Source organism: Phyllobates terribilis, unplaced genomic scaffold (assembly GCF_046119375.1).
Source record: "Phyllobates terribilis strain yellow unplaced genomic scaffold, ASM4611937v1 Scaffold_3__8_contigs__length_932513732, whole genome shotgun sequence".
Lineage (NCBI taxonomy): Eukaryota > Metazoa > Chordata > Amphibia > Anura > Dendrobatidae > Phyllobates > Phyllobates terribilis.
Window position 1 is genome coordinate 183,661,048 of NW_027362763.1, and position 144,179 is coordinate 183,805,226.

Here is a 144,179-nt window from a genome sequence, read left to right on the forward strand (position 1 = left end):
ACCATCAAGCCGGAAAAGTGCCAGCTGGGCATGAGTGAGGTCCTCTACCTGGGTCAAAGGGTAGGCGGGGGGGTTCTGAAGCCAGAACCTGGGAAAGTGGATGCCATCGCATCCTGGCCCACTCCTAGGACCAAAAAGCAGGTGATGTCCTTCTTGGGGACCTCCGGGTACTATAGGAGGTTCGTCCCACACTATAGCACCCTGGCCAAGCCCCTGACGGACCTCACCAAGAAGAAGCTGCCCGTCGCAGTCGACTGGACAGTCGCCTGCGAGACAGCTTTCGGGGCACTCAAGGCCGCCCTAAGTAGCTCCCCTGTACTGCAAGCTGCCGACTTCGACCGGCCGTTTGTGGTACAGATCGACACCAGTGACTTTGGCCTCGGTGCTGTGCTAAGTCAGGTCAACACGACAGGCCAGGAACATCCTGTCTTGTACCTGAGCAGGAAGCTACTGCCCCGGGAGGTGGCTTACTCCACGGTGGAAAAAGAATGCCTGGCAATTGTATGGGCCCTGCAGCGTCTGCAGCCCTACTTGTACGGGAGCCATTTCACCGTGGAGACGGACCACAACCCCCTCAGCTGGTTACACACGGTCTCTGGGTCGAATGGCAGGTTGCTACGCTGGAGCCTCGCTCTCCAGCAGTACCACTTCTCCATTCGCCACAGAAGAGGCCGTGACCACGGTAACGCTGACGGGTTATCCCGGCAAGGGGAGGGTGCAGAAGGACGCACGGGGGAACACAGGAATGTGCTACCCCCTCGCGCCCTCGTATAGGGGGAGGTGTGATGAACCCGTAGCCGCCATCTTGGTAATGATAAATCATATCCAGGGATGGCCACACTTCAGCAGCCCCCACCCTTGGGACCTTCTGTTAAAACGTCAACTAGATAGTTTCCCCCCATCCAGGCTCCTGTGAGATAAGAAGCCCCAGGGCCTACTTAACACTTGAGTCCAGGAGCTCTGCGTTGCCCTGTGCTATGTCGATCGGGTGTCTGCACTAAGTTCAGCATCAATATGGTGACTCTGGGGGAGCTCGGAGCTACCAGGTTGCTTTAATGAGGGGTGAACCGGCCCAGGTCAGAAACAGAGCAGGTTAAAACCCACCGGCCGGCTTTCATCACAGGGAATAAACATGCTAGAAATAGAAGGAAACCACTATGGCTAAATAGAGCTGTAAGGGGCGCAATAAGTGACAAAAAGAAAGTGACCAGCCCAGGGGATGGGGATGACTCGGTACCCGGGCCTTTGCCTGGCCTTGGGGATGTCGCGGTGGTCGGCTCCCGGGCCCGTACCCTGGGGTCTCTCCTTAAAAAGGGGATTAATAGTTTAAGTTTAGTTTTATAAAAGTTTGTGACGCCACCTGTGGCTTCTGGTGAGGATCACCAGCGCTGCGCAGTCCACTGAGGCTGATGATAAGGCAGCTCGATGGTATAGCTCCCCACAGGTGGAGCTGGGCCTCAGGGCAGCATACGGACAGGGGAATGAAGGACAGGCGAGACCCAGCCGGGTCAGAGCAAGAACAGGGACGGACACGGTAGTCACTTCAGTACCTTTTACTGATGGAAATTCAGGCACGTCCCGGTGCACTGTAGGGTGAAGGGTGCATGTCAGGATCCTCCCCAATGAGTAGGTTTAGGGTACTGGACTCACTGCTAAACCAGAATAGACTAGACTCTTGACTAGACTGAGCTACCTAGCTCCACCTTCCCTATTTATCTCCCTAACGGGCTCCCTCTGCTGGTCTGAGGTGGAAGGTGGAGATGTGTGAATGGTTATGGGTGGGCCTCTTGTGCAGGAATCCATCAATGCACTCTTCTAGGATCTGTGATACCAAGCGCAGCTGGGCGTCACATTTACCCCTATTTAAGCTCAGCCCTCCCGGGCTGAAGTACATTTTATAATAACAATAGGGAACATGAATAAATAACAATCTTCACTTTATGGAAGGCACCAATCTTAAACGTTACATAACAATAACAAATGCAAAGCGTCCTCAGAATTCAAGTCTCCTATGGTGAGGTTCCCAGGCAGGATGTCCATCTCACAGGGTAGAGTACTTGGTGGTTTTGAGGGACCTGTCCCAAACCCTCAACGTAGGTCCTGGGGTAGCTGCAGGGCATGAAGATCCCGAGTTGGACCTCCAAGAGAGCCACTCCCAACAGGTTTTCCTTCTGAGGTCACCTAAAGAGGCACTCCACGGAGCGCAACTATATAAAAAAGCAGTTTTTGGGCTGCACATAGTCCTCAGCCACGCAGTTCTTTATGCCAAGAATAAAGGAATTAATGAGGTTAAGCACAAATTAATAAAGACATATGCATGAAAATACAAAATTATACAGTACATTCCAATTTAATACCCCAGGGGTAACTATCTATATTTTTCAGAAATTTGACTACTTACTGAGTGTACCTAACAGGGGGTTTACCTCTCGTGCTACGTGTTGATCTGCGTAGTGCGGTGGTCTGTGGGGTATCAGAGTCTGCATTCTCAGTTACCCTACCAGTTCTACGTGTGACCAAGTTGAAAAACTGCCTTAACCTCTCTCTTGGACTGGCAAGTTCACCATTGGCTGGGCCCTCTTGCTCTGCTCCTACCGGGGATCCTTCATCCGGGGATACTTCTTGAGCTGGTTCTTCTGCAGCACTTACAGGTTCAACTTGCTGTGGAGGGTTTTCTGGCTGTTCGTAGAATTGGAGTACTGGGATGATTATTGCTCCTCCTATCTGAGGCCAATCTGCCGGAAAATCTCCTAAGTCAGTGTGGATCACTGTTTCTTTACGTTCTTCCGGGACAGTAAGAGGCACTTCTTCTTGGGGTTTCAGTAGGTCTGGACACAACTTTAGGTGGTCCCTGGACACTGCAGCAGACGTTCTTCCTCCATCTCGACTGATTAAGCATGTCTTCTTATTGTCAAACCTTGACGGTAACACAGTGTAGGGTTCTTTTTCCCACTGGTCATCAAGTTTGTGGTTGCGTCTTTTCCTTTTCAATACTGTTTCACCATGTGTGAATGGTTCTGCAGGTGCGTTTTTGTTGTATTGAGTCTCCTGCTTTTCTCTCACCCGAGTGAGACTGTCCTCGACACAGGCTTGTACCCTCCTGTACTGGTCTTGTTTGGTCTTGTCCCAGTCCTCAGTGGTCATATCAGCTTCAGGCTCAACAACACCAAGCTCCAGATCCATGGGCAGCTTTCCTGGCCTTGCCCGCATGAGGTATGCCGGAATGCAATTGGTGGAACTTACTGGTATATGATTTTACAGATCTACGAGATCAGGCAGTAGGTCTGGCCACTGATTTCTCTCCTCAAGTGGTATGGGCTTTAGCAGGTCGATGATGATGTTGTTCATCTTTTCGCAGAGACCGTTTGTTTGTGGATGGTACGGTGTAGTTCTGATCTTTTTACAACCGTATAGATGGCAGAACTCCTTGAACAACTCAGCCTCAAAGGCCGGGCCTTGGTCAGTCAGTACCTGCTCAGGGTATCCATGGGGTCTGCAGAAGTATGCTTGGAACGTCTTCGCTGCTGTCTCTGCTGTCAGGTCTTTGACAGGGGCGACCACTAGGAACCTGGCGTAGTGATCCACCATGGTCAGAGCATAGGAGTACCCTGACCTGCTAGGGGACAGCTTGACATGGTCCAGGGCCACGATCTCCAGGGGTCGAGCCGTCTTGATGGGTTGCAGGGGTGCCTTCTGGCTGCTGAAGTCTTTTCTTCTTAGGCCACAGGGTCCACAGTCCCGGCACCACCTCTCAATGGAGCTGCGCATTCCTACCCAGTAGAATCGACACTTCAGCAGGGTCTCTAGCTTTTTCCAGCCAAAGTACTCCGCCTGATCGTGGTAAGCCTCTAATACCATCTGGATGTCTGTCTTCGGGACCACTATCTGCCATACCATCTCATGGGTTTTTGGATTGACGTACCTCCGGCACAGCTTCTCAAGGTAGATAAACAGCCGGCTTCTCTCGTTCCACAGCTGCTTTGCTTGCAGAGACGCTTCCTTCTCCAGGGAGGCACCTTCTTGGGTTATCAGCTCCTTGATGCGGCTGACAACCGGGTTGCTGTCCTGGGTCTCTTTCCAGCTGTGGTGAGGTAGGGGGTTTAACGTCTTTTCACGCTGCTTCCTGGAGGCTCGTTGCTCGTGAATCATCCCACTCCAGTGAAAGGCAGGTAGCTCTATCTCTTCCAGGTCATCCACTTCTTCTTCTGTGTCTGACTGGTGAGGCATCCTAGACAGGGCATCGGCGTTGGCGTTCTTGCGGCCCGCCCGGTATTTAATTGTAAATTGGTAGTTTGACAGCCGAGCCATCCATCGTTGTTCCAGTGCTCCCAACTTAGCTGTTTCAAGATGGGTCAAGGGGTTGTTATCAGTGTAGGCAGTGAACTTACTGGAGGCCAGGTAGTGCTTGAACCTTTCAGTGATGGCCCAGACCAAGGCCAGGAACTCCAACTTGAAGCTGCTATAGTTCTCTGGGTTTCTCTCCATCGGGCGGAGCTTCCTGCTTGCGTATGCGATCACCTTCTCTTGGTCATTCTGCTTCTGACTTAGAACAGCTCCCAGCCCTTCGTTGCTGGCATCTGTATACAGCAGGAACGGTTGGCTGTTGTCAGGGTAGGCTAGGATCTCATCACCTGTCAGGATCTCCTTCATCTCCTGAAACGACTCGGCTTGCTCCTTATCCCAGTGGAAGGGGGGGGGGTTTGCCTTTGGGGGACTGCCCTACCAGGAGGTCTTGCAGAGGAGCTGCTTTCTTGGTGTAATCTTTTACAAACCTCCGGTAGTATCCTACTAGTCCCAGGAACTGACGCACCTCCTTGAGGTTCTTTGGCTCCGGCCACTTCTGGATGGCTGTGACTTTCTACGGGTCTGGTGCTACCCCTTCTGGACTGACAATGTGCCCCAGGTACTGTACCTTTCTCTTGAGCAGGTGGCACTTTGAGGACTTCAACTTCATCCCGTACCGGGACAGTGACTCAAATACCTCTGCCAGGTGCTTCAAGTGGTCCTCGTACGTTCTGGAATACACTATTACGTCATCCAGGTAAAGTAACACAGTCTCGAAGTTGCGGTGTCCCAGGCAGCACTCCATCAATCTCTGGAACGTTCCAGGGGCATTGCAGAGCCCAAACGGCATACTGTTGAACTCGCAGAGTCCCATCGGGGTAGTGAAGGCCGTCTTCTCCCGATCCTCCTCAGCCACAGCTACTTGCCAGTACCCACTAGTGAGGTCAAGGGTGGAAAAGAAATTTGCAGACTTTAAGGCAGCTAGGGACTCCTCTATGCATGGTAAAGGGTATGCATCTTTATGTGTAATGCGATTTACTTGACGGTAATCTACACACATTCTCATGCTCCTGTCCTTTTTCCTAACTAGCACTAGGGGAGCTGCCCAGGGACTACAACTATCCCTTATTACTCCCGCCTTTCTCATGTCGTGCAGCATTTCCTTAGCCTTCTGGTAGTGTGCTGGTGGTATAGGCCTATATCGTTCTTTGATTGGGGAATGGTCGCCTGTGGGGATATGATGTTGAACCCCCTTAATCCTCCCGAAGTCAAGTGGATGTTTACTGAACACCTGCCAGTATTCTTGAACCACCCAGTGTACACCCTGTTTTTGATGGGTAGGAGTGGTGTCTGTCCCAACATGGAGCTGTTGACACCAATCCTCCACCTGAGTTGCAGGGTCATTATCCTCCACTTCGTCTGGTGAAGTTAAGGACTCCACCTCGTGAATGGAGTTGTTATTGACAGCATGTAATTTGGCAACAGTGGCATAATGTGGCAGTCTGACCTCATCTTCCCCTAAGTTGAGAAGACGGATAGGCACCCTCCCATTGCATACATCTACCACTCCCCTGGCAGTTAAGAGCGTGGGTCTATGCTCGGAGCTAAGGGGTTCTACTACCGCCTGGTAGCTCTGTCCTCTAAGACCTATAGCAGCTCTACACCAGATGAGCATTTCACTCATTGGGGGGATGACAATGGGTATTGGGTCCGTTAGCGGCACGTTACCGATTTCACCGTCTGTTAACCTTACTAGCTGTTGATACACCAGGACTCGGATTTCCTTCTGCAGCGCCCTCCTCTGTCTTGGTCTGGCAGTGTCTGCTATCTGTTGGAGCAAGAACACAACCTCTCCCAAACAGTTACCAACAATGTTAGTGCCAAGTACCATTATACGGATTGGTGCCATCAGGATTAGTCTTTACTACAATTAGCCCCTGGTCCTTCAGCTACACTCTCCCCACCTTTACAGTCACATTCTTAACCCCGAGTAGGTTAAGGGAGAGTCCGTTTGAGGCATATACAGAAAGATTTGGAGCTGGCGTGCGTAGGTCGTCCATGGACCAGAACCTCTTGTAGAGGACGTCAGGCATGATGGTTACCTGAGATCCTGTGTGCAGCAGGGCGTGCGTCGGGATCCCATCCAGTACAATGGACAGGAAAGGTCTTCCTCCGACGAACCTGTTGTACCAGTCTGATGGGCCTGGTGAGTTTACTCCTGGGTGTCAGCCCTCGGACCCAGGGTTTTCTCATTTAAAGGACAATTCTGGGCGATGTATCTGGTCTTGCGGCAGCGGTAGCAGGTAGGGTCCTTCGGTGGATGGCGCTGGTCACTGGTCCTTGAAGAGGGTGATGTTGGCCTCCTCCTCCTTCGCATCCAGGGGACATCCTCAGGGCTATCGGCTAACAGGATCTTCCCTCCTTCCTCGGGCTCCGTCCGCAGCTGCAGAGCACTCAGCACAGTGGTCAGGGTTTTGCTCAACTGACGCACTTCAGAGTGCAGACTGTCCAGCTCTCTGGGGGACGTTGCTGGAACCTTGGCTTCAGCAGCCACTGGGGAAAAGGTGGGTGTAGCAGGCACTGGAGAAGAGGTGGGTGTAGCAGGCACTTTGGTAGTCCCACCCTGGTAACATTGGATGGCATTCATTTCCAGGGGCTGCAGTCCTTTTATAGCTATATCCTTAAGATTGTCAAAGGTGGCATCTGGATGATCCATGGACCACCAACGCACAGTCCTGCTCTCCTCTGGAGACCTCAGTCCCCGGACAAACTGGTCCTTCAGCATTTTGTGTTTATTTTCAATGCTGATTGGACTGACCTGTTTAAGAGCCCACAGGGCCCCCTGTAGACGCCCGGCGTAGTACCGAACATTGTCCTCCGGCTGTTGGGAACAGTTGTAGAACCTCATCCGGAGGTCCGTCTCAGTAAGATCCTCAAAGACAGTCTGTAGTTTTTGGAATATTTCGGACACTGACTCCTGGTCTGCGGCCGACCATGTTTCCACTTCCCGTTCCGCAGCACCGGTCAGTTGTCCTAATACGACAGCGGCTCTTTGCTTGCCTGTCATGGAGTACATATCCAAGATACCACATATCTTCTGTTTGAATCCGGACAGGGTATCTGGTTTGCCGTTATACTGGGGGAACCACTTTGCTCCAGGAATGTATGGTAGAGTCATGGGAATGACAGGGGTTACAGGCGCTGCTAGTGGAGCGGCGGCTTCGGCCTGCTCATCATCGGGCGCGGGCTGAACTTCAGGGACGTTGACCGGCATGTCGGTGTTCTACTGTTCGTCGGACATTCTGGCGCCCCCCTAGTTAACCGTGGCCTACCTTCGTAGTTTTTCTTCCGGTAGGCCGCAGCTCCGCAGGTGACGGTCGTCTTCAGGACCTTGCATCGCTTGCGTCCTACGTCAGAGTGCTCAGCGACGCTCCTTACAGGACCTGGCGCTTCCTGGTTTGACGTCGAGGCGTGGGGCGTGTCCGGGGCTTTGCGCTCTTTTGCAGGTACGCCCCTAATTTTCCCGCGGTTACGACCTTCTTTTCGCTCGGCAACCCAACAATGGCGGCAATCTTCACCACAGTATAACGTACACAGTTCAGAATAAAGGCGCACAGTACCTGGTGGCAACGGGCATAACACTGCAGTGTTGCAGCGGGCACGCTATCCTGTTCGTGACGCCAGGAAGAAGATGACCAGACAAGGGGATGGGGATGACTCGGTACCCGGGCCTTTGCCTGGCCTTGGGGATGTCGCGGTGGTCGGCTCCCGGGCCCGTACCCTGGGGTCTCTCCTTAAAAAGGGGATTAATAGTTTAAGTTTAGTTTTATAAAAGTTCGTGACGCCACCTGTGGCTTCTGGTGAGGATCACCAGCGCGGCGCAGTCCACTGAGGCCGATGATAAGGCAGCTCGATGGTATAGCTCCCCACAGGTGGAGCTGGGCCTCAGGGCAGCGTACGGACAGGGGAATGCAGGACAGGCGAGACCCAGCCGGGTCAGAGCAAGAACAGGGACGGACACGGTAGTCACTTCAGTACCTTTTACTGATGGAAATTCAGGCACGTCCCGGTGCACTGTAGGGTGAAGGGTGCATGTCAGGATCCTCCCCAATGAGCAGGTTTAGGGCCTCCTGTTTCTTGCCTCTGCGTAGTAAGTTTCTGACCTGCCTGGAGCTAGGCCTAACTTTGTCTCTGTCCTGCGCTGCCTGACCTTGTGGTAGGGCCTTTTCTTGGAGTACACGCTCCTCAGCTTGCGGGGCCTATGTGTCTCCCGGCTCTGTTACGTATCAGCACTTTAGCGATCCTGGGACTTGTAGTTCTCCAGGGATTCCGGTTATGCCTTACTGGGTCATAGAGATCTCGGTAAGCTTCGGACCCGGTGTCCGGTAAATGCTTCGGGGTGAGCAAGTTAAGCTCCTCTGCCCCCTATGTACGAACTCTCCACTCGCCTTCGGCCTACTCGGGCCCTCACTAGGCTACTCACACTAACGGTAGCTTGCCGCGCTTCACCGATCTTATGGCGCCGGCACACCTAAAGCTCACTTCTCTGAGCTACACTGAGTCTTGGTCTGGATAAGCTCCACTGCAGAATAGCAATTGCAGAAGCTGGAACAGGTTTTTGTCCTCTGAGGTAACTCTTCTCAGACTGTACTGGACTCACTGCTAAACCAGAATAGACTAGACTCTTGACTAGACTGAGCTACCTAGCTCCACCTTCCCTATTTATCTCCCTAACAGGCTCCCTCTGCTGGTCTGAGGTGGAAGGTGGAGATGTGTGAATGGTTATGGAGGGCCTCTTGTGGAGGAATCCATCAATGCACTCTTCTAGGATCTGTGATACCAAGCGCAGCTGGGCGTCACAAAAGCATTTAGAGAACTAAAGCAAGTAGATAGTGATGAGGCATTAAATAAATACAGAAAATTAAATAAATTCTGTAAAAACCAAATCAAGGCAGCAAAGATTGAGATAGAGAGACTCATTGCCAGAGAAAGTAAAAAAAATCCCAAAATATTCTTTAACTACATAAATAGTAAAAAGCTAAAAAATGATAGTGTTGGCCCCCTTAAGAATAGTCTGGGTGAAATGGTGGATGAGGATGAGGAAAAAGCCAATATGCTAAATGATTTTTTTTCAACCGTATTTACACAAGAAAATCGCATGACAGAAAGCATGATTAGTGATAACAAAAATTCTCCATTAAATGTCACTTGCTTAACCCAGCAGGAAGTACGGCGGCGTCTAAAAATCACTAAAGTTGACAAATCCCCGGCCGGGATGGGATACACCCGCGAGTATTGCAGGAATTAAGTAACGTCATAGATAGACCATTATTTGTAATCTTTAAAGATTCCACAATAACATGGTCTGTACCACAGGACTGGAGTATAGCAAATGTGGTGCCAATATTCAAAAAGGGGACAAAAACCAAACTTGGAAATTATAGGCCAGTAAGCTTAACCTCTACTGTGGGTAAAATCCTGGAGGGCTTTCTAAGAGATGCTATACTAGAGTATCTGAAGAAGAATAACCTCATGACCCAATATCAACATGGGTTTACGAGGGACCGTTCCTGTCAAACTAATCTGATCAGCTTTTATGAGGAGGCAAGTTCCGGACTGGACCAAGGAAATGCAGTGGATGTTGTGTATATGGACTTTACAAAAGCTTTTGATTCGGTTCCACACAAAAGGTTGATACATAAAATGAAAACAATGGGGATAGGGGAAAATATATGTAAGTGGGTTAAGAACTGGCTCAGTGATAGGAAACAAAGGGTGGTTATTAATGGAACACACTCAGACTGGGTCTCAGTTAACAGTGAGGTACCACAGGGGTCAGTATTGGGCCCCCTTCTTTTTAACATATTTATTAATGACCTTGTAGGGAGCATACAGAGTAGTATTTCAATATTTGCAGATGACACTAAACTCTGCAGGGTAATCAATACAAATGAGGACAATTTTATATTACAGGAGGATCTATGCAAACTAGAAGATAAATGCTGATAAATGGCAAATGAGCTTTAATGGGGATAAATGTAAGGTAATGTACTTTGCCAGAGGAAATAAAATGTATAATTATATGCTTAATTGTAAAACACTGGGCAAAACTGTAACTGAAAAAGACCTGGGTGTATTGGTGGACGACAAGCTCACGTTTGGTGGCCAGTGTCAGGCGGCTGCTGCAAAGGCAAATAAAATAATGGGATGCATTAAAAGAGGCGTAGATGCTCATGAGGAGAACATAATTTCACCTCTATACAAGTCACTAGTGTGACCACACTTAGAATACTGTGTACAGTTCTGGTCTCAGGTGTATAAGAAAGACATAGCTGACCTAGAGAGGGTGCAGAGAAGAGCGACCAAGGTTATTAGAGGACTGGAGGGTCTGCAATACCAAGACAGGTTATTACACTTGGGGTTATTTAGTTTGGAAAAACAAAGGCTTATGGGTGATCTTATTACTATGTACAAATATATGAGGGGACAGTACAAAGACCTTTCTACTGATCTTTATACTCTGAGGCCTGAGACGGGGACAAGGGGGCATCTTCTACGTCTGAAGGAAAGGTTTAATCATAATTACAGACGCAGATTCTTTACTGTAAGAGCAGTGAGACTATGGAACTCTCTGCCGCATGATGTTGTAATGAGTGATTCACTACTAAAATTTAAGAAGGGCATGGATGCCTTTCTTGAAAAGTATAATATTACAGGTTATATATACTAGATTCCCTGATAGGGCATTGATCCAGGGAACTAGTCTGATTGTCGTATGGAGTCAGGAAGGAATTTTTTTCCCCAATCTGGAGCTTAGTGCTTGCCACATGTTTTTTTTTTGCCTTCCTCTGGATCAACATGTTAGGCTATGGGTTGAACTAGATGGACTTAGTCTTCCTTCAACCTTAAAAAAAACTATGTTACTTTTTGCATTGAAGAACTGAAATAATTTAACTCTTTGATGATATTCTAATTTTGTGAGAAGCACCTGTATTTGGTGAAGAATGCTAGCAGACAGCTCCAGACAATATTCTGCTGGGAAACCTTGTATTCAGCCATTCTAGTAAACATGATTTTGGCTGTGGTGTCTCAGTAGCCTCATTAAGCAGGATGATGTAAAAAGTTCAAAGAGAGCCTCCAAATTCCCCAGATCTCAATCTGATCAAACATCTGAGGGATGTGCTACAAAAATAAGTCTAATCCATGGAAGGTTAACCTCACAATTTAGAGGAGTTAAAGGATTTTCAGTTTGAGCCAGATAACCCAGGACACCTTTAGAGGTCTTGTAGAGTCAGTGCCTCTATTGGTCACATCTGTGTGCAACAGCTGCAGACCTATGCTGCAGGGACTATCTGCAGTGGACTACAGATGGCGATGTATTTTACTGTTACAGGTCGTTGATCAGTGTAGTAGTTCCTCTAGACTGTACTGTATGACCTCTCAGATATAGTTTCCCAAAGTTGTGATGATGAAGAAGATAATGGTTACTGTATGTCCCAAATAAAACAGTTCATTGTCCCACAGTGTCTGAGTGCTGATGATTTTGCTGCATGCCACATTTTTGGCAGCACTGGGGGACCTCTATTTGGTTTTATTGTTATCGCTGATTGTTGTATGGAGGATATTTGCCAGTGACACATCTTTTATGACAGGTTGTTGAAGAACGAGAGACTTTACTGGTATTGCAAAGGAGCCCACTGTTTCTTCGTCCACTCAAGCTGGATTCAGAAATACATTTTTATTGCAGTTATTGAGCCAAAGCTAAAAGTGGTTAAAGGGATTATCCACTTTCAGGAATATGCGCCCCAAGCTCTGTAAAATACCAGAAATAACAAACTCAACTGGTACTCACCCTGCCTCCATCCATTGCCAGCTTCCCACTGCTGCTCTGGTCCCGGTGCTTGTGCGCTGAGCTCATCGGCGGACCCAAGATTTACAGCTTGAGCACTGAGCTCACCGACTGGTCAGAGCATTGACTTGCACTGTTGATGTGACTAGAGATGAGCGTTGTTCTACTCGAACTGTTCGCCAATCTCAAATTCGAGCTGTTTTGGGCGGTGTTCGAGCCGTTCGGCGAACACGAACAATTTGAGAAAAATTCGGCTGTTCGAGGTTATGTTCGATAACTGTTCGTGCACCAAAATCATAACTGGATTTTTTCTCAGTAATGATGAAAATTAATGTTAATACGCAGTTTGAGTGTACAGCGGGGTGGGGGGAGGGGCAGGGGATGGATCTCTGCAGGAACAATGAAGATCTCCATTTTTTTTCCTCTTTCCCGCATTTACAGTGGGGAGGTGCAATCTGTCAGCCTATCAGCAGCGCACACACGGAGCGAAGTGCTTTTTTTCACACAAGCAAGGGCATGTGTCATTGGCAGTGTATGTCACATGTCCTTGCCCTATAAGACCAAGCCATTTTCCCCGTCGCCACCATTTTCTCACTGCTGCAGCTGCGTGTTAGACGGCACCGCTGTTGCTGTGTGCGCTATACCTTGTTAATTTCAAGCCAATTTTCGCACAAATCTACAGATAGCTTGGGAGTAGGGAATAGTTGTGATTGCAGTCCTTTTAAGGACTAGGTTACAGCATTTCCTATGACTTTTATCAGGCAGGTCTGTGCTCTTAAATAGATAGATTGTGGGAGTAAAGACTAATTGTAATTGGAGTCCTTTTCAGGACTAGGTTACATCAGTTCCTATCAGTTTTTGCCAGGCAGGTCTGTGCCAGTGCTGTGCAAGTTTTTTTCACAGCATTTGGCTGAATCTAGCAAAGCTAATCCTTTTTGGCCTGTTGCAGAGTGTGTTAGTCAGTGGAGTAGCCTATCTGTGTTGCAAGATATACCACCTGTGTATAGAATACCAATTTTTTTACTGCACCTAGTGAAGTAAAATCTTTTGGGCATAGCATCATTCTATTAGTCCATCTATACTGACCTCCATCAGGTTTTTTTCTGCATCTAGCTCTGAAAAAATATTGGGCTTCTAGCTGTGTGTGGGACTTGTACTATTAATCCATCTATACAGACCTCCATCAGGTTGCAAACTGAATATATTTTTTTCTGCATCTACCTCTGAAAAAATATTGGGCTTCTAGCTGTGTGTGGGACTTGTTCTATTAATCCATCTATACAGACCTCCATCAGGTTGCAAACTGAATATATTTTTTTCTGCATCTACCTCTGAAAAAATATTGGGCTTCTAGCTGTGTGTGGGACTTGTACTATTAATCCATCTATACAGACCTCCATCAGGTTGCAAACTGAATATATTTTTTTCTGCATCTACCTCTGAAAAAATATTGGGCTTCTAGCTGTGTGTGGGACTTGTTCTATTAATCCATCTATACAGACCTCCATCAGGTTGCAAACTGAATATATTTTTTTCTGCATCTACCTCTGAAAAAATATTGGGCTTCTAGCTGTGTGTGGGACTTGTTGTATTAGTCCATCTATACTGACCTCCATCAGGTTGCAAACTGAATATATTTTTTTCTGCATCTACCTCTGAAAAAATATTGGGCTTCTAGCTGTGTGTGGGACTTGTTCTATTAATCCATCTATACAGACCTCCATCAGGTTGCAAACTGAATATATTTTTTTCTGCATCTACCTCTGAAAAAATATGGGGCTTCTAGCTGTGTGTGGGACTTGTTCTATTAATCCATCTATACAGACCTCCATCAGGTTGCAAACTGAATATATTTTTTTCTGCATCTACCTCTGAAAAAATATTGGGCTTCTAGCTGTGTGTGGGACTTGTTGTATTAGTCCATCTATACTGACCTCCATCAGGTTGCAAACTGAATATATTTTTTTCTGCATCTACCTCTGAAAAAATATTGGGCTTCTAGCTGTGTGTGGGACTTGTTCTATTAATCCATCTATACAGACCTCCATCAGGTTGCAAACTGAATATATTTTTTTCTGCATCTACCTCTGAAAAAATATTGGGCTTCTAGCTGTGTGTGGGACTTGTTGTATTAGTCCATCTATACTGACCTCCATCAGGTTGCAAACTGAATATATTTTTTTCTGCATCTACCTCTGAAAAAATATTGGGCTTCTAGCTGTGTGTGGGACTTGTTCTATTAATCCATCTATACAGACCTCCATCAGGTTGCAAACTGAATATATTTTTTTCTGCATCTACCTCTGAAAAAATATTGGGCTTCTAGCTGTGTGTGGGACTTGTTCTATTAATCCATCTATACAGACCTCCATCAGGTTGCAAACTGAATATATTTTTTCTGCATCTACCTCTGAAAAAATATTGGTCTTCTAGCTGTGTGTGGGACTTGTTGTATTAGTCCATCTATACTGACCTCCATCAGGTTGCAAACTGAATATATTTTTTTCTGCATCTACCTCTGAAAAAATATTGGGCTTCTAGCTGTGTGTGGGACTTGTTCTATTAATCCATCTATACAGACCTCCATCAGGTTGCAAACTGAAAATATTTTTTTCTGCATCTACCTCTGAAAAAATATTGGGCTTCTAGCTGTGTGTGGGACTTGTATTAGTCCATCTATACTGACCTCCATCAGGTTGCAAACTGAATATATTTTTTTCTGCATCTACCTCTGAAAAAATATTGGGCTTCTAGCTGTGTGTGGGACTTGTTCTATTAATCCATCTATACAGACCTCCATCAGGTTGCAAACTGAATATATTTTTTTCTGCATCTAGCTCTGAAAAAATATTTGGCCTTCTAGCAGTGTGTGGGACTTTCTCTATTAGTCCATCTATACTGACCTCCATCAGGTTGCAAATTGAATATAATTTTTTTCTGCATCTAACCCAGCCAATAGTTTTGGCCTAATACCACAGTTTGGCCACTCAGCTCTGCTCGGTTCCCATCCATTGTTTTTTTGTGCAAACAACTCCAGAGTTGTTAATTAGTTAACCACCAAAATGAGTGGAAAAAGGCCTGCTGCTGGTGGAAAGGGGAATAGGCGTGTTGGGAAGGGGAAAAAAGGTTGTGTCCGTGGGGTAGGTGTTAAAGCAACAGTAACATCTGCAGAAGAAAGACCATCTTCCAGCCAAACTAAAATGTCTACTTCTTTTAGCGGACAATGTGATAAGATCCCTTTCTTACGGCCACGCCAATCGCTACAAATTCCAGATGAGGCACAAAAACAGCAGGTGCTTCAACGGATATCAAGTGCTCCTTTAAGTGGGCTCTCCTCCACATCAACTTCAACATCACAAATACTCCAGTCCTCAAAGGTGTCACCCCAATCGCACTTGCTTCCTCACAGCTCCCAAATCTCCAGCTGCCGTCTGAGTATGAGGTAGAACAGATGGTTGAGTCTGCAGAGCTGTTTACTCATACTATAGCCTGGGAATCAGAGGTCGACTCCAGCGCTTCTGTGAATCCAGACGAGGAAATGATCTGCACTGATGCCCAGAATCTTTATGAGTCGGATCCAGGACCAGACGCAGAAGGTTCTGACCATAATGTAGACCCTCATTCCCAAACTGTAACTCCTGTTGGTGGAGACAATGAGGAAGACGATGATAAGACTCAAATACCTGATTGGAGCGACAACTTTAGTTTTTTGTCAGGGCAGGAACAGGTTGGCTCTGAGGACGACGGGTGTGATAACGCACAGGGTGATGATGATGAGGTTGGAGATCCCACTTACTGTCAACCCACAGTCAGCCAAGAGATGAGGTCAGCAGAGGAGGTGGAGGAAGATGCTAGTGACGACGAGGTCAGGTTGCGCCTTCCTGGACAGAGACGTAGTACTGGAAGCACGTCAACAACTGCATCCTCAAACACAACTCTGCCTCTCACCACAAGTCGTGGTGGCTCTTCAGGTCGCATGGGTGCTAAGCCTTGCATAGCCTGGGCATTTTTTCAGATCGATAAAGATGACCCAACTCGTGTTATCTGTAACATTTGTCAGCAAAAGCTAAGTAGAGGCCAAAAAATACATAGTTTGAGTACTTTATGCATGAACCGGCACATGGACATGAAGCATAAGTTGCAGTGGGAAGCTCAGTGTGCTACAATGCGGCCTAGCCACCTCTTTACCCGCAACAGCCAGCGTGATTGGCAGGTCATCATTTTCTTTGGAGGTGGTAACACCAGCTGGTGTTGAGCGCTGTCCGACATCGATAGCACCACCTTTGGATCAAGGCAACCTAACATGTCCGCCTGCATCTTCCTCACAGACCGGCAGTTTGCCGGGGACACCCTTATCAACCCCGTCTAAGCACAATAGCCAGCCCTCGGTCCCTCAGATGTGGACAAGTAAAAGACCATTTCCTCCTAGCCATGAGAAAGCTAAGAGGTTGAATTTCACCATCTGCAAGCTCTTGGCTACAGAAATGCTGCCTTTCCGCCTGGTGGACACAGAGGATTTTCGAGACCTTATGTCCGTCGCAGTGCCCCAGTACCAGATGCCCAGTCGGCACTACTTCTCAAAGAAAGGTGTGCCTGCGCTCCACCAGCATGTCGCACACAACATCACCGCTTCTTTGAGAAACTCTGTGTGTGACAGGGTGCATTTCACCACAGACACTTGGACGAGTAGGCATGGACAGGGGCGTTACATGTCGCTGACTGGGCACTGGGTAACTATGGTGACAGCAGGACAAGGGGCTGCTGTCCAAGTCTTGCCGTCCCCACGAGTTGTGCGTCAATCCTCTTTATGTCAAAGTTCCTCCACTGCTTCTGCCTCCTCAACCTCCTCTCGGTCTTCCACCTGCACCCAAAGCCTGTCTGGTCATGCCACAAGCTTTCTAACTGCGCAGAAGGGATCCTGCACACCTTCTTACTATGCTGGCAGTAGGGCTCAACGTCATCAGGCGGTTTTTACATTGAAATGTCTGGGAAATGTGAGTCACACAGCTGTGGAGTTGTGGTCAGCTCTGGAGAACCAATTTCATGAATGGTTGTCTCCACTGGACCTGAAACCAGGGAAGGCCGTGTGCGACAATGCTGCAAACCTGGGTGCGGCCCTTCGCCGGGGCAATGTCACACACGTGCCTTGTATGGCTCACGTGTTGAACCTGGTTGTCCAGCAATTTTTAGCCCACTATCCCAGACTAGATGGCCTTCTGCAGAGGGCACGGTCGCTGTGTGCTCACTTTCGCCGTTCGCATCCCGCAGCTCAGCGACTTACATCTCTACAGAAGTCGTTGGGCCTGCCACTTCACCGGCTAAAATGCGATGTGCCTACCCGGTGGAATTCAACTCTGCACATGTTGCAGCGACTGTGGCAGCACCGACAAGCCCTGGTGCAGTACATTCTGACGTATAGCCTGGGCCAACGAGATCCAGAGGTGGGGCAAATCACGCTGGAGGAGTGGTCTCAGATCAGGGACCTATGCACCCTTCTGCACAGTTTTGAAATGGCGACGAAGATATTTAGTGCTGACGATGCCATTATCAGCATGACTATTCCGGTGATTTACATGCTGGAGCACATGTTAAACAGAATTCGGAGTCAGGTGGTGGCACAAGAGGAGGTGGAGGAAGTAGAGGAGGAGGCGTTGTATGCGGAAGGGCTAACATCTGCAAGGTCCAGACGGTCGGCAGCACCAAGGCGGCAGGCATGTGAGGGTGGGGGAGATGGTTTTACCAGGGCGCATGGTAGCAGCCAAACTAGTGAGGAAGGTGCAGGAGCCCAGGAAGAAGTGGAGGACGAACTGATGGAAGACTCATCAGATGAGGGAGACCTTGATCACATTTCTGTTGTGCGAGGTTGGGGGGAGAGGACAGAGGGAGGAAGCATGATTGTTACCTCGCCACCAACACAACAGGGACTTGGTGCTCCTGGATGCGCAACACACATGAGTGCCTTCTTGCTGCACTACCTGCAACATGACACTCGAATTGTGAGAATTAGAAATAATCCTGACTACTTGGTTGCCACACTGTTAGATCCCCGGTACAAAAGTAAATTTGCAGAAATTATTCCTGCCATAGAAAGGGATGCACGCATGCAGGAGTATCAGCAGAGACTGTGGCAGAATCTTACATGTACTTTTCCACAAAATACCGGTGGTGCACGTAGTGAATCTCACAGTTCCAACTTGCCAACCGTGGGACCGTCAAGTGTTCAGCACTCAAACCGTAACAGAACCACAGTATCTGCTGGTAACATCAATTTTGCGGAATCATTTCACCACTTTTTTAGCCCATCCTTTGCAAGGCCACAGGAGACAAGAAGTCTGACACATAGTCAACGCCTAGAGACGATGGTACAGGAGTATCTCCAAGTAAACATTGAAGCCATGACTGTGTCACTGGACCCTTGCTCTTTTTGGGCTTCCAATCTGGATAAATGGCCGGAGCTAGCCACTTACGCCTTGGAGATCTTGTCATGCCCCGCAGCCAGCGTTCTGTCTGAACGTGTGTTCAGCGCTGCTGGTGGTGTGCTGACAGATAAGCGCACGCGGCTCTCCACTGATAATGTAGACAGACTCACGTTCATAAAGATGAACAAATCATGGATCCGAAACGACTTTTCTACCCCTGTGTCATCCTGGGGAGAGTAAAAGCTTGATGATTGGTTAAAATCACCCTACCAACCGTTTTAAGCTTTCAAATTACTAATCATGTTTATCTGTATCTTGGCTGGAAAATAATTTGGGCTTTGTAGCAGTGTGCAGCACTGATTCTATTAGGCCATCTATAATAAGCTCCACCAGATTTAAAATTACTAATCATGTTTATCTGTATCTTGACTGGAAAATAATTTGGGCTTTGTAGCAGTGTGCAGCACTGATCCTATTAGGTCATCTATACTAAAGCTTCACCAGATTTAAAATTGATAATAATTTTTAGCTGCATCTAGCCCGGAAAATAATTTTGGGGCTCCGAGATGCGCAAGACACATAAGTGCCTTCTTGCTGCACTACCTGCAGCATGACCCTCATATTGTCAGAATTCAAAGTAATCATGACTACTGGGTTGCCACACTCTTAGATCCCCCAAACTTTTCGATCAACCTTTTCATTTTAGTAAAGACCAAAAAAATGGTCATTTTTGAAACTATAAGCATTAGCAGGTTGTTAGAAACTGAAATCAAACAGTTTTCAACTCAAAACTTTATTCTAGGTGATGTTACATTTTCACATAGGACCCCTTGTTCGAAAGGAGCTTCTGAACTCTCTCGTCCATTGAATTTGTCAGGTTTTGGATGGTTTCTGCTTCAATTGTTTTGCATGAGGACAGAATACCCTCCCAGAGCTGTTGCTTAGATGTGAACTGCCTCCCGCCATCATAGACACTCCTTTTAATGATGCTCCAAAGGTTCTGAATGGGGTAGAGGTCAGGGGAGCATGGGGGTCACATATCAGCCAGAGATGCAGATGTTTTATGTGCAGCATGAGATGGTGCATTATCATGCAGAAAAATGATCTTGCTGTGAAATACACGGTTCTTCTTCTTGAACCATGGCAGGAAGTGCTGTTTGAGAAAATCCACATACATTATGGAGTTCATCTTTAGCGCCTTCAGGGATCCTAAAGGGGCCGACAATCTCTCTCCCCATGATTCCAGCCCAAAACATTACTCCACCTCCTCCTTGTTGGCGCTGTAGCCGTGTTTGCGTGGGGTGTCCATCAACCAGCCATCCTCCACTCCATCCATCTGGACCATCGAGCGCTGCACGGCACTCATCCGTGAACAAAACAGTTTTGAAATCAGTCTTCATGTAATGTTTGGCCCACTGGAGCCGTTTCTGCTTGTGTGAAGTGGATAGAGGAGGTCAACAGGATGGCGTATGCACAGCTGCAAACCTCTGAAGGACCCTGCATCTTGTTGTTCGGGGGACGTTGGAGGCACAAGCAGCTTCAAAAACTTGTCTGCTGCTATGACAAGGCTTTTTTGCCGCTGCTCTTTCAACCTGACGTAATTGCCTGTAGGAAAGAGTCCTCAATTTGCCCTTATCAGCACGCACACGTGTGTACTGTGAATCAGCTACATACTTCTTGATTGCCAAGACACTTCATCCTGATCATCGCACAATGTTGATTGTAGTCATGCCTTGACCTAAACACTCCACAATTTGTTGCTTCTCAGCAGCCGACACATCCTTTTTCTTTCCCATTTTGGCAGAAAATGTAGGCTGCTTAATAATGTGAGACAGCCTTCTTAAGTAGTCTTGCCTTTCATTGGACACACCTGCCAAACTAATTAGCACAGGTGTCTGCAATTGCTTACAGTGATATAAAGAGCCCTGACACACATCACCATCAATGAGTTTAACTGACAAACAAACAAATTCTTCCCTTATCACTCCTAAACACTTTTTGCATAATAATTTGGAACACAGTGTACATGTGCTTTTCCACAAAACACCAGTGGTTCACGTAGTGAATCTTACAGTTCTAACTTGCCAACCGTGGTCTGTATGGAGTTGTTCAATAAAGGGCCCAAAATTAAGATAACATAGATGGGAGAGGTCTCTATGAATAGGAATTCCTAAGTATTTGATACCCTGTGAGGGCCAGGCAAAGGGAAAGTTGGACTGGATGGAATCCTATATGGATTTGGGGAGGGAGACATCGAGGGCCTCAGACTTCGCTGCATTGATTTTAAAATTTGACCATGTAACAAAGTGATCTATTTCAGCCATAACAGCATGGATGGATATATGTGATTGAGTGATATATACTAGGACATCATCAGCAAATAGAGAGCACTTGTACTCGGTGCCTCCCACCTCAATCCACCTAATATTGGGGTTATGGCGAATTGATGAGAGCAGGTGCTCCGTCACTAGGATGTATAAGAGAGGGGACAGAGAACATCCCTGCCTTGTCCCATTGGTGATTGTGAAAGGTGATGAAAATGTTCTGACGCGCCCCCTGGGCCTTGAGACACCCGGAGCCGGACCCTTTTTGGTGGATGCTGGTGGTTGTAGTCTCCGTGGCGGCGACCCGGTTCCGTGGCGCAGGGCGGTCAAACCAGTGGCGGAACTATTTATGTGGTTTTGATGTTTAAATGTCCGACTACGCCACCCGTGGATTGCGGTCAGAGTGAACCGCCGCTCCAGGGCAGACCGCTGATGCTGGTGTTGTGGGTGCAGCAGAGCGTAGCATAACTCCCCACGGGAGGAGTATAGCCTCAGGGCAGTGTATGCGGAGGATGGGGGTGATGGTGCAGGGCAGCAGCAGTAATGACACGGAGTCAGTGATGCAGTCCAGGGCCTTTACTCACAGTTCTTATTATCCAGACCACGTCTGCAGGTAACGGCTGCCCACGTCGTACTGTGCTCACCAGGTGAGGGGCTCAGACAACTCCCAGATAACTTTGGAGTGCTTCACAGGACCCCCTTTGTGTGTCCTTTGTCTGGCCTTTCTTACCAACCCTTCTGTCCGGCTGCCTCGGGCCTCCTCTTGGTAAACTTGGCGCCAGTTTCCCTGACCCTATGTGGTGCCTTCCTAGCGGGTGTAGCGAGGGGCTGCGCCACATAAAATGTCACAGCCTCCTGTTTCTAGCTGAGGGTCGTTTCCTGCCTCCACTAGTTTCGGGGACCGGTCTCCCCCTTTGGCCTGACCCCTCCACGCAGGTGGATTCGGGCGTGCGGTGGCGACTCGCCCGTCCGCACCCCTGAGATCCCTTCGTTCCTCGTTCCTGGAGCCTTCTCCGCTCCTCTTCCTTCCTTCTCCCTCTTCCAGGCCTGGGCCTCTGTTACTAGGCCCGCCTCCGGAGCAGAGCTCATGCAGAGCCCCTGCTCCCTGCCACTTCTGCTCAGACTTCTCTGCACTGAACTAAGATGGTGCCCACCTTTTATACTCCCTTCTCAATGCACCCAGGAACTGCTTCCTCCCTGCTCCTGCACTACAGGGTTCCCCTTCCTCAGTGTTCCCTCCCCCCACTCCAGCCAGGGACAGGGACTGTCGTGCCCATCTCAGGGGCATATTGGTCGCCCTGCCCCACGGCAATGTGGTGTAATGCATGCAGGTGTCGGGTCCTGATCCACACTACATCCTTACCTGAGAGTGAGATATCACACCTCTGGGTGAGGTGCAATACCTCTGTAGCAACCGAGCCCTCAGGGTGCTACAGTTCCATTTATCTTCAGCCTAGGTGACGTATTGCGATACAGGGCCGTGATTTTGGCTATAAAAGGGTCCCCTAGACCCCTACCCCAAGCTTTTTAAGAGAATCATATATGGCGTGCCAGGAGACTCTATGGAATGCTTTCTCAGCATCCAACGAGAGTATCTAATTACAAATTTTTAACTGCATCTAGCCCAGGAAATACTTTGTGCCTAGTAGCAGTGTCTGCTAGTCAGCGGATTATCCCGGCTGTTAAGCAAGCTACACCACCTGTAGTTTGGACACTTCATTTTTTCAAAGGAAATGCTTCGGGACCACGGGATACTCAGTGAAGAGCATCAGGAGGCACCCCAAGGCATAGGGGCTCGGACTGGCAGTAGGATGCCTTGCGGTGGACAGCCGAGCTCGATCCTTATAAAAGCTTTTTAACTGCAGCAGCTTTAGTGGACGCTACTGGAGCTGGAATTACGCGGCTGCTGGCATGAGACTTGCCCTCCAATAGATCCTTGTAAATGGATTTAAAGTGTATTTATTCAAATTAGAGAGACAATTTAAATTAAAAAGCTTAGAGCTGCCTCCACCACAGGGGGGCTCGCTCGACCCACCAGCGGACAGGCACCAGTATTGGGAGAGGGGGGCTGGCCGTCAGGGTTCACCGCGGCTCTGGCACAAACCCGGCGACACGGAGGTGGCACGGGCAGGAGCGGACTGAACGTGTCGGCTTCTCACTTTTTGGATTTTAGAAGGGCATGACATGCCTATATCTGTGTCTCCCCCTCCTTTTACTCCTCCACCTCTTTTCTTTTCGCATGACTATATGTACTTGTCACTTTTCCATGTGTTAGTTGTGTCTTCTGAGCAGTTTGTCATCTTTTGGACACCTTTGAAGGTGTTTTCTATGTGTTTCTATGTGTTTTTGTTTGCCTGCCATTGGTTTTAACGGTGTTCGAAGGTGTTCAACGAACAGTTCGACGATCAGTTCGGCGAACACACGGGTGTTCGACGAACCGAACCGAACTCGAACACTATGGGGGTGGCTCAACACTAGATGTGACATCACTATTGCTGCCAAAACATCTGATCTATAGCAGCAGCCATTGCTGGACCCATGGAGGGCGAGTCCCTGCTGTGCCTGTTATTTTAGCCATTTTAGAAAGTTTTGGGCAACCCCTTTAAAAGAAAACTAGATTATTAACTGCACAGGTAACTCTGGACTAGCTAAATGAGAAAGGGTGAACTAGAGGAGATTGCAATTTAATGTTCTGAGAATTTCTGTTGTCACCAGGTCATGTTTTTTATTTAATTGAACATTTTTTATATAATACATTAGTTACAGAAGAGGGTGGCCATATAACAAAAATGCGTAAAAACCTTACATTGGTGTCGGAATTTGGCCTCTAAGGTCAGAAGGAGTTGGTGTTTATTCTTTTCTTCATCTCCTCTAAATGTTCCTTAGGCTAGATCTTCACGGACAATGTAGATCCATACAGAGAAAAGTCCTGCGTAATTTCCTGTCACCCAGTAGCATAGGGCACCGGACCAATAAAGGTCCTTCTTCCCAAAGGCCCTGTAGGGTTCCTTCTTTTGTATATACAGTTAAAAAAAAATAAAAGAAAATCTGCATAAGCTCAAATCTTTATTAACCTTTTATAAAAAGAAATATGTGATTTCATGTCTAAAAGCAGCATATAATATAAAATTGTTGTGAATCTGTTGCTTCAAACATATCAAAGCATTGAGTTCACTCGCTTATTTCATATTTTAGGAGGTAAAGCCAACTATCAGGTTCTTTAGATTGAGTCATGACATGAAGTTCCTCCCTACCTTGAGTACTGCAGGTCCCTTCCCAGTAACCACTGTCAGATAATGTTAGAGGAATGTATTTTTCCCCATCGATACATACTTTTGTCACATTAGGAATCTGAATCTTAAAGGAGACATTGCTGTTCTTTGGAAGAATTCCTTCTAGGGGATGGACTAGATTAAAGGATTTGCCCCATGTCTCAGGAAATGCAGGCCACTTCACTGAGTGGTTGGTGCAAATAATGAGATAGTTACACAAGTATGTGTATGAAGAACTCTCACTGCCTTCTGGGTTTATAAAAATATTCAGAACATATGTTCCTGAACGTGGAAGACGGACCTTCATTTCTACTTTGCCCTTTGTTTGGATCAATAAGACATGTCGACGTTCCATGTTTGATGGAATTTGATTTTCATCAGAGATTAAACTATAGAAAAAGTTCAAGCCCCTGGTTGTTTTAAAACTGATGCTAAAACATCCATCCTCTGTCTGAATGACTGGTTCAGGGTGTGATGGGTCCACCAGTCCAGCGTCTTCAGTTACCCAACTTGGACCAGCAGGATTGCTGAGACATTTGGGGATTTTCATAGAGGTCTCTACAGCTTTGCAAAGTATTTTATAGCTCAAAACCCAAGAAAAACTATCTGTAGAACCTGGCCTCTTGGCAAAGATGGATAGCTTATGTTCTCCAGACTTCTGTAAGTAAACATCAAGATTCATTCCACATTTTAACAATTTCAGCACTCCATCCTGAGCTCCATTGACATTAAAGGTAAATTCCAAATTTTGTTGACCTTCAACGGTAATAGAAACTTTTCCATTTTCTGTATAAAAAAAAACACAGAATAAAATGTGTTGTAAAGTTTTAGTGAATTTATAGTTGGGAATGAAAAGCTCCATCCAACTACAAAGACGTATAGCTGTTACTAATTACGGCTATATAAACCTCTAAATGTAGTCAGTTGGGCCATGCTCTATCCCCATATGCCTCTAATAATTAGAAAATAGATGCTAAATCATTTGCATTTTGTCTGCTCTTTGCTAACCCCAGTAATGTCTGGTGTTGGAAAAAAAATGTTTTAGTACTTTTGCTTTACTATCATATCTTCATTTTTTAGGGTGTACTCATTCAAATACTTAATGATTTCATAAAATTACATTATAAAGGTATTATCATTCATTTTAGGATGGGAAAGCAGAATTTCTAACTAGATTTTTAAAACTTTTAAAGCCATATAGGAAGAATAAAGGGAATGTCTGAACAATCCCCTATTTTTCAGATGATGAGCTAAACTCCCAGGTTCTGCTGCTGGGCCTGCACTGATGCAGTCCTTCAGAGATGGCTGATCTTCACAGTAGATCTCTCCTCTAGCCAAAAAGTGAAATCCATTGTATCTATAGAATTGAGCATGCCAAAATTCAATGAAATGCCATTAACTCCTTCCTGATATGGTGATTTTCCATTTTTGCATTTATGTCTTTACCACCTCTTCATCCACGAGCCATTACTTTTTCTTATTTGGTTACCTTTTTTAATTAACTTTTTTAATTTTTCCATAAATAAAGCTGTATGAGGGCTCATTTTTTTGCGGGACAAGTTGCACTTTTGCATCCATTTTATTATGTGATGTATAGGAAAATAGGAAAAACAATTTTGAGTGTGGCTAAATTACAAAAAAACCCTGTCCGCAATTATGCAATTGTTGTTTTGGTTTACTTTTGCTGACATTCACTGTTTGGCACAAATGACCTGGCAATATGACTCCTATCCAGGTCAGTAAGATTGTGGCAACGCCAAAATGTATTTTTTTAAGTGGTGAAAAAACATGGTGTTTATTCATTTTAAATTTTGATATATTGGACTTTAATGAATACAGTGATACCACAAATGTGTAGTTTGTTTTCCGGGGAAAAGGTAGGCAATTGCAATTCTTGTTTTTTTTGGTCATAATTTTAAGAACTTATTTAAAAAAAAAATTATTGTATTTTTTAGTCCCTTTAGGGGTCTTCTTAAACCTGCTTTCGTTTGATCGCTTCCACTACATATTGGAATACTACAGTATTGTAATACTGTAAAATCATGGTCTACCATGAAGCTCAGGCAGGACTTCAAGGGAGCATTATAATGGCAGGTACGGGGGTAGCAATCAATTGGTGCTCCGTGATCGTGTTGTAGCGGAGGGGGGGCAATGGACACATACAATGGTGCACCCCCCTAGCTATGCACTTTAAATACAGCTGTTAGTGATTGACAGTGGTCTTTAAGCCGTTAGCAGAAGCCAGAGCTCGGCTCTATCTCCTTCTATTAGAGGCAGATGATTGTTGAATAACACAATCATCATCTGCCAGGAAAGATGCGGGCTCAAAGCTTGAACCCGCTTCAAAGAAAGCAACCCGATATTTGACATACCAGTATGTTCAATGTCAGGAAGGAATTTAAAATCAGATATTTAATAGTTCTTTAATAGTTTTTTTTTTAAACTATCAATGATGATAGTCAAAGAATCCCTGTATGGATGCAGAAGAAACCTAAAGATGTTTTCTTGGTTAGAGTCAAACTCTTAGAGCTTGTGCACATGGCCATATTTTTGTTCCGAGTGCAATTTGACAAAACATCGGATCGCACTTGGACTACTGTTATTCTATGGGGCCACGTACATACCCATTTTTTTTCTCCCCAGACAGAGCCGGACCATGGAAAAAAGCACAGCATGCCCGAGTTTGATCTGCTATTCGGATCGCACTCAGCCATGCAAGTCCATGACTCCCTGGAAATCATCGGACTGCACTCAGATAGCATGTGAGCACAGTCCAATTTCCATAGATTGGAGAAGATGGAGACATTTTTTTCTTCATCTTCTCCTCATCTGAGAGAATCGGAGCACACTGTGATCTCACTGATGAGAGTGTGATTTGCATAATTGACCCAATTTTCTGGAATGAGAGAAAATGCGCTTGTGTGACCCTAGCCTAAGGCCGCGTTCACACGTTCAGAATGTGGTCAATATATTACCTCAGTAATTGTAAATGAAAACCAGGAGTGGAAAATTAGAGGAAAAGTATAATAGAAACACGTCACCACTTCTGTATTTTTTTTACCCTCTCCCCGTTTGGCTTACAGATACTGATGTAAAATAGTCACTAAATACTGAATGTGTGAACGTTGCTTAAGTCTTAGTATTTAAGGCTGTAGGGCTTTGAAGGATTGTGTACACATTGGTTATTCAAAGTTCTCTAGCGCTAGAATAAGAGCTACTCCTTTCCCTGGATAATAGAAGAGGCATCCTGACCATTTCATAGATGACATGACTTCATTTGTGTTTACCTGATTTTATAATTCCACTCTCAGGTTGAACAGATAAAAGGCCCAAATTAAAGAAGTCTTCTGTGCGAACCACAAATTGTTCAAATTGTTTTTTAGACACCCTTGGCTGCAGTAATTGGTCTTTTTTCATATGTGGATAGTGATCTTCAATGAATAGAGCAGGGTGGGTCAGGAAATAAAATTCATTGTATCTGTTGAGTGGAGAATAGCAGAATGCTATTATTATATAATAAAGCTGAATAACATAAAACTTAGGTTAAAGGATTCATTTTAGTGTATGTTATTACACAATGCAAGATCACTTATTACTGTTTGTAAGGGCAGATGCAGATGGAGGAATTATCGGTCCGAGTGCGATCCAACAAAACATCTGATCGCTCCAGGACCAATGTCATTCAAGGAGCAGTGCACAGATCCTTGTTTTTCCTCAGAGTCTCTCTGAGGAAAAAATTGCTGCATATCCAAGTTTTATCAGATATTCAGATCGCACTCAACAATACAAGGCAATGAGTCCATGGAAGACATCAGACTGCAACTGGATGACATCTGAATGCAGTCCGATTTCAGAGCATCGACACAATGGAGGGAATGGAGAAAGTATCTCCTCCATCTTCTCCTCAATCAAGAGAATCAGATCACACTATGCTGACACTCTGATCACACTCTTATCAGAGTTTGATTAGGGTGTCATTTGCATAATCGACCCCTATTCTCTTGGATGAGAGAATATATGGCCGTCTGCACCTGCCCTTATAAAGTTATTCACTATATTAAAACAATAGAGGTTTGACACTTTATTCTCTGTATATATCATTTGTATAATAAAGTATTGTTACTAGTGTTGACCCACCCCCGTAGTGTTCGGGTTCGGTTCGTCGAACACCGGGATGTTCGAGGAACTGTTCGTCGAACTGTTCGTCGAACACCTTAGAACACCATCGAACACCGTTAAAACCAATGGCAGGCAAACAAAAACACATAGAAACACATAGAAAACACCTTCAAAGGTGTCCAAAAGCTGACAAACTGCTCAGAAGACGCTCTCTTTAAAAAAGCCGGCCGGCAATTCAGCAGCGGCATACACCGGTACCCGACAATTTAGACAAGCAGGAATAGAGCATCACACATAGATTAGATAGATAGAAACATGTCAGTCACACATATAAGAAGCACAGTGACAGTGTTGCTTACTGTACTTGTCATTTAGTGTAAAGGATTGATTTAAAAAAATATTAGTGTTTTCATGCACTGTCTCTTTAAAAAAGCCGGCCGGCAATTCAGCAGCGGTACCCGACAATTTATAACAGAAAGAATAGAGCTTCACACATAGATAGATATAAACATGCCAATCACATATATAATAAGTACAGTGATAGTGTTGGTTACTGTACTTGTCATTTAGTGTAAAGGATTTATTAAAAAAAATAATAGTGTTTTCATGCACCGTCTCTTTAAAAAAGCCGGCCGGCAATTCAGCAGCGGTACCCGACAATTTAGAATAGAAAGAATAGAGAATCACACATAGATTAGATAGATAGAAACATGTCAGTCACATATATATGAAGTACAGTGACAGTGTTGCTTACTGTACTTGTCATTTAGTGTAAAGGATTTATTAAAAAAAATAATAGTGTTTTCATGCACTGTCTCTTTAAAAAAGCCGGCCGGCAATTCAGCATCTGTACCCGACAATTTAGAACAGAAAGATAGAGCATCACACATAGATTAGATAGATAGAAACATGTCAGTCACATATATATGAAGTACAGTGACAGTGTTGATTACTGTACTTGTCATTTAGTGTTAAAATAAAGGATTTATTAAAAAAAAAATTGGCGTGGGGTTCCCCGTAATTTTAGGCTCTAGCGGAGATTAAGCAGACGGCTGGGGCAGATGTTTGAAGCCTGGGAAGGGGTTAATACCCACGGAGCTTCCCAGGCAACTAATATCAGCCCCCAGCTGAATACCTAGCCTTTACTAGCTATTGAAATGGGGGACCCCCCCAAAAAAATGACGTGGGGTCCCCCCTATTTTAATAGCTAGCAAAGGCTAGGCAGACAGCTGGGGGCTGATATTAATAGCCCAGGAAGGGAGCCATGAATATTGGCCCCCTCCCAGGCTAGAAACACCAGCCGTCAGCCGCCCCAGAAATGGCGCATCCATAGGATGCGCCAATTCTGGCACTTAGCCTCGCTATTCCCACTGCCCTGTAGCGGTGGCAGTGGGGTAATAGGGCTGGGGTTGATGTCAGCTTATAATGCCAGCTGACATCAAGCCCAGGTTTGTAATGGAGAGGCGTCTATAAGACACCCCCATTACTAACCCCATAGTCAAAGTTACAAAAAAACACAAACACCCAGAATAAAATCCTTTAATTGAAATAAAGACACAATTCTTTATTGTTCTAAATTAAACCATACTTACCGTCACGCCCATTCCAGTTGAAGCCAACGATCTCCTGCAATAAAAGAAAAATAATAAACCAACCTCATCCTTACCTTTCCATGGTTCCCAGGACAGCTTCAGCTCTGCTACATCGAGATGACAGGCTGGACCGCAGCAGAATGCTGCCATCCAGCCTGTCATCCCGCAGACACTGAGAAGCGCAGGCATGCTTGCACTCCTCAGAGTCTGGCTGTGACGGCATAAAGATGAGCCGAGGTCATGTCCAATGAACGCAGCTCACCTCATGTACGTCACTGACAGCGTGGGAGAATTCTCCTGCACTCAGCGCTTCAGCGTGAAAATTTTCCCACGCTGTCAGTGACGTGCATGAGGTGAGGTCATGTCCAATGAACTCAGCTCACCTCATGTACGTCACTGACAGCGTGGGAGAATTCTCACGCTGAAGCGCTGAGTGCAGGAGAATTTTCCCACGCTGTCAGTGACGTGCATGAGGCTGATATTTAAATTTGGCGCACAAATCGGTGATTGGTCGCGGGCAGCGTCTGCGACCAATCAGCACGGTAGTGTTTAATTTTGGCGGCAAGATCAGTGATTGGTCGCGCGCCAAGACCGCGACCAATCACCGATTTGGGCGCCACATTTAAATATCGGCCGCGACCAATCAGCACAGCGTTGTTTAAATGTGGATCCAAGATCGGTGATTGGTCGCGGCCGATATTTAAATTTGGCGCACAAATCTGTGATTGGTCTCGGGCAGCGTCCGCGACCAATCAGCACAGTAGTGTTTAACTTTGGCGGCAAGATCAGTGATTGGTCGCGGTCAAGACGGCGACCAATCACCGATTTGTGCGGCACATTTAAATAGCGGCCGCGACCAATTGGATGTCAGCGCCGCTCCCCGGTCCTCCCTTCACACCCTAGCCGCATGGATGTCAGCGGCGCTGCCTGTGCGGATACTTCCGCTGCGAGAACCCGGGACATGAGCGGGCGCTCGCAGCAGAAGTATCCCAACCCGCAGCGCCGCTCCCCGGTCCTCCCTTCACACTCTAGCCGCTGATGTCCCCACAGTATCCGCATGGTGTTACAAAGATCCGGACATTTGTGTTAAAATTCGCTGATTGGTTGCTGGCGCTGCCCGCGACCAATCACCGATTTGGGCGCCAAATTTAAATATCCTCCGCGACCAATCACCCATCTTGGCTCCACATTTAAACACGGCTGTACTGATTGGTCGCGGACGCTATTTAAATGTGGCGCCAAAATCGGTGATTGGTCGCGCCCAGCGTCGGCGACCAATCAGCACAGCGGTGTTTAAATGTGGAGCCAAGATTGGTGATTGGTTGCGGCCGATATTTAAATTTTGCGCCCAAATCGGTGATTGGTCGCGGGCAGCGCCAGCAACCAATCAGCGAATTTTAACACAAATGTCCGGATCTTTGTAACACCATGCGGATACTGTGGGGACATCAGCGGCTAGAGTGTGAAGGGAGGACCGGGGAGCGGCGCTGTTGGTCGGGATACTTCTCCTGCGAGCAGTCGCTCATCTCCCGGCTTCTCGCAACGGAAGTATCCGACCAGGCAGCGGCGCTCCCCGGTCCTCACCAATACGATTAGCTGATTGGTCGCGCTCTCCGCACGCGACCAATCAGTGATCTTAGCGCTAAAGTTAAACACCGCTCTGCTGATTGGTCGCGGACGCTGCCCGCGACCAATCACCGATTTGGGCGCCACATTTAAATAGCGGCCGCGACCAATCAGCGAGCTTGGCGCCAAATTTAAACAACGCTCTGCTGATTGGTCGCGGACTCCAGCCGCGACCAATCAGCGAGATTGGCGCCAAATTTAAACCCCGCTCTGCTAATTGGTCGCGGATGCCGGCCGCGACTAATCAGCATTATTGGCGCCAAATTTAAACACCGCTCTGCTGATTGATCGCGGTCGCCGTCCGCGACCAATCAGTAGTATTGGCGCCAAATTTAAACCTTGCTCGGCTGATTGGTCACAGTTGCCTTCCGCGACCAATCAGCATTATTGGCGCCAAATTTAAACCCCGCTCTGCTGATTGGTCGCGACCGCCGGCCGCGACTAATCAACATTGTTGCCGCCAAATTTAAACACCGCTCTGCTGAATGGTCGAGGTCGTGACCAATCACCATTATTGGCGCCAAATTTAAACACCGCTTTGCTGATTGGTCGCGACCACAACCTATCAGCATTATTGGCGCAAAATTTAAATCCCGCTCTGCTGATTAGTCGCGACCGCCGGCCGTGACCAATCAGTGATATAGTCGCCAAATTTCAACACCGCTTTGCTGATTGGTCGCGGTTGCTGGCCGCGACCAGTCAGCGATTTTGGCGCCAAATTTAAACACCGCTCTGCTGATTGTGCCGGGTCTGCCGCATACATATTCTAGAATACCCGATGCATTAGAATCGAGCCACCATCTAGTTTCATGAAATAATTTAAAAAAAAATTGACGTGGGGCTTCGCACTATATTTGTGTCCAGCCAGGTACAGCAGGCAGGAACGGGCTGCCCCCAACCACCAGCTGCCTATTTGTACCTGGCCGGACACAACAATATAGGGAAGCCCTTTTTTCCTTAATTATTTCATGAATTTCATGAAATAATTTAAAAAAAAAATACGCGGGGCTTCGCCCTATTTTTGTGTCCAGCCAGGTACAACTAGGCAGCTGGGGGCTGGAATCTGCAGCGCAGGGAGGCCCAAGCTTTCTGGGCCCCACCCGCTGCAAATTGCAGTCCGCAGCCACCCCGGAAAATGGCGCGTTCATAGAAGCGCCATCTTCTGGCTCTGTACCCAACTCATCCAGGGCCCTGGTGCGGTGGCTCACTGGGTAATAAAGGGGTTAGGGCCAGCTTGGCATTATCAGCTGGCCCTAAGCCCGAAATTCATGGGGTCACGCCAATATTAGACATGACCACTATGAATTTCTAGTAAAGTATTTAAAAAAAACACAACACCCAGAAAAAAGTCCTTTAATTGAAATAAACACACAATTCTTTATTGTTCTAAATTAAACCATACTTACCGTCACGCCCATTCCAGCTGAAGCCAACGATCTCCTGCAATAAAAGTAAAATAATAAAGCAACCTCATCCTTACCTTTCCATGGTTCCCACGACAGATTCAGCTCTGCTACATCGAGATGACAGGCTGGACCGCAGGAGAATGCTGCCATCCAGCCTGTCATCCCGCAGACACTGAGAAGCGCAGGCTTGCTTGCGCTCCTGTGTCTGGCTGTGACGGCATCCAGATGAGCCGAGGTCATGTCCAATGAACTCAGCTCACCTCATGTACGTCACTGACAGCGTGGAAGAATTCTCCTGCACTCAGCGCTTCAGCGTGAGAATTCTCCCACGCTGTCAGTGACGTACATGAGGTCAGCTGAGTTCAATGGACATGAATGAGCTCACCTCATGCACGTCACTGACAGCGTGGGAAAATTCTCCTGCACTCAGCGCTTCAGCGTGAGAATTTTCCCACGCTGTCAGTGACGTGCATGAGGTGAGCTCATTCATGTCCATTGAACTCAGCTGACCTCATGTACGTCACTGACAGCGTGGGAGAATTCTCACGCTAAAGCGCTGAGTGCAGGAGAATTCTCCCACGCTGTCAGTGACGTGCATGAGGTGAGCCGAGTTCATTGTCGGCTCATCTGGATGCCGTCACAGCGAGTCACTGAGGAGCGCAAGCATGCCTGCGCTTCTCAGTGTCTGCGAGATGACAGGCTGGATGGCAGCGTTCTCCTGCGGTCCAGCCTGTCATCTCGATGTAGCAGAGCTGAAGCTGTCCTGGGAACCATGGAAAGGTAAGGATGATGTTGCTTTATTATTTTACTTTTATTGCAGGAGATCGTTGGCTTCAGCTGGAATGGGCGTGATGGTAAGTATGGTTTAATTTAGAACAATAAAGGATTGTGTGTTTATTTCAATTAAAGGACTTTATTCTGGGTGTTTGTGTTTTCTTTTAACTTTGACTATGGGGTTAGTAATGGGGGTGTCTTATAGACGCCTCTCCATTACTAACCTGGGCTTGATGTCAGCTGGCATTATAAGTTGACATCAACCCCAACCCTATTACCCCACTGCCACCGCTACAGGGCAGTGGGAAGAGCGAGGCTAAGTGCCAGAATTGGCGCATCCTATGGATGCGCCATTTCTGGGACGGCTGACGGCTGGTGTTTCTAGCCTGGGAGGGGGCCAATATTCATGGCACCCTTCCTGGGCTATTAATATCAGCCCCCAGCTGTCTACCTAGCCTTTGCTAGCTATTAAAATAGGGGGGACCCCACGTCATTTTTTTTGGGGGGGTCCCCCTTTTTAATAGCTAGTAAAGGCTTGGTATTCCGCTGGGGGCTGATATTAGTTGCCTGGGAAGCTCCGTGGGTATTACCCCCTTCCCAGGCTTCAAACATCTGCCCCAGCCGTCTGCTTAACCTCCGCTAGAGCCTAAAATTACGGGGAACCCCACGCCAATTTTTTTTTAAATAAATCCTTTATTTTAACACTAAATGACAAGTACAGTAATCAACACTATCACTGTACTTATTATATATGTGACTGACATGTTTCTGTCTATCTAATCTATGTGTGAAGCTCTATTCCTTCTATTCTAAATTGTCGGGTACCGCTGCTGAAATGCCGGCCAGCTTTTTTAAAGAGACAGTGCATGAAAACACTATTATTTTTTTTAATAAATCCTTTACACTAAATGACAAGTACAGTAAGCAACACTGTCACTGTACTTCATATATATGTTACTGACTGTAGTGCCGGCGTCCCTGCCCTCTGCTAGGCAGGGACGCTGCTCCCCTCACCGCTCTGCCCTGTGCCCGGCGTCCCTCTCCCGCTCTGCTGTCAGCGCGCGCTCCTTCCCGGCGTCCTCCTCCCGCTCTGCTCTCAGCGCGCGCTCCTTCCCGGCCCCTGTGCTTAGGGCGCGCGCGCGCTCCCCTCCTCTTAAAGGGGCCGCGCGCGCCGTCCTAAGGAGTCCCCGGCCAATGGCCGGAGGACTTCATCATATATAAGGCACCTCCTCCAAAATGGAGGTGCCCGAGCAATGTTGTTTGCACCTGTGTCTCACCTGTGCTTCAGCCCTCAGGTCCCGTTGCCAGTTACCTGCCAGTTACCTGTCAGATTCCTGCCTGATTACTTGCTACCTGTCTGCTAGTCTGAGGTCCGACGGTCTGCCTTACTACTCCTGTCAGTCTGTCTAAGGACCAGCCTGCCCGCTCACCTGGGAGCGCACATCAGCTACCTGCCTGCTTGCCTGAGGTCCGACGGTCTGCCTTACAACTCCGGTCAGTCTGTCTATGGACCAGCTTGCCCGCTCACCTGGGAGCGCTTCTCCGTTACCTGCCTGCTTACCAGCCCGGAGGCTCCGCTGTCACTTGCTGTGACCACCAGCCACTCCAGACTCTTGCCCGCTCACCTGGGAGCGCTTCTCCGCTACCTGCCCGCTTGCCTACCCGGAGGCTCCGCTGTCACGTGCTGTGACCACCAGCTATTCCAGAGACTCTTGCCCGCTCACCTGGGAGCGCTTCTCCGCTACCTGCCTGCTTGCCTGCCCGGAGGCTCCGCTGTCACGTGCTGTGACCACCAGCTATTCCTGAGACTCTTGCCCGCTCACCTGGGAGCGCTTCTCCGTTACCTGCCTGCTTGCCTACCTGGAGGCTCCGCCGTCACGTGCTGTGACCACCTGCTATTCCAGAGACTCTCGCTTGCTCACCTGGGAGCACACACTCCCCATCTGCCTTGCTAGCCTACCTGGAGGTTCAGCCATCTCAGGTCGTACCTACCCTTTATCCAGAGACTGCCCCGATCACTTGCCGTGTCCTCCTGCCCGTACACCCAGAGACTGTCCTGGTCACCTCCTGTGACTGCCTGCCTGGTCGCCACCCGCTCCCTTACAAGGACCGCCCCCTTGTATTGTAGCCCAGAGGTTCCGCCTCCCAGACCCGTTACACTGACATGTTTCTATCTATCTAATCTATGTGTGATTCTCTATTCTTTCTATTCCAAATTGTCGGGTACCGCTGCTGAATTGCCGGCCGGCTTTTTTAAAGAGACGGTGCATGAAAACACTATTATTTTTTTTGATAAATCTTTTACACTAAATGACAAGTACAGTAAGCAACACTGTCACTGTACTTCATATATATGTGACTGACATGTTTCTATCTATCTAATCTATGTGTGAAGCTCTATTCTTTCGGTTCTAAATTGTCGGGTACCGGTGTATGCCGCTGCTGAATTGCCGGCTTTTCATGTTTCACTGTTGGCACTGTTCCCATCGATTTGGGCAATCACTGTAATGCCACAACCACCATGGCTGTGGCATTACAGTGAGTGGCAGACAATCCCTGCATGATTGGTGCTCTAAATAGCGCCAGACATGCAGGACACGCTTTTGGTGCACGAACAGTTATCGAACATAACCTTGAACAGCCGAATTTTTTGCAAATCGTTCGGGTTTGTCGAACAACTCGAACACCGCCCAAAACAGCTCAAATTTGAGATTGGCGAACAGTTCTAGTCGAACACCGCTCATCTCTAATTTTTACACGCACGCTGCTAGGTTCAGATAGGGCGGGATGGGTTTCATGAATTCTTTGGAATCCTGGGGGAACCGTTACTCAGGACGACCATAGGCTGAAGCTTCTCTCAGGCACACGATAGATTCAATTGCTTACCAGACACATCTGACAAGAGTCTTTTTCAACAGTTCAAAAGTGGAATTTAATCTGAAGCACGGCCAGTGCAATTCAGGGATATTACAGCAACAATCTTCATTACAGTACAGTCTGTGTTTCTTGAGCAATCAGCTCCAGCAGCAATACAATAGTTTCTTCACAAGGCACAGTGTTACAGTCTCTTTAGTAGCATAATTCAGCATAGATTAGATCTCTTAGCAGCACACTTCTATGCATACACAACCACAGGCTTTTCCTTCACAAGGACACAATAGTACACAGCATTCTTTATCCTGCATGGAGATGTAAGTGGGAAGGGTTTGATGAGGGAGATGATCCCTATGACACAATTCCTTCCAGTCCTTATCTTCTTGCCCGATAATACTCTGCACTGTTAGTTCAGTGAATTTATCTGACCTGTGTTTAGTTTCTCTCCTAATCTGAATCCTGTTCAGTTGCCTTCTGTCAGATCCAGATAACACACCACCTTTCTCTTCGGCTTCAGCCAGAGTACAATAACAAGTTCCCCACAATAAAACTGGGGCTCTTGTAAAACACTCCCTGTCTCCTGTGACTGTGTTAACCCCTCTAGTTGCTGGATGCTTCTGAAGCGCAACACTTCCTGTCTCCTGTACTTGTGTTATTTCTAATAGTTCCAGGATGCTTTTGAAGCAACAGCACTACTTCTGCATGTCACAGTATACTGAAAAAAATAAATTTACCTGCCATGGTCATACCATACTTTTATTTACCAGTGAAACATTTTTTTTAAAGATTATTGGTCACAAGGCTCATACTAATCTATTTGAGAACAGCATAAAGTAGGATCAGAGACACTAAATCCAGCAATCACTTTCATGGGATTTTTTCTGCAGTTTTGATAAAACACAGCATTATATGCAGTCCTGCTGGTCCTCCAATGATGACCTCTTGCTATTTAGTCCTTGATACTCATGAGCTTTGGCTTTCCCTGCAATCTAGCTTTTTATCTATGCACAGTGTAAGAAGAAAGCTGTCAATCTATCGTGTAGGCAGAGCTGGGAAGAGATCATCAAAAAGAAGACAAGCAGAGCTACAGCAGATACAGGTGCATCTCACTAAATTAGAATATCATCACAAAGTTAATTTATTTCAGTTCTTCAATACAAAAACAGAAACTAATATATTATATGGAGTCATTACAAACAGAGTGATTGTTAGAACGCTCCTGTTTGTTTTTTCCATCTTGTGTTTTACGGTCACGTGACCATCTGCCTATATATTCCAGCTCCGCCCTTTTGGCTGTGCTGGACTATAGTGTTGTTTGACTGTTTTGCTAGCCAGGTGCTTCTGTGCCTATGTCTGTCAGTTTGCTTGGTCCTTCTGGGACCTCTAGTACCTTTTTGTCAGTTTATCTTTTTGTGTTCTGCAACAAACTTCTCTGTTCAGGAGGTGTCCCATTTTTGTTCCAGTCCTTAGTTCTTTTAGGGACCCCTTCCTTTATGCTATAGGTCTTCGTTCAGACTAGCCGAGGACTAAGGCGGGTCTGTTCGCAAGGAACAGGCAGCCCGCTACCTCGTAGGGATTCAGCTTAGTCTTACTGTAGGGATAGCTTTCCCCTTTCTTTCCTTAGTATTGTTGCAGATCATAGCAGTGATCTATTTCAAGTGTTTATTTCTGTTAATGTTGATGATTATTGCTTACAGCCAATGAAAACACATAAGTCATTATCTCAGTAAATTAGAAATATCCATTCATTAGAAGTTAAAGTATTAAATAATCTTGAAGGATCCCAACCAAATATGCCCACAAAACAACCTTACCCATGCAGCAGGAAAGGACCCCACCCAGGTTGTGCAAACAGGTTGTGTGGATCCCCAATGCGCGTTTCGCGTACCGCCTTAACGCTTTCTCAAGGGGAAATTAAGTGAAAATGCCCGTAGGACCATTTATGATGTGATCTGATCACATGGTTTCCATTTCACCAATAGTATCGAGGGTTCGGCGCGTGCTCAGATCACCGCAACCACGAGGCGCCTGCCCCCAGCTGTCAAGCCAGCCCAAGCACGCTAGGAGTTGCTATGACTCCCAGGCATGTGCAGACCTGCATCAAGACGCCGGAGCACAATGCGCACACGGAGCAGGAAGATGCAATGTGTTTTCTGCTGAGCCCTGTCCCTGGCTGGAGTGGGGGGAACCAAAGGTAGGGGGAACCAGTAGTGGGTGTGGGTGGAGGAAGTAGTTAGAGGGAGCACTTGTAGAAGGAGGTATATAAAGGGAAGCCATCTTAGGGTGGCAGTTCAGTTGAGTAGTCAGTAGGAGAGCAGTTCAAAAGAACAGCTCAGGACAGTTCAGAAGAACAGTCCGGGGGCAGAGTCTCTTTAGGAACTCTGCTCCATGACTAGGGCCTAGTGATAGAGGCCCAGGAGGGGAGCAGGGAGTTGGCTCCATTCTAAGAAGGGATCCTAGGGGGTACGGCGAGTGCAGGATGGCACCCGTACGCCCCAAATCTGTCAGAAGACAGAGGGATCGTAAGCCGCATTCTAATCCCCGTGATGGTCAAGCAAGTCTGTGAACTCCGACGGACAGGAGGGACTTCAGAGCACCCGAGCAGGATTGAGAGTGGGCAGCGCAGGGCAGGAGGGAGAAAGACCCAGTGTGAAGACGGTCTAGATAGGAACATGAGAAAGTGGGGTCCTGCCAGGTACTCCTAAACTGCCTGAGGAAGAACTGAACCCCTGCCTGGTGAACGCAGCGCGACGTGGGAGGCTAGCACCCGATCAGTGCACCAGTGGAACTGCCTTAATGACTGTGAGTAAAAACTTGGATGACTGCACTGCACTGCCTCCGTCCATTATTTCATCAGCGCCATCTTTCTCTCTGCACTACAACGCCCAGCGCACCTTACACTAACTACACTGCCCTGGAGCTAGCTCTACCTGTGGAGAGCCACACCACCCCTGCTGCTGTAACACCAGCTCCAGAGGATTGCTCCGCAGCGGCGGCTCCCTCTAGCCGCAATCCACAGGTGGCGTCACGAACTCTATAAATTTTAATTAATAAGCCCCCTTTGCACTGACCGCCCTGGGTCACAGACCGGGCCAGCCACCGTGATATCCCCGCCATACCGGCATACACAGAGGCCCGGCTGCCGAGTACCCCACGGCCCTGGGAGCGCGTCAACAGCAGCAGCGTCTATTCACACTTATTTTATTCTGTCTAGAGGTGATATACATACATACTGGTGCATCTCACTAAATTAGAATATTATCAAAAAGTTAATTTATTTCAGTTCTTCGATACAAAAAGTGAAACTCATATTATATAGAGTCATTACAAACAGAGTGATCTATTTCAAGTGTTTTTTTCTGTTAATGTTGATGATTATGGCTTACAGTCAATGAAAACACAAAAGCCATTATCTCAGTAAATTAAAATAATTAACAAAAAACACCTGCATAGGCTTCCAAAGTGTTTATAAAGGTCCCTTGGTCTGTTTCAGTAAGCTCCACAATCATGGGGAAGACTGCTGACTTGACAGATGTCCAGAAGGCAGTCATTGACACACTCCACAAGGTCCCAAAATTCCAATTTTCATTTGGAAATCAAGGTCCCAGAGTCTGAAGGAAGAGTGGAGAGGCAAACAATCCAAGCTGCTTGAGGTCTAGTGTGAAGTTTCCACAATCAGTGATGGTTTGGGGAGCCATGTCATCTGCTGGTGTAGGTCCACTGTGTTTTATCAAGACCAAAGTCAATGCAGCCATCTACCAGGAAGTTTTAGAGCACTTCATGCTTCCCTCTGCCGACAAGCTTTTTGGAAATGGAAATTTCATTCTTCAGCAGGACTTGGCACCTGTTCACACTGCCAAAAGTGCCAATACCTGGTGTAAAAACAACCGTATCACTGTGCTTGATTGGCCAGCAAACTCGCCTGACCTTAACCCCATAGAGAATCTATGGGGTATTGTCAGGAGGAAGATGAGACACCAGACCAACAATGCAGACGAGCTGAAGGCTGTTATCAAAGCAACCTGGGCTTCCATAACACCTCAGCAGTGCCACAGGCTGATCGCCTCCATGCCACGCCTCGTTGATGCAGTAATTGATGCAAAAGGAGCCCCGACCAAGTATTCAGTGCATTTACTGAACATACATTTCAGTAGGCCAACATTTTGGATTTTAAAAACATTTTTCAAGCTATTGTTATAAAGTATTCTAATTTACTGAGATAATGACTTCTGTGTTTTTATTGGCTGTAAGCCATAATCATCAACATTAACAGAAATAAACACTTGAAATAGATCACTCTGTTTGTAATGACTCTATATATGAGTTTCACTTTTTGTAACTTTATGATGATATTCTAATCTAGTGAGATGCACCTGTATATATACACTGTACATACATACATGTGTGTGTATGTATTGTGGTAGATCAACTCACTCGGCTTCTTAAAGAGGCAAACACAGAATCCGTTTCTATTTAAAGTGTGGCTGATTTATTGCAATCCTCATAAACCACGTCACCAGAAAACGCAAATACAGCCTTTATCCGGCAGAAGGTAAAACATAAAAATAACAAGTCCATACAATAGTGCTGGTTATCCCACCAGGCTTAGAGTCCAGCTTCCATGTCCTTTAACAAAGGGATTCAAACCAGGAGACCTGCAATCTCCATACATCCAGCATCTGAGAAACAAACAGCTCAGAGCTTTCACATCCAGGCCTACCCCACAACAAATGCTCTAAAGGCTGTGAGTTTTATCCTTTAACCTCCTCCCTCTCTACAGGTGTTCAATCATCCTAGCATTAAAGATGGCTGATTAACCCCGTTGTGTGCTGGAACTTTTTACCTATGTTTAATTACTAGAGCTAATAATCTCAGTGCTACATATCTCCCCTCCAATACTTTGCCAGTGACTTTGTATACATGCAAATATATATAAAACAATTATAGATATACATATAAAAATACTAAAAAAAGGTAACGCTAGCTGAACTATATGTGACTTTAATTGAGGAGTCTGCAATTTTTAAGGTAGGTACACTTCAACTGTGAAACAGAATCTTAAAAAAAATCCAGAAAATCAACTTGTATAATTTTTACATAATTAGTTTTCATATTATTGCATGAAATAAGTATTTGATACAATAAAAAACAGAACTTAATATTGGGTACAGAAACCTTTCTTTGCAATTACAGAGATCAGATGTTTCCTGTAGTTCTTGACCAACTTGACATACACTGCAGCAGGGAATTTGGCCCACTCGTCCATACAGATCTTTTCCAGATCTTTCAGGTTTCAGGGCTATCGCTGGGCAACATTGAGTTTCAGCTCCCTCCAAAATTTTCTATTGGGTTCAGGTCTGGAGACTGGCTAGGCCACTCCAGGACCTTGAAATGCTTCTTACAAAGCCATTCCTTAGTTGCCATTTCTGTGTGTTTTGGGTCATTGTCACGCTGGAAGACCCATTTTCAATGTTTTTACTGGGGAAAGGAGGTTGTTGGCCTAAATCTCACGATACATGACCCCATCAATGCTTCCTTCAATATGGTGCAGTTGTCCTGTCCCCTTTGCCAAAAAGCACCCCCAAGGTATGGTGTTTCCCCCAACATGCTTCCCGAATGGGATGGTGTTCTTGGGATTGTACTCGTCATCATTCTTCTTCCTCCAGATACGACAAGTGGAGTCGATATCAAAAAGTTCTATTTTTGTCTCATCTGACCACATGACCTTCTCCCATGTCTCCTCTGGAACATCCAGATAGTCATTGGTGGATTTCAAATGGGATTGGACATGTGCTGGTGTAAGCAGGGGGACCTTGCGTGCCCTGCAGGATTTTAATCCATGACAGCATAGTGTGTTACTAACGGTAATGTTTAAGACTTTGGCTCCAGCTCTCTTCAGATCTTTGACCAGGTCCTCCTCTTGTAATTCTGGGCTGACTCCTGACCTTTCTCAGAATCAACCTTACCCCCATACCGAGGAAGATTGACAGTCATCTTGTGTTTCTTCCATTTTCTTATAATTGTGCCAACAGTTGTTGCCTTCTCACCAAGCTGCTTGCCTATTGTCCTGTAGCCCATCCCATCCTTGTGCAGGTCTACAATTTTGTCCCTGGAGTCCTTAGACAGTTATTTGGTCTTAACTATGGTGGAGAAGTTGGAGTGTGATTGATTGAGTGTGTGGACAGGTGCCTTTTATACAGGTAACGAGTTCAAACAGGTGCAATTAATACACCTAATGAGTGCAGAGTAGGAGGTCTTCTCGAAGAAAAACTAATAGGTCTGTGAGAGCCAGAATTCTTGCTGGTTAGTAGCTGATCAAATACTTATTTCATGCAATAAAATGCATTTTAATTAATTAAAAATCATACAATGTGATTTTCTGTTTTTTATTTCTAGATTCTGTCTCTCACAGTTGAAGTGTATCTACGTTAAAAATTACAGACCTCTCCATTCTTTGTAGGGGGGAATTTTCCCCACTGTATGTCCCCCATCCTGGTATATGTCCCCCAGCCTGAGCTCCATCCTCATATATGTCATGTCCCCCATCCAAGTATATTTCACGTATCCTGGTGTATGTCCCTCATCCTGGTATATGTCCCCCATTCTGTCAGCGCCGAAGTTTTTTAAAGCGTAGAAAAAAAAATGCTCCTACTCACATTCGCTCCGTTCCCCTGCCATGCATCATTGCCTTCTGAAGCCGGCAGCTGACTTCAGCGTTCAAGCGACAGGAGTGCATGACGCCACTGCCATGTGCCCCTAGTCGTGCATGCAATTGTCAGCTGTTGACCACTGATTGACCAGCAGCGTATATTGCAACACACAGAACACACACTTCAACTGGATGTGGATCTGAAGTAGGGGCTAGCATCGGCAGGCCCCTCACCCTCATAGACCCAGTCATAGTAGCGACTACTGCGACCATGGTCATTATGCCACTGCATTCTCCTGTTCTCCAAAAAATGAAATAAGGCTTACAAAGAAAATAACACAGTAACTACAGTCAAATATGGTGGAGATTCAAAGATGTTTTGAGGTTGTTTTGCTCACAGTATACCCTTCCGCCTTAGCTCCAGCATCTTCCAGACCAAACAGAAGTGTTCATCTCCAGCCTATTGCAGCCTGTTCACAGTGAACAGGCTGCAACTTCCACATGTTACTCTGCAGCTCCAACCCTCAGAGAGTGACTTGGGCTTATCTCTCTCCCAGCTGTAGCTTACATTTTGACTGGTCACTCACCAGCTTCAATATACGGGGATGCGCAATAGAAGATGTGGTTTCTCAGCATTGTGCAGCACTTGGGACCAAAGGTCACCATCACCTGTTCAAGCTGAATCAGGCAGAACTGAAGGATGGGAGAAGATTTGCTGGAAGGATGGATCTAGAGGGAACACTGGTTTCAAGTGTTAGCAGTTGGCGCTTACATGTGAGACTAGAGGGATGTGTGAGCAGAGGGGCGCAGAGGCTGAGTCACCGGGATGCGCTTGGGGAGTGAGACAGGCGGGACGTCGTGATGCAGACAGCGAGATCCAGACTATGCCAGTCAAGACCTGGGATCCAGACTATTCTGATCAAGCCTGAAGCCCAGCCTTCATCAGTCAAGACCCGATAGCTGGGCGTCATAGGTCAAGCATCGAAGACTGAATGTAGAACGCTATCCAGGAGTGGACGTCCGCTGTGGTGATCAAGAGGCATGAGTAAACCAGGCTGTTACTTCCAAAGCTGACGTATGGGACAAGTTTCGGGCAAAAGCTGGGCAGCAGAAGGGACATGGATCGGCCAGTGTGAGAAGTGCCTAGTGAGAAATACTGGTGACCTCTGTTAGCACCCATAAATTAATTGAAAACTGTTCTGAAGGAATATTCTACTGATGATCTCATCATTGTGGGTGCTGCCCCTGACAGTTATCATACAAGACACATCATGGCGCAGTCCTTACTGAAAGATAGAATAGAGAAACTCATATTGCAACTGTTAAATTAGGTTTCTTGTCATTATTGCTAATATTGTATGACCTGATATCGTGATCTGAATAATTGACCACTTGCACAATTAACCCCTTAATTTTTTGTTAAGAAAATAAATAGTTGTTAGTTACTTCCGTCTCGTCCTTGTCTGCGTCTTACATCCTAGTAACCTCTTCACATCAACACACTCCACTCTGCTCAACATCCAGCAAACTGACACAAGGTGAACCCATTTCCTGGTTCTTAGTCAAATCTAGGCAGGTACATCTAATTAAGGCCTGTAATGCTGGAATTTAATCCAGTCCTACCTGTCTTTGCTACAATTTATATATATACATACTTCGGGTGAAATAAGTATTGAACATGTCATCAATTTACTAAGTAAATATATTTCTAAAGGTGCTATTGACATGAAATTCTAGCAACATGTTGGTAACAAATAGTGTTGAGGGAGTATGTTCTGTTCCGAGTATGCTCCGAGTATTTATATCTGCTCGGTGATTTGGTTGAATCCCTCCCGTGTGCATGATTTGCAACTGTTTGACAGTTTTATTACATGTGAGGAATGTGTAAGAAATAGACATTCCTCACATGTAATAAAACTGTCAAACAGTCGCAAATCATGCACATGGGAGCGATCAACCATATCACCGAGCAGCTGTAACTACTCGGGGCTTGGCCCGAGCATACTCGGCGAAAGGGTTAACAGAACATACTCGCTCATCACTAGTAACTAGAGATGAGCGGTGTTCGACTAGAACTGTTCGCCAATCTCAAATTCGAGCTGTTTTGGGCGGTGTTCGAGTTGTTCGACGAACCCGAACGATTTGCAAAAAATTCGGCTGTTCGAGGTTATGTTCGATAACTGTTCGTGCACCAAAAGCGTGTCCTGCATGTCTGGCGCTATTTAGAGCACCAATCATGCAGGGATTGTCTGCCACTCACTGTAATGCCACAGCCATGGTGGTTGTGGCATTACAGTGATTGCCCAAATCGATGGGAACAGTGCCAACAGTGAAACATGAAAAGCCGGCAATTCAGCAGCGGCATACACCTGTACCCGACAATTTAGAACCGAAAGAATAGAGCTTCACACATAGATTAGATAGATATAAACATGTCAGCCACATATATACGAAGTACAGTGAAAGTGCTGCTTACTGTACTTGTCATTTAGCGTAAAGGATTTATCAAAAAAAATAATAGTGTTTTCATGCACCGTCTCTTTAAAAAAGCCGGCCGGCAATTCAGCATCTGTACCCGACAATTTATAACAGACAGAATAGAGCTTCACACATAGATTAGATAGATAGAAACATGTCAGTCACATATATATGAAGTACAGTGATAGTGTTGGTTACTGTACTTGTCATTTAGTATTAAAATAAAGGATTTATTATTAAAAAAATTGGCGTGGGGTTCCCCTTAATTTTAGGCTCTAGCGGAGGTTAAGCAGACGGCTGGGGCAGATGTTTGAAGCCTGGGAAGGGGGTAATACCCACGGAGCTTCCCAGGCTACTAATATCAGCCCCCAGCTGAATACATAGCCTTTACTAGCTATTAAAATGGGGGACCCCCCAAAAAAAATGACGTGGGGTCCCCCCTAATTTAATAGCTAGCAAAGGCTAGGCAGACAGCTGGGGGCTGATATTAATAGCCCAGGAAGGGAGCCATGAATATTGGCCCCCTCCCAGGCTAGAAACACCAGCCGTCAGCCGCCCCAGAAATGGCGCATTCATAGGATGCGCCAATTCTGGCACTTAGCCTCGCTCTTCCACGCTGCCCTGGTGCGGTGGCAGGGGGTAATAGGGTTGGGGTTGATGTCAGCTTATAATGCCAGCTGACATCAAGCCCAGGTTAGTAATGGAGAGGCGTCTATAAGACACCCCCATTACTAACCCCATAGTCAAAGTTAAAAAAAACACAAACACCCAGAATAAAGTCCTTTAATTGAAATAAAGACACAATCCTTTATTGTTCTAAATTAAACCATACTTACCGTCACGCCCATTCCAGCTGAAGCCAACGATCTCCTGCAATAAAAGAAAAATAATAAAGCAACCTCATCCTTACCTTTCCATGGTTCCCACGACAGCTTCAGCTCTGCTACATCGAGATGACAGGCTGGACCGCAGCAGAACGCTGCCATCCAGCCTCTCATCCCGCAGACACTGAGAAGCGCAGGCTTACTTGCGCTGCTCAGCGTCTCTCTGTGACGACATCCAGATTAGCCGAGTTCATGTCCAATGAACTCGGCTCACCTCATGCACGTCACTGACAGCGTGGGAAAATTCTCACGCTGAAGCGGTGAGTGCAGGAGAATTCTCCCACGCTGTCAGTGACATGCATAAGGTGAGCTCATGTCCAATGAACTCAGCTCACCTCCTGCACGTCAGTGACAGCGTGGGAGAATTCTCCTGCACTCAGCGCTTCAGCGTGAGAATTCTCCCGCTGAAGCGCTGAGTGCAGGAGAATTTTCCCACGCTGTCAGTGACGTGCATAAGGTGAGCTCATGTCCAATGAACTCAGCTCACCTCCTGCACGTCACTGACAGCGTGGGAGAATTCTCCTGCACTCAGCGCTTCAGTGTGAGAATTCTCCCACGCTGAAGCGCTGAGTGCAGGAGAATTTTCCCACGCTGTCAGTGACGTGCATGAGGTGAGCCGAGTTCATTGGACATTAACTCGGCTCATCTGGATGCCCTCACAGAGAGACACTGTGGAGCGCAAGCATGCCTGCGCTTCTCAGTGTCTGCGGGATGACAGGCAGGATGGCAGCGTTCTGCTGCGGTCCAGCCTGTCATCTCGATGTAGCAGAGCTGAAGCTGTCATGGGAACCATGGAAAGGTAAGGATGATGTTGCTTTATTATTTTTCTTTTATTTCAGGAGATCGTTGGCTTCAGCTGGAATGGGCGTGATGGTAAGTATGGTTTAATTTAGAACAATAAAGAATTGTGTGTTTATTTCAATTAAAGGACTTTTTTCTGGGTGTTGTGTTTTTTTTAAATACTTTACTAGAAATTCATGGTGGTCATGTCTAATATTGGCGTGACCCCATGAATTTCGGGCTTAGGGCCAGCTGATAATGCCAAGCTGGCCCTAACCCCTTTATTACCCAGTGAGCCACCGCATCAGGGCCCTGGATGAGTTGGGTACAGCGCCAGAAGATGGCGCTTCTATGAACGCGCCATTTTCCGGGGTGGCTGCGGACTGCAATTTGCAGCGGGGGTGGCCCAGAAAGCTTGGGCCTCCCTGCGCTGCGGATTCCAGCCCCCAGCTGCCTAGTTGTACCTGGCTGGACACAAAAACAGGGCGAAGCCCCACGTCAATTTTCTTTAAATTATTTCATGAAATAATTAAGAAAAAAAGGGCTTCCCTATATTGTTGTGTCGGCCAGGTACAAATAGGCAGCTGGTGGTTGGGGGCAGCCCGTTCCTGCCTGCTGTACCTGGCTGGACACAAATATAGTGCGAAGCCCCACGTCAATTTTTTTTAAATTATTTCATGAATTTCCTGAAATAATTTAAAAAAATTGAAGTGGGGCTTCGCACTATATTTGTGTCCAGCCAGGTACAGCAGGCAGGAACGGGCTGCCCCCATCCACCAGCTGCCTATTTGTACCTGGCCGGACACAACAATATAGGGAAGCCCTTTTTTTCTTAATTATTTCATGAATTTCATGAAATAATTAAAAAAAATTGAAGTGGGGCTTCGCACTATATTTGTGTCCAGCCAGGTACAGCAGGCAGGAACGGGCTGCCCCCAACCACCAGCTGCCTATTTGTACCTGGCCGGACACAACAATATAGGGAAGGCCTTTTTTTCTTAATTATTTCATGAATTTCATGAAATAATTAAAAAAAAAGTACGTGGGGCTTCGCCCTATTTTTGTGTCCAGCCAGGTACAACTAGGCAGCTGGGGGCTGGAATCTGCAGCGCAGGGAGGCCCAAGCTTTATGGGCCCCCCCCCGCTACAAATTGCAGTCCGCAGCCACCCCGGAAAATGGCGCGTTCATAGAAGCGCCATCTTCTGGCGCTGTACCCAACTCATCCAGGGCCCTGGTGCGGTGGCTCACTGGGTAATAAAGGGGTTAGGGCCAGCTTGGTATTATCAGCTGGCCCCAAGCCCAAAATTCATGGGGTCACGCCAGTATTAGACATGACCGCCATGAATTTCTAGTAAAGTATTTAAAAAAAACACAACACCCAGAATAAAGTCCTTTAATTGAAATAAAGACACAATTCTTTATTGTTCTAAATTAAACCATACTTACCATCACACCCATTCCAGCTGAAGCCAACGATCTCCTGCAATAAAAGAAAAATAATAAACCAACCTCATCCTTACCTTTCCATGGTTCCCACGACAGCTTCAGCTCTGCTACATCGAGATGACAGGCTGGACCGCAGCAGAACGCTGCCATCCAGTCTGTCATCCCGCAGACACTGAGAAGCGCAGGCATGCTTGCGCTCCTCACTGTCTCGCTGTGACGGCATCCAGATGAGCCGAGGTCATGTCCAATGAACTCGGCTCACCTCATGCACGTCACTGACAGCGTGGGAAAATTCTCACGCTGAAGTGCTGAGTGCAGGAGAATACTCCCACGCTGTCAGTGATGTGCATGAGGTGAGCTCATGTCCAATGAACTCAGCTCACCTCCTGCACGTCACTGACAGCGTGGGAAAATTCTCCTGCAATCAGCGCTTCAGCGTGAGAATTTTCCCACGCTGTCAGTGACGTGCATGAGGTGAGCCGAGTTCATTGGACATGAACTCGGCTCATCTGGATGTCGTCACAGAGAGACGCTGAGCAGCGCAAGCAAGCCTGCGCTTCTCAGTGTCTGCGGGATGACAGGCTGGATGGCAGCGTTCTGCTGCGGTCCAGCCAGTCATCTCGATGTAGCAGAGCTGAAGCTGTCGTGGGAACCATGGAAAGGTAAGGATGAGGTTGCTTTATTATTTTTCTTTTATTGCAGGAGATCGTTGGCTTCAGCTGGAATGGGCGTGATGGTAAGTATGGTTTAATTTAGAACAATAAAGGATTGTGTCTTTATTTCAATTAAAGGACTTTATTCTGGGTGTTTGTGTTTTTTTTTAACTTTGACTATGGGGTTAGTAATGGGGGTGTCTTATAGACGCCTCTCCATTACTAACCTGGGCTTGATGTCAGCTGGCATTATAAGCTGACATCAACCCCAACCCTATTACCCCCTGCCACCGCACCAGGGCAGCGTGGAAGAGCGAGGCTAAGTGCCAGAATTGGCGCATCCTATGAATGCGCCATTTCTGGGGCGGCTGACGGCTGGTGTTTCTAGCCTGGGAGGGGGCCAATATTCATGGCTCCCTTCCTGGGCTATTAATATCAGCCCCCAGCTGTCTGCCTAGCCTTTGCTAGCTATTAAATTAGGGGGGACCCCACGTCATTTTTTTGGGGGGGTCCCCCATTTTAATAGCTAGTAAAGGCTATGTATTCAGCTGGAGGCTGATATTAGTAGCCTGGGAAGCTCCGTGGGTATTACCCCCTTCCCAGGCTTCAAACATCTGCCCCAGCCGTCTGCTTAACCTCCGCTAGAGCCTAAAATTAAGGGGAACCCCACGCCAATTTTTTTAATAATAAATCCTTTATTTTAATACTAAATGACAAGTACAGTAACCAACACTATCACTGTACTTCATATATATGTGACTGACATGTTTCTATCTATCTAATCTATGTGTGATGCTCTATCTTTCTGTTCTAAATTGTCGGGTACCGCTGCTGAATTGCCGGCCGGCTTTTTTAAAGAGACAGTGCATGAAAACACTATTATTTTTTTAAATAAATCCTTTACACTAAATGACAAGTACAGTAAGCAACACTATCACTGTACTTATTATATATGTGACTGACATGTTTCTATCTATCTAATCTATGTGTGAAGCTCTATTCTTTCTGTTCTAAATTGTCGGGTACAGATGCTGAATTGCCGGCCGGCTTTTTTAAAGAGACGGTGCATGAAAACACTAATATTTTTTTTAATAAATCCTTTACACTAAATGACAAGTGCAGTAACCAACACTGTCACTGTGCTTCTTATATGTGTGACTGACATGTTTCTATCTATCTAATCTATGTGTGATGCTCTATTCCTTCTTGTCTAAATTGTCGGGTACCGGTGTATGCCGCTGCTGAATTTGCCGGCCGGCTTTTTTAAAGAGAGTGTCTTCTGAGCAGTTTGTCAGCTTTTGGACACCTTTGCAGGTGTTTTCTATGTGTTTCTATGTGTTTTTGTTTGCCTGCCATTGGTTTTAACGGTGTTCGACGGTGTTCTAAGGTGTTCGACGAACAGTTCGACGAACAGTTCCTCGAACATCCCGGTGTTCGACGAACCGAACCGAACCCGAACACTACGGGGGTGGCTCAACACTACTAGTAACAAACTATCCCATCCACACAGGTAAAGACATCAAACCATAAATTAAGTCATGTGTGCCACTTAGTAAATATTAACCCCTTATCGGTAGGTTAATAGCGTTTATTGACATGACAGGTTTCCTTAAATTACTCAGTGGAGCCAGAAGTTGTGCCCCAGAAGAAGCTAGACTGACTGTGAACTCAAGATGATCAATGCAAGACTGAGTTTTAAAAGGATTAGATCATTACTTGCATGAATTTTATTGCCATTTGTGGGTGTGAATAAATATATCTACAAAAATATTTAATCATTTGGGTGTAGATTGCATGATTCCGCTTGCTTGTCTTTCTCCTTCTTAAAAAAGATGGTGTACTGATTTTTTTTTTTCACAAAGGGTGGTGCTTAAAGGGACTATTCCCTTTCAGAAAACTTTTCCCTATATGCAGTTTGTTGTAAAAAAAAAGAAACAAACAAAACAAAACGTTTCTTTACTTGCCCTCCCTAGGTCCAGCAATGTGTCTCTACCACTGACCTTGTCCCCGTTTTTTGGCTGCAGTTGTGAAATTACATTGACATCACTGCAGCCAATCACAGAGCTCAGCTGCTCGTGCAGTCTACGTCGTCAGAGCCACTGAGCTCAGTGATTTGTTGCAACGACGTTGACATGATGTCATCGATGCAGCCAAACAATGGAGACCGATGCAGCAGTGGAGATGCAGTGCTGAACCTGGGACGGTATGTGAAGCAGAGGTTTGTCTGTTTTTTACAATAAACTGTACTTATAGGGAATAGTTTTCTGAGAGGGGACAACCCTTTTAACATTGGATGCAGATGGTGTGAATTGTCTCTATGCTCATGGATAATAAAGAGAGGTTGTTCTTGGTGATTTTGTTTCTGGATCCCTGGTGAAGCGCTGCATTTTTTAAAATGTAATTTGAACAAGGATTGGACACTTCATTTTGTTTGCTGCACTTGGGAATCTTTTTATATTCAGCACTACTTATTTTTTAAAGGGTAACTATCATTTGTAAAAACTTTTAATATTTTACAGTAGCTGCAAAGTGTTACTGGTTACTAATTGAAAGGAGTCTGGGTCCTGAGATACCACCCATCACTCAAAAAAATATGAGCTGTGCGCTCAGAGCAGTTTATTGGCCCATTAGTAACTCTGTGAGCCTGTATACGACAGTATGCAGTGTGTTCGACAAACCCATAGAGTTACTATTGAGCCCCTACACCGCTTTGTGCATGCAGCTTGTGCCGGAGCTGTGCGCTTTAGAGCAGTGTTTTGTGCAATCAGTGGGGACTGAGAACCCAAACCCCATTGATTACAATTTGGACAATTTGCAGCCCCCATAAAATGTTGACATATTTTCAAATGATGCTTACCTTTTAAACCAGTTAATCAGATAGCAGTATTGTCATTTGCAGCACAATAAATGGAAAATACAGACATATTTTATTATTATTATAGACTGTGACAATTACAAAATACTTACTCAAATGTGAACTTGCATGTACCTTCATCAACATTACCAGCTCCCCATGTACTGTCAAGATGATGCCAGCGCCCTTCCAGGTAAACCATGTTCCAAGTATGATCATTGAAGAAAGGCATTTTCTGTCCCACTTGGTATTCTGCCCCCTTTCCATAGCCATTGACTATTACACATATTACACCTGCATGTCTACACAAACAATAACAATTAAATATTGCAAAACAATATGCTTTTAATCGTACATTCAAAAATTATGGCATTGGATTCATTTGGAAGATGACGCTGTTTGGCCTCATTTAGACGACAGTGATTTTTCACGTACGCAAACAACAGTCCGAGTGTCATCCGAGTTTTATCGGCTTTGGTCAGTATTTAAATATTTACCATCCGTGATTTTCATATATGAAAAAATAAATAAATGATAAAGCTTCCCCTATCTTTTGCAATGTTAATGACGGACAATACATGGACTGAATAGGTGCTGTCCTAATTTTCATGGACCTGTAGACTTGAGAGGATAATTTTAATCTGAGATGCTGATTCAAAATGGACATGTCTTGGTGATTTTTTTGCTGGTGCTCAAAAATACACTGACGTGTGATTAGCACCATGTACTATAATGTGTACATGTTCTATATGTAGAAAAAGCAGATAGAACACATACATGAAAAATGGATGTCCAAGGCCTGAAAGCAGAGGTGGGGAACCGCCGACCCGCAGGCCATTAATGTACAGTAGTGCACAACCCCTTTAATGATACTTTTAAAGGTTCTTTTCATGGGAATTTTTAGCTTCTCGAGTAGACAGGTGATTAGTGCAAGATTGGTGGGTTTTAAGTGAGTCTGCTGTGCAGTGGTGTGAAAAAGTATTTGCCCCCTTCCTGATTTCTTATTCTTCTGCATGTTTATCACACTTAAATGTTTCTGATCACAAAACAAATTTAAATATTACACAAAGATAACACAAAAACACAAGATGCAGTTTTAAATGAAGGTCTTTATTTAGGGAAAAATAAATCCAAAGCTTCCGGGTCTGTGTGAAATAGTGATTGTCCCCCCCAAAACATAAATTAATTGTGGCTTATCACATCATTGGGAAGCTGAGTTCAAGTTCCCTAGTCACACACATACCTGATTACTGCCACACCTGTTCTCAATCAATAAATCACTTAAATAAGACCTGCCTGACAAAGTGAAGTAGACCAAAACATCCTCAAAAGCTAGACATCATGCTGCGAAACAAAGAGATTCAGGAACAAATGAGAAACAAAGTAAATGAGATCTATCAGTCTGGAAAAGGTTATAAAGCCATTTCTAAAGCTATGGGACTCCAGCGAACCACAGTGAGAGCCATTATCCACAAATGTTAAAACATGGAACAGTGGTGAACCTTCCCAGGACTGGCTGACTGACCAAAATTACCACACAACAACATCCAAAGAACTGCAGGCCTCACTTGCCTCAGTTAAGGCCAGCGTTCATGATTTCACCATAAGAAGAGACTGGGCAAAAATAGCATGCATGGCAGAGTTCCAAGACGAAAACCACTGCTGAACAAAAAAGAACAAAAAGGCTCATCTCAGTTTTGACAGAAAACATCTTGATGATTGCCAAGACTTTTGGGAAAACACTGTGTGGACTGAAAAGGCAAAAGTTGAACTTTTCGGAAAGTGTATGTCCCATTACATTTGGTGTAAAAGTAACACAGCATTTCAGAAAAGGAACACCATACCAGCAGTAAAATATGGTGGTGGTAGTGTGATGGTCTGCGGCTGTTTTGCTACTTCAGGACCTGCTGTGTTAAATGGAACCATGAATTCTGCTGTCTACCATGAAATCCTGATGGAGAATGTCCAGCCATCTGTTTTAGACCTCAAGCTGAAGTGCACTTGCGTTGTGCAGCAGGACAATGATACAAAACACACCAGCAAGTTCACCTCTGAATGGCTTAAGAAAAACAAAATTAAGACTTTGGAGTGGCCTAATAATAATAATAATTTTTTATTTATATAGCACCAACATATTCTGCAGCACTTTACAATTAAGTAGGGACATGTACAGACAATAAAAACAATACAATGTATCACATTTCAACAGTTACAGGAGGAGTGAGGGCCCTGCTCACAAGCTTATAATCTACATGGAAATGGGGGAACACAATAGGTAGAACATGGTCATCAGCCAGTATCTGTCTAAGAGCAGTTACCGTGAGCTATTGGGTGCATGGAGGACGTGGAGACAGATGGATAGGCAGGAGCAGATTAAGATTAACATTTAGATGGGAACAGGGGAGAGTTAGGTTGGCCTAATCAAAGTCCTGACTAGTGATGAGCGAGTATGTTTGGTTAACCCTTTCGGCGAGTATGCTCGGGCGAGTACCGAGTATTTTCAGCGTACTCGGTGATATGTTTAAATCACTCCCATATGCATGATTTGCGACTGTTTGACAGCTTTAATACATGTGAGGAATGCTTGTTTCTTAAGCATTCCTCACATGTATTAAATCTGTCAAACAGTGACAAATCATGCACACGGGAGTGATTCAAACATATCACCGAGTACGCTGAAGGTACTCACCCGAGCATCCTTGCCGAAAGGGTTAACCGAATATACTCACTCATCACTAGTTCTGACCTTAATCCGATTGAGATGCTGTGGCATGACCTTAGAAAGGCGGCTCATGCTCTGAAACCCTCTAATGTGGCTGAATTACAACAATTTTGCAAGGATGAGTAGGACAAAATTCCTCCAAAACATGGTAAAAGACTCATTGCCAGTTATGGCAAACGCTTGATTGCAGTTGTTGCTGCTCAGGGTGGCCCAACCAGTTATTAGGTTTAGGGGGCAATCACTTTTTCACACAGGGCCCTGTAGGTTTGGAATTATTTTTCCCTTAATAATAAAGACCTTCATTTAAAAACTGCATTTTGTGATTACTTGTGTTATCTTTATCTAATATTTACATTTGTATTGTAATCTGAAATATTTAAGTGTGACAAACATGCAAAAAAGTAAGAAATCAGGAAGGGGCAAACCACTTTTTCACATCACTGTATACCAATCCTCATAAAGGGGGCCTCAAAGTCCCATGTGTGAAAGGAGTAGTGACCCGCTTTTTCAGCCACGTCTCTATTCACTTCTATGACACAGCTGCTCATAAGTTGAGAATTAAGCAGTGTTTTGCCGTTTTTTCCCAAGATGTTGTTTTTTTTTTCCCAAGACACAGAATATATACAGGTTGGAAATAAAAAATTCTATCACTAGAATTTTTTTAATTTGGACTGAGTACTTTTTCCAATTGCCACTGTTCTACTGATTCTGAAACAGTTTTTTTGTTTCTTCTGTGGCCCTGCTTTCCAAATTATGCCTTCGGTAATAGAGATGTAACTTTCCTTTCCACCATCAGGGCTTATACCAATGAACTTCTCTGTGGGCATTTCCTTCTTCTCCCCTATGATGCTGTCCAATCAAATACAGAACTGTGTATGCCATAAGTTTTGTGTCATACACAGCTGGTTGAAGGGAAAATTTGCTTCTTTATTACCAAACATGGACATAAAAAAAAACTGATTCTGAATCAGTGACATAGCGGCAACTAGAGGAGGCACTCAGTTTAAATTAAGTAATCCAGTAAAAGGTCCTCATTAAGGGATTATCTATAATTATATTATTACAGAAGCCTGAATGGATTTGCACATTCTACTACGCAAACAATTTGCACTATGACATTCAATATTTCACCTGCACATAGCCTGAAACAAACTGGAGTATCCAGCACAGACACCTTTCCGTCTTCTTAGAACTTGTTCGGGTTCATCTAATTCTGAACTCCTGAATATATTTTGTAGGCTTTTTTTGTCGTATTCTAAGATAAAAATATATATAAAAAATGTAAGTTTTCAATAAATCAAAGAAAAAACAGTACTGAATAAAAGGTTTCACCACTAGAGTCACCTAAATACTCCCTTACAAAAGATAAATGAATGAATCTTTATTGAAAATTGAAACCAGAAGTTTACATAAACTATATATAAAGACACATATTCATGTTTTTCTCAATATCTGACATGAAATCAGAATAAACCTTTCCCACTTTAGGTAAATTAGGATTACCATAATTTTTTATATTGGCCAAATGCTAGAATAATGAGAGAGAATGTTTTAAGGCATTTTAATTGCTTACTGCAAAGTCAAAAGTTTACATACATTTGATTAGTGGATATCCTTCCACAAGCTTCTCACAATAGTTGGTCGGAATTTGGGCCCATTCTTCCTGACAAAACTGGTGTAACTGATCCAGGTTTGTAGGTCATCTTGCTCACTGCTACAGTGCCGGGTGGTGGAACCACTATGGCGTGGTACAAGGAGGGACGGGAGGGGCGTAACTAGGGGCCTCACCAGGACCGACGCTGGCTCTATGGTGGCTTTATGACTCCGTGAGCCAAGGAGCGACCGGGAAAGTGGACCAGGTGTTACTCCGGGACCAACCTCATGTGAGAGCAGGTGACTCACACAAGACTGATTGCAGGCGCCGACTGGCACGGCAAGAGGGCAGACCGACGGGCACAGCTGGTGAGCAGGCAGGTGGGCAAGGCTGGTAGGCAGGCACGCGGGCACAGCTGGTAGGCAGGCAAGCGGGCACAGCTGGTAGGCAGGCAGGCGGGCACAGCTGGTAGGCAGGCTGTCGGGCACGGCTGGTAGGCAGGCTGGTGGGCATGGCTGATAGGCTGGGGGGCACGGCTGATAGACAGTGTCAGGACTGCAAATATTTTGAATTACATTTTGGCCCTTTTTGCCCTCTTTCAAGATGGTGTCTTTTGTCTCATGTGCCCCTTGTCTTCCTGCTTTATAACTCCACCCCAGCCTCTAATCAGTGCTAGAGTATTCTGCCTGTGATCTGCTCCAGGTGGTTTCCTAGTTTCCTGCTCTGTCCTGCAGACTTGTTTGGATCTTCTGTTACCTGCTCTCAGAGACTCTGCTGCATTCAGTTGTTACCAGTATCCCTCCTTCTCCTGGCTGTTCCTGCTGCTACCTCTGAGCCTCAGTCTTCACCTGCATTCTGCTAACAAGTAAGCTGGTTTCTGCTCTGACTCACCTGCTTTAGATAGCTGCAGAGCACGGGACTGTGCTGCACTATCAGGGACTTCCTACCCAGGCCTCCCTGGATTATCTAAATATTGTATGGACTTCCTTGCATGGACTTGATAAGGACTTCCTTGTTTTCTAGCATCTTCTAGTGTGAATTGTGCTTTACAGATTGCTTTGCTGATTACATTTAGAGCACGGGACTGTGCTGCATTATCTGGGACTTCCTACCCAGGCCTCCCTGGATTATATAATATATATTGTTTGGACTTGATAAAGACTTCCTTGTTTTCTAGCATCCTCTAGTGTGAACAGTGCTTTACAAACTGCTCTGCTAATTGCATTTTCCCCTGAGTGTTTATGGACTTTGTGTTTTCGTATGCACTTGTTTGAAACACCGTGTGTTTATAATATACACTTTGACACCTATAAGTTGTGTTCTGTTGTATCTTTGTTCCACGCAAAAAGACTCCTGTGGTATCCATTATTATTACAGACAGGCTGGCGGGCATGACTGATATACATACTGGCGGGCATGGCTGATAGACAGGGTGGCGGGCAGCACTGGGACCTGAGAACTGACAGGAAGGTTAGGGAAACAAACTAACATGTTGCTCAGGCACCTCCATGTTGGGGGAGGTGCTTTAAATAATACCTGTCCTCCGGCCATTGGCCGGGGACATCTAAGGACGGCGCGCGCGGCCCTTTTAAGAGATGGGGATAACGCGTGCACACGCCCTGAGCACAGTGCCCGGGGATCTGCACATGGTGCACACACCCCGGGCACAGCCAGAGTGGGAGAGGACCGGCAGCGCGGGAAACACCAGCCGGGGGCCACGGCGGCAAGGGGATCGGCATCCCTGCTGAGCAGGAGGCAGAGACACCAATGCTACACTACTCCCCCCTTTACGCCCCTCTTCTTCAAGCCCACGAGAAATTTCTCCAGAAGAAGAGGAGCATTAATGTTCTCCCTGGGCTCCCTCTCGTCAGGACCAAACCTCTTAAAATCCACAAGAAAGAAAGCTTTTCCTCTTACTCTCTTGGTAGCCAGAATGTTCTCTACCTCAAAAACATCCTCAGCTCAGACTGGAGCTGGGTGCGGTACCTGGATCATCAGAGAAAGGATTAAAGGATGACAGGCTTGAGGAGAGACACATGGAAGGAATTAATTATCCGTAACGAGGCAGGGAGTTTCAGCTTGTATGCCACTGAATTGTTCTGTCTCAGAATCTCAAAAAGACCAATGAACCGCAAACCCAACTTCTATGAAGGAATCTTGAGATGAACATGTGGCACCCCAGGGGTCTGGTTGCCACAGTAATAGAAATATTATGTCTGAGAGCAAGTGGGAGATTTCTCTGGTCAGGAGCCCTAAGCATGCAACACTGACCACCCAGACCTGGGAGGGGAGGAATCTGCCCTTATAAACTGGGTCTGGGGCGGGATTAGGAGAGTCAGAGTCTGGAGAGGGAAAGATACATCAGGAGCTCTGTAGGAACAGTAGCTAAAGACCAGGGGCTGGAGTTGAGCAGAGCTCGCCCTGGCTGAGGACACTACAACCGGACACCGGAGTCCGAGGCTGTGGGGACTGATATACACCCAGAAGCAGAAACCAGCCGGCAGGAATTTTTTTTTTACTGAGGCTCTCCTCTATGTCTCTTCAAAGGGGTATTGGAGTGCGTCCTAATTTTTGGCAGCCCTTACAGTTACTTCATACACTAACAGTATAGGAGACCCGCTCCTTACTAATGGGAAATTATTTTTTTAAATCAGGCCCTCTATGTGTCTTCAAAGGTGTATTGGGGTTTTTCCAAATTTTGGGCAGGCCTTACAGTTACTGCATACGCTATAACACTATAGGAGACCCGCTCCTTAATAATGGGAAAAATTATTTTTTAAATCAGGCCCTCTATGTGTCTTCAAAGGTGTATTGGGGTTTTTCTAAATTTTGTGCAGGCCTTACAGTCACTGCATGGGCATTAGCACTATAGGAGACCCGCTCCTTAATAATGGGAAATTATTTTTTAAAATCAGGCCCTCTGTGTGTCTTCAAAGGTGTATTGAGGTTTTTTCTAAATTTGGGCAGTCACTGCATGGGCATTACCACTATAGGAGACCCACTTCTCAATAATGGGAACAACAAAGCATAGCCAGGTGATAGCCCTCTAACAATAGTGAGGGCCGACTGCTGGCCTTTTAATAATAGTAAGTGCAACACAGCTGGAACGGTGCCGACACAGGAGGTGAGTATAAACTTTTTTATTTTATTATTTTATCAAGGCCATACATTTAGATCAAGAAGGGGTTATTCTAGTAGTGGACAACCTCTTTAAGTTCAGAGTTTAGCCCAGAGAAGGAGTGGCTATGCAGCAGTATTATAGAGGACTTCCTGGTAGTTAGTCAAAGAGCTCAGAGTGTGCAGAATAAAGACCTCAGGTCTAGTGTGAGCAGTGCTGGTGTCCCTGTGGCAAGAGAGTAACTACCGGAGCAGATAGTAAGAGCATGTAAGAGAAGAAATAGCAGAGAAAAGAAGCGAGTAGCAGTCTGAAATCGGAACAGAGAGAGTGAGAGAGAGAGAATATTGGGACCTGGGGCAGGAAGCCTAGCAGGACGGTACGGAGTCTTTGTCAGAGTGGTAACAGAAGGCAAAAGTAAAGGGAAGCAAATAGAAGAGAATATGTGTATCATTGTAGCTACTAAGCGTCTACAGTAAAGAAAGTCAAGTGTCGCCATATTGGGACACATCCTCTCTTACGGAGAAATCACATGTTGCTACTGGATGGAGTCAGTCTATGACTCTTGTGGACTGGAAACTGAGAGGAGCTCCCCCACAGAGGATAACAGAAGCTCCCAAGATAGTGTGCTGGGCTGTACACAGAGTAGAGGAAGTAAGAGAAGAAAATAAAGTGTTTTCAGGAACAAAGGAGATGTGTATGTTCATGTTGCTTGCAGTTAAAAAACGTCCTTGAAGATAAATGCCACTATCTGCTGTATATAATTCATATAAAGTTATGCTTCAGTAAAAATAAGTTTCATTTTAAATGGTGGTCTCCTTTCATGAACTGGTTAACATCTGGTCCTGACACGGGCATACCGCCCCTACAGCACAAGTCCACACCCAGCAAGGAAACCCACTTCCATGTAACATGCTAGGGTGCAGGAGACGAGTACATTCCTCAGGGATACCGCCCCGCGCCATGTTACATCACAACCAATCAGAACAAGCCAATTTTATCATTTGACCTCCATGATCTCTAGTCTTTCAAATCACTTGTCTACTTACCCTTTATTTGGTCAAGTCTGTCTCTCCCCCCAATATGCCCTCTGCTAAAGAAGGACGAAACGCGCGTTGGGGAGGTAAGGACACACATATACCAACGATAACACATGTAAGAACTTTAACGATTTTTACATGCTTTATTCTCCAGGAAAGAAAACAATTTACATGGGACTATGGACTTAGTGCAGTGAGGAAAATAAGTATTTGATACACTGCTGATTTTGCAAGTTTTCCCACCTACATAGAATGGAGAGGTCTGTAATTTTTATCGTAGGTACACTTCAACTGTGAGAGACAGAATCTTAAAAAAAAAATTCCAGAAAATCATATTGTATGATTTTTACATAATTAATTAGCACTTTATTGCATGTAAAAAGTATTTGATACAATAGAAAAACAAAACTTAATATTTAGTACAGAAACCTTTGTTTGCAATTACAGAGGTCAAACTTTTCCTGTAGTTCTTGACCAAGTTTGCACACACTGCAGCAGGGATTTTGGCCAACTCCTCCATACAGATCTTCTCCAGATCTTTCAGGTTTCAGGGCTGTCGCTGGGCAACATTGAGTTTCAGCTCCCTCCAAAAATTTTCTTTTGGGTTGAGGTCTGGAGACTGGCTATGCCACTCCTGGACTGTGAAATGCTTCTTACAAAACCACTCCTTAGTTGCCCTGGTTGTGTGTTTCGGGTCATTGTCATGCTGGAAGATTCAGCCACGACCCATCGTCAATGCTCTTACTTAGGTAAGGAGGTTGTTGGCCAAAATCTCATGATACATGACCTTATCCATCCTCCCTTCAATACGGTGCAGTCCTGTCATCCTGTCCCCTTTGCAGAAAAGCACCCCCAAAGTATGATGTTTCCCCCACCATGCATCATGCTTGGGACAGTGTTCTTGGGGTTGTACTCATCCTTCATCTTCCTCCAAACACAGCGAGTGGAGTTGATATCTAAAAAGCTATATTTTGGTTTCAACTGACCAGATGAGCTTCTCCCATGTCTTCTCTGGATCATCCAGACGGTCATTGGCGAACTTCAAATGGACGTGGACATATGCTAGCATGAGCAGAGGACCTTGCATGCCCTGCAGGATTTTAATCCATGACGGTGTAGTGTGTTACTAACAATAATGTCTGAGACTGTGGTCCCAGCTCTCTTCAGGTCATTGACCAGGTCCTCCTGTGTAGTTCTGGGCTGTTTCATGACTTTTCTCAGAATCATCCTTCCCCCACGAGCTGAGATCTTGCGTGGAGTCCCAGACCAAGGAAGACTGACAGTCATCTTGTGTTTCTTTCATTTTCTAATAATTCTCAACAAGCTGCTTGCCCATTGTCCTGTAGCCCATCTCAGCCTTGTGCAGGTCTACAATTTTGTCCCTGGTGTCTTTAGACAGCTCTTTGGTCTTGGCCATGGTGGAGAAGTTGGATTGTGATTAATTGAGTGTGTGGACAGGTGTAGTTTTTACAGGTAACGGATTCAAACAGGTGAAATAAATACAGGTAATAAGTGCAGAGTAGGAAGGCTTCTTAAAGAAAAACTAACAGGTCTGTGAGAGACAGAATTGTTGCTGGTTGGTAGGTGATCAAATACTTATTTCATGCAATAAAATGCAATTTAATTAAGTAAAAATCATACAATGTGATTCAGTTTTTTTTTTAGATTCTGTCTCTCACAGGTAAAGTGTACCTACGATAAAAATTACAGACGTCTCCATTCTTTGTAGGTGGGAAAACTTGTAAAATCGTCAGTGTATCAAATACTTATTTTCCTCATTGTATATTTTACTTATTGACCTTCATATAACGTATGTTACTATGACACCGATAATATACTGGATTGACTTTAGTGTGTACCCATGCTATTTTATGTAGCGCCCTGCTATGATTATTTTAATTGATTGTACTTGAAACATTTTATATATTATGTCCATTAGATCAAATATTTTATAATAAAAATAATATATATATATATATATATATATATAATATACTTTCTTTTTTTTACATTATTTATCCATTTACCTATGTGATGGCATATCCATATCCAGATAGCTCGAACTCTCTCCAAGTCTGTACGAGCATAACAGATTAGCTGATTTGTTAAATGAATTGGCGATCTTGTAGGAGGCAACTAATATAAAAAAAAAAAATCAGAATGCAGTCATATCATGTGGCAATACATGAGACACCTGGACAATAATATATAAAATATAACATTTATTGTTGATGTATTAAACACAATGAAAAATACAAAAATATAATAAGGGAAGGAAAACAACACAAACAAAGGTCGCCGGGATTTGACAGCTATAGTACATGTAAAAATGTTCACTAATATTAAATATAGTCACGTGCTGCAAATATATAAAAAAAGATCCGCACTGCAATAGATCATGTGAAGTTTACATAAGGTACAAAGAGTAAGTTGATTGACTATTTTTGCACTGTGAGTCTATCTACTTACTCTTTGTACCTTATGTAAACTTCACATGATCTATTGCAGTGCGGATCTTTTTTTATATATTTGCAGCACGTGACTATATTTAATATTAGTGAACATTTTTACATGTACTATAGCTGTCAAATCCCGGCGACCTTTGTTTGTGTTGCTTTCCTTCCCTTATTATATTTTTGTATTTTTCATTGTGTTTAATACATCAACAATAAATGTTATATTTTATATATTATTGTCCAGGTGTCATATTATAGGTTTTTGCTGTTTATGCAGACACATGGGCATTTTGATGGTTCTGTGTGACTTAGCTCTCTGATTGTAATACATGAGACACGCAGCTGTACATATTAGTTAGGGTATGTTCACACAGGACAGATTGGTCACAGAAATTTCTGTGACTGAAGAATCCACTCCGTATGTAGTGAATGAAGATTGTTTCTACACCATAAGCCTGGTCTTTCTTTTTCTGATAGGTGAGACTTTCCGACCAGTCTATTAAAGTGAAGGACGCTTGGCGAAATTTATTGAGACCGACATTCTATTTCCTTATTCTAATAAAAAGCACGCTAGAATTAGATCCACCAGATTTCTTAAAAATGGGGTGCATCACATGGTGTGTGTGCCAGACATATAAATCAATGCCCACTGGCTTCAATTTTCACCATATTTTCTGCCACATTTTGGCAAAAATTATTCTAAACTAATCTGGTTGTGTGTGTGGTCCTGCCCTTTCCTAGAATATCCCCCCACTTTCTAGGAAAAGGACCCTGAAACGTTAAAAAAAGTTTCAAATTAAGTTGCACAAATAACAGGCACTATAACTAGAGTATAGTTATAGCAAAGTTTAGTATAATACAGTCGTATCCGTAACCCCTTTACTTTTTACACATTCATGACGCAATGCAGAAAATAAAAGCAATGCTTACGTTTGCTGCATAATAATCCAGATTTTCAAAATCTTTTAAATTTATCTGTATTGATTTCAGATTTGATTGATCCCAAGGATATTCTGCAGTAGAAGATGAATTTATTAAGTCCAGTAATAATACAAAATTAAAATACAAAATTAAAAATAATAAAATCAGAAAGCATGAATCAATAAGGTTTGAGCTACATGGTGAGGTTTGATGTTGCACATGTTACGGAGCCAAAAATTATGTCATAGCCCAAAGTGTATCTAATGGGGGGAAAATCAGGGTGGTCACCTTGGGCACACTTCATACCTGGAGTGACCACTACTCTTAACTTTATCAGCAATCGTAGGATGCTACAGTTAAACCCTAAGGTAGAGCAAAAAGTCATAGTCTGTTTACCCTAGGATTCCCCATTTTGTAGGTTGCAGTTCACTTTTCTGGTGTGCCTATCAGTAGGGGCACTGACTGGACATTAGTGCCCTGGCACCGGAAACAAAATGATGTCGCAGCATTGTGGACTTGTGGTATCAGCATGATGAGGAGTTCGCATAGGTAACGAGTAGGTTAGGACAATGCTGCTAATTAGTGATGAGCGAGCATGCTTGCTACATGCTCGTTACTGCTCGAGATGCTTGGCACTCGCCGAGTATTTCTGGGGTTGCTCGGTGGGAGCTCATGTCCCCTCCCTGCATGTTTGGCGCTCTTTACAGAGCCAATGAACATGCAAGGATTGCCTGCCACTCACTGTAATGCAGCAGCCATGTTGGTTGTGGCATTACAGTGATTGGCTGGCCGCACAACATCATCAGGTCTATATCAGACCTGGCGCCGCCATGCTCGTCACTGTCAGTCACTCCGGAATCAGACAGTGTAGGGTGATGTGCTGCTGAGCTAGGGAGAGATTTGCTTGTTTATTAGGTAGTGTAGGTAGAACAGAAGTATATTACACATATCCATCTCAACAAACAGTCCTTCTGAGGACTAATCCATCTGCAGAGATATCAGGCAGGCAGTGTATATAGGCAGGCAGGCAGTGTATACAGCATACCGCAGTGCATATAGCACAAGAGGCTCCATTCCAGTTCTGTCTGCTGCTGTTAGACATTTCTAGACGTAGGCGCAGGTCTCAGGGGCCAGGAATAATTTTTTTTTGGGATCTTAATCCTCACTATTTGCTTAAAAAGCAATCCAGAGAACACCGTTTTTCTGCCCAATTTGCTTGTTGGCAAATCCAGCTATTTAAAACTGTGGTTTGTCCGTCACACGGATCACATATATTTGCACTGAAATTATTGCCATTTCTGGCATCCATTGAAATTTTGTTTCAGTGTGTCAGTGAAGCTATTGACACCAGTTTGCTGTTAAAATTAGTTACCTACAGGCCAGCTATTTAAAACTGTGGTTTGTCCGTCACACGGATCACATATAAGTTCGCTCCAAATTCAGCCATTTGTAGTGAGCGTGCAAGATATTGTCCTCCATTTAAATGGGCAAGGCACGTGGCAAGGGATGGGGAACTGCACGTGATGGTGCATGCAGAGGCTGAGGCCGTGGGCAGGCTGAAATTGTGCCAAAACAAACACCCACATCTTCTCGCTTGACCTTCCTGTCCCAATTAATAGGAGACCGCAGAACACCACTATTGAACACAGAGCAGTGTGAAAATGCTATTGGTTGGATAGCAGATAATGCTTCCAGTCACTTAGCCATCACCACCACCACCACCCTGTCTTCCACACGGTCAAGTCTCAGTAGCCGTGAGTCTGGACCGCATATTCCTCACCCTGATCCTCTTTCCTCCCACCGTGCTGAGTGCCTAGAGACAACTGATCCCACACTTGGACACTGCGAAGAGCTGTTCACTTTTCCATTTATAGATTCGGGCCTCTTGCCCGGTCCACTTGAAGCAGGGCAAGAGGAGATCGCATGTAGCGATGCCCAAATATTTGAGCAGCCACAGTCACACGAAGGAGACGGTGGGAAAGTGTCACAAGAGGTGGACGATGATGAGACAATTGCCAGGAAGTCAGGAGGTGGACCAGGGTGCGTAAATGGAAGATGAGGTGGTGAATGATATAGTAACTGACCCAACCTGACATGTGGACATGCAGAGCAAGGACAGCAGCACACAGGGGGAGGGAGGCAGTGCATCCCAACAGTCAGGAAGAAGCAGTGTGGTGGCCGCAGACAAAAGGCAGGCAACCGTTCCCAGTAACATCAAAAAGAAGGAACTTGCCAGTACAACTGTTAGGTCTTCCCGAGTCTGGTTGTTTTTTAAAGACTGTGCCGATAACCCCAAAAAGGCCATTTGCACCACCTGCCAGGCCAGCATCAGCAGGGGTGGCAAAACTACCAGCCTGACCACCACCAGCATGATCAGGCACATGGCAGGAAAGCACCCGACTTTGTGGACCGAACCCCAGGGTCCAAAAACAGTGTCTGCGGGTGGCACCACTGCTTCTTCCGCTGTTGTGCATGCAAGCCAATCCCCTATCCATGGTGGATGCAAAGATGCCTCCTGCCCTGCACCTGTCATTGCACACTCTCAAGTAGCAGCATCAAGAAGCACGTCCATGTCCTTGTCCCAGCGCAGTGTTCAGTTGTCGTTACCCCAGTCCTTGGAACGCAAGAGCAAATACACAGCCAACGCCCCACAGGCCACACTATTAAATTCGAACATTTCACGACTGCTTGCGCTCGAAATGTTGCCTTTTAGGCTCGTGGAGATGGAAGCATTCTGCAACCTGATGGCGGTGGCTGTCCCTTAGTCCCAAGCCGCCACTATTTCTCCTGGTGTGCCGTCCCCGCATTGCACAAGCACGTGTCCCAAAGCATTAGCCATGCCCTCAACAATGCAGTTACCGGGGAAGTCCACCTAACCACGGACACGTGGACAAGTGCTTGTCGGCAGGGATGGTACATCTTGCTGACGGCACACTGCGTCAACATGGTAGAAGCCGGGACCCAGTCGGACCTTGGAACAGAACACGTCCTTCCGACGTCAAGGATTGCGGGCCCTAGGTCAGTCAGGGTTGCCCTCCCAGTCTACAGCTTCTGCACATCATCCTCCTCAGCCTCCTCCTCCTCTTCAGCCTCCATCTCCGAAATGACCACATCAGTCACAAGCTGGAAGCACTACAGCACTGCCTCGACCAAGCGGCAACAGGCTGTGCTGAAGCTAATATGCTTAGGTGACAAACCGCACAATGCTAAAGAGTTGTGGACAATGGACAGCTCTGAAAGAGCAGGCAGATCTGTGGCTCACATAGCTGAACCTTCAGCCAAGCATGGTCGTGTGTGACAATGGCCGGAACCTGGTGGTGGCTCTGAGGCGAGCTCACACACGTACCATGCCTGGCCCATGTGCTTAGCCTCGTTGTTCAGCGGTTTCTCAAATCCTACCCGAAGCTGCCGGATCTGCTTGTTAAAGAATGCCGCTTGTGTGCCCATTTTAGAAAGTCACCTACTGCTTCCGCCGCCCTTGAAGTGTTTCAGCAGCGTTTGCAGCTTCCGGCTCAAACACTGGCATGTGATGTCCCCATGCATTGGAACTCTACACTGTAGATGTTGGGAAGGGTTTGTGAGCAGAAGAGGGCAGTTGTTGAGTACCAGCATCAACAAGGCCATCGGTATTCAGTTCAGACTCCACACATAAGACCTCAGGAGTGGACATGGATGTCAGACATATGTACCATCCTCCAAAACTTTGAGGATTCCACCAAGATAGTGAGCAGCGATGACACCATAATTAGCGTCACCATCCAGCTTCAGTCTTCTGAAATGCTCTCTGCTTACAATCAAAGAGGATGCATTGCAGGCGGAGCACGATGAGCTGGAGCAAGGAACCATACAGGGTGATTACACACAGCCCAGCCTCATCTCATCCCAACGTGGATTGGGTGACAATGAGGTAGAGGAGGAAGAACAGGAGCTAGTTTCATGCGCTACAGACGGTACTACCTGCACAACTGTCATACCGTCTGTTCAGCGTGGATGGCCAGAGGACAGAGAGGAGGAGGAGGAGAGCATGGGCAGTCATCCTCTTGGTGAGGACATGGAAGTCTTTCCTGTTAGCAGTCTGGCACGCATGGCTGAGTTTATGTTACGCTGCCTTTCCCATGACCCTCGAGTTCTCAAAATTTTGGGTGACAGTCATTACTGGTTGGTGACACTTCTAAACCCAAGCTACAAGGAGAACTTTATATCTCTTATTCCTGAGGCGGACAGGTCCACAAAAATAGGGCAGTACCAGAAGGCCCTTGTTGCGGAACTATTAAAAAAATTCCCATCTGAAAACGCTGGCGGCAGAGGTCACAGTTCATTAGACAACCAAGGAGTACAAGCGAGAGAGACACAGCTTCAATCCAGTAGAGGCAGGGGAACACTGTCAAAGTTCTGGGAGAATTTTCTCAGCCCCTTCCATCGCACAGTCCCTGAGGCGTGGGGTACTCTCACAAGGAGTGCAAAGTTTGGGAAGATGCTGAGGGAGTAACTTGCCGACCGCACCAATGTCCTCCGTGATTCCTCTGTGACTTATAATTATTGGGTATCCAAGCTGGATACGTGGAATGAACTGGCTCTCTACGCCTTGGAGGTCCTGGCCTGCCCTGCCGCTAGCGTTTTATCAGAGCGGGTTTTTAGTGCCGCTGGTGGAATTATAACTGATAAGCACATCCGCCTGTCAAGTGAAAATGCTGACAGGCTGACTCTTATAAAAATGAACAAAGGCTGGATTGGGCCAGACTTCTCAACACCACCGAATGATAGCAGCGTAACAAACTCAAACCCAGTGTCTTTTTTGGGAGGTGTATTCTCATGCACCTCTTCACATCCACACAAGGGTATACACTTCCTGATTTTGGCTATTTGTTCTTGTCCTCCTTCTCATCCTCATCCTCCACCACCATACCACTAGGGAGACCATGGTCCGTGATGCAACACCCACATACATTTTTTAAAGGACTTTTATGATGCCCGTAACATTTTTTTTTCATACAATATGTTCATGTATACCCCCCAGGGGTAAATGTTTGTCAGCCCATACACTTAGTGCATGGGCATTACAAGAATAGGAGACCCGCTCCTTTCTAAAGGGAACATTTTTTTTATGAGGCCCTCTAAGTCCCTTCCAAGGGGCATTGGAGTGCCTCCCAATATTTTTAGCAGCCCTTGCATTCACTGCATAGGCCAACACTATGGGAGACCTACTTCCTAATAATGGGAACATTTTTTCATGCGGCCCTGTACGTCTCTTCCATGGGGCATTGGAGTGCCTCCCAATTTTTTGCAGCCCTTGCATTCACTGCATATGCCAACACTATGGGAGACCCTCTCCTTTCTAATGGGAATTTGTCGTTACTGTGGCCCTGCTCTTTGTGTCTTTAAATTCTTAATGGGATTTTTCCCAAATTTGGTCAGCCGTTGGACTCACTGCATACCCTATAACTGTATAGCAGACCCTCTCCTTTCTAATGGGAACATGTCATACTTGTTACTGTGGCCCTGCTCTTTGTGTCTTTAACTTCTTAGTGGGGTTTTTCCCAAATTTTGGTCAGCCCTTGCAGTTACAGCAAGGGCACTACCTCTATAGGAGACCAGCTCCTTTATAATGGAAACATGTCATTACTGTGGCCCTGCTCTATGTGTCTTTAAATTCTTAGTGGGATTTTTCCTAAATTTGGTTAGCCGTTGGACTCACTGCATACCCTATAACTGTACAGCAGACCCGCTCCTTTGTAATTGAAACATGTCATTACTATGGCCCTGCTCTAAGTGTCTTTAACTTCTTAGTTTGGTTTTTCCCAAATTTTGGTCAGCGCTTCCAGTCCTTTATAATGGGAACATTTTTTTTACTGAGACCCTCCTCTATGTCTCTTCAAAGGGGTATTGGGTTACGCCCGAATTTTTGGCAACCCTTGCAGTCACTGCATACGCAATTACAGTATAGGAGACCCACTTGTTAATAATGGAACAACAAAGCATAGCTGGCTGATGGCTCTCTAACAATAGCGAGGGCCTACTGCTGGCCTTTTAAGAATAGTAAGGGCAGCCTGATGGCCCTATAAAAATAGACTTTGTGACTTTCAGAGTCCCTACATTATAAATGAAACAGGATGTGTCTGATGATGTGTCACACACCACATGGCCAGATAAGGTTGTAAAATGTTAAAATTACATTTCCCGGTGAATGCATTTGTCTTAAAAAATAATGTAAAAAAACAAACAAACAGTAGGATCTTTCTTTAGTATAAAAAACACCCACCAGAGGATTTGATTCTGAGGGCTCACCTTTCTCACCCGCTTAAGAGCCCCAGAGCAGCTGCAACATTAGCGCTATCATAAACTCTCCTGATATAGAAACCAGGGCACACCAGAGGATTCTCTGGTGGGACCGTCCAACCCTACCGAGAAGCAGTCCTGGCTAAGAAAAGTGTGTGGGAAGGTTCCTGGACACTCTATGGCTGCTTTTTTACTGAGGTGGAAACCCACGCAAACACGGGGAGAACATACAAAATCCTTGCTGATGTTATCCTTGCTGGGATTTAACCCAGGATCCCAGCGCTGCAAGGCTTCAGTGCTAACCACTGATCCAATGTGCTGCCGTTCACCCTCTGATATCTAACAGACTGGAGAAACTTGCACCTACTGCCACTCTATCTTCAGCTCCTTTGTGAGAAACTAATGTATTTGGGCAGCCACTCAGTCTACCAAATAAAATTCCTGAGAAGGAAATTGGGAATGGTTTCGCTACTGGTACTGGGGGCACTGCTAATACCATGGGGTCGCACCATAGTTTACTGGAAATATTCCAGGCTGGAAGGAGGCAAGCAGATTCCAACCAAAAATACCACCAGTAATGTTCAGGGACCCGCACTTGTAGAAGAAGGAGACAACACCGGGAGAAATTGTGGCGGCTGTGGACCGAGTATGAACACGAGGCATGAGGTTGTGAAAAGCTTCCGCCTCCATGAGCCTAAAAGACCACATTTCAAGTGCAAGCAGCTGTCCAGAAATCTGTGAGTTTAGTATTGCGGCCTGTGGGTAAGTGCGTGGGTGGGTGACTGGCTGCATACTTGCGCTTGCATTCCAAGTAACAGAAAACTAAGCGGATGGTGGCCTCTATCATCATCATGGCCACACGTCGGCACTATGAACTCTTCTGAAGGAGAAGCCAGGGCCCACCGGAGGAGTCTCCGGTTTTCTGGTGGGCCCGTTCAACTCTGCCGAGAAGCAGCCCTGGCTAAGAAAAGTGTGGGGGAAGGTTCCCGGACGCTCTATGGCTGCTTTTTTAATGTGGATCGGACATTCTTATGCATGTTGTTTCTCAAACCGCATTGCAGATCAGGCCATTGCCCAACTCTGTAGTCATGAAATTAAATGGGCAAAGAAAGATGCTTGTGTGTCAAAGCACCACCGACAAGTGCGAGTTGATGTTGGACGGGCTGCCATTGCTTCTGCAACAAGCTGCATTAGAGGACTTCCTGGGAGAAATGACACCCAGGTAGATACAGTTTCCCTCTATGCCAGTCTTTTCACAGAGCTAAATACAACTGTCAGCAAAAAAAGCTGTGGACTGCCTCCATACTGTCCCTGGCCACATTCACCTGTCCACGTGTTTGTGGTTAGGTGGTCCTTCCTAGTAAGTGCACTGGGGAGGGCACGGGTAATGTTGTGGGACCCGTGCTTGTGGAAGGCGGAGACGATACCGGGAGAAATAGTGGCAGCTGGGGACCGAGAATAGACACCCGGCCGCTGCTGGCATGAGGTTATGAAAAGCTTCCGCCTCCACAAGCCTAAAAGGCCACATTTCAAGTGAAAGCAGCTTTAGAGGACTTCCTGGGAGAAATGACAGTTGGAGCAGTTATGGTTTCCCAAGTCCTTTCACAAAGCTAAACAATATGGCTGTGGTGAAATACAACTCAGCAAAAAAAGCTGTGGACGGGCTCCGTACCATCCCTGGCCACATTCACTTGACCACGTGTTTGTGGTAGGCTGTCCTTCCCAGTAAGTGCACTGGGGAGGGCACGAGTAATGTTGTGGGACTCTTGCTTGTGGAAGGCGGAGACGACACCGGGACAAATAGTGGCGGCTGGGGACCCAGAATGGATACCCGGTCGCCGCTGCCATAAGATTGTCGACAGCTTCCGCCTCCACGAGCCTAACAGGCCACATTTCAAGTGCAAGCAGCTGTCAAAAATTTGGCAGTATAGTATTGCAGCCTGTGGGTGGGTGGTTGGCTGGCTGCATACTTGCGCTTGCATTCCAAGGAATGGGGTAGGGACAACTGAACGCTGCACTGGGACAAGGACATGGACGGTGATTGTTGCAAGTCTGCAATGAGAGGTGCATGGCGGGGGGCATCTTTGCATGCGCCAAGGATCACTTATGATGGGCACACTTTTAGGCAGTGACCTGGGAATCAGAGATGCTTCCAGAGGTCTTCCCCATGCTGTTCCCATGACTTTTCAGCACTGTATGCATGTGTCTGATGATGTGTCACACACCACATGGCCAGATAAGGTTGTAAAATGTTAAAATGACATTTCCCAGTGAATGCATTTGTCTTGGTTGAAAGCAATGCAAAAGTGCAAAAACGCATCAAAAACGCTACGTGTGAACATAGCCCAAGGTGTGGAGGAGTATTTTTGGTTTTGGTTATTTATTTTGCCTTCTATACAAGTCATTACCCTGGAAAGGATGTTCCTTAACATATTTCCCAGGAAAATCCATTTTGGATTTGTTTTTGTATGTTTTATTGTGAGTCCGTAAAAGTGTCGTAATACCTCTGACAACGTTGTTGACAGCAGTGACCTGGGAGTCAGAAATGCTTCCAGGGGTCTTCCCCATGCTGTTCCCTTGTCATTTTAGCACTGTTCCCATCGATTTGGGCAATTTTTAGGCCCGCTGCAGACCGCTGGGGGGAGCCGCCTGAAAAAATGCTTGCGTTTCCCATAGACTTACATTGGGCTCGTTGCTCGGGCATGCGAGTATTCCAGTTTGTTTGACCCGAGCATCAAGCACCCGAGCATTTTAGTGCTCACCGCTCACTAGCTACAAGTGTCGAATTCCTTATGTCAAGCCACTCATGACCAATAGACAATGCCAGAAGCATCTTACCTGGGCCAAGGAGAAAAAGACCTGGACTGTTGCTCAGTGGTCCAAGTTGTTGTTTTCAGATGAAAGTAAATTTTGCATTTCATTTGGAAATCAAGGTCCCAGAGTCTGGAAGAAGAGTGGAAAAGGCACACAAGCCAAGCTGCTTGACGTCTAGTGTGAAGTTTTCACAATCAGTGATGGTTTGGGGAGCCATGTCATCTGCTGGTGTAGGTCCACTGTGTTTTATCTATACCAAAGTCAGCGCAGCCGCTTGCCAGGAAATTTTAGAGCATTTCATGCTTCCCTCTACCGACAACCTTTCATTTTCCAGCAGGACTTGGCACCTGTCTACACTGCCAAAAGTACCAATACCTGGTTTTAAAACAACAGTATCACTGTGCTTAATTGGCCAGCAAACTCGCCTGACCTTAACCCCTTAGAGAATCTATGGGGTATTGTCAAGAGGAAGATGAGAGACACCAGACCCAACAATGTACATGAGCTGAAGGCTGCTATCAAAGCAACCTGGGCTTCCCTAACACCTCAGCAGTGCCACCATGCCACGCCTCATTGATGCAGTAATTGATGCAAAAGGAGCCCTGACCAAGTATTGAGTGCATTTACTGAACATACATTTCAGTAGGCCAACATTTCGGATTTTAAAATCATTTTTCAAGCTGATGTTATAAAGTATTCTAATTTAATGAGATAATGACTTTTGTGTTTTCATTGGCTGCAAGCATTAATCATCAACATTAACAGAAATAAACACTTGAAATAGATCACTCTGCTTGTAATGACTCTATATAATATATGAGTTTCACTTTTTGTATTGAAGAACTGAAATAAATTAACTTTTTGATGATATTCTAATTTAGGGAGGTTCACCTGTATGTCCCTCATCCTGGCCCCATTCTGGTATATATATCACCCATTCTGCTATATGTCCCTTATCCCGGGCCCCATCCTGGTATATATGTCTCTCATCCTGGCCCCATCCTGGTACATGGCTTGGTATCTGTCCCCCGTTCTGCCGCTGTTCTTTAATGTATAGAAGTCTAAACCATGTATAGAAAAGAAACCATTATACTCACCAGGGGACTACATAGAAGTCACGGCGCTGCATAGAAGAAGTATAATGCACCCTCCATAGTCAACCATAGTAGTTTAATGCACCCCCATAGTTCTTCTATAAAGTATAATGCACCCCAATAATCATCCATAGTAGTATAATGCACCCCCATAGTCATCCTATAATATATAATGCACCCCATAGTCATCCATAGTAGTATAATGCACCCCACAGTCAACCTATAAAGTATAATGAACCCCCATAGTCATCCATAGTAGTATAATTCACCCCAGTTCTTAATACCATGTATTGCCCCTTCTAACATCAATGACAGCTTGAAGTCTTTTGTGGTAGTTGTGGATGAGTTTCTTTATTTTCTCAGATAGTAAAGCTGCCCATTCTTCTTGGCAAAAAGCCTTCAGATCCTGTAAATTCATGGGCTGTCTAGCATGAACGGCGTGCTTGAGATCTCCTCAGAGTGGCTCAATGATATTGAGGTCAGAAGACTGAGATGGACACTCCAGAACCTTAACTTTGTTCTGCTGTAGCCAATGACAGGTTTACTTGGCCTTGAGTTTTGGATCGTTGTCATGTTGGAACGTCCAAGTACGTCCCATGTACAGCTTCGGGGAAGATAAGTGCAAATTTGTTTCCAGTATTTGCTGCAACGTGCTGCATTCATCTTTCCTTCAACTTTTACCAAGTTTCCTGTGCCTTTGTATCTCACACATCCCCTAAACATCAGAGATCCACCTTTGTGCTTTACAGTAGGAATGGTGTTCCTTTCATCATAGGCCTTGTTGACCTCTTTCCAAATGTAACGTTTATGCTTGTAGCCAAAAAGTTTAATTTTGGTCTCATCACTCCAAATTACCTTGTTTCAGAAATTTTGAGGCTTGTCTCTGTGCTTTTTGGTGTATTGTCAGCAAGATACTTTGTGGCATTTGCGCAGTAATGGCTTTCTTCTGACGACTCGACAATGCAGCCTTTTTTCTTCAAGTGCCTCCTTATTGTGCATCTTGAAACAGCCACACCGCTAGTTTTCAGAGTCCTGAATTTCAGCTGATATTATTTGTGTTTTTTTCTTTGCATCCCGAACAATTTTCCTGGCAGGTGTGGCCAAAATCTTTGTTGGTCTACCTGACCGTGGTTTGGTTTTTACAGAGCCCCTGATTTTCCATTTGTTAATTACAGTTTGAACACTGCTGACTGGCATTATCAATTCCTTGGATATCTTTTTGTATTCCTTTCCTGTGTTATAGAGTTCAACTACCTTTTCCGGTAGATCCGTTGACAATTTTTTTGCTTTCCCCATGACTCACAATCCAGAAACGTCAGTGGCTGGATGAAAGATGCAAGAGTCTGTCTGGATACCAGAAACTCACTCAGCTTTTATGCACACACACTGATTACAAGCAAACAGGTCACAGGTGAGGATGTTACCTTTAGTAGCCATCCAAACCCATTTGCGTCAAATTCTGTGCATGTTATCAGGCCAAAATCACCAGGGTATGTGAACCTTTGATCAGGGTCATTGGGATGCTTTTGTTTGTCATTAAAATTTAAAAATAGAAAACACAGTAGTTTGACAATAAATGGCTTCACCCAACCAATAACCATGAGTGGAGAAAAAAGTTTTTTTGTTATCATTCATATTCTCTGAAACAAGGCCAAGAAAGGAAAAATTCTGCTGGGGTATGTAAACTTTTGGGCACAACTGTATGTATATACATATATATATATATATAGACACACTCACACACAATCTACTTACTGAAATCTGAATCTTCATTTTTTATTTCTTGTCCTCCATCGAAGTTGACTACTAAAGACAAGAAAATCTTGGAGCATTATTCATCATCCATAATACAAACTTGCAGCCTCTGACTTTATAAGCTTATATTCTTTAGTAATATGCTGTAATTGAAGGATAATATTACTGTGATTTGTCAGTTACATAAGATTTTCCATGATTGAAAGGAATAATAAAAAAATAAATAAGATGATAAACCCCTTAGTGAAGGAGACAATTTTGACATTAATGACCAGGTCCAATTTTTAAAATCTGACCAGTATCAATTATTATGGTAATAACTCTGGAATGCATCAACATATTCCAGTGATTCGGATATTGTTTTTTTCATGACATATTGTACTTTGTGTTAGAGGTAAATTTAGGCTATGTCTTGCGTTTATTTGTGAAAATATCCGAAATTTAGCAAAACTTTGGAAAAATTAGCAATTTTTATACTTTTAATTTTTATATCCTTAAACCAGTTAGTCTTTCTGTGTAAAATAATTAATAAATAACATTTCCCATATGTCTAATTTACATCTCCATAATTTTTTAAATGTTATTTTATTTTGTTAAGATATTAGAAGGGTTAAAAGTTAAGCAGCACATTTTCATGCTTTCAAGAAATTTATAAAACCTGCTTCTTTAGGCACCTATTCAGATTTAAATGGACTTTGAGGTGCTATATATTGAAAACTCCCCAAAAGTGATATCATTTTAAAAACCACACCCCTGAAATACTTCAAGACTGCTGTCAGGCAATTTGTTATGTGGCACCCCTGCGGGGGATTGCCACAGGATCCATAGGTGCAGGGAGAGATGTACACTTGGGCACACACAACACCTTCCACCCCAGGTCTGAGGGGAGGAGTCAGTTTCCTTCAAGGGAGTCAGTTTCCTTCCAGGGAGACAGCAAAAGCGGCAGTTAGTCTTGTGAGGGGTGAAGGAGGAGGGAGACACAGACAGCTGTTGGCTGAGGACCAGTTAAGCCCTGAACTAGGAAACCGGTCTGTGTTGTGAAAGCGCCCTAGAGAGAGGGACGGAGGCTAGAAGGAGAAAGAAAGAGATAAAACTATTATCCCTTTAGCTCACCCGGACACCGGAGTCCGAGATTGCTATTAATTCAGGAATAGCATAGAAAACCCTGGACAGATCAGGAGGATCAACTCCCCCTGAAGAAGAAGGGGAAAGAGTCACCAAACTTGACCAAGTATAGGACCAGGGGCCCAGAAAGAGAATTGATAGCCCCAAGGAAAGGTCCTCATTGTCAGTTGTGAAGGACCCCAAAGAAAGTAAAAGGTGGCAGGTTCAGCTTAAGGCAGGACTGACCCCAAACAATGCACACATTGTTAGAGGAGGCCTCACAAATGTCCAGAGTGAATATCTCTACCTGCACTGAAAACCTGGTTACCCTCCTGAACTGTACTTGTTACCGGACATCAGTAAAAAAAAAGGTACTGAAACAAAGACTTAATGTGTGTGTGCCTACTTTGACATTACTGCCTATAGCGTTCGTACAAGCCATATGCCGATCACCTCAGTGACCATTCACAGCGCTGGTAATCGATATTACCAGTTACAACAGGAGGCGTCAGGACACAATACTCCCATCATCCTCACCCCCATCCCTTCACTGACGGTCCAGGGCACGGAACCGGGAACCGAACAACCGTGATCCCCACCGAAGCAGCCCATCCATCCCGGTATCCGAGTACCCCTACCCCTGTCGACCGACTCAGTTAACCCTTCAGGTGTTACACAGGAATTAATGCAAAGTGGAACATAAAAAAGAAAATTTTAACTTTTCCTCTAAAATGTTAATTTAGACCAAAATGTTTCTCTTTTACAAGGGAATGCACAATAAAATTGACTCCATAATTTGCTACACAGTTTCTTCTTAGCATGTTGATTTCCCACATGTGGTCAGAAATCTCAATTTCGACAAACGGCAGGGCTCGAAAGGGAAAGAGCACCATTTGAATTTTGGAACACATATTTGGTTCAAATAGACTACAGAGGCCACGTCGCCTTTTCAGGGCCCTAAGCTACCTAAACAGCAGAAAACCCCCACAATTGATCCCATTTTGGAAACTACGTCCCTCAAGGATTTTATCCAAGGGTACAGTGAGCATTTTTAACCAACAGGTACTACACAAAATGTGATAACATTAGGTTGTCTTATAAAAAAATGTCAATATTTTCATGAAAATGTTGCATCAGCCCCATATTTTTCACTTTTGCAATAAGTAACACAAAAAAGCGGACCCCTAAATTTGTTACCCACTTTCTTATGAGTGCAGGATGCCTGACATGTAGTCATAAAGTTCTTTTTGAACACACAGCGGGGTTCAGAAAGGAAGATGTGACATTTGGCATTTGGAGTGTAAGTTTGGCTGGAATAGATTGACATCATGTCTAATTTGCAGAGCCCAATGAGGTACCAAAACAGCAGAATCCCCACACAAGTAACGCCATTTTGGAAACTAGACCCATCGTGGAGTTCATCTAGAGGTGTGCTGAGCATTTTGAAGCCATAGGTGCTTCACAAAACTTTTAATATGTGGATGCGAAAATGAAAATTAATTTTTTTCCACTAAAATGTAATTTTAGCCACACATTTTTAATTTTCACAATGGACAATAGGAGGAAGCAGATGTCATAACTTGTTACACAATTGCTCCTGAACTCGATGATACCCTATATGTAGTAAAAAACTGCTGTTTTTGGATCACAACTTTGGACACCGTGTTGTATTTCCAGAGCCCCTGAGGTGCCAACAAAGCAGAAACACCCACAAGTGACCCCATTTGACAAAGTATACTATGCAAGAAATTTATCTATGGATGTTGTGAGCATTTTTAACCCACAAGCTACATCACATACTTTTATAAGATTGCGCCGTGAAAACAAAAAACGTAGGGATTTTCCGCTAAAATTTTACTTTATCATCAAAGTTTTAATTCACACAAGGGGTAATAGAAAAAAATGTACATGACAATTTGTTATGTAATTTTTAGAGAACGTGACAGTACCCCATATGTGGTAGCACACTACTGTTTAAGCACACAGTAGAGATCGAATGGGAATGGGAAGCAGAAGAGAGTATACAGACATTACAGCGTGGGATCGCAGGTGATTTATGTCTGTGAGTTAAAAGTTTTTTAACAAGAGGCAGGGAAATATTTTACCTAACAGAAAGAATCAGCTTCGATCCAATGCTGTCCTGTCTAGACATCACCAGAACAACCATCAATCACTACATGAAAATGTCAGAAGAAACACCATCCGTACATGAATATGTCACTAGAACCACTATCCGTACAGGAATATGGCAGTAGAACTACCATCGGTTTTGTTGCAAACTGTGTTTTACGCATGACGGATGTAAAAGCCATCAGAGTATCCCTTTATCTAAAATGTGGTCTGTGGAGACACGAGGGTCAGTGGGTCTGTTTAGTTTCCATTATTATATCTGCCAAATGCTGGACACCTTAATTGAAATAAATGGCCCTCATAATAGTTAAGCTATATAAGTTTCCATGACCGGCCTTGGGTCTGATATTTAAAATATAGAATGTCAGGGATGAATATCGCTATTTGTCCCTTGTATTGTGTAAATGGTCTGCAAACAATGAATGATTCTATATCTAAGTTTGAAAACACAACCCCTGTTGAGCCTCACCCCTAAATTACACCACTTTTGGGAGAAAAATTAACAATTCTAATGGAAGGGGGGCTTCGTTACCTTAGTGTCTGTGTAGACCGAGTACTGAGGGGGTCTCTCACAGAGCGCAGCGGACCAAGAACAAAGGATACTAGAGTCAATTTGTTGGGGTAACACCTTTTTACTAAAGACTGAAACTGGGTTGCCCCGGCAGTGCAAATGAGGAACAACAATAAATCTCACACACACCTAGCTCAATATATCTAGGACCCTTGCGCTACACAACCGGCAGGCCCAGGATGTACTAATAACACAACTATAATTTGCCTACCCAGTGGTTCCATCTAATGCACTAACCAAGCATTACCCAGAGGAATGATGTAAACGGATGGGTGCACAAGGCGGCCCGCACAGTGGTGTAGCGCAAGAGTTAACAAACAAAAACAATCTCTATATTTACAATACAGTTATACTAACTATAAACAATCTCACCACATGGGGGAGTCTCTAACTATGGTTCACCCAAGACCTGCCTACAACCAATGTCTTTGAGAACTGGTGTTTGGCGCCAAACTATTCCTGCTATTTGCATGTACCAACAGGATCCTGTGGTGATATCTGAGCTCAGATCTTACCGGCCGTTAATTGCTCTCTGATGAAGCTGGAGTCTGAGGAGATGGTCCTGCACTTTTCACAGGAGCGCAGTTTCAGTCTGTAAGGCTGGCAGAGGGACTTTCACGTCTCTCAGATGCCCAGGGGAGGAATCCAGCTCTGCATCCAATAACGGTTGTCCCTTCAAGGTAGCTCCTTCTCTCTGGCCAGAGTCACAGGAAAAGCTTCTCCTTCAGGCAAAGCTCTATCACGATCTCTGCATGCTGCACACACCAAACTGTCTCCTGTTTTTCTCTATGTCCGTACCTTCCCTTTTTCTGCTGAGTCTGAACCTGCACCTAACTCCTACTCGTTGTCGCTGTACTTCTGTTTGTGAGTTTAGAGTCCACTCGCTACTTCTTTGCAAGTATCTTGTGTGTATTGGTTCTGCCTTCCCCTTCCTGTCTGTTCCGTGTGAACAGAGCCCTGTCCCCTCTGCTCTGCCTTGCTCACCGCTCTGGCGGTTCTTGCCTGCTCTGCCTTGCTCACCGCTCCGGCGGTTTCCGCTCTGCTCTGCCTTGCTCACCGCTCCGGCGGTTCTCGCCTGCTCTGCCTTGCTCACCGCTCCTGCGGTTTCCATTCTGCTCTGCCTTGCTCACCGCTCCGGCGGTTCTCGCCTGCTCTGCCTTGCTCACCGCTCCGGCGGTTTCCGCTCTGCTCTGCCTTGCTCACCGCTCCTGCGGTTTCCGCTCTGCTCTGCCTTGCTCACCGCTCCTGCGGTTTCCGCTCTGCTCTGCCTTGCTCACCGCTCCTGCGGTTTCCGCTCTGCTCTGCCTTGCTCACCGCTCCTGCGGTTTCCGCTCTGCTCTGCCTTGCTCACCGCTCCTGCGGTTTCCGCTCTGCTCTGCCTTGCTCACCGCTCCTGCGGTTTCCGCTCTGCTCTGCCTTGCTCACCGCTCCTGCGGTTTCCGCTCTGCTCTGCCTTGCTCACCGCTCCTGCGGTTTCCGCTCTGCCTTGCTCACCGCTCCGCTCTGCCTTGCTCACTGCTCCTGCGGTTTCCGCTCTGCTCTGCCTCGCTCACTGCTCTGGCAGTCTCGCTCTGCTCTGATCCTTTGCTCGCTGCTCCGGCAGTCTCGCTCTGCTCTACTCTTGTTCGCCGTTCCAGGCGGCCTCGTCCTGCTCTACTCTCGCTCACTGCTCTGGGCGGCCTCACTCTGCTGTGTTTGTCCACCGCATCTGCGGTTCTGTTCCTGAGTCCCAGTCTGTACTGGGTCTTATCCACTCTGTGCTCCAACCTGTCGTACCTGCCAGTACCTCCCTGCCTGCATACCAGTCGTGCTTACCAGCATCCACCCGTCTGCATACCAGCCATGTCTGCATATACCCACCAGTCTGGGTGCTAGCCTAACCTGCCTGTTCCTGTATTCCCCGGTGTGGGTCAACAGCCGTGTCCGGGGTCTGACCTGGAGTAGCACTTGGTCCCTATGCTCGGTTCCTCCTTGGTGCACTGGCGTCGTATGCCGTCGTGCGACCTTGGTCGGATTGGGTGGATACTTAGTTACGCTCCTCCAGGTATTCACTCTCCGGTACGGTCCAGTGGAATCACTACATATACATGCACATGCCAGTCAGGGCGTGTGCATTACACACCTTCGCAACTTGTTGCGATGGAGATTTCTCGTAGGCCCCCAGTTCCCACCTCATACACAGGGATACTGACGCCTACTCTCCTTTTTACCACATATGGCACAGCCTCCCTCCGATCATATAACTTTCCAAACCATTTGTTTTACTCCAACCGCATTCTTTCCCCTGGGGCAAACACTTCCTGCTGTACCCGTTTCGGGTCATGATGGGTCACCTGTCTCAACCGCTCACCCACCACCCTGTGTACCATTCTCATGCGCCGCCAATGCTCCTGGGCACAGGCAGTAGTAGACCAAAGGAGGGTCCCCCATGGGATCAGGCATGTGTAGATCTTCAATCTCCCTGCCTGCCCTCCCAAACATCAGCATGTGGGGCGAGTACCCTGTCGTGTTGTGCACCCGATTGTTATAGACCCACATCAGTTCTGATAAGTACTTAGGCCAGCGGGATTTTTGATCATTCTCCAGGGTCCACAGCATTTGCAGGAGGGTGCGGTTAAAACATTCACATGCTCCATTGCCTTGCAGATTATAGGGAATCGTCCTTGATTGTTCAATACCATAAAGGCGATAAAGTTCTTTCATTAAGGCGCCCTGGTAGCACGCTCCCTGATCGGAATGAATCCGCCGGGGACACCTGAACACCTGGATGAAGTGGCGACATTCGGCCTCGGCGGCTGATTCTGCGGTCTGGTCTCTGGTAGGTACCGCCATTGCGTATTTAGTGAAATGATCCGTCATCACTAAACAATACAAGTGTCCGGAACTGGAGTACCCTATTTGTACATACTGTATCATGAGTAACTCCAACGGAGCGGACGTCCACATGGTCTGGACGGGAGCTCGCTCTTCCAGACTGTTGCTCAGCCCACATGCTCGGCATTTTCAACACGCCTCAACTACCATCTTCTCTAGGTCTGGGCAATATACCATTTTCTGTAGCCACTTGTACGTCTTCTCGCTCCCAAAATAAGCCCCTCTCTTGAGCGGCAACTGAACCCAACGCCATGGGAATCACCACCTGTTGACCGTACTGCAACTCTGAGGGTAGGTAAATCTGATGACATAAGAGACCTTGCACCATCTTCAACTTATCCCATAGACACAGCAGTTTTTCACCTTCCGGGGACAATCTCTCCCACTCCTGTGGCCTGGGCCATATGTTCGCTTTGATCCAGCGTTTCACGCATCTTATATCTCTGTTCTCATCTTGGGCATGCTCCCAATCTGCAGTAGTTTTCCCGAGCACTGTAGGCATTCCGGAGGCCACCCCACTTGAATGTACCACATTCTGGAAGGGGGGCAATTGGCCCAGGTCAGGCGTCTCGGTGTCCTCCAGTTCATCATCTATATTCCCCACCGGTGGCTCCATCGGAACTCAAGATAGTGCGTCTGCGTTTCCATTTTCCCTTCCTGACTGGAACTTGATGTGGTAGTTGAACTTAGTAAGCTGTGCCATCCACCTCTGCTCCAGTGCCCCCAGTTAGGCATTCTCCAGGTCAGACAGTGGATTATTATCTGTCATGACCATCACTTCAGCCCCCGTCAAGTTCTCCGCAAATCGTTCGGTCATTGCCCAAACCAAAGCCAGCAGTTCTAGCCTAAAAGAAATATAATTTGCGGGGTTACGCTCTGTCTCTCTTGGGGAAGGGCTTCCATATGCGATCACTCTCTCTCGGCCATCTTGTACCTGCGACAACACTGCTCCCAAACCATGCAGGCTCTCATCGGTGTAAAGCAGGAACGCAGCATCAAATTGGGTGTAGGCCAAGATGGGTGCGCTGGTTAGAGCGGCTTTGACCTCTTCAAAGGCCTTCTGTTGCCGAGAGCTCCACTGAATGGGGCGATTCTTGAGTTCTCACGTTGTGACTCTCAGGAGTTCATTCAAGGGCCCAACCATACGAGCGAAGTTGGGGACGAACTGTCGGTAGTATCCCGCTAGTCCCAAAAAGGATCTCACCTCTCGCAACATCCTCGGGTGAGGCCACTTCTGGACAGCCTCAACCTTACTGACAGCTGGTCGTACTCCTTCGGGAGTCACCACATGACCCAGGTATTCAATACGGTCTTGAAACAACTGATATTTTTGAGGCTTTGTTACGGGTCCGGGTGGTGGAACCTCTGTGCTGCGATGCAAGGAGGGACCAGAGGGGCGTAACTAAGTGCCTACACGGACCGACCCTGGTCACACGGCGGCTTAGTCGACTCAGTGAATCAGGAAGGGACCAGGAAGGTGAACCAGGTGCCACTCTGGGACCGACCTTGTGTGAGAGCAGGTGACTCCCACGGGTCAGATGGCTACAGCAGATGAGCACGGCCGGAAGACAGACAGGAGATACGGGTAGGCGAGCAGGCTGGCGAGCACGGCTGATAGACAGGCTGTCCTGTCGGGCACGGCTGATAGACAGGCTGGCGGGCACTGCTAATAGACAGACTGGCAGGCACAGGGATCTGAGGGCTGAGGAGAGTGTTTAGCACACAAACAACAACCTTGCACAGGCACCTCCATATTGGAGGGGGTGCTTTAAATAGGAGTAGTCCTCCAGGGATTGGCCGGGGACTCTTTAGGACGACTCGCGCAGACCCTTTAAGAAGGAGGGAACGCCCGCACCCTAAGCACAGTGCCCGGGAAGCTGAGCGTGGTGTGCGCACCCCGGGCAGTAGCAGGGGAACTGGATGATGCTGGACCGGAGCTGCAGCGGTGAGGGGATCGGCGTCTCTGCCCGGCAGGAGGCAGAGACGCCGACGCTACAAGCTTTATCTTCAACCAATGGTCACAAAGTCATTGAAGGACCTACTGAAGCTTCTGAAGATTATCCTTAAACGATGTCCCAAACACCACCACGTCATCCAGGTAGACCAATACTGACTCAAAGTTGAGGTCGCCCAAGCAATGTTCCATTAGTCGCTGAAAGGTTCTCGGCACATTGGAGAGACCAAACGGCATCCTGTTAGATTCATAGAGTCCCATGGGTAGGATGAACGCCGTCTTTGCCTTGTCTTTCTCAGCCACAGGGACTTGCCAGTATCCAGTGGCCAAGTCGAGGGTTGAGAAGTACTTAGCTCGACCCAGCGCTGATAGTGATTCTTCAATCCAGGGAAGAGGTTAGGCATCCCGTACAGTGTGAGTATTCAATTTTCTATAGCCGACACAGAATCAAAGGGACCCATACTTTTTACATACTAAGACCACGGGCGCTGCACATGGACTTTGGCACTCTCGTATGACCTCATTGTTCAGCATGTTGGCTACCATGTTCTTTACTTCTTGATACATCTTCGGAGGGATCTGCCGATAACGTTCTCGAATTGGAGGCGTGTCCATGGTTGGAATCTCATGATCGATGGTAAAGGAACAGGAGCCTCTGTTGAGCAAGAGTCAGGGTCCTCCTATCCACTCCCATCCAATCCATCATGATTCGGCCATTCCACTCAGCAGTCGGGTCTTCCTTCCTGGTCAACTCAACAGCATAAGTCCTGGCAGAGCTCCTATCAGGCCGGAGTTCAAACCCTGTTCTTTGAAGTATCTCTCTGTCAGGCACATAGACTTCTATCAGTAATGTACCCCCGGGTATAGTAACTTCGCTGTCCAGCACGTTAATGAAACAGACAGGCACGCAGCCATCTCTCACCGTCGCTAGTGCACGGGCCACCAAAGGCTTCGCCTGGGATGACTCGTCAAACATTGTCTCAATCAGTAGTTCCAGACCTTTCAGCATACGCGAGGTTCCTACAGGCAACATCAGAAGTTGTTCTTTGTTCGGTACGATCACCACTGGTGCACAAAAGGGAACCATGATGAGGCCTACCAATCGGCCAGACGGGGCACTTCTCTGAAAGCCACAACTTCTCACCATCCGCTGAAGGACCCTCTGAGTTGGCCGGTGAGCTGTAGCGCATTGCCAATATCGCGTTCCTTCCTTAGCGAGCAGACGGTGATCCAGATCTCATAATACATTCATCCCCAAGGTTACGTCCATTCCTCGTCTAGGGGGATGATCGACCAGAACCACTCCTTTTGTACCGATGTCTTGGCCGCATAGCATCACTCTCATCCACACAATTCCCTTCACAAGCAATTGTCCATTGTTGGCTGCTGTAAGTCGAATAACGCTGCCGTCTTCAGGCTCCATCATATGACCGAAATGATTCTCAAAGACCTCAAGGAGCATGAAGGTGCATTCAGACCCGCTGTCCACCAGACACCTTACTTTATGTCCTTCAAAATCAGCCTCTAACACTGGACTGCAGGAATACAAGTCACATTCTCCACGTGAAGGGCTTGGTTGATTGGGGGCTACTGCAGGATGCCCAGCTACTGCAGCGGTTGGTAGTTTAACGCTGGAGCCACCACATCTGAGTCAGTCCCGGCATCGCAGTCTCTGACAAGATGACCATATTGTTGACAACTCCAACAGAGGGGCCCCCTGGATCTTCGAACACCAGGAGCGCTCCCTTGGTTCCACCTCTGCGGCCAAATCGGGACCGACGGAGGAGCTCGGGAGGGTGCGGTCGTCCTTTGGGGTCACAAAGATCTCGCCCTCATCTGGGACACCTCTAGTCGAAGATCCTTCATTTTTGTGCGCAGAGCCTGCACCAAGTCCTTCAAGGTATCCGGGTCTTCGGATCCTGTCTGGCCTTGCGTTACCTGCGTGCTATTTAAGACTTTCTCGGTCACGGGCGTGGACTCTTCTTCTCTTTCTATTGCGGCGAGGTAGATCTGGTAAAAAGTCATATCGGCCGTCGTCCGGGTCATCTCCCGTAACTTGTCCCGTAAGAATTTATTGGCTAACCCAGAAATGAACTGATCCCGCAACAGCCTTTCCACTTCCCTGAAAGCTCCTTTGGCTTCAGGGTCCCGCCGTTGAATTTCATTCAGCGTTTCTTGCAAAGCATTGGAGTATTGCATTAGTGTCTCGCCCTCATGCTGCGGCTAATTAAAAAAAGAACTTCGCAGATGCGTCACTGTGACACCCCTATACCCGTGGGTTCCCTCCAGCAGTGCAAGTATCTTATCTAAGGTGTCTCGTTCAGACTCGGTCCTGACCATTACTATCCGCCTGGCGTCACCCTCTAGTGCATTCAATGCTATCTCTGCTCGCAACCCCGGGATCAAATTGCACATTTTAATCACACTCCGCACCCTTTCTGTCCAATCTTGCAACAACATATTTTTACCATCATACTTCGGCAAATGCTCTAATAGCATGCCAGCCGGGAGGTATCCCCCCGAAGCTAAAACAGGGGGAGGTGGATTCAGTGCCTCAGCCGGGGCCACCGCTGCTACGGTGTCATCTCCCTCCATGTCCTTGTCCAAGGCAATGCTGTGTCCTGCCGACTACGCCAAGTTGTAGACCGAGTACCGAGGGGGTCTCTCACAGAGCACAGCGGACTGAGGACAAAGGATACTAGAGTCAATTTGTTGGGGGTAACACCTTTTTACTAAAGACTGGAACTGGGTTGCCCCGGCAATGCAAATAAGGAACAACAATAAATCTCACACACACCTAGCTGACCCTTGTGCTCCACAACCAGCAGGCCCAGGATGTACTAACAACACAACTATAATTTGCCTACCGAGTGTTACCCAGAGGAATGATGTAAACAGATGGGGATGGGTGCACAAGGCAGCCAGTACAGTGGTGTAGTGCAAGCAAGGTGGATTATAATGAGGGCAATTTGGGCTACCGCCCGGGGCCCGGCCTTTCACGAGGGCCCATTGTCCAAAGAGTAATTGCCCCCATTATTACTTGTTTAAGCTGGGTCCACCCTGCTGAATGACGTCTGGCAGGACGTACCCAGCATACAGAGCGTGGGCTCGTCTGTTTAAGAGAGATGGTAGATCTCTCTGCCGGAGAGGAGCATCTGATGGCGTCGCTCCTGAAGACAGGAGAAGCTGTGCCTGCCTGCGTGGTCTCTCAGTCCTCTGCACATCACAGTCTGCTTCCTGTGTACGCACGGAGTGTAAAGTATCTATGTGGCAGACTGGGAGTGTGCTCTGTATGTAAAGGCAGGGAGCTGGGGGCCATTGTAATTACTACAACTTGTGGGGGGATGGGAGTGTGATTGAACTACATGGGGCAGATGCCCCTCACAATGTCCTCTCCACTTTGGGAATTAGCTTGTATCATGTATTTATATAGCACATGAAGAGATCACAGTTAAATAGATGTAATGTTTTCAGTCTCAGTGTGACCTCAGGCTTCTCCTCTTTGCCTTACCCATCTCAAATGAAAGGGGTGATCCAGGCTATGTGCCCACGATGCAGAAATGCTCCGGATTTTTTCCTGAGCGTTTCTACATCTCCCCTGGCAGAAAAAAAACGCATGCAGATTGTACATGCGTTTTTCCTGCCAGGGACATGCGGAAGTGAAGCGTTCTTCACATACATTTCCGCATGCAGGTTGTCAAGCGCTTTCCAAGCGATTTTAGCATCACTTGGAAAGTGCTTGACAACTCGGTCACACTATATAAATCCATGCAAACGGCATGGATTTATATAGTGTGACCCGAGAGAATGTCAAAAAATAAACCTATACTTACCTTCTGATGGCCCCTGCAATCTTGCTGCGCTCCTGTGCTGGCTGCCGGCAGATTGCGGTACGCTGTACTGAAGGACTTGCCGTTACATGACTGTGTCATCACCACAGGTCCTTCAGTCCTGCGTGATCTGTAGGCAAGCACAGGGAAGGAGTCCGGGGGCCGTCGGAAGGTGAATATAATCTTTATTTTTTATTTTATTCTTTTTTTTTTACAGCTTTTAGGGTACCTGGGTGTGGAGGAGAGTCTCCTGTCCTCCAGACCCGGGTACCATCTGCACATTAGAACGCGCCAATTACGCAATTACAGATGCAGTCTTGCGTAATCCATGAGTTCTAATGCAAGTCAATGGCGGCGAAAACGCAGCACTTCGGCAAAATAATTGGCAGTGCTGCGTTTTTTTCCGCAATGATAATCCGCAGCGGAGATTTCCGCAGCATGAGCACAGCACATGCGGATTATCATTGGGGAACATGGCAGGCCTTCTACCAAGCGTTTTTTAAGCATTTCTGCAGCGTTTTTTCCACTGCGGAAACGCTTAAAAAACGCATCGTGGGCACACAGCCTTATAGAGGAATTTCTGCTGGCAGCCCAGTAAAATATTACATTTAATTAACTGGGATCTGTTTATGTGGTTTATAAATATATGAGGCAAGCAAAATGCCAAAGTGGAGGGCACAGTGTGCAGGGGCATTTGCCCCATGTAGTTCAATCACACTCCCATCACCCACATTTTATCCATAACAATAATGGCCAATTGCCTTTAGATACAGAGCACTGCTGCAAATTCTGCTTCTGTGTATTTATACCATTGTCACTATTTCACATGCAAATATGCAGTTAATAGCGTTCTGAAGTGATGTGACCAGTGTGCTGAGAGTCCCGCTGCCAGCAGTAATTATACTTTATTCCTTTCAGTTGCCTCAGGCTTTCCGTCATAGATGTGCGTCCAGCATGGCTTTATGGCTGTAACTACATCCTAGCGCTCAGCATTAGGCAGGATTCACACGGTACCGGAAATATCCGTGTGTCCGTGTGCCACATCAGGATCACACGGACCGGCGCCTGGGAATCCGTGTACAGTTAGCGCTGTTCCCAAGCGCAGGGTGCTGAACACTGCTCTCGCAATGTCCCTGTGTAAAAATAAGAATAAAATAATAAAATCCTTATACTCACCTGTCTGGAGATGTCCCCCCCTGTAATCTTCCGACTGCTGACGTCGAGGAGCCGGGCAGAATGAGCCGCTCCAGCGGGTGGGCACCGGTGTTGTGCTGAGCTCAGGACCAGTGTCCTGTCACTCACTGAGCGCAGCTCCGGAGCAGCTCATTCTCCCCGGCATCAGCGGTCAGAGGATTGCAGCGGGGGACATCTCCGAACAGGTGAGTATATGGATTTTATTATTTTATTCTTATTTTTACACAGGGACACAGGAAGAGCTGACACTACTACCCCCATCATTTTCCCTGCTGGTGCTTATCGCAGGGACAATCGGCACTAGGGAACAGTGCTAACTGTGGCGCTGGTTCCCAGGCACCGGTACGTGTCACACAGATATCATCCGTATGGGATGTTTTGCGGACCATACATCCACAAAAAAACGGACATGTCAGCGTGTGGAATACATGGACACACAGTCTGTGGAAACACACTGACATGTGCACAGACCCATTCATTTGAATGGGTCTGCGTGTGTCAGTGTCTCCAGTACGTGTGGAAACTGTCACCACATGTACTGGAAACGCGGAAATGTGAAAGAGGCCTTAGATACAGCTTTCAATCAGTGCAGGGATGCAGTTACAGCCGCTGCTCACTATGCACAGAGCAGTGACTGAGGCCGTGCCGGCCTCACCCCTATGACTGGAAAGTTAGGGTCACACAAGCATATAAAAAAAAAAAAAAAAAAAAAATCGGTCCCATTCTCATGAATAAAATTGGTACGATTTTTTTCTCACTTGTGATATATAGGAGGCTCTGTGCGGGCTCATACTGTATATGGGGGTTTATACTGTTGGGGGTTATGTGCGGACTCATACTTTATATTGGAGGCTATGTGGGGGCTCATTATGTATATGAGAGGCTACAGTGGTGGCCAAAAGTATTGGCACCCCTGCAATTCTGTCAGATAATACTCAGTTTCTTCCTGAAAATGATTGCAATCACAAATTCTTTGGTATTATTATCTTCATTTAATTTGTCTTCAATGAAAAAACACAAAAAGAATTGTCCTAAAGCCAAATTGGATATAATTCCACACCAAACCTAAAAAAGGGGGTGGACAAAAGTATTGGCACTGTTTGAAAAATCATGTGATGCTTCTCTAATTCGTGTAATTAACAGCACCTGTAACTTACCTGTGGCACCTAACAGGTGTTGGCAATAACTAAATCACACTTGCAGCCAGTTAACATGGATTAAAGTTGACTCAAACTCTGTCCTGTGTCCTTGTGTGTACCACATTGAGCATGGAGAAAAGAAAGAAGACCAAAGAACTGTCTGACGACTGGAGAAACCAAATTGTGAGGAAGCATGAGCAATCTCAAGGCTACAAGTCCATCTCCAAAGACCTGAATGTTCCTGTGTCTTCCGTGCGCAGTGTCATCAAGAAGTTTAAAGCCCATGGCACTGTGGCTAACCTCCCTAGATGTGGACGGAAAAGAAAAATTGACGAGAGATTTCAACGCAAGATTGTGCGGATGGTGGATAAAGAACCTCGACTAACATCCAAACAAGTTCAAGCTGCCCTGCAGTCCGAGGGTACAACAGTGTCAACCCGTACTATCCGTCGGCGTCTGAATGAAAAGGGACTGTATGGTAGGATACCCAGGAAGACCCCACTTCTTACCCCGAGACATAAAAAAGCCAGGCTGGAGTTTGCCAAAACTTACCTGAGAAAGCCTAAAACGTTTTGGAAGAATGTTCTCTGGTCAGATGAGACAAAAGTAGAGCTTTTTGGGAAAAAGCATCAACATAGAGTGTACAGGAAAAAAAAAAAGAGTCATTCAAAGAAAAGAACACGGTCCCTACAGTCAAACATGGCAGAGGTTCCCTGATGTTTTGGGGTTGCTTTGCTGCCTCTGGCATTGGACTGCTTGACCGTGTGCATGGCATTATGAAGTCTGAAGACTACCAACAAGTTTTGCAGCATAATGTAGGGCCCAGTGTGAGAAAGCTGGGTCTCCCTCAGAGGTCATGAGTAGTGTTGAGCATTTGGATACTGTAATATCGGGTATCGGCCGATATTCGTGGTATCAGAGTTCCGATACTGAGTTCCGATACTTTTACAATATCGGATAGCGGAATCGGAAGTTCCCATAATGCCAGTGCTTTGCAGTGTCTCTGAAGGATGACAAGCTGGATGGCAGCACTCAGCTGCGATCCAGCCTGTCATCAGAATGCCTTCCGAGCGTGAGAGAATTCTCCTCATTGTTTAAAAGCCGGCGGGCGGTAAAAAGCCGGCGGGTGGTAAAATGCCGCCGGCTTTTAAACAATCACACAGCCCCATACTGCTTCCCCACAGACTCCCACCCCGATCCTCCGCTCCCCTCGCCACCTCACATCCCGATCGTAAGTTAGGACCGGGCGGGGAGCGCAGCACCAGGGAGCGGGAAGTGAAGGACCCGGGCGGGGAAGCCGGCAGTGAAAAGACTTCACCGCCGGCTTTCCCGTTCTGTGCTGCGCTCTCCCACCGGTTATTTCAAATGAACAGCTGAGGTATCAGGTGATGCTGATCAGCTGTTCATTTGAAGTAGCCGCGGTGCCCTCAGAGGGTTCATGTGAGTTCATGCTTCACTGCATTGCATGAACTCACATGAACTTTCCCACGGCCGCACAGGTCAGCCACACCTCCCAGACCATCAGACCCATCATGATTGGTGTGTTCGCGGTGTCTGTGCGATGTCTGGGGGTGTCTGCGTGCAGGCAGACATAGGCCGATGTGACACTACTACTCCCATCAGCCTATGTCTGTCCCCAGTCCACTCGTGCCAGCAGGATCAGCTCGATGGGAGCAGTAGTTCCCATCAGCCTGATCCTGCTATTTAAACTGCCCCATATGTTATTTTTGCCCCTATGCATCTTTTATTCTTTTAGGCCCCCATATATTTTTTTTGTTTTTGGTCCCCAATAAATTTAAATCCATTTCATTGGTGGCCAGTGGTTATCTAAAATAAATTAGTTTATACATTACCTGTCCCCGCCGATCGCCATCTAAAATAAAGTAAAAAATAAAAAAATACACCTATACTCACCTAGACACCTAATTCCCCGAAGCCATCGATCTCCTGTAATAAAATATAAAATAATAAACCACAACCTTATCCTTACCCCTCCGTTGTAGTCCACGAGTGTCCCACGAAGATCTCCAGTTTAGAGCAGCCACATAGAATGTGACCGCTCTGAACCGCTGCCGCCGCCAGAATGACGGGGCCGTAAAGCAGCCCCGTCATTGCATAAGCGGGTTCGCCGGAGTTCAGGCAGCGCTGCTCCGGTTAGCTCCTTTACGGCCCTGCTGTACCGTGAGAAATTCCCACGGTACAGCAGTGCCGTAAAGGAGGTCTCCGGAGCTGCGCTACCTGAATGCACTCCGGTGACCTCAGTCAGGGCTCACGCTGCCGGAAGCGGACGTGTTCCCGGCAGTGTGAGCTTACAGCAGCCATGCACAGCTGTCACCATCTCCAGATGTGACAGCTGTGCATGGGAGATCAGCGCAGGAACGTGGACAGGTAACTATTTTTTTTAGTAAACTAAGAATTAAATAAAATGGTGTGTTTTATTTCAAATAAATTATTTTTTTCTGGGTGTAGTGTGTTTTTTTCTTTTTAAACACTTTGTAGGTTAGTAATGGGGGTGTCTTATAGACGCCCATCATTACTAACCTGGGCTTCATGGCAACTGGCGCTGACATGAACCCCACCACTATTACCCCCTGTCACCGCACCAGGGCAGCGTGGAAGAGTGAGGCTAAGTGCCAGAATTGGCGCATCCTATGGATGGCTGACGGCTGGCACCCTTCCTGGGCTATTAATATCAGCCCACAGCTGTCTGCCTAGCCTTTGCTAGCTATTAAAATAGGGGGGACCCCACGTCATTTATTGGGGGGGTCCCCAATTTTAATAGCTAGTAAAGGCTAGGTATTCAGCTGGGGACTGATATTAGTAGCCTGGGAAGCTCCGTGGGTATTAAAGATGCCGTCCCTAAATTATTATTTATTTTTTAATTAATTTTTCCCAAAAATGTTGACGTGGGCTTCGCCATATTTTTGTATGCCAGAAGGTACAGCATCCAGGAACGGGCTGCCCCCAACTCCCAGCTGCCCGGACACAACAATATAGGGAAGCCCTTTTTTTTTATTATTATTATTTCATGAATTTCATGAAATAATTAAAAAAAAAAATACGCCGGGCTTCGCCCTATTTTTGTGTCCAGCCAGGTACAACTAAGCAGCTGGGGGCTGGAATCCACAGCGCAGGGTGGCCCAAGCTTTGTGGACCCCCCTGCTGCGAACTGCAGTCCGCAGCCACCCCAGAAAATATCGCGTTCATAGAAGCGCCATCTTCTGGCGCTCTATCCAGCTCATCCAGGGCCCTGGTGCGGTGGCTCACTGGGTAATAAAGGGGTTAGGGCCAGCTTTGCATTATCCGCTGGCCCTAGGCCCGAAATTCATGGGGTCACGCCAATATTAGGCTATGTGCCCACGATGCAGAAATGAAGCAGAAATTTTCCTGACCATTTCCGAATTTCCTTGCCAGAAAAACGCATGCGGTTTCTATGAGCGTTTTTTACGCGTTTTTGAAGCATTTTTGAAGACAAATAAAGTTAGTGAAGAAAAAAAAAAAAAAAGGCCAATTTGATGTCATTTCCTAGTCCAACCCCTAATCAATGTATAAAAAAAAAAAAAAGTGGGCTCACGCGTATTTTTAAGGAAAAGAGGGAAAGCTGAGGGCTGATTTAATAGTCTGGGAAGTAGCCAAGGATCATGGCCCCTTCCCTTGCTATTAATATCAGTCCACAGCAGTTAGCTTAGGCTTTACAGCCCATTCTACAGGTGAGACCCCCCCCCCCCAAAAAAAAAAAAAAAAAAAAATAGGGTCCCCCTATGAATTGGAGCCAGCAAAGGCTAGGTGGACAGCTGCGACCTGATATTAATAGCCTAGAAAGGGGCCCCCTCCCAGGCTATAATATCAGCCCTCAGCCGCCCCAAATTTGGCACATCCTATTTGTGCGCCAAATCTGGCGCTTAGCCTCGCTCTTCCACACTGCCCAGGTGCGGTGGCAGGGGGTAATAGTGGTGGGGTTCATGTCAGCGCCAGCTGCCATGAAGCCCAGGTTAGTAATGATGGGCATCTATAAGACACCCCCATTACTAACCTACAAAGTGTTAAAAAGAAAAAAAAACACACTACACCCAGAAAGAAATAATTTATTTGAAATAAAACACACAATTTTATTTAATTCTTAGTTTACTAAAAAAAAAAATAGTTACCTGTCCACGTTCCTGCGCTGATCTCCCATGCACAGCTGTCACATCTGGAGATGTGACAGCTGTCATTGCTGCTGTAAGCTCACACTGCCGGGAACATGTCCGCTCCCGGCAGCGTGAGCCCCTGACTGAGGTCACCAGAGTGCATTCAGTCAGCGCAGCTCCGGTGACCTCCTCTACGGCCCTGCTGTACCGTGGGAATTTCTCATGGTCAGGAGCAGCGCTGCATGAACTCCGGAAAATTTCTGCTTCATTTCTGCATCGTGGGCACATAGCCTAATATTGGCGTGACCACATGAATTTCGGGCTTAGGGCCAGCGGATAATACAAAGCTGGCCCTAACCCCTTTATTAGCCAGTGAGCCACCACACCAGGGCCCTGGATGAGCTGGATAGAGCGCCAGAAGATGGCGCTTCTATGAACGCGATATTTTCTGGGGTGGCTGCTTGGGCCACCCTGCGCTGTGGATTTCAGCCCCCAGCTGCTTAGTTGTACCTGGTTGGACACAAAAATAGGGCGAAGCCCCACGTATTTTTTTTTTTTTACTTATTTCATGAAATCCATGAAATAATAAAAAAAAAAAAAAAAAAAGGGCTTCCCTATATTGTTGTGTCCGGCCAGGAACAAATAGGCAGCTGGGAGTTTGGGGCAGCCCGTTCCTGGATGCTGTACCTGCTGGCATACAAAAATATGGGGAAGCCCACGTCAAAATTTTTGGGAAAAATGTATTAAAAAATAAATAATAATTTAGGGACGGCATCTTTATTAACCCCTCAAGTGTCATTTAGTGTTAAAATAAAGGATTTATTTTAAAAAAAAGTGGCATGGGATCCCCCATAATTTTAGTCTCTAGCGGAGGTTAAGCAGACAGCTGGGGCAGATGTTTGAAGCCTGGGAAGGGGGTAATACCCACAGAGCTTCCCAGGCTACTAATATCAGTCCCCAGCTGAATACCTAGCCTTTACTAGCTATTAAAATGGGGGACCCCCCAAAAAAATGACGTGTGATCCCCCCTATTTTAATAGCTAGCAAAGGCTAGGCAGACAGCTGTGGGCTGATATTAAGCCCAGGAAGGGTGGCATGAGTATTGGCCCCCTCCCAGGCTAGAAACACCAGCCGTCAGTCGCCCCAGAAATGGCGCATCCATAGGATGCGCCAATTCTGGCACTTAGCCTCGCTCTTCCACGCTGCCCTGGTGCGGTGGCAGGGGGTAATAGTGGTGGGGTTCATGTCAGCGCCAGCTGCCATGAAGCCCAGGTTAGTAATGATGGGCGTCTATAAGACACCCCCATTACTAACCTACAAAGTGTTAAAAAGAAAAAAAAACACACTACACCCAGAAAAAAATAATTTATTTGAAATAAAACTCACCATTTTATTTAATTCTTAGTTTACTAAAAAAAAAATAGTTACCAGTCCACGTTCCTGCGCTGATCTCCCATGCACAGCTGTCACATCTGGAGATGTGACAGCTGTGCATGGCTGCTGTAAGCTCACACTGCCGGGAACACGTCCTCTCCCGGCAGCGTGAGCCCTGACTGTGGTCACCGGAGTGCATTCAGGCAGCGCAGCTCCGGAGACCTCCTTTACGGCACTGCTCTACCGTGGGAATTTCTCACGGTACAGCAGGGCAGTAAAGGAGCTAACCGGAGCAGCGCTGCCTGAACTCCGGCGAACCCGCTTATGCAATGACGGGGCTGCTTTACGGCCCCGTCATTCTAACGGCGGCAGCGGTTTAGAGCGGTCACGTTTTATGTGGCTGCTCTAAACTGGAGATCTTCGTGGGACACTCGTGGACTACTACGGAGGGGTAAGGATAAGGTTGTGGTTTATTATTTTATATTTTATTACAGGAGATCGATGGCTTCGGGGAATTAGGTGTCTAGGTGAGTATAGGTGTATTTTTTTATTTTTTACTTTATTTTAGGTGGCGATCGGCAGGGACAGGTAATGTGTGAACTAATTTATTTTAGATAACCACTGGCCACCAATGACATGTATTTAAAATTTATTGGGGACCAAAAACAAAAAAAATATAAGGGGGCCTAAAAGAATAAAAGATGCATAGGGGCAAAAATAACATATGGGGAAGTTTAAATAGCAGGATCAGGCTGATGGGAACTACTGCTCCCATCGAGCTGATCCTGCAGGCACGAGTGGACGGGGGACAGACATAGGCCGATGGGAGTAGTAGTGTCACATCGGCCTATGTCTGCCTGCACGCAGACACCCGCAGACATCGCGCACACACCCGCAGACATCGCACAGACACCGCGCACACACCAATCATGATGGGTCTGATGATCTGGGAGGTGTGGCTGACCTGTGCGGCCGTGGGAAAGTTCATGTGAGTTCATGCAATGCAGTGAAGCATGAACTCACATGAACCCTCTGAGGGCACCGCGGCTACTTCAAATGAAGAGCTGATCAGCATCACCTGATACCTCAGCTGTTCATTTGAAATAACCGGCGGGAGAGCGCAGCACAGAACGGGAAAGCCGGCGGTGAAGTCTTTTCACTGCCGGCTTCGCCGCCCGGGTCCTTCACTCCCCGCTCCCTGGTGCTGTGCTCCCCGTCCGGTCCTAACTTACGATCGGGATGGGAGGTGGCGAGGGGAGCGGAGGATCGGGGTGGGAGGCTGCAGGGAAGCAGTATGGGGCTGTGTGATTGTTTAAAAGCCGGCGGCTTTTTACCGCCCGCCGGCTTTTAAACAATCAGGAGAATTCTCTCACGCTGGGATGGCATTCTGATATTAGTGTCCCATTGACTTGCATTGGTTTCCGGTATCGGAATCGGCGATATCCGATACTTTTTGGGTATCGGTCCGATCCAATATTTCCCGATATCGGAAGGTATCGCTCAACACTAGTCATGAGTCTTCCAGCAGGACAATTACCCAAAACACACTTCCAAAAGCACTATAAAATGGTTTGAGAGAAAGCACTGGAGGCTTCTAAGGTGGCCCGCAATGAGTCCAGACCTGAATCCCATAGAACACCTGTGGAGAGATCTCAAAATGGCAGTTTGGAGAAGGCACCCTTCAAATATCAGGGACCTGGAGCAGTTTGCCAAAGAAGAATGGTCTACAATTCCAGCAGAGCATTGTAAGAAACTCATTGATGGTTACCGGAAGCGGTTGTTCGCAGTTATTTTGGCTAAAGGTTGTGCAACCAAGTATTACGCTGAGGGTGCCAATACTTTTGTCTGGCCCATTTTTGGAGTTTTGTGTGAAATGATCAATGATTTGATTTTTGCTTCATTCTCTTTTGTGTTTTTTCCTTGCAAGCAAATTAAATGAAGATAATAATATCAAAGAATTTGTGATTGCAATCATTTTCAGGAAGAAACTGAGTATTATCTGACAGAATTGCAGGGGTGCCAATACTTTTGGCCACCACTGTATGTGCAGGCACATTCTCTATATAGGGAGCTATGTGCGAGCTTTTTCTGCATATAGGGAGCTATGTGTGGGCTCATACTGTATAAAGGAGACTATATGGGGGCTCACTCTGTATGTAGGGAGCTATGTGCGGGCTTATTCTGTATATAGATAGCTATGTGCAAGCTCGTACTGTATATATGAGGCTATATGGGAGCTCATACTGTATATATGGAGCTACGTGGAGCTTATACTGTATATAGGTAGTCATGCTGTAGGTAGCTATGTGGGGGCTCATAGTGTGTATATATATATATATATATATATATATATATATATATATATATATATATATATATATATATATATATTAACCTGATGAATCCCTGAATGACCAAAAGAGGGGGGAAACGCATTGGAAGAAAATGCCAATAAGCTAAGTACACAAGTGTTCAAGCTATATACATATATAGGATATTCAATGTCCATAGAAACGTGACTGAGGTATATGGAAGTTTTGGGGTTTTAATTGCACTGCCACATGACCAGCCAGTTATGATCTGAAGGGTTATTCTTTGTTTGATAAGGACATCATATACACTTCTTCTTGGACTTTGTTAGGGTTTTTTCTGATCAGATAGTTGAATAATATTTCTGATACATACCCCTCAGCTCACTAGTATCTATCCTGTATACATTTGTATATGTTCATTACATATTATCTGATCACCTACTGAGGATGCCTGGTCAGTTAGAGTAGCGGTAGCGCTACATAGGGGCAGTCGGTGAGGAGCGGGGGCGCCATACTGTTTCAAGTTAGGATGGCAACCTCCGATGTCAGGAAGGGAATTGTGAAGGCCAAAACGAATCCCTATCTCCCCTCATTTCTGCTCTTATTTTATATCACTGTTTTTCTGTGCAAAGTGTTTGCATTTATGTATGGGGTTTTTAAACTAAATAGAGATTTTTTTAAAAAATGTTTTGTTATGGTTTACACGTATAAGAGCCCCCATAGGTTGATCACTCTGTTCTATTTTATGTAGCGCTATGTACAGTGCTGTACATAAGGGAAAAAAATTGTCGTTTTTCCATCTACAGATGTGAACTAGAGCACCTGTGTGTTACTCACATGACCCATCACAAGAGTTATCAAAGGAGATTATGTGACATGATGGGGGGCCCATGCCTTCCAAACTGCCCGGGGCCCTGGCTACTCTTAATCCACCCCTGAGCGCAAGAGTTAACAAACTTAACCAATCACTATGTTTACAAGACAGTTATACTAAATATACACCATCTCACCACAAGGGGGAGTCTCTAACTAAGGAGGTTCACCCAAGACCAGCCTACAACCAATGTATTTGAGAGCTGGTGTTTGGCGCCAAACTATTCCTGCTATTTGCATGTACCAACAGGATCCTGTGGTGATATCTGAGCTCAGATCTTACTGGCCGGTAACTGCTCTCTGATGAACCTGGAGTCCGAGGAGAGGGTCCTACACTTGTCACAGGAGCACGGTTTCAGTCTGTAAGGCTGGCAGAGGGACTTTCACGTCTCTCAGATGCCCGGGAGAGGAATCCAGCTCTGCATCCAATAACGGTTGTCCCTTCAAGGTAGCTCCTTCTCTCTGGCCAGAGTCACAAGAAAAGCTTCTCCTTCAGGCAAAACTCTATCACGATCTCTACATGCTGCACACGCCAAGCTCTAGGAGTGCAGCTCCACCATCTCTCTCCTCTCTCTTCTCTAGCTCCTCTTTTTGCTGACTCACACCAACAAGTTTACCAAAAAGTTCCTTTCTTTTAGAGGCAACAGGGACCTCTGGTGGCCGGAGGCTGATAAAGCAGCAATGTCCACACAGCTCACTCTTACATCTGACCCATTCCTTTACTTGGGGTCTGTGGGTTCATTAGGGAGGAGCACCATCGGCTTCATCTGCTTACTGCACCAAAATACCTTATCCTGGCCCTGGCTGCTGGTGTAGTGGAGTTATATTACATTCATGGTATCATAATTTCACAGATGTACTGCTCTACATTGAAAGAGAAGATTTTAATGTATGGAGATAGACAAGTGAGAAAACGCTATTGCATCTGAGTACCTGTTAACACTTACAGCACTTCATGCCAGGGGCATACCTATGGGGGAAGCAGGTGGGGCATGTGCCCTGGGTGCAGCTGGCAGGGGGGCGCAGTCAGGCCGCCTAATGCGGCTGTCCAAGGTGTCCCCCCGGCGGCGGAATTCTGCCGCCCCCCTGGACCGGGATTCGACCGTTCTCTGAGTGGGTGTCAAGCTGACAGCCCGTTCAGAGAAGCTGCAGAGTGTTTACTCCCAGTGATTGTACTTGCGTCTTGCAGACACAAGTACAATTGAAGCTCTGACAGTCGATTTAGCGTGACGTCAGCAGCATGATCAGGTCATGTGGTCGTGCTGCTGATGTCACTCACCGGCGCTCACAGGATGGAAGAGCAATGGTGGTAAGTGCTCCTGTGGCTATGGAGCTGAAGACACTGAAGACTCAGACTGGGGGGGGGGGCATATTTATTAATGGTGCAGGGGGGGTATTTATTGTGCAGGGGGGTATTAATTGTGCAGGGGGCATAGTTATTAATTGTGCAGGGGGGTATTAAATTTGCAGGGGGCTATTTATTAATTGTGCAGGTGGGCTATTTATTAATTGTGCAGGGAGGCTGTTTATTAATTGTGCAGGGGAGCTATTAATTGTGCAGGGGGGGCATATTTATTAATTGTGCAGGGGGGCTATTAATTGTGCAGGGAGGCATATTTATTAATTGTGCAGTGGGGCTATTAATTGTGCAGGGAGGCATATTTATTAATTGTGCAGTGGGGCTATTAATTGTGCAGGGGGCATATTTATTAATTGTGCACGGGGCATATTTATTCATTGTTCAGGGGGATATTTATTTATTGTGCAGGGGCCATATTTATTCAGTGTGGAGGAGAGATTTATTCAGTGTAGAGGGGAGATTTAATCTGTGGGAGCAAGTGGGGAGTGGGTGCAGACACATTGGTAGCGAGGGGGAAAATGTGTGTGGACACAGTATGGGAAGCAAGGGTGATGGGATTTTTGCGGATATAGTATGGGGAGTTGCGGGGATGTGTGAGGAGGAAATATTAGTAGGTGAGGGAAACGTGTAAGGAGACTATTGAGGGGAATAGTGTGAGGAGACAGTATGGGGGAAGAAAAATGTAAGTAGGCACAGAATAGAGACTGAGTAGTTGGTGGGCGATAGCATGGGGGACAGTGTAAGGTCACAGCCAGGAGGGAACAGTATGCTAAGGAGGGGGAGTGTGATGAGGGGGCACAGTATAGAGATTGAGCCATATAGGCGGGACACTTTGTGAGGACAGTGTGAAGAGGGGGCCAAGTATGGAAAGGAGAGGGCAGTGTGGAAAGCATGTACCTTAAGACGGGCAGTGTGGGGGTGATATTTTGTGCAGGGAATATAGTGAGGGGCAATTATTTATTCAGGGGCTCAGTGTAGGGCAGATATTTTTATTCAGGAGCATTATAATGACTCTGCTATCTTTCAGGGCATCGTGTGGGGATGTTCTGCAGAAGACTGGAGAAGATGGAAGTCTGCAGAGATGGCTGTGGATGAGAAAACTCATCATGGTGTCTGGGCTAGAGGAAGAAAAGAAAGAGAACGACTCCATCTATAAGGTACCTGGATGTAAATGTTTTTTATGATGCTGACATTTTTTTTTTTTTATGTTAAGAGCATTAAAGATGTTGTCCACATTTATGATGAGTCTGCAGTCATTCTATGTGACTGCAGACTTCTGAATTCTCACAGTGCGCAGTGCATGTTGTCCGGATTCTCTCGTGCCGGCGATTTGTATACATGCAGTCACGTGCTGACTAGACATGCGTGGCCTCACTCAATGAAAATGAATTGTGGGAGGCCGGACACGTCTAGACAGAATGTGGCCAGAAGTATAGAAATAGCATACTTGAGGTGACATGACCGTCCACTGTTGCTGATGCGCCCCCAGGGCCGTGGGGTGCTCGGCAGCTGGGCCTCTGGTTGCTGGGGGATATCACGGTGGCTGACCCGGTCCGTGACCCAGGGCGGTCAGTGAAAAAAAAGGGGGGGCTTCTATTATATGGGGTTTTTGGATTTTTCGTGACGCCACCTGTGGTGTCTGGTGAGGATCACCAGCACTGCAACAGTCCCCTGAGGCAGATGTTGGGGCAGCTTGTGATGGAACGGCTCCCCACAGGTGGAGCAGGCCTCAGGGCAGTGAAGTGAGGGAGAGTGGGTTGCGCTGGGCGTTGTAGTGCAGGGAGGGAACAATGGAGCCGATGAAAGAATGGACGGAGGCAGTACAGTGCATTCATCCAAGGTTTCACTCACAACTCTTCAGACAGTCCACAGGTGCACCGTACAGGTGCAGGCCTCCCACGTCGCGCTGCGTTCACCGGGCAGAGGTTCAATGCTTTCTCAGGCAACTTGGGAATGCCTGGCAGAACCCCACTTTCTTGTGTTCCTAGTTTTACCATCTTCACACTAGGTCCTTCTCCCTCCTGCTCTGCACTGCCCACTCTCAATCCCGCTCGGGTTCTCTGAAGTCCTTCCTGTACGTCGGATCCGGGACCTACTTGACCCTCCTGGGGATTAGAATGCTGCAACGATCCCTCTGTCTTCTGACAGATGCGGGGCGTACGGGTGCCGTCCTGCACGTGCCGTACCCCCTGGGATCCCTTCTAGAACGGAGCCTACCCCCTGCTCCCCTCCTGGGCCTCCTGACTTGGCCCTACTTGCGGAGCAGATCTCCTAATGAGACTCTGCCCCCGGACTGTTCTTCTGAACTGTCCCGAGATGTTCTTCTGAACTGCTCCCTAAGACTCTGATCTGCCACCCTAAGATGGCTTCCCTATTTATACTCCTATCAAAGTGCTCCCTCTAACTACTTCTGACTCGCCCCCAGGGCTGTGGGGTACTTGGCAGCCGGGCCTCTGGCTGCTTGCAGGGGATATCACGGTGGCTGGCCCGGTCCATGACCCAGGGCGGTCAGCGCAAAAAGGGGGGATATTTATAGGAGATTTGTCATGACGCCACCTGTGGGGTCTGGTGAGGATCACCAGCACTGCAACAGTCCTCTGAGGCAGATGATAGGGCAGCTTGAGATGGAACGGCTCCCCACAGGTGGAGCAGGCCTCAGGGCAGTGTAGATGAATGAAGGTGCGCTGGGCATTGTAGTGCAGGGGGGGAAATGGCGTCGGTGAAAGAAAGGGATGGAGGCAGTTCGGTGCAGTCATCCAAGATTTACTCACAGTTCTTAAGACAGTCCACAGGTGCACTGTACTGGTGCAAGCCTCCCGCGTCGCACTGCGTTCACCGGGCAGGGGTTCAGTCCTTCCTCAGGCAGCTCGGGTGTACCTGGCAGAACCTCACTTTCTTATGTACCTTTCTAGACCGACTTCACGCTGGGTCTTTCTTCCTTCTGCCCTGCGCTTCCCACTGTGAATCCTGTTCGGGTGCTGCGAGGTCCCCCCTGTCCGTCGGAGTTGCACAGACCTGCTTGACCTTACTTGGATTGGGGTGGGGGTTTGGCTTGTGGCTATAGAAGCCAGAAGCCTCCGGTTTTTCCAGCCGAGGCTTGAAGCTGCACGACTGGGCCAGTCCCCTTCTTGCGGCCTAGATCCTCCTGACACCTGGCAGGTTCGGGGTGTACGGGTGCCACCTGCACTCGCCGTACCCCCTAGGATCCCTTCTGTAGAACGGAGCTTACTCCCTGCTCCCCTCCTGGGCCGCAGTCCTAGGCCCTTGTGGTGGAGCAGAGCTCCTAGAGAGACTCTGCTCCCGTACTGTTCCTACTCAACCACACACTGTTCTCCGACTCCCACTGTTAAGATGTCTACCCTTTATATATCACCTGTATGAGTGCTCCCATGAACTACTTCCTCCACCCACACCCACTACTGGTTCCCCCTGCCTTTGGGTTCCCCCCACCCCAGCCAGGGTCAGGGCTCAGCAGAAAACTACATTGCGTCTTGCCCCTCCTGCTGACTTGGGGTAGTGTAGTGTTGGATGTAGGTGTTGGGGTTCCGTGCAGCACTCCCTCCTTACCTGAGAGAAGGGAGACACCACACCTCTGGGTGAGGTGCAGTACCTCTGTGGCGACCGAACTCTCAGGGGCACCACATTCCCCCCGGTAAAACACAGCACGTCCGCGGGCTGGAACAAAGCAAAAACAGGGATACTTGACATGCAAAATTTTTTAATGCATTCGCATAGAAGACTGTAAAAACATTCTTCCCTTTATGGGAGGCACATCACTTTAAACGTTACATTATAAAATATTATAATAGCACTTATTCCTATAAAACACTTTTCATATAAAACATTTTCAAGAGAGTTCCTGCACCAGGGTGCAACAGCAGCAGGATGAGGGACCCGTCCGCAAACCCTCAACGTAGGCCCTGGGTGTGGCTGCAGGGCATAAGTGATCCAGATACTGGACCTCGTCTTCCGCCACGCCAAACGGGTTTTTGTTCTGAGGTAAAGATTGTACTTATAAAACCAATAGGGTGCACTTTAAGAAGTGTTGAACTATTTACAATGGAAAGTTTGTAGGGAGATCACTGTCATTGTCCCTAATGTCTTTTTACCCTGATGGGTACTTAGATAAACACATAATACAAAGAAAACATTTTTAACACTGTAATACTGCAACTAGTCCCAATACTGCTCCTAGTACTGGGGACCCCACCTGGGGTACTCCTCATTTTTCCCTGACCAAGCCGGGTCATGAGGGACTTCCTGTAGCGGTGCGTCCTTGCTGGCATGGTACACTTGCAGGGCATACCAGCCACGCTCACCATGGTGCCGGATGAACGTGACACGGTCTCCCGGATACAGGTTCCGGTCGGGATGGCCTTCTTCCAGCTCAGGCCCCACATCCCGCCGGTTGACAAAGATGTCCCTGTTGAATTCGGGACTGTGGATGAAGCCCCACCCAGCCTTTAAATTGAATTTTACGATGAGGCCCTCCTCACGGGGGCTGGGGTGGGCTGTCTCCGCCTGGCGGACTTGTGCCTTGGCGGCCTTATCACGGGCCTCCAGGAGTTCACTGCGCGTCTCCCGCACTCGTCGCTCCCTTTCAAATTGCTGGAGATCCCGCCTGCAGAACTCCTTCCTCTGCAAGGCGGCGGACTCGGTTTCATGGTAGAGCCCCATCAGGTCCCCCCCCCCGGTTGTCCCAGCATAACTCCTCTCCGCCGGGGCAGGCAACCGGGGGCGCTGGTATTGGGAGGAGCGTGCACGGCTGCTGGTCTTCAAAGCGGGTGGACCAGTCGAAGACCGGGTCGCCGTAGAGCCACTCTGGTGCCGGAGGCGGAGGTGGCGGGACGGCTCCTAGTAGTAGGCCCGCAGCTTCAGCGCCCGGGATCAGAGGCTCCGGGGGGGCACTGTATAGGTGATCCTCCGGTGCAGTGCCCGGAGGTGGGGGTTCCGGGAAGGCTCCAGATGGGGGGTTTTCTGGTTCCACGCACGGGAATGGAGGTTCCGGGCTGCACAATGGTTCCGGCCAGGGCACGGCAGGATATGGCGAAGGCTGGGGGAAGAGACCCAGGAGCAGGTCGGCGCTGGCAGCGCCCGGGATTGAGGATTCTCTCCTACCTGCTCCTGTACTCCATGCGGCCTCCTGGTTTTCCACGAGCTCCGCCGGGGCTGGTGTGCGGCGGCTGGCATCCGGGGTCACCTTCCGTCGTGCCGCTAGCGTTTGCAGCAGCTCGCTTTTCCATCTAGCGACCGCTGCCTGCTGGCCCAGCTCGAGGACCTCGCTCTCGAGGAACTCCACGTCCTCCGGGGACAATTTCTCTATCTCTCCCTCCATGGTGAGGGGGGTGACTTGCTGCTGCGGCAGGCCAGAGGCGGAGGCTGGGCTTTTGCTCCCCTCCATACTGGCTGCCGGGTGCGGTCTGACTATGCAGGTTGGGACCACACCCCGTCTCCATTCCTTCTCTCCGCCTCCTTTCTTCTTTTGGGGCCAGTCCCATGGCGATCTGCTGTCGGTCACTCCCTGTGACTGCCTCCCTACCTTGACGGACACATCTATGCGGACAGTCACTGTTGCAAGGGGCAGGGCATGCTTTTGACGTCATTCTGGGATCTGGCCCACGATGGGAGGTTCCATATTGTTTTCCTTGAGTACGCACATAATGGCGCCCGTTCTTCTGGGGCGGGCGCCACATTCAATGCAGAAAAACAGTCCTTAGGCTAACAACGGGCTGGTCACGCATTCTGTTCGTGACGCCAGAAGATGATGTGCCCCCAGGGCCGGGGGGTACTCGGCAGCCGGGCCTCCGAATGCCGGGGGATATCACAGTGGCTTGCCCGGTCCGTGACCCAGGGCGGTCAGTGCCAAAAGGGGGCATATTTATAGGGGATTTGTCGTGACGCCACCTGTGGTGTCTGGTGAGGATCACCAGCGCTGCAACAGTCCTCTGAGGCAGATGATAGGGCAGCTTGAGATGGAATGGCTCCCCACAGGTGGAGCAGGCCTCAGGGCAGTGTAGAAGAATGGAGGTGCACTGGGCGTTGTAGTGCAGGGAGGGAAATGGCGCCAGTGAAAGAAAGGGACGGAGGCAGTTCGATGCAGTCATCCAAGATTTATTCACAGTTCTTAGACAGTCCACAGGTGCACTGTACTGGTGCAAGCCTCCCGTGTCGCACTGCGTTCACCGGGCAGGGGTTCAGTCCTTCCTCAGGCAGCTCGGGTGTACCTGGCAGAACCCCACTTTCTTATGTACCTTTCTAGACCGACTTCACGCTGGGTCTTTCTCCCTCCTGCCCTGTGCTTCCCACTGAGAATCCTGTTCGGGTGCTCCGAGGTCCCCCCTGTCCGTCGGAGTTGCACAGACCTGCTTGACCTTACTTGGATTGGGGTGGGGGTTTGGCTTGTGGCTATAGAAGCCAGAAGCCTCCGTTTTTTTCAGCCGAGGCTTGAAGCTGCACGACTGGGCCAGGGGCCGGTCCCCTTCTTGCGGCCTAGATCCTCCTGACACCTGGCAGGTTCGGGGTGTACGGGTGCCGCCTGCACTCGCCGTACCCCCTAGGATCCCTTCTGTAGAATGGAGCTTACTCCCTGCTCCCCTCCTGGGCCTCAGTCCTAGGCCCTTGTGGTGGAGCAGAGCTCCTAGAGAGACTCTGCTCCCGTACTGTTCCTACTCAACCACACACTGTTCTCCGACTCCCACTGTTAAGATGTCTACCCTTTATATATCTACTGTATGAGTGCTCCCATGAACTACTTCCTCCACCCACACCCACTACTGGTTCCCCCTGCCTTTGGGTTCCCCCCACCCCAGCCAGGGTCAGGGCTCAGCAGAAAACTACATTGCGTCTTGCCCCTCCTGCTGGCTTGGGGTAGTGTAGTGTTGGATGTAGGTGTTGGGGTTCCGTGCAGCACTCCCTCCTTACCTGAGAGAAGGGAGACACCACACCTCTGTGTGAGGTGCAGTACCTCTGTGGCGACCAAACCCTCAGGGGCGCCACACTTCCTCCACCCACACCCACTACTGGTTCCCCCTACCTTTGGGGTCCCCCCCACTCCAGCCAGGGCCAGGGCTCAGCAGCTGCGCTCTGCATGTTGCCCCTCCAGCTGGCCTGGAGCAGTGTAGTGTGGGATGTAGGTGTTTGGGGTTCCGTGCAGCACTCCCTCCTTACCTGAGAGAAGGGAGACACCACACCTCGGGGTGAGGTGCAGTACCTCTGTGGCGACTGAACCGTCAGGGGCGCCACATTGCCACGGCAAGAGAGAATCCTAAAAGTGAGCAGTGCATGCGCTGAGAGAATTCAGAAGCCTGCAGTCACATACAGTGCAGACTTTCATCTCAAACCTAGACGAGCCCATTAATTATAAAATGAAGCCCTGTAGACAATCCTCACAGCGTGTAGTATCCTCACTGTCAGGATTCAGCTCTGCTTGCAGGTTCCATCAGTCATCACATGGCCACTTCACTCATATGCGATTTTCATACTTACAGTCAAGTGACAACGAGCTTCTCTTCCTGCTTCTCTCAGAGAGAATAAGGAATAGCAGCTCATCAGCATGTGACTAAGGCCACAGCCCCACTATCAGTATTTGGTCAGTATTCGGTCAGTATTTTATCTCAGGAGTGGTAGCCTAAACCGGGTGAGGAGCAATCAGAGAAAAGGTATAATAGAAACAAGTCACCAATTCTGCATTTATCACCCACTCCTGGTTTTGGCTCCCACTCCTGAGAAAAAATACTGACCAAATACTGATAGTGGGGCCGTGGCCTTAGTGTGCAAGTCGCATATGTGCTGGGGAAGCAGTGGGGGGGGGGGGCAAACTGAATTCTTGCCCCGGGTGCTAGAAGACCTACATACACCTCTGCTTCATGCCCTTGATAGATGTGCACTTTTCCAACATGACAATGATCCAAAACACACATTGCAAGGGCTGACTCATAATATTTTTCTTTTGATATAAGACAAAAAAACTTTAAACATAATTATAGAGTCATACTGGCACAGATTTACACAAGTCTCAGTAGACCAAGAAAAGCTATTTCTTAATGCATACAGTTTGTATTCTAAAATTTTGTGACAGATCACCTTTAATAAATCTTGAGTTATTCAATCTTTGGCTGCCCATAGCATGGTTCAGCTGCAAAGAACACATTTATACCTTCATATGCCATTTGGTGGCACTGTAAGGAAATTAAACACTTCGTGTCACAGTCTGATCACTGACATTTTGGGTCAGGCACCCTGTGATCAATTTATATTGACGAGGGGACTTTTATAACAAAAATTGATTGTCCAAGCAAAAGAGTTGAAAGCAAAAAAGAGTTGAAAGAAACAGTAGGATGAAGAAATTAAGATACTGACTGTATTAGGTTATCAGATTATATTCTGAATGTTTTCTCTACCAATACGTCAAAAGTGTTCTTAAAATCCATGTTTGTACCGTGTGGTAACGCGACTTGCTCGGCTCTCCAGATGCAGACACAGAACACACGGCTCAGGTAAACTTCCTGCGGGTTTATTGTGCGGCAGAAACTCCAGAAGCATCCCATAAAAATAAACAGTCCCTCTCGGGGTTAACGAGAAAACAAAAGATAAAGTATAACAGAGTCATTTGGCCAGCGAGGCTTTGCCGCTGCAGGTAGCACAGTGCAGTCTCAGCAACACCAGTCCTCCGGTGATCCTCTCTGGCTTCAGCCCAACACAGCCTGGAGACTTCACTCTCCAGACCACACAATACAGACCAGACACAATAGTGAGTGAGCATTTAAACCTTGCTCAACCACACCCTGAGGGGAGGTAGTGTGAATGACTTCCCACCCTCTTTGCCATTCACAAAAAACAACACCCTTTTAGTGAGTTAACCCCCAGCATATAACATGCTGGCAGAAATTTAGTAGATTTCAGTTCACACAGACTCGCAACCTGAGTGACACATACCTCCCCTCGTGTATCACACCAGTGACTCTGTCACAACTGTAACCATGTTTCTAATTGTATGCTCAATAAGATTACGACTCAAACATCCATATTCAAAATATCTCATAACAGAGTAGACCAAACACGTTTTATGCAACATTACCAAAGAATAAAAAAGTAATATTTCTCACCTTTGTTACTGAAAAGTCTAGAGAAAATGCTGAGACAAGGTTTTCCATCTCTTCTTTGACCTAAAGCTTTCATCAAACAGAAAATTAGAACCTTATAGAGTCTCTGGAAATAAGGCAGTAATAAATGCTCACTTAGCATCTATCTAAAATTCTACACTGTTTTTCAAGAGACACAGAAAAATAGCAATTTATCGGACTAGAATAGATAAAAATTTCAAACACAGAATCACTCAGGGGTTGATGTGTGGAGCGGCTGTCACTTTCTCAATATAAGGGCTCATGCAGACGAGCATATAAATCGGATGTGTACTTTCCAAGTTTTGATTAGACAGACTATGGACTGCACACTGACCCATGTTATTCATTAGGGCTGCTCAGATGAACGATTTTTCTCTTGGCCTTACCGTTTGTAAGAAAAAAAATCGACGAATGCACTACATTCTTCCGAGTCTCGGATGAGACTCACCCATTCAAGTCTTTGGGTGAGTAAAAATAAAAAGCGGATCCCAAACGGAAAATCCGAGTGGTATCCGATTTTCATGGATAGATTTCTATTATAAACCTAGGAAACTGTATTTGATCATGTATATAATTTAGTGTAGAGGTCCGAAAACGGATAATACACGAATGTCACATGGATGTCATACAGACGTATAAGAACAGACAAATGGGTGGTACATGTGTAATGACTCCGACCTTGTATAGTGGCAAATAACTTTCTTTTTTACTGGTCACAAAAATGACAGGGTTAAACAATTCTACAAAATATGGGCCACAACAGCCACAAAATACAAGTTATGCAGCCCGAGAGAGCCCAAGTGCCAGTCTCGCGGTGATGAACCAATCTACCGGGGATGAACCAATCTACCCCTGGGCTATGCTGCTCCCACCCTTATTCAGTACGGGGCCTACCCAGAACGTTACCGCGGACGTGGCACATGGTCCTCCCAGGAATATAACCTTACACCCCCCTCCCACACTAATACAATGAGATCTGGGTACCCTTGTTTTCCCCTTAGAGAACACTCATATATATTTTACCAATGCGTTACCTATACAGTGTACAGTTTCTCTTCTTACAAGAGCAAAGAGAAATCTCTCAGACTTAATACATATGCAAACAGTTAACAAACTAAACCTTTAACTAGACTCTGATCTCCGGCCACAGAGTTTGATCTGCTTCTCCTTCTCACCAAGCTCTCCAGCACATCCAGGTGTCAGCAGGAATTAGATTCAATCTCAGTCTCAAAGTGTAGTTCACAACAGGGCTCCTTTGTAGTATCCACGTGCACAGTCTTAGTATACCAGATCCTTCACAATCTCTGGATCAAGCCTGCTCTGTCCATCAGCAGTGATATACACCAGGCAGTTCTCAGCACTACTGGAATCACTAACTAGCTTTCCCTAACTGACTGTACAGTTGGTGACCGGTCACATATCTCAGTTACTCACAGGGCACAGCATCTCCTTGGACACACAGTCTGGCTCCAGTCTGTATAAGCTCTCCAACGTCAAAAACAGCATCAGCCCGCACGTCGCCTTCTCTCTGAACTTCCTGGATCAGTCTTTTCCCGGGCTTTTCACAGATCCCTGGGCTTTTTCTTTACTTGTTTCTTGCTGACCCCTAATGGCCGGACTAAGTCATTGCAGGAGAAATTTACACTGTCATAAATATGAGCTCATTACCAGAAAGACATGTCAACATGTTACACTCCACCCCACTCACAATTTGGCATCCCGACAAATGGTTTCGTACCACTCATATGTAACACATACTCCTCAGGATTATATCGTATCGGGGTAACACCAGCTGTGCTCCTCTCCGATCTCCGCAAACCAGTACCTGCCGAGTTCGATGGAGGGTCCACCGCATCTAGTTGAACAGTAACATCAGGGGCGGTGTCTGGAACACCTGGAACTTGAGCTATCGGACTCTGCACGTCCGATGGTCTCACCCCAAAGTCATCCCAACAGTCGCATTCAACATTGCTCGGTGCAACTGCCATAGGTGACGCAGGTGACTCAGGGTGACAGGCAGGTGTGTCGGACATACACCTCTTTAGCCAGTTCCGGTGCATTGTGCGACGGGGTCCAATGCACCCTTCGGGAACCACTGTGTACACACTTCCCCCTGGGAATACCCTTTCCACTATTGTGTAGGGCGTTTCCTCCCACCTGTCGCTCAACTTCCCTCCCGGACGCGTGACTCGTACTAGCACCTTATCACCCACCCGGAACTCATCTAGGTGCACCGGCCCCCGATCTCGGTGGGGATGATCCTGCACACAATCTTTTACTATCCGGTGGATTTCACGCAACCTTTGGCGATGATCCTGGACCCACTCACTGGCTGTACGATATTCTGGTTCATCGGGTACAGTGATACTAAGTTCTTCAATCTCTCGCCCAGGCCGACCGAACATCATCGCGAACGGAGTGAATCCTGTGGTGCTATGGACCTGATTGTTATAGGCCCACATAAGTTTTGGGAGGAACTCAGTCCATCGCTCCTTCTGCCTCTGTTCAAGCATTCTCAGCATCTGGAGCAAGGTTCGGTTGAACCGTTCACAGGCCCCATTTCCCTGCGGATGGTAGGGTGTTGTCCGGGATTGCTGAATCCCATAGACTTGCAGTAACTCCGTTATGAGCTGACCTTGGAAGCAAGCACCTTGATCTGAATGTATCCTTTGAGGACATCCATAAACCTGGATGAAATGCTTACAAATTGCCTCCGCTGCAGACTTAGCAGTCTGATCCTTGGTGAGGACAGCGACGGCAAACTTAGTAAAGTGATCAGTCATGACCAGACATGACTGATGACCTCTTCTGGCGTACCCAATTGACAAATAATCCACCATTAGCACTTCCTGTAGGGCAGACGTCACGATTGTCTGGACAGGAGCCCTCTGCTCTGGGGACTTATTCAGCTCACATGCCCGGCACCTACCACACACCTCTCTCACAACTTCTTCTAAGCCAGGCATGTACACGTACCGGTGCAGCCAACGATAAGTCTTCTCAGGCCCGAAATGTGCACCCCGCGTATGAGCTTCCTGGGCAATGTCCGGAGCCACTGAAGCTGGAATTACTACCTGCCAACGGTACCCCAGCTCCGCTGCTATGTAGATCCAGCGATACAGTATCCCCTCCGCTATGACCAATCGATCCCACTGCCTTAGCAGCTTTTGTCCTTCGGCTCCCAGCCAGGCTCTTGCTCTCCCATCGGGCCAGGACTTTTGACTCAGCCATTTCTTTACTCGTGACAGTTCGGAGTCTGCGTCCTGTAACTCAGCCCACTCTTGACGAGTCTTGCTCAGCAACGTGGCGACCCGTGTCGCCACCCCACTTGAACGTGCCACGTCCACGAACACAGGCAATCGCCTCAAATCGGGGATCTCAGTATCCTCGAAGTCTTCATCCACCCCATGCTCGGGTGCACCTCGGGTCACTCGTGATAATGCGTCAGCATTGGAGTTCTCTTTACCCGAACGGAACCGAATCCAGTAATTAAACTTGGACATCTGAGCTACCCATCTCTGCTCCAGGGCTCCAAGCTTAGCATTTTCCAAGTGTGCAAGCGGATTATTGTCCGTCATCACGAGAATCTCAGAACCAGCCAGATACTCTGCAAACTTCTCAGTCATGGCCCACACCAGGGCCAACATCTACAGCTTAAACGAGCTGTAATTGTCCGGATTTCGCTCGGTGTCCCGTAGAGACCGGCTAGCATACGCGATGACCCTCTCACGCCCATCTTGTTCTTGGGCTAACACAGCTCCCAGACCATGGAGACTTCCATCCGTGTACAGGTGCCTGTACGAGTGCGGCCCTGACACAATCAAATGCCTGTTGCTGTCGGTCAGTCCACCGAATTGGCTGATTCTTGGGCCCCTGTGCCGTACCTCTCAACAACTCATTCAGTGGTTCAGCCACCTTAGCAAAGTCCTTCACTAACCGACGGTAGTATCCAGCTAAACCAAGGAACGCTCGTACTTCTCTCACGGTCTTGGGACGGGGCCACCCCTGAATGGCCTCAATTTTACTCGGTGCTGGTCGCACACCCTCAGCAGACACTACATGCCCTAGATACTCGATCTGTGTCTGGAACAAGTGACATTTCTTTGGCTTGATCTTAAGTCCATTGTCTCTCAGTCGGTGCAACACTTGCCGGAGCTTCTTCAGGTGGTCGTCGAATGAATCTCCAAATATAATCACATCATCCAAGTAGATCAGCACAGACTCGAAATTGTAATCGCCCAAGCAGCATTCCATTAACCTCTGAAATGTTCCTGGAGCATTAGTCAGTCCGAAGGGCATTCGATTAAATTCATACAGTCCCATCGGCAAGATGAATGCTGTCTTCTGCCGATCTAGAGCAGCCACGGGCACCTGCCAGTAGCCGCTGGCCAGGTCAAGAGTGGAGAAGTACTTCGCCTTTCCCAGGGCAGACAGGGATTCCTTGATCCGGGGCAATGGGTAGGAATCACGTACTGTATGCGCATTCAGCTTATGGTAATCAACACAAAACCATATGGTCCCATCCTTTTTCTGGACCAGCACGACCGGTGCGGCCCAAGGACTTTGACTCGGCCGGATCACCCCATTATCCAGCATCTGCGCCAGCATTCCTTTGACCTCCTGATAAAGACTCGGTGGGATCTGGCGATATCTCTCCCGAATTGGGGGGGTGTTTCCCGTGGGTATCTCGTGCTCCACAGCCTTGGTGCAACCAAAGTCTTCATCTCCCCTGGAGAAGGCAGCCTGAAATTCCCACAGCACAGCCTCCAGTCTGCGAGCCTGTTAGAGAGTCAACTGGGACTCATCCACTCCCATGATTTCCATAATCCTTCTGCCATTCCACTCAGGCATGGGGGATTCTTCAGCTGTCGTCTGCATCGACAGGGTCCAGGCGATCTGGCGGTCTGCCCTCAGTGTGAACTGGCTTTTGGGGATGACTCCTTCACCACACACATACACGTCAGCCAGCTTCGTGCCCACTGCCAGAGTCACCTCATGATTCGGCAGATTCAGACATCTCACTGGTACACTTCCATCTTGCACAATGGCCAGTGTTTGGGCTATCATCGGGCTATCTGTATCTTCTGACCATCCCACCGGTTCCAGAATCACCTCCACACCATTCAGTTTCCTGTGCGCCCCTACCGGCATCAACACAAGCTTCTCTTGACCCGGAGCGATTACAACGGCAGACCCGCGTGGGACATACACCGCTCCCACTGCTCTTCCTTCAGCCGAACTCTTTTGAATGCCGCACGAACGGACCACCTGTTGCAGGGCCCTCTGAGTGGCTTTGTGGGGTGTCGCTCATTTCCAGTATCTCGGACCATCGCGCTCAAACAAAAGGAAGTCCAGTTCTCTCAGGATATTAATTCCCAGAACCACCGGGAGATTCAGCCTCGCCTGAGTCTTCACGAGCACCACTCCTTTGGTTCCCAACTCCTGGCCGCACAGCTGTACTCTCATCCAAGCGATGCCTGCCACTGGAATTTCTTCATTATTAGTGGCCTTCAGCCTTAGCAGGTGTCCTGACTCCGTTTTGACAGTCTCTTCGAAGTGCGTCTTGAAAAATTCCATCGGCATGGTCGTCACCTCCGATCCGCTATCCATCAAGCACGCCACCTTCTTTCCTGCAAACTGCACATCCAACGTGGGACTCTCTGCAATCAGATCCTCGGAACAGACATTGGGCGCTGATTTTCGTTCCTGCCTGGCCATATGCCCAACTACAGCAAGGGCCTCCCTTTTACCGATGGCAGGACTTCAGCTGGCAGACTCCTCGGGCAGTACCGCTGCATATGCCCCAGTTCTCGGCATCGCCAACATTGAACTGGTCTTCTTGCCCTACCTCCGAATGCCTCAGGTCTAGGAGCAGTCGGCGTCCTTCCTGAGGTATAAGGGGGTTGATCATAAAGGGGAATAGAAGGATTCGTCAAGGCCGAGCATATCAGAGGCGTTCCCCGAACTTGCATCTGTTGTACCTGTTCCGTCAGGTTTTCCACGGTTTTCTGCAAAGCAGCCAGCTGTGTCTGAACAGGATCTGGTCGTGGCTCTCTTGTGTTAGTCACTTGCAGGCTACTCCACTGCAGAGCAGGCTTCACTTCCAAAGTCCGTGCTACCGCCTCTTCCTGTATTTCGGCAGTGGTGACACCAGGGGTATTCAGCGCCTTCAGCAACAATTCGCTCCTTAGCGCCTCACTCCGTATCCCCTCGATGAACTGATCCCGAAGAATGCTGTCGACATCGGCTTCAGTACCCACGGTTACAGGCGACTTCTTTTTGATCTCTTGATGCAATTCCTCCAGTGCTATAGCATACTGGATCAGGCTTTCTCCGTCTCTCTGGGTCCGGGCGAAAAACTGTACTCGTAGTTGCCCTGCTGCCGCCACGTGATCAAATGCTTTCCCTACTGTAGTATCTGGATGATGTCGTCGACCGTCTTTCGCCTATCCTCGCATTTTAACAAGACAACTTTACAGGCATCCCCCTCCAGAGCATTCAGCGCGACTTCCGGTTGCAGCTGAGAGCTGACACCGTGCAAGGCAATGGCATTCTTCAACCTGCCTACCCAATCACTGAACAGCAAGTTATACCCATCAAACTTGGCCAGGTGGTTAAGTAGTGCGCCCGTTGCAGAGCAACCAACTAACCAGTCTCTACCGGTCACAACGGGAGAAGGGGGGTGGAGTACTACAGCGGACGCTGCAGCACCTTCCACGCTACTGTCACCATTCATGGCGAGCACCGTATCCTGCCAACTATGCCAAGATGTAACGACCGGAACGCCAGTCGAATGTGTATGAGGAATATGGCGCTGCTATGAATGACTCCGACCTTGTATAGTGGAAAATAACTTTCTTTTTACTGGTTACAAAAATGACAGGGTTAAACAATTCTACAAAATATGGGCCACAACAGCCACTAACACAAAATACAAGTTATGCAGCCCAAGAGAGCCCAAGTGCCAATCTCGCGGGGATGAGCCAATCTACCCCTGGGCTATGCCGCTCCCACCCTTATTCAGTACGGGGCCTACCCAGGAAGTTACCGCGGACATGGCACGTGGTCCTCCCAGGAATATAACCTTACACCCCCCTCCCACACTAATACAATGAGATCTGGGTACCCTTGTTTTCCCCTTAGAGAACACTCATATATATTTTACCAACGCGTTACCTATACAGTGTACAGTTTCTCTTCTTACAAGAGCAAAGAGAAATCTCTCAGACTTAATACATATGCAAACAGTTAACAAACTAAACCTTTAACTAGACTCTGATCTCCGGCCACAGGGTTTGATCTGCTTCTCCTTCTCACCAAGCTCTCCAGCACATCCAGGTGTCAGCAGGAATTAGAATCAATCTCAGTCTCAAAGTGTAGTTCACAACAGGGCTCCTTTGTAGTATCCACGTGCACAGTCTTAGTATACCAGATCCTTCACAATCCCTGGATCAAGCCTGCTCAGTCCATCAGCAGTGATATACACCAGGCAGTTCTCAGCACTACTGGAATCACTAACTAGCTTTCCCTAACTGACTACACAGTTGGTGACCGGTCACATATCTCAGTTACTCACAGGGCACAGCTTCTCCTTGGACACACAGTCTGGCTCCAGTCTGTATAAGCTCTCCAACGTCAAAAACAGCATCAGCCCGCACGTCGCCTTCTCTCTGAACTTCCTGGATCAGTCTTTTCCCGGGCTTTTCACAGATCCCCGGGCTTTTTCTTTACTTGTTTCTTGCTGACCCCTAATGGCCAGACTAAGTCATTGCAGGAGAAATTTACACTGTCATAAATATGAGCTCATTACCAGAAAGACATGTCAACATGTTACACATGCATGACAATTAAAGAAAAATCGTCTGAGTTTTCTGGATTAGCCCTAAATCTATGGAGCCTTGTCCTAAGGCTCTATAGGTTTACATTAATGGAAGTAGCACCAACCCCACACAATGGTAACTGTGTGAGCCGGCAAAGAAGAGGAGCGATTACATAGTGGTTCATAGTGATTACATAGAACCATAGTGGTTCTGGAGCCTGAAGAAGACATCGATCAGAATGCACCCACACATCATTACATAGGTAATTAAGAGGGTTTACAGAATTTAAATTATAATTAGATTTCTTATTTAAACTAATCAATAGAAAAGTTGACTGCATCATATAATACATCGTATATAGTGTATACTAAAATGCGAGGCAATAAGTACGTACGCAGAAAACAGGTACATATTAGACAGCAATCAATTTCTAATAGAGCCATTGTGCATGCCAGTCAGAAGTGAACGCACTTATTCTATCTGCTGTGTTTATTAGTGATTTGTAGCTAGGCACCTGAACAATTAAGAGTATCCAACACTGCCAGGAAGTTATTAAGTTTATTATAACAGTCATCAGATTTTATTTGCATAGACGCATAAGAGAGTATTGCACAAATCACATATTGCATACTGTATAACACTGCCTATATACAGAGTTGGGAAACCTGGTTATCATGGCTACAGTGGCCTGTGGAGCTGATGTTATTTCTGTAGGTTATAGTGTCCTTCTTGTGGTCTTGTAACATCCCACAGGCATCACTCGGTTCACAGGTTCTAACAAACCACACTTATCATGGAATTAGGTTCTGCTGCAGAAAAGTGAATATACCTCACCAAATTATCTGCATATCCTGCAGCGCTCTTAATGGTTGAAAGTCCTAATCTTTTGCTCAATGCCTCATAGCTTTGTATAATTGTTAAAACAATTTACTATACCCTTTAAGTTACTCTACCATATTACTACTTATTCTGACTCCATAACTGGACTGCGAGTGTGCGGCTCCTGAGACACCATTTTTATGCTGTCTCTATGTACCAGTACTCGCACAAAGAGATTTCATCAGATAGCTTGACTCGACTGCAGAGGCACTTATGAAGATTCCAGAAGAAAGTTTATTTTTAAGTTGAATTCTTGTAGTTATGCACAATCACAATAGCAGTAGCTGCAACAGCTGCATTAGGCAAAAAAGGCTATTCTGAACCAGAGGTTGAACCAGAGCTTCAAGAGATGAGGTTCTTAAGATGGCAAATATACAGAGAATGTAGAAAAAGGGAGGGGTTATTGACATCAGAGCTAGGGAGGCAGACAGGGAGAAGGGGAGGACAAACTTCAAAAAGGCAAACCTTATTGTATAGCAACACAACAGCAATACAATACTGTGTGATTCCCAAGTCCTGGGACATGACAATACTGATACATCTAAGCAGAGTAGTTACAGAACTGATGGCATATTCCATTCCTTTATTTGACACAGCAATTTTTATAAAGAGACACTCTTTAATGCCCTTGTTTGTCTCTAACTGAAGATCATTTCTTGAATTTGCCCTTGCCCTTACTTTATGTCTACAAAAATGTACATGTCCTCATCATCTCTTGCAAAGACTTCTGCAGCATCCTTATTTGTGATCTTACAACAAACACTCATCTTTCCCTTCAGTCCATTCTCTGCCTGGTTATTCCACATCCCACTTGTTACTCTTCTGCTTCTCCCTTATACCAATCCCTCCACAGATTACCCATTGCCCAGAGAATTCAGTTCAAAATATTAAAAATAACATAGCAGGCTGTCCTTAATCTGTCCCCTTCATATATCTCTGACCTCTTTTCTTGCTACCTTCCTCACAAGACCTTCTTCTTTGCGCTCCTATTGACTGCTCTTTACACAGTTGTTTTTAAGATTTCTCGTTCTCCCTCCACATAGTTTGGGACTTTCTGTCCCAACAGGATCAGAATTTTGCACCTTTGAGACATAAGCCAAAACCAACCTGAAAACCCAGATCTTCATGATACGTCATCAATATGAAATTGGTGGGAGTCTGATACACTGCACCCCTAATTAATCATCTTAAATTTGCTTGGCAGTTTCCAGATACAAACAATGTATGGAGTGGGACACAGCAGGCACTGAGTTCACTTGTATTGAGCAAGACCACACACGTCTAGTCAGAGTGTGGCTTGAAGTATGGAAATAGCAAACTTTCGATCATTTGACCGCCCACTCTCAAATCGACATTGGAGAATCCTGACGGAATGTGGTGTGCACCTTGAGGATTCAGAAGTCTGCAGTCACATAAAGTGACTGCAGACTTTTAGCAAAAGACCGTACAACACCTTTAAGGTATAAGGATAGGTTTCCATATAGAAATCACTGTAATAATAATGCTTTAAAATAAATAATAATTATGATAACATGCCTAATCCTTTGCTCACACATGTAATAAGCCTTCTTCTCTATCTGTGTTACAATATTTGACTCTGGTGAGTCTGAGAGGCACAGCATTTCTACTAGAAGTGCATGAGTTGGAACATGTCAGGATTTAAAAGAAAGCTTCCAGGAGCCTTTGCATAAAGTTGAAAGCACAATATAGCCACATTACACACTATGGATGACATTTTTCAGATCCATACCACACATCTATAATATTGCTGTGTCCACAGGGTCTAATGCAAAGATCAGACTCTTCTTCCATTAACCAAAGATTCAATTTACAGTCCATGTAAGAGGGCCAATATGAAGTAGACATCACTCAGTGTTGGTTGATGGTAAATTGACAACACAGGGTATTGTTCCTGTCAACCACATTGGCAAGAAGTAAGAACTTCAATTCAAATCATTATTCACAAAGATAGACTGAGCCTGAAAGAGATGCCTCTTCTTGACCTCCACTTGTAAGGGAAAGTCAGTCTGGGATGGCCTGACTTGGAATATACGATCTCTGAAGCCAGGCACCTACTCACTTCTGGCTTCTAGCTTTGTCTCTCATGGTGTTTCATAAAGTGGGCACTACTGCTTCAGAGGAGTCACGGCATTAAACCATAAAACACCAGGCAACGGGTCCCTTTCCTTCAAACATGGCTGTGCCACACACATTCCCTGCCCACTCTTAATGTCCAAAGCTACATTTGCAATACTGTACACAGAAGTCTTCTTCCCACACAGTAGGTAGGAGGAGGACACTGACAACAGAGGACCTCTGTGTCTAAACAGTACATGGGCACCTTCATCTCCAATATTTTATCATGGACCACCTCCTCATGTGTCTTAGACAGTCCACCAGTAAATGTAAGCCATGCAATTCTTTAGTTCTTTATTTATAATGCACAGTAATAAACCCTGGGAATCTGTTTTAAAGGTGACATTGCCCCCCATCTACTATGACTTTGTGCCTAGTTTGTGATTGTCAGTGGTTACACCCTTACATCTTAGTTTTTGATCGAAATAGGCTGAAATTGTTATGTTCTGCTACCAAAGCTAAGGAAAGAGAGGAGATCTGTCCCTACTATAAGACTCAGCTGAATCCCTACGATGTAACAGGGAACCTGATCCTGCGATCAGACCTGCTAAAGTCCTAATCTAGTCTGTACGGAGACCTATAGATGTGAGGAGGGAATCCCTACAAGTACTAAGGACTGGGAGGAATATGGGACACCTCCTAACAGAAATAGTAGCAGACAGACGAACAAACAAAATAGATAGAACATAGAGGTCCGTAGACCAAGCAAACTAACAGAGTTAGATACAGAGCACAGGCTAGCTAGAAAGTAGATATAGAATGAAGTCCAGCAAAGCCAGAAGGGCGGAGCAGGATTAAACAGGCCAACAAGGTCATGTGACCAGCAAAGGAAAAAAAACCTAACAGCAAGGTTCTAACAGTACCCCCCCTTCTAAGAGGATCCTCCGGATCCCCTAGGACCAGGCTTATCAGGAAATCTCCTGTGAAACGCTCTGATAAGTCTGGACGCGGAAACATCATCTGACCTCACCCAAGAGTTATCCTCGGGTCCGAAACCTTTCCAGGCCACAAGATACTGCAAACTACCTCTATACCGTCTAGAGTCAAGGATGCGAGAAATTTCATATTCCCCGTCCTCCACCACCGGAGGAACAGAGGCAGAGGCGTCACCATCCGACACAACAGCTTTTTTTAACAGAGAGACATGAAAGACCGGATTAATTCTCCAGGAGGTAGGAACCTCCAACCTAACAGCAGATTGGTTGACAACCTGAAGCACCTTAAAGGGCCCTACAAACTTGGGACCCAATTTCTTAGAAGGAATCCTCAACCGCAGATTCCTAGAGGACAACCAAACCATGTCACCAACAGCGAACAAAACCTCCTGTCGTTTCCTATCAAAGTAGTCTTTAGATTTTCTGTTGGCCTCCTGAAGATTACCACGCACATCCGTCCAAACTCTTTCCAAATCACCGGAAAAATTCTCCTCCTCAGGCACGGCAGATCCCAACTTGGAGAACGACCCAAACGACGGATGTCTCCCAGAACAACAAAAAAAAGGTGAACAACCAGCAGAAGAAGATGTATGATTGTTCAGAGCAAATTCGGCAAGTGGCAGAAACTCAGACCACCCCTCTTGATTGTCTGCCACAAAACAACGCAAGAACTGCTCAACATCCTGGTTTTTCCTTTCTGTCTGGCCATTAGATTCAGGATGATATCCGGATGAAAACGACAAATGAATTCCCAACCTGTCACAAAAGGCACGCCAAAAACGAGCCACGAACTGAGGACCCCTATCAGAAACAATGTCAGTAGGAACGCCATGAAGTCTGACAATTTCCTTGACAAAGGCCTTAGCGAGAGTTTTAGCGCAGGGCAGTTTGACGAAGGGAACCAAGTGACACATCTTGCTAAAACGGTCCACGACCACCCAGATGACAGTAAAACCCTCAGAGGAGGGAAGGTCAGTTATAAAGTCCATAGCCAAATGTGTCCAAGGAGCACTGGGGACCTCCAAAGGACAAAGCAACCCCGTAGCAGGAGTATGTGAGGACTTAGATCTAGCACATATAGTACATTGGCGCACCCACTTAATGACTTCCTTCTGCCATCCAGGCCACCAAAAACTGCGACCCACCAGTCTCTTGGTCTCAGAGATTCCGGGATGACCTGCCAACCGAGATTCGTGACACTCAACAAACAAATCTCTCCTAAAGGTCCCAGGCACAAACAACCTCCCATGAGGAGTGTTAGATGGGGCATTCTCCTGTGCTTTAAGAATCTCATCTTCCAAAACGGAGTCTAAAGCAGCTATCACAACACCTTCTTGTAAAATGTTTTCCTCTTTCTCAGCACCGACTATGGGAGAAAAACTGCGAGACAAGGCATCCGCCTTAACATTCTTAGTACCAGGGATGTAAGTAACGGAGAAATTAAACCGCGAGAAAAACAGTGCCCACCTAGCCTGACGGGCATTCAGGCGCTTGGCAGCATCAAGATATATCAGATTTTTATGATCCGTAAGAACCTGAACGGGAAATTCCGCACCTTCCAAGAAGTGGCGCCAGTGTTCAAATGCGAGTTTAATAGCCAATAATTCCCGATTACCAATATCGTAATTCAGTTCAGTCTCCGAAAATTTTTTTGAAAAAAAAGCACAGGGATGTAATCCATCCCCGTTATCCTGAGACAATACTGCGCCAACCCCCACAGAGGAAGCATCAACCTCAACCAAAAACGGCCTAGTAACATCAGGCTGCATAAGGATGGGAGCAGAGGTGAACCTCTCCTTGAGATACACAAAAGCTTCAATGGCCTCAGAAGACCACTGAACCGCATCAGCACCTTTCCTGGTGAGATCAGTCAGAGGTTTGACAATACTAGAAAAATTTTTTATGAATTTTCTGTAGTAATTGGCGAAACCCAAAAACCTCTGTATCGATTTCAAACCAATAGGCCTAGGCCATTCCTGCACAGCCTGAACCTTAACCGGATCCATCTCAAAACCTTTGCTGGAGATAATGTAGCCCAAAAAACTAATTCTCTGTACAGCGAACTCACATTTCTCCAGCTTAGCAAAAAGCGAATTGTCCATTAATAACTGTAATACCTCACGCACGCTCCGCCAATGAGACTCCAGATCTGGCGAATAAATCAAAATGTCATCCAAATACACAACCACATTTTTACCGATCAAAGGTCTAAGGATGTCATTAATCAGATTCTGAAAAAATGCAGGAGCATTAGTAAGACCAAAAGGCATAACCAGATTCTCAAAATGACCCACAGGAGTGTTAAAAGCAGTCTTCCATTCATCACCCTCCTTCATGCGCAACAGATTGTATGCCCCCTTAAGGTCAATTTTAGAGAACCACTTGGCCCCCAATAACTGGTTAAACAGATCAGGAATCAATGGCAGTGGGTAAGGATTGCGTACCGTAATTTTGTTAATCTCACGAAAATCCAGACAAGGACGTAAACCGCCGTCCTTTTTTTTTACAAAAAAAAATCCAACCGCCACAGGAGACTTAGAGGGCCTAATGTGACCGGCGGCCAAACTTGTCTGTATGTATTCCTCCAAAGCCTTCCTCTCAGGAATGGTAAGGTTAAATAAACGACTTTTAGGAAGAGTCGCTCCAGGGACAAATTCAATAGAACAATCATAGTCTCTATGGGGAGGCAAAACCTGCGATTCCTTCTCAGAAAAAACTCTCCAAAAATCCTGAATAGGAACAGGCAATTCTCCCCTATCCAAAGCTGCAATACGCCCGTTACAACACTTGTCATAACATTTATGGCTCCAGGATTTAATTTCACTGGTAGACCAATCCAGTACAGGATTGTGAAATTTTAACCAGGGCAAACCCAATATTACTGGAGAAGGCAAGTTATTCAACACTACCAAATCCAATTTCTCATGGTGAACACCATTAATAGTGAGAGGAAATTCACTGACCTTGAGAGTAATATTCTTCAAAGGGGAGCCATCCACAGAAACCACAGCAATGGGGGATGATAAAGGTTCAGGTTTTAAATTGAGTTTTTCCACGAATCCCCCATCAATTACATTCAGTGTAGACCCGCAATCAACAAACACCCGAAATTCCATTAATTTTTCCTGAGCAATCGTGGAAGCAGCTAAAAATATACCCTTGGAATTTAAACAGGCAATACGGGCGTGACTGACCATTTTTTTTTCTTTCTTCATACGAAGCTCACAGCCTTTAATCAAATGACCAGATTTTCCGCAATAGAAACACAAGCCTTCTGAAAAACGACGGTCTTTTTCTTGAGAGCGAGGTGCCACCGATCCAATCTCCATCGGTTCACCACTGTTAGTACACACATTATCATAACCAGAAACTGACATAGCAGAGGATTTGCTCTCATTAACCCTAGCACGCAGTCTTCTATCCACCCGTATAGCTAATTGCATAGCCTGTTGCAAATCCTCAGGTGTAGGATAAGCAATTAGCAGGTCTTTAACCCCTTAATAACATCTGACGTACTAATACGCGTCTGTGCCCTGGGACTTAAGAGCCAGACCCGTATTAGTACGTCATCGCGATCGCGCGCGCACACAGGCTGTGCGGGCGCGATCGCCGCCGGGTGTCAGCTGATTGTCACAGCTGACACCCGGTACTATGTGCAGGGAGCGGTCACGCACCGCTCCCAGCACATTAACCCCCGCGATGCTGCGATCGAAGTCGATCGAAGTCGATCGCGGCATTGCGGGGGCAAGGGGAGGTGATCGGCGATACTCACCTCCTCTTCCGGCTTCCAGCGCAGTCTGCAAAGGCTTCCCGGGTGTTGCCATGACGACCCGATGTCGTCATGACAACATCCGGGTCACCAGAGAGCAGGAAGATTGCTTGGACATGCGCAGTGCATCTCCAAGCAATCTTCACACTGTGCACTTCTGACAGCCTTCATGGCATAGGGATGGTGCTCCATTCCTGTGCCATGCAGGCGATCAGAAAAAAAAAAGTGAAAGTCCCAGAGTGGGAAAAAGTAATAAAGTGTATAAACTGTGTGAAAGTGGAAAAAAAAAAAAAAAAAAAATGTGCAAAAATATTATAAAAAAATAAAAAAAATAATACACCAAAAATAAAAATATAATGTACCCATCAATAAATATTATTATAAAAAAAATAAAAAAAAACAATAAAAGTACACATATTTGGTATCGCCGCGTCCGGAACAACCTGACCTATAAAACTGTCCCACTAGTTAACCCCTTCAGTGAACACGGTAAAAAAAAAAAAAAAAAAACAAGCAAAAAACAATGCTTTATCACCATACCGCCAAACAAAAAGTGGAATAACACGCGATCAAAAAGACGCATATAAATAAAAATGATACCGCTGAAAACGTCATCTCGTCCCGCAAAAAACAAGCCGCCATATAGCTCCATCAGCCGAAAAATAAAAAAGTTATAGCTCTCAGAATAAAGCGATACTAAAAAATATTTTTTTCTATAAAATAGCTTTTATTGTGTATAAGCGCCAAAACATAGAAAAATGATACAAATGTGGTACCGCTGTAAACGTACTGACCCGAAGAGTAAAGCTGCCTCATCAATTTTACCACACGCGGAACAGAATAAAAAAAAAAAAAAAAACAATTCCTGAATTGTTGGTTTTTGTTTATTCTGCCTCCCAAAAATCGGAATAGAAAGCGATCAAAAAATGTCACGTGCCTGAAAATGGCACCAATAACAACGTCAAGTCATCCCGCAAAAAACGAGCCGTCACATGACTGTCTGCCAAAATCTGGAAAAATTATAGCTCTCAAAATATGGCGATGCAAAAACTAGATTTTACAAAAAATGCGTCTTTTAGTGTGTGACAGCTGTCAGTCATAAAAACCCCATATGATTCTGGCATTGCTGTAATCACACCGACCCGAAGAATAAAGTCGTCTAATCACTTATACCGCACAAGGAACGGCGCCAAAAATTAACTCTTGAGTTAGGATTGGGCTAGGGTTAGGGCTGGGTTTGGGGCTAGGGTTGTGCTGGGGCTAGGGTTGTGCTGGGGCTAGGGTTGTGATGGGGCTAGGGTTGTGCTAGGGTTAGGGCTGGGGTTGGGATTTTTTTCAAAAGTAAGAAAAAAAGATGACGATATGGCGACTAGTGTTGAGAGCAAGTGCTCGCTACTTGAGTTTGCATCGGGTGCTCTGGTATGCATTTAGTATCGTGGGTATTTGAGTGACATGCTCGAGTCTCTGCCCCATATGCTTCGCGGCCAAAAAACTTTACGGGGATTGCCTGCCATGCACGAGCGATCCCCGCATGTTTTTTTTTGGGTGTATAATAACCGTGAAACATGCGGAGCAGGGACTCGAGCATGTCACTCGAGCACACGCTGTACATGGTGCATACCTGAGTACCCGATGCAAACTCAAGTAGCGAGCACTTGCGCTCAAGAATAATGACAACTTATTCAATATGATGACCTAATGTAAACAAATAATGTGCCGTACCTCTGGGTTCAAAATGTTCACTATACACCTTAATAAAATCTTTGAGGGGTATAGTTTCCAAAATGGGGACACTTGTGGGGGAGCTCCACTGTTTAGGCACATCACGGGCTCTCCAAACGCGACATGGTGTCCGCTAACAAATTGAATGGAAAATCGGCTCAAATTGTTAGCGGACGCCATGTTGCGTTTGGAGAGCCCCTGTGTGCCCAAACATTGGAGCTCCCCCACAAGTGACCCCATTTTGGAAACTAGACCCCCCAAGGCACCTATCTAGATGCATAGTGAGCACTTGGAACCCCTAGGTGCTTCACAAATTAATTCGTAAAAATGAAAAAGTGTTTTTTTTTTCACTTTTTCATTATTACGAATCAATTTGTGAAGCACCTGGGGGTTCCAAGTGCTCACTATGCATCTAGAAAGGTGCCTTGGGGGGTCTAGTTTCCAAAATGGGGTCACTTGTGGGGGAGCTCCAAAGTTTGGGCACAGAGGGGCTCTCCAAACGCAATGTGGCGTCCGCTAACAATTTGAGCCGATTTTCCATTCAATTTGTTAGCGGATACCATGTTGCATTTAGAGAGTCCCTGTGTGCCCAAACATTGGAGCTCCCCCACAAGTGACCCCATTTTGGAAACTAGACCCCCCAAGGCACCTATCTAGATGCATAGTGAGCACTTGGAACCCCTAGGTGCTTCACAAATTGATTCGTAAAAATGAAAAAGTGTTTTTTTTTTCACTTTTTCATTATTACGAATCAATTTGTGAAGCACCTGGGGTTCCAAGTGCTCACTATGCATCTAGAAAGGTGCCTTGGGGGGTCTAGTTTCCAAAATGGGGTCACTTGTGGGGGAGCTCCAAAGTTTGGGCACAGAGGGGCTCTCCAAACGCAATGTGGTGTCCGCTAACAATTTGAGCCGATATTCCATTCAATTTGTTAGCGGATACCATGTTGCATTTAGAGAGACCCTGTGTGCCCAAACATTGGAGCTCTCCCACAAGTGACCCCATTTTGGAAACTAGACCCCCCAAGGCACCTATCTAGATGCAGAGTGAGCAGTTGGAACCCCCAGGTGCTTCACAAATTGATTCATAAAAATGAAAAAGTGTTTTTTTTTTCACTTTTTCATTGTTACGAATCAATTTGTGAAGCACCTGGGGGTTCCAAGTGCTCACTATGCATCTAGATAGGTGCCTTGGGGGGTCTAGTTTCCAAAATGGGGTCACTTGTGGGGGAGCTCCAATGTTTGGGCACACAGGGACTCTCTAAATGCAACATGGTGTCCTCTAACAAATTTAACGGAAAATCGGCTCAAATTGTTAGCGACACCATGTTGCGTTTGGAGAGCCGCTGTGTGCCCAAACATTGGAGCTCCCCCACAAGTGACCCCATTTTGGAAACTAGACCCCCCAAGGCACCTATCTAGATGCATTGTGAGCACTTGGAACCCTCAGGTGCTTCACAAATTGATTCATAAAAATGAAAAAGTGTTTTTTTTTTTTCACTTTTTCATTGTTACGAATCAATTTGTGAAGCACCTGGGGGTTCCAAGTGCTCACTATGCATCTAGAAAGGTGCCTTGGGGGGTCTAGTTTCCAAAATGGGGTCACTTGTGGGGGAGCTCCAAAGTTTGGGCACACATGGGCTCTCCAAACACAACATGGCGTCCGCTAATTATTCAAGCAAATTTTACAATCAAAAAGTCAAATGGCGCTCCTTCCCTTCCGAGCCCTGCCGTGCGCCCAAACAGTATTTTTTCCCCAAATATTGGGTATCTGCGTGCCCAGGGGAAATTGCACAACAAATTTTGGGGTCCATTTTTTCTTGTTACCCCTGTGAAAATAAAAAAAAATGGGTCTAAAGTAACATTTTTGTGAAAAAAGTTAAATGTTCATTTTTTTCTTCCACATTCAAAAAATTCCTGTGAAGCACCTGAAGGGTTAATAAAGTTCTTGAATGTGGTTTTGAGCACCTTGAGGGGTGCAGTTTTTAGAATGGTGTCACTTTTGGGTATTTTCTGTCATAAAGACCTCTCAAAGTGACTTCAAATGTGATGTGGACCCTAAAAAAATGGTTTTGTAAATTTTGTTGGAAAAATGAGAAATCGCTGGTCAACTTTTAACCCTTATAGCTCCCTAACAAAAAAAAATTTTGGTTCCAAAATTGTGGTGATGTAAAGTAGACATGTGGGAAATGTTATTTATTAACTCTTTTGTGTGACATATCGCTCTGATTTCAGGGCTTAAAAATTCAAATTTTGAAAATTGCAAAATTTTCGCCAAATTTCCGTTTTTTTCACAAATAAACGCAAGTGATATCGAAGAAATTTTTCCACAATCATGAAGTACAATATGTCACGAAAAAACAATCTCAGAATCAGGGGGATCCGTTGAAGCGTTCCAGAGTAATTACCTCATAAAGTGACAGTGGTCAGAATTGTAAAAATTGGCCCGGTCATTAACGTGCAAACCACCCGCGGGGCTTAAGGGGTTAACCCTTTCACTGAGCCCAGCAAGAAATAGACTTTTCAGAGCAGAATCGTTCCACCCTGTTTGAGTGGACCAACGACGAAAATGAGTACAATATTTTTCGACATTACCTGATCCTTGTTTTAAACGTCTCAACTCAGTCTCAGCTGATGCCACACGGTCAGGATCATCATATAATAGTCCTAAAGCAGAAAAAAAACTATCCACTGATCTGAAGCATGTATCACTAGGTTGCAAAGAAAAGGCCCACTCCTGAGGCTCTTTGCGCAAAAGTGACATTATGAACCCTACGCGCTGGGATTCATCCCCAGAGGACTTGGGTCTCAAACGAAAATACAATAAGCAAGCATTTTTAAATGAAAAAAATTCTCGATGTTCACCAAAAAATAAATCCGGCAAACATACCTTAGGCTCCAAGAAATATGCTCCAGGACAGTTACTCACGTGCTGACGGAGCTCGGCCACTTCCAGAGAGAGTCCCTGCAGGTGTTTAGCCAAATCCTGAACCGACACCATGATGGAACAAAAAAAAAAAAAAAAAAAAAAAAAATCTTTCCTTAGAGAATTTGCAGGCTGGACTTACTGTTATGTTCTGCTACCAAAGCTAAGGAAAGAGAGGAGATCTGTCCCTACTATAAGACTCAGCTGAATCCCTACGATGTAACAGGGAACCTGATCCTGCGATCAGACCTGCTAAAGTCCTAATCTAGTCTGTACGGAGACCTATAGATGTGAGGAGGGAATCCCTACAAGTACTAAGGACTGGGAGGAATATGGGACACCTCCTAACAGAAATAGTAGCAGACAGACGAACAAACAAAATAGATAGAACATAGAGGTCCGTAGACCAAGCAAACTAACAGAGTTAGATACAGAGCACAGGCTAGCTAGAAAGTAGATATACAATGAAGTCCAGCAAAGCCAGAAGGGCGGAGCAGGATTAAACAGGCCAACAAGGTCATGTGACCAGCAAAGGAAAAAAAACCTAACAGCAAGGTTCTAACAGAAATAATGCCAAGTTAAGCCTACCGAAAACCACCATTGCATTGCAAAGCATCACAATCTATAATCAATGACTTCTTGGTGGAAGACATATCACTCTATTATTCCCGATTCGGCATGTGAAAACAATCACAGAATGCATCTGAGAATAGGATCGCACACACCCATACAAGTCTATGGGTGCGTGTGAAACATTGCACTGTACTCGGATATCACGGACGTAGGCAATGGAGGAGATGGAGAAATTACTTTCTTCGTCTCCTCCGCAGCAGAGCAGGAGCCGAATGTCATTATCATATCGTATCCGATGCTCTAGCATTGGATGCCATACACTAGTGTGACTCCAGCCTAAAACTACTTTATGCAACATAATAACCTGATTTTTTTGAGTTTTGGAAAAAGATAATCAGATGGGTCCAAATCAGGAGAATATGGCGGAAGATCGATAATTTCAAAGCTGATTTCATTGAGTTTTGGCAGGACAATATGAGACTTGTGGGCGGGTGCATCATCCTGCAAAAGCAAGACACCTTTGGAGAGTTTTTATGAAGTTTCAGTCTTCCTCTGACGCAGCTAACTTTTCTTAATCAAAATTTTAAATTGACTTAACCATTTCTGCTAAAAGTTAGAACGTGCACTTGTTAAAGTTGGCATGAGTGACATTTTTCAGAAGTACACACTGAAAATATTGTTAAACGTTACGTGAACTTACCAAACCACCTCTAACGAAAAACTGATCTGTAAAATGTATTCTCTAACAATAGTATGAATCAAGCCTCATTTTTGTCAAAACTAGTAACTTTTTGCCCACATGATGGCAGTAAATCTCCATATTATTGTGCAATAAGTGCTATGAACCATATATGTGTGACACGCACATATGTAAGACCACAATTTATATTGTGACATTTGCAAAACCTACTGTTATTAGACTGCCGATCTGGATATTTTATAAGAGTGACATCACCACATAGTCATACATTCACTTAAGATGTTTGTCAATTAATAATAATTTTAATTCTCAGGTCTGTTCTTCAGTCTTTGACCTATTATTTATAAGAGAATTTAGACACATCTTGTTTCGAAGGCATACAGTTAGGTCCATATATACAGTTAGGTCCATAAATATTTGGACAGAGACAACATTTTTCTAATTTTGGTTCTAGACATTACTACAATGAATTTTAAACAAAACAATTCAGATGCAGTTGAAGTTCAGACTTTCAGCTTTCATTTGAGGCTATCCACATTAAAATTGGATGAAGGGTTTAGGAGTTTCAGCTCCTTAACATGAGCCACCCTGTTTTTAAAGGGACCAAAAGTAATTGGACAATTGACTCCAAGGCTATTTCATGGACATGTGTGGGCAATCCCTTCGTTATGTCATTCTCAATTAAGCAGATAAAAGGCCTGGAGTTGATTTGAGGTGTGGTGCTTGCATTTTGAAGGTTTTGCTGTGAAGTAAACATGCGGTCAAAGGAGCTCTCCATGCAGGTGAAACAAGCCATCCTTAAGCTGCAAAAACAGAAAAAACCCATCCGAGAAATTGCTACAATATTAGGAGTGGCAAAATCTACAGTTTGGTACATCCTGAGAAAGAAAGAAAGCACTGGTGAACTCATCAATGCAAAAAGACCTGGGTGCCCACGGAAGACAACAGTAGTGGATGATCGCAGAATAATCTCCATGGTGAAGAGAAACCCCTTCACAACAGCCAACCAAGTGAACAACACTCTCCAGGAGGTAGGCGCATCAATATCCAAATCTACCATAAAGAGAAGACTGCATGAAAGTAAATACAGAGGGTTCACTGCACGGTGCAAGCCACTCATAAGCATCAAGAAAAAAAAGGCTAGACCGGACTTTGCTAAAAAACATCTAAGAAAGCCAGCACAGTTCTGGAAGAACATTCTTTGGACAGATGAAACCAAGATCAACCTCTACCAGAATGATGGAAAGAGAAAAGTATTACAAAGGCGTGGTACAGCTCATGATCCAAAGCATACTACATCATCTATAAAACACGGCGGAGGCAGTGTGATGGCTTGGGCATAGATGTCTGCCAGTGGCACTGGGTCACAAGTGTTTATTGATGATGTGACACAAGACAGAAGCAGCCGAATTAATTCTGATGTATTCAGAGCCATACTGTGTGCTCAGATCCAGCCAAATGCAGCCAAACTGATTGGTCGTCGTTTCATACTACATATGGACAATGACCCAAAACATAAAGACAAAGCAACCCAGGAGTTTATTAAAGCAAAGAAGTGGAATATTCTTGAATGGCCAAGTCAGTCACCTGATCTCAACCCAATTGAGCATGCATTTCACTTGTTAAAGACTAAACTTCAGACAGAAAGACCCACAAACAAACAGCAACTGAAAACCACCGCAGTGAAGGCCTGGCAGAGCATCAAAAAGGAGGAAACACAGCGTCTGGTGATGTCCATGAGTTCAAGACTTCAGGCAGTCATTGCCAACAAAGGGTTTTCAACCAAGTACTAGAAATGAACACTTTATTTACAATTATTTAATCTGTCCAATTACTTTTGGTTCCTTTAAAAACAGGGTGGCACATGTTGAGGAGCTGAAACTCCTAAACCCTTCATCCAATTTTAATGTGGATATCCTCAAATGAAAGCTGAAAGTCTGAACTTCAACTGCATCTGAATTGTTTTGTTTAAAATTCATTGTGGTAATGTCTAGAACCAAAATTAGAAAAATGTTGTCTCTGTCCAAATATATATGGACCACCTAACTGTATATGCATAAACTCTCCTTCCATAAATATATGGAAGAATTACCTTGACACTTATTGCATTAGGCACCACTAGTGTCGATCACTGGCATTAACCCTTCTGATGCCACTGCCAATAGTGACAGCGACATCAATCTGGTTGCAGAGGGAGGAAGAACCCTCTCTGCTCCAATCGGCACAATATGATAGCATTCGCGTTGTGACAATGGTCTCCATGGTGACCCTGGTCGAAAGATGGCCGCGGGGTCACCTAGGTACGGTGGCCTGTAAGTCCCTGCTGAGAGCAGGAGCTGACATGCCTCCTACCTAGCTGAGATTACCTGATCTAATGCCCTGCAATACAAAAGCATTTCAGAGTATTAGATCAGCGATCAGGGCAGGAAAAGTTGATGTCTCATATTGGGACAAGGTAAAAAGAAGTTTTAAAAAATTGTAAAAAGTTATAAAAAACAAACAAACACAAAATAAAGAACAAAAAAAGTGAAAAATTATAATCCATAAATACATATATGTATGTAAAAGTAAAAATAAACAAGTAAAGTACACATATTTGGTATTGCTGCATCCGGAACAACCCGTCCAATAAAGCTGTCACACTAGTTAACCCCTTCAGTGAATACCGTAAAAAAATAAATACAAATAATGGCAAAAAACAATGCTTTTTCATCATACTGATGAAATAAACAGTGGAATAAAACACGATTAAAAAGTCTAATGTATATTAAAATCTTATTGTTTTAACCCTTTCGCAACCCTGGGATTTTCCATTTTTGCATTTTTGTTTTTTGCTCCCCTTGTTCCCAGAGCCATAGCGTTTTTATTTTTTGGTCAATATGGCCGTGTGAGGGCTTATTTTTTGCGGGACGAGTTATACTTTTCAACGCCATTACTAGTTTTACCATATCGTGTGAGGGAAAATGGGAAAAAAATTCCAAGTGCGGAGAAATTGCAAAAAAAGTGCAATACCACAGTTGTTTTTTTTTTTTTTACCACGTTCACTAAATGCTAAAACTGACCTGCCATTCTTATTCTCCAGGTCATTACAAGTTTTTAGACACCAAACATGTATAGGTTCTTTTTTATTTAAGTGGTGAAAAAAAATTCAAAAATTTGGTAAAAAAAAATAGTGCCATTTTCAAAGACCAGTGAGGGCTTATTTTTTTGCGCGCCGGGTTTACCTTTTTATTGATAACATTTTGGGGGTAGATCTGATATTTTGATCGCCCGTTATTGCATTTTTTGCAATTTTGCGGCGACCAAAAAACGTAATTCTGGCGTTTGGAATTTTTTTCTCATTACGCCGTTTACCGATCAGATTAATTCTTTTTTTATATTGATAGATCGGGTGATTCTGAATGCGGCAATACCAAATATGTGTATGTAGTTTTTTTATTATTATTTTATTTTGAATGGGGCGAAAGGGGGGGTGATTTAAACTTTTATATTTTTTTAATTTTTTTTATATTTTTAAAAACTTTTTTTTTCACTTTTTGCATGCTTCTATAGTCTCCATAGGAGACTAGAAGCAGCAACTGTCCGATCACCTCTGCTACATACAGTGCTGTCCAAAAGTATTGGCACCCCTGCAATTCTGTCAGATAATACTCAGTTTCTTCCTGAAAATGATTGCAATCACAAATTCTTTGGTATTATTCTCTTCATTTAATTTGTCTTCAATGAAAAAAACACAAAAAGAATTGTCCTAAAGCCAAATTGGATATAATTCCACACCAAACCTAAAAAAGGGGGGTGGACAAAAGTATTGGCACCCTTTGAAAAATCATGTGATGCTTCTCTAATTCGTGTACTTAACAGCACCTGTAACTTACCTGTGGCACCTAACAGGTGTTGGCAATAACTAAATCACACTTGCAGCCAGTTAACATGGATTAAAGTTGACTCAACCTCTGTCCTGTGTCCTTGTGTGTACCACATTGAGCATGGAGAAAAGAAAGAAGACCAAAGAACTGTCTGAGGACTGGAGAAACCAAATTGTGAGGAAGCATGAGCAATCTCAAGGCTACAAGTCCATCTCCAAAGACCAGAATGTTCCTGTGTCTTCCGTGCGCAGTGTCATCAAGAAGTTTAAAGCCCATGGCACTGTGGCTAACCTCCCTAGATGTGGACAGAAAAGAAAAATTGATGAGAGATTTCAACGCAAGATTGTGCGGATGGTGGATAAAGAACCTCGACTAACATCCAAACAGGTTCAAGCTGCCCTGCAGTCCGAGGGTACCACAGTGTCAACCCGTACTATCCGTCGACGTCTGAATGAAAAGGGACTGTATGGTAGGATACCCAGGAAGACCCCTCTTCTTACCCCGAGACATAAAAAAGCCAGGCTGGAGTTTGCCAAAACTTACCTGAGAAAGCCTAAAACGTTTTGGAAGAATATTCTCTGGTCAGATGAGACAAAAGTAGAACTTTTTGGGAAAAAGCATCAACATAGAGTGTACAGGAAAAAAAAAGAGGCATTCAAAGAAAAGAACACGGTCCCTACAGTCAAACATGGCGGAGGTTCGCTGATGTTTTGGGGTTGCTTTGCTGCCTCTGGCACTGGACTGCTTGACCGTGTGCATGGCATTATGAAGTCTGAAGACTACCAACAAATTTTGCAGCATAATGTAGGGCCCAGTGTGAGAAAGCTGGGTCTCCCTCAGAGGTCATGGATCTTCCAGCAGGACAATGACCCAAAACAAACTTCCAAAAGCACTATAAAATGGTTTGAGAGAAAGCACTGGAGACTTCTAAGGTGGCCAGCAATGAGTCCAGACCTGAATCCCATAGAACACCTGTGGAGAGATCTCAAAATGGCAGTTTGGAGAAAGCACCCTTCAAATATCAGGGACCTGGAGCAGTTTGCCAAAGAAGAATGGTCTACAATTCCAGCAGAGCATTGTAAGAAACTCATTGATGGTTACCGGAAGCGGTTGTTCGCAGTTATTTTGGCTAAAGGTTGTGCAACCAAGTATTAGGTTGAGGGTGCCAATACTTTTGTCCGGCCCTTTTTTGGAGTTTTGTATGAAATGATCAATGATTTGATTTTTGCTTCATTCTCTTTTGTGTTTTTTCCTTGCAAGCAAATTAAATGAAGATAATAATACCAAAGAATTTGTGATTGCAATCATTTTCAGGAAGAAACTGAGTATTATCTGACAGAATTGCAGGGGTGCCAATACTTTTAGCCAGCACTGTACAGGTGATCAGCAGATCCCCTGTATGCAGCAGAAATGGTCCTGTGCTATGAGCGCCGACCACTAGGTGGCGCTCATAGTGACCAGCTCATGACAACCACAGGCGTCTGCTGCAGACCCTGGGTTGGCATGCCCACCCATCCGTGACTGACGATCACGTGACGGGGTCGCCGATGGGCGGGGCTTAGGACGCGCTTCCCGGAAGCTCGAGTTAAATGCCGCTGTCAGAGATTGACAGCGGCATTTAACATGTTAACAGCCGCGATTCCACCCGCGGCTGTTGCGGGCACATGTCAGCTGTAATAATCAGCTGACATGCGCTCGGTTCAGTGTGGGCTCACCACCGGAGCCCTCACTGAACAGGGGGATTACAGTCTGTGCGTACTAATACGGCACAGGCTGTAAAGGGGTACAGATATATTGGTGTCTGAACAGTCAGGGAGACACTATTACTGTTTTTTTTACAGAAAAAATGTCAAAAGCACGATAATACAGAGATTGGAACCGTGGAACTGCAAAACCAAAGTTCTAGTTATCTGGCCTACACCAGACTCTTTTAAACAGATATATTGGTGTCTGAACTGTCAGGGAGACAATATTACTGTTTATTTTTAAGGAAAAAATGCCAAAAGCTGGATAATACAGAGATTTGAACCGTGGAACTGCAAAACCACAGTTCAAGTTATCTGGCCTACACTAGACTCTTTTAAACAGATATATTGGTGTCTGAACAGTCAGGGAGACACTATTACTGTTTTTTTTTACGGAAAAAATGCCAAAAGCAGGATAATACAGAGATTTGAACCGTGGAACTGCAAAACCACAGTTCTAGTTATCTGGCCTACACCAGACTCTTTTAAATGTCATCTTGTCCTGCAAAAAACAAGCCACCAAACAGCTCGATCAGCAGAAACATAAGAAAGCTATAGCTCTCATAATATAGCGATGCAAAAACAATTTTTTTTAATACATTTGTTTTTATTGTGTAAAAGCGGCAAAACATTAAAAAAAATTCTATAAATGTGGTATCGTTATAATCGTATTTATCCGAAGAATAAAGCTGCCTTATCAATTTTACCTTATGGGAAATAGCATAAAAAAAAACTAAAATATGATTCCTGAATTGCTAGATTTTGTTTATTCTGCCTTTCAAAAATCAGAATAGAAAGCTATCAAAAAATGTCACGTGCCCGAAAATGGTACCAATAAAAACATCAACTTGTCCCGCAAAAAAACAAACCGTTACATGACTCTGTCAGCTGAAATATGGAAAAATAATAGCTATCAACATATGGCAATGCAAAAACTTGTTTCTACAATAAAAAGCGTCTTTTTTGTGTGTGACAGCAGCCAAACATAAAAAATCAATATAAATATGATATAGCTGTAATCGCACCGACCCGAAGAATAAAGTCTTCTAATCACTTATACCTCATGAACAATGGCGTAAAAAATAAATTAAATCAATTCTTCACCTGCTATTGATTTATTCATTTTGCATCCCAATGATTGCCGTAAGGCTCGGATCATATTTATCCTGTGCTCTGCGCTGAGCGCTTACACCGGGGTATCCGTGTAAATCTCTGAAATACGTGATTCAGATGGAACCCCCAAGGGAAGATTCCCTGTAATGAGGTTGTGGACTCAGTCTTGCCTATGATCCGGCGGTGTCCTTCTTTTTAAGCATGCATAAAAGCACGGTCGACCACAGTTTTGTGCATCTCTGAAAAGAAGGACACAGCTGACCAATAATTGCAAAAAAATCGACCTAAATTTACCACTCTCTTGAAGAACAATAAATCACGAAAAAAGTCTCAGAATCACTGTCCAGATTTTAGACACAGCTGACTGTGAACAACCAACATCTTTTGCAACATTGCATGATGATTTACCTTCTTTTAAGAGTTTGATAATCCTCTCCTTTGTTTTAATTGAAATCTCTCCTGTTGGAGCCATGATTCATGTCAATCCACTTGGTGCAACAGCTCTCCAAGGTGTGATCACTCCTTTTTAGATGCAGACTAGTGAGCAGATCTAATTTGATGCAGGTGTTAGTTTTGGAAATGAAAATTTACAGGGTGATTCCATAATTTTTTCCTCAGGATTGAGTGATTCCATAATTTTTTCCCTCTGAGTAATTACCCTTACTGAGTACCACATTTTTAATCTTGATTTCTTTCAGTGTTTCTTAAAGCCCTAAAGTTGCCATTTGAAATGACTTTAGTTTTGTGCCATGTCTGTGATCTGCTTTTTTTCAACAACATTAAACAACTGAATGAACATCCTCTGAGCCCGGAAGGCTTGTTTTTTGCAGGACAAATTGTACTATTGAACAACACCATTCATTTTGTCATATAGTGTACTGGAAAACAGGAAAGAAAATTCCAAGTGTGTTGAAATTCCAAAACAGAGTGCAATTACACAATTGTTGTTTAGGTTTTTATTTACCATGTTCACTATATGGTAAAACTAACCTGGAAATAGGATTGCCCACCAGATCAGTATAAGTACGCAGATACCAAACATGTATAGTTTTTTTTAAATGTATGTAGTGAAAAAAAATTGGTAGATTTGTAAAAAAATATATATATTTTTTGTCGCCATTTTCTGAGACCTCTAATGGTTTCATTTTTCGTGATCTGAGACTATGTGAGGGCTTATTTTTTGCGCCCTGAGCTGACATTTTTATTGATACCATTTGTGGGTAGATATGATGTTTTGTTCACCTCATATCGCATTCCATTGTAATGTTGCGACAGCCAAAAAAATGTAATTCTGGCTTTTTGATTTTTTTCTCGTTATGCTGTTTACCAATTGGATTAATTTATTTTATATTTTGATAAATCGGCCATTTCTGAACTCAGCGTTATCAAATATTTTTATTTTTTATTTTTTTATTTTTAATGGGGTGAAAGAGGGGTGATTTGACCTTTTTTTCATATTTTTAAAAACTTTCATTTTTTTACTTTTTACTGTGTTCAATAGTCCCCTTAGGAGACTTGAAGATGCAACCATCCAATCGCCTGTGCTATACATATCAGACCAGCTTTCATAGCAGGCTTGTAATGACAGGCACATGGGTCATCAACAGACCCCCGGCTGTTATCACAACACATCGGCACCCCACGATCACGTGACAGGGGCACCAGTAGGCAGGATGAATGATGCGCTTCCTACTGGTGCATGTTAAATCCCGCCCTCAGTGTTTGACAGAGAGATTTAACTGGTAAACAGCTGCAATCCAAACTTCACTCCGCCCACGACTGTTTGAGGCACTTGTTGACTGATTAAATCGGCCATTAAGTGCAAGGAAAAATGTGAGTTCAGCGTGCGAGACAGGGACGCTACCTTTGTCATGCATGTACATCAAAGGTAGTGAAGGGGTTACACAAAGGACAGGCATTTATCTAGGGGGAGGCAGGCAAGGCATTTGCCCCAGGTGCAGTCAGCAGGTGGGAGACTTCAAGCCGCCTAATGTGGCAGTCCTAGGTGTCTCTCAGGCGGCATTTTGCCACCTCCCAGAAGTGGGATTTAACATTATAAGGGGAAATTTTGATAGGGCAGTAAGAGGGGAAAAGTGTGAAGGGACAGTGTGGGTGGAGAAAAATGTGAGGGGACAGTTTGGGGGGAAAAGATCAAGGGAACAGTGTGGGGAGAGATAAGTATAAGGGGCATAGTATAGAGACTAGGTAGTGTGTGGGGGTACGTTTTGAAAGAGGGCAGCATGGGGGCCGAGTATGAGGAAAGTTTAAGGAGCGAATAGGAGTGAGTGTGAGCAGGCAGAACAGTATAGCGTCTGGGCAGTATAGGAGGGGACAGAGTGAGAAGAGGACCCAGTATGGAAAGGAGAAGACAGTGTGGAGGTGACGCGCCCCCTGGGCCAATGCTGTTAGGGATACCCAGAGCCGGATCAGATGGGGGTTGTAGTCTCCGAGTGGCTGTGACCCGGTCCGTGCCCAGGGTGTCAAGCTCAGTGTGTGGCAGTCCTTACTGATGTTACTAAAGTTCTTTATGTCGACTACGCCACCCGTTGATTTGCGGTCAGTACGGCCGCCGCTGCAGCAGGGTCCGCTGAGGCTGGTGATGTATGTGCAGCTCAGGTAGTATAACCCCCAACGGGAGGGGTATAGCCTCAGGGGGTCAGGTGCAGAGGATGGTGGTGGTGGAAGTGCAGTGAAGATGGTAATGAGAGTCAGAGTCGGGTTGTGCAGTTCAGGGTTCTTTACTTACTGCTGTTCTTGTACCGGTCACTCCGGCCTTGAGTGACCACCCGAGCCGCGCTGCGTCCACCAGGTCCTGGACTCGGCCAACCCCCAAGTAGTTCTGGAGCGTGGTTCTGAGCTCCCTTTCTGTCCTGTCCTCGTCTCTGGCCTTCCCCACCAGGGATCCACCTATGTCCGGCTCCCTCGGGCCTCTTGTTGGCGAACCCTTGTCTCTGGGTTCCCTGACCCTATGCGTGGTCTGCCTTCCGGGTGGATATAGTGGGTGGCCGTGGCAGATTCTGCCCACGGCCTCCGGTTCCTGGCTAAGGTGTGCTGTAGCCTCTGCCAGCTTGGGATCCGGTACCCTGTTGCCAACTCTTCACCCTTTTGATTTAATTTGGGCTCTCAGAGTTCCTTCTTTCTCCCCCTCTGGGTCTTTCTTTCTCCTCTCTCACTCTTGGCTCTGGGGCTGCTCTGCTCCTCTGCTCTCTTCCACTCCTCTGCAAAGACTTACTGACTGACTGACTTCTCACAGACTGACCCTGATCTAAGATGGTTCCCACCTTATATACTCCCTCTATGTGTGAGCTCAGGTGACCAGCACCCAATGAGCTCCTAACTTTACCCAGGCTGCTCCCCCTATCTGCCCCTACACTACTAGGATGTTCCACCCCCCTCCCACTCCAGCCAGGAACAGACTCTGTTGTACCTGCACATTTCTAAGTGGGAGTACCGTTGGTCTGCTCCTCGGAAATGGGATGTGTGTAGTGCATGCAGCTAACTGAGCTCAGTTCCACACTCCATCCTTACCCGGGAGTGGAATATCACACCTCTGGATTGAGGTGCAATACCCCTGTAGCAGCCGAATCCTCAGGGTGCTACAGAGGCAATTTACCATAAGAGGGATAGCATGGCAGTATGGTGGCTCGGTGGTTAGCACTGCAGCCTTGCAGCGCTGGGGTCCTGGGTTCAAATCCCACCAAGGACAACATCTGCAAGGAGTTTGTATGTTCTCCCCATGTTTGCGTGGGTTTCCTCCGGTTTCCTCACACACTGATAGGGAATCTAGATTGTGAGCCGCAATGGGGACAGTGCCCATAATGTTTGTAAAGCTGTGGAATTACTGGCACTATATAAGTGAGTAAAATAAATGAATAGTGTGGGCATCAAATTTTGTGCACGGAGCACAGGGAGGGACAATTACTCAGTCAGATATTTTTATTCAGTAGCCTTATAATGAAACTGCAATTTTTAATGGCACCGTGACGGGATGTACATCAGAGGACCAGAGAAGATGGAAGTCTGCAGAGACGAGCTGTGAACGTAAAAACTCATCATGATGTCTGGACAAGTTGAAGAAGAAGAGAAAGAGAACAACTCTAGTCAGAGTAGTTATGCATAAGGTACCTGGATCTAAATTTTTATTTGTGATACTGACTATGTTTCATCAGTACTGTGGTTCCTGTATGGTCCACAGTCTGATGATGGCTGTTAGCAAAAACACCCAGTATCTTCTTACCATACTTAAAGAAATACTGGTTATAGGTTTATGCAATATATTTGTACACTGCTCAAAAAAATAAAGGGAACACTTAAACAACAGAATATAACTTCAAGTAAATCAAACTTGTGTGAAATCAAACTGTCCACTTAGGAAGCAACACTGATTGACAATCAATTTCACATGCTGTTATGCAAATGGAATAGACAATAGATGGAAATTATTGGCAATTATCAAGACACCCTCAATAAAGGAGTGGTTCTGCAGGTGGGGACCACAGACCATATCTCAGTACCGATGCTTTCTGGCTGATGTTTTGATCACTTTTGAATGTTGGTTGTGCCTTCACACTCATGGTAGCATGAGACGGACTCTACAACCCACAGAAGTTGCTCAGGTAGTGCAGCTCATCCAGGATGGCACATCAATGCGAGCTGTGGTAAGAAGGTTTGCTGTGTCTGTCAGCGTAGTGACCAGAGGCTGGAGGCGCTACCAGGAGACAGGCCAGTACACCAGGAGACGTGGAGGGGGCCGTAGGAGGGCAACAACCCAGCAGCAGGACCGCTACCTCCGCCTTTGTGCAAGGAGGAACAGGAGGAGCACTGCCAGAGCCCTGCAAAATGATCTCCAGCAGGCCACAAATGTGCATGTGTCTACACAAACAGTTAGAAACCGACTCCATGAGGGTGGTATGAGGGCTCGACGTCCACAGATGGGGGTTGTGCTCACAACCCAACACCGTGCAGGATGTTTTGCATTTGCCAGAGAACACCAGGATTGGCAAAGTCGCCACTGGTGCCTTGTGCTCTTCACAGATGAAAGCAGGTTCAAATTGAGCACATGTGACAGACGTGACAGAGTCTGGAGACGCTGTGGAGAGCGATCTGCTGCCTGCAACATCCTTCAGCATGACTGGTTTGGCAGTGGGTCAGTAATGGTGTGGGGTGGCATTTCTTTGGAGGGCCGCACAGCCCTCCATGTGCTTGCCAGAGGTAGCCTGACTGCCATTAGGTACCGAGATGAGATCTTCAGACCCCTTGTGAGACCATATGCCGGTGCGGTTGGCCCTGGGTTCCTCCTAATGCAGGACAATGCCAGACCTCATGTGGCTGGAGTGTGTCAGCAGTTCCTGCAAGATGAAGGCATTGAAGCTATGGACTGGCCCGCCCATTCCACAGACCAGAATCCGATTGAGCACATCTGGGACATCATGTCTCGCTCCATCCACCAACGTCATATTGCACCACAGACTGTCCAGGAGTTGTCGGATGCTTTAGTCCAGGTCTGGGAGGAGATCACACAGGAGACCATCCGCAACCTCATCAGGAGCATGCCCAGGCATTGTTGGGAGTTCATACAGCCACGTGGAGGCCACACACAATACTGAGCCTTATTTTGACTTGTTTTAAGGACACTACATCAAAGTTGGATCAGTCTGTAGTGTGTTTTTCCACTTTAATTTTGGGGGTGGCTCTAAATACAGGCCTCCATTGGTTAATAAATTTGATTTCCATTGATGATTTTTGTGTGATTTTGTTGTCAGTACATTCAACTTTGTACAGAACAAAGTATTCAATGAGAATATTTCATTCATTCAGATCTAGGATGTGTTATTTGAGTGTTCCCTTTATTTCTCTGAGCAGTGTATATGGCGCTGAACTAACATTCTGATTGATAGCTATACTAAACTTAATGATGTATTCATGTATTGATGATGGTTCTGGTGATGTATTCATGTA

The 144,179-nt window shown here is 46.1% G+C and overlaps 1 protein-coding gene across 3 annotated transcripts; it reads right to left on the reverse strand.

Moving 5' to 3' along the window:
- Window positions 1–23,575: 23,575 nt before the first annotated feature.
- On the reverse strand, window positions 23,576–118,344 carry LOC141258003 (kyphoscoliosis peptidase-like). 3 transcript variants are annotated; one of them, XM_073672990.1, is made up of 9 exons: window positions 118,253–118,344; window positions 110,021–110,086; window positions 76,072–76,122; window positions 64,142–64,224; window positions 62,783–62,891; window positions 56,138–56,261; window positions 52,398–52,586; window positions 27,436–27,626; window positions 23,576–24,934 (listed from the first exon to the last, which is right to left on the reverse strand). In XM_073672990.1, the coding sequence occupies exons 1-9, from the start codon at window positions 118,299–118,301 to the stop codon at window positions 24,048–24,050; spliced, it is 1,749 nt and encodes a 582-aa protein (XP_073529091.1). In that variant the 5' UTR covers window positions 118,302–118,344; the 3' UTR covers window positions 23,576–24,047. The 3 variants fall into 3 exon arrangements, with proteins under 3 accessions (XP_073529091.1, XP_073529093.1, XP_073529094.1); XM_073672992.1 differs by lacking the exons at window positions 62,783–62,891; window positions 64,142–64,224; XM_073672993.1 differs by lacking the exons at window positions 64,142–64,224; window positions 110,021–110,086; window positions 118,253–118,344 and adding an exon at window positions 99,840–100,151.
- Window positions 118,345–144,179: the final 25,835 nt, after the last annotated feature.

What these genes read in the sequence shown, in the direction of transcription:
- LOC141258003 (XM_073672990.1), bottom strand. Translation starts at nt 118,301, where the DNA reads ATGGCTCTATTAGAAATTGATTGCTGTCTAATATGTACCTGTTTTCTG. An exon ending in AATATGTACCTGTTTTCTGC is followed by an intron (nt 110,087 to 118,252) that starts GTACGTACTTAT and finishes GTTTGATGAAAG; the next exon opens with CTTTAGGTCAAAGAAGAGAT. An exon ending in TGGATTATTATGCAGCAAAC is followed by an intron (nt 62,892 to 64,141) that starts GTAAGCATTGCT and finishes TTTTTATATTAG; the next exon opens with TTGCCTCCTACAAGATCGCC.